Genomic DNA, 142898 nt, shown 5'->3' on the forward strand with positions numbered 1-142898 from the left:
GCTTGAGGTTCTAAGCAGTTATCTGCCTTGCCTCAGGGCAAACAGCACCTCTAGGAAAGAATTATATGTTTTTGTCTCAGGCTGTTTATAACAAAGTGCCTAAAGACACAATCGGGTCCTTTGCCAAGTTGTCTGTTATGTGTAGACCCAACACCGATTCATTCCTTGACTCAGGGGCCTTTTTAATGTTTGAATGACTCATAGGTCATTCTTAATTAGCGTTGCAAACAAAAACATTCTTCTGATAATGGTCACAAACAAGGACTGAACTGAAAGTGAGTGAAAAAGTAGCCAATTCTAAAGAAAAACTTTGATAGACCGCCAGAAAGCCTGGAGAACTATCACTCAAAACCACTCATAAAAAAGTTCTGGCTCCTTGGAAATAAAAACTAAGGAAATGAGGGATGACTCAAGGCTTTTCTCAACATAGGTATTACACTTTTGAATAATATTGCCGCTTTGGGTAGTGACAAAAGAGCTCATTTTTTTCAGGTTTTTATACATTTAATCTGGTGTGTAACGTCATGCTTTTATGATTTGTCATATTTTTGGATTTGAAGATCTTAATCTGCAAAGCTTCTGCCAGTTACAGCGGCTTGAATGAGCCATGTTTCCTCTTAAATACAGCAAAATGGCAATAAAAAAGTAGCAAAACTTTAATGAGACATTGTTTATAGTACAAGCATCCCAAAATAATGACATGGTACAGTAGCCACTTCCTGCTATTCAGCAGGCTCCTCGGTTTACTTTCTGGAAGGGTGATCTCAGTCGTATAGAAGCAATCAAAGCAAATGTGGTGAACAAATTATTCTCAATCTGGTAAAGTTTTCATAGATCATTTGAGCTAAATACATTCACACTGGATGCTGTGACACGCTGTGTCTGGTTAATGTTTGGCTTTGTGATATCTGCTAAGAGGACATAAAAACCAACAAGCCAGGTAGATGGTGTCATAATCCTTTTTGAACATTTATAACAGGGCATTTAAAGCTAAAGGAAGGAGACGTAAAAGGGAGACTTTAAGTGCTACAACGGTATTTAGATTTCCTTCTCTCTCTCTCTTTTAACCTTGTTTCACTTGTACCCATTTAGCATTAGCCCCAAATGTATTTATGTATAGAGAATACAACAGATATACAGATTACATAACAGCAGACTATTGAACCAATATGGAAGAATAATTAAGTAGTGTCCTCTTATCTTAATATTTACAAATGGAAAGAATGCAAAATGCTGATCAAGTTTTCTTTGTAGCATTTATTGATGGGAGGGGATTTCCACGATATCTGGTAACCTTTGCTCAAACGGGATACTACTAAAGATCTCACGCCCTCATCCAGGTGGCTCTTCCACAGATCCGGACTTTGTCCTTCTCTCTGATGAGGAAGTCTAAGCCGTACATCGACAAAGTGTGGGTTTCAAACATGAGCAGAGTTTGACTGGAAGCAAAAACAACGCATAAGGAACTAACAACAAAAGGTAAGAACTGGTGACAATATCAGCGGTACACTGAATATGTCTTTATTGTTTGTCTGAACGATGTACGGCGAAGGCTTGCTGAAAGGTTGGACTTAGTTCTTCTCTTTATTCACGGCTATCAACATAATTTAAAAACATGCTTTTCAAAATAAAATTTAAAGAATAAGGGAAAACTTGAATAATTATGTAAATGAATTCGTGGTGTGGTTTTGAATCCAAACTTTTAAAGGTTTAATGATTTTGGTTTCCACTGATTGTCATTACGCCACTTTTCCACCAACTACACATCATATGTCAGTCAGGATTTGAACCTCATGTATTCTTCATATGTCATTAATCAAGATCTGATTTAAGTGTTCCCTTAATTATTTTGATGTGTAGATAGATAGATAGATAGATAGATAGATAGATAGATAGATAGATAGATAGATAGATAGATAGATAGATAGATAGATAGATAGATAGATGTTAGATGTACAGTGCACGTTGTTTTATTTGTATCATATTTGTGTGTTGTGTTCAGTGTGTTTGGTCATGTGTCACTGTAGGTGTGCAGTTGTGATGTAACCGACCACATTTCTGTGTTACCACAAGATTGTTTTCTTGATCCGTTTATAATTCTCTGCGTTTTAATTTAATTTTCATTCCTCTAAACAGCTCAGACTTAACACAATAAACCTGTAAAAGTGGAAGATTTATGGGTTGATTTCAGATACAGGTGGGTGAGTCCACTCATGTATGACGTGTGTATGATTCATGTGATGTTCCAGGTGAGTCCAGTCAGTATGTTCAGGAATAACAGTCCCTTTGGCTGTGATACCAGCAGCTATGCAGACTCACTCCAGTCCAAGTATGTATTCTGGCAATTTTTTATCTGGGCAACAATCAATTGGCTGATTGCTTTATTCATTTATTTTATTCAAAGGTTCAAAGGTTTATATTTGGGTTTTTGTTTTTCTGTGACAGTGGTTATTCCACGATGGATGAAGCGCCATCACGGCTCTCAAATATGTCGAGGCCAAGTGCAAAATCAGTTTACTGTAAGTAAACATTGCTGTTAAACGTACTAATAGGTTTTAATTTCATATATATAACTCTGATTTATCTTATTGGATATTTATTTCTTTTATGACCTTATGCAACTGATCATTTGACTATGTCATTGCTGCCTTTCCATCCTAAATATTTCAATTGTCAATTGTTATTATTATTATTATTATTATTATTATTATTATTATTATTATTATTATCATTATTATTATTATGCTTCCACCTTTAATTGTATTTGTGAAAAGAAGAACAAAGAACATAAAGACCTGCTTTGTGTTTCAGCAGTGCAGAGGCAGGAGTATGCAGCATCAATAAACAAGATGATGGGCAACTTTCAGTGCAGGGTGGAGGTGGAGTATTAAGAACATTTTCTATTATACATCCAAATGTACGTGTATCTGGATAGTGTCAAACTTCTGTTTTAATCCTTCTGTGCCGCAGCACCTGTTCACCTGTGACCTGGACGGGAAGGACCTGAAAAACATCACAGACTGTGTGGACCGTTTGAACCTGCTGGAGGAGATGGGTCATGTGTGGGGTCAGAACATGCAATTGGAGGTGCAAGGCACCAAAATGATGCTCACAGATATTGAAAACAAGGTAACAACCACAGCGCAGCTTACAAAAAGTCTATTTAAACTGGAATGAGTTAATTGGATGAGTTATCATTAAATTTGTGCCAATTTGCATAAATGTCTGATATCAAAAGTATAGTAAAATGCAGACCCGCTGTCATGTGTCATACAGGCGGGTTGAAAGTTCTGGGCAGAGCTAATAACATGGAGAGGCAACCACGTGTATGTCAGTAAGAGGAAAATGCACATTTGCCAGTAGCATTTCATCTTAAAACCCTTTAAAACCTTATTTATTTATTAGGATTTATTTATTTATTAGGACACACTAACCAATAGGGTAAAAACATACCTGGATAAGAAACTCACTGCGGATCATTATCGGTCATCGCCTGCCTAGAGCCCAAACATCAACATTATTGAAACAGTGTAGGATTATTTTGACAGAGAACAGAACAAAAGGCAGAAACTTCCAAAGAAGAGCTTTGAATGTGACTCATGAAGAACTATTCCTGAAGACTACTTAAAAAAAAACCCCAAAGGAAAACAAAGAGAATTCAGACTGTGTTGAAGAATAAATGTGGTCATGTGAAATATTTATTTTCAAGTTCATTAGAATCATGCAGACTTTGTTTTTGGCTTTTGTACTCTATAGCCATTTATTTTTTTAAACATTTTAATACGTTCATTTAAATATTTTCAGTTTCTCTAGCAAAACATAAAAACATGGAGCTGTGACTCCAGAGGTTTTCACAGTACTGTTTAATGATGTTCAAGCTTTTCTCCTGCAATGATAGAAGCTATAAAAACATGTGAATCAACAACCCAACATCCTCTGTGATGACTTTGCTACTGTGCTTTTTCAGGACGAGCTGGAGTCGATGCCTCTCAGTGACATCCAGGAGTTCACCGCTGTGCTGAACGCCGGGGTGTTTAACTCTCTGCTCACAGTGTCAGTCCAGGCCAGGAAAAAACGCAACCACACTGTCTTCATGTTCCAGTGTGATGATGTCAGGGTGAGGGCAAACCGGCCGAGATGGCTGCCATCATGACTCATATCAAGCGAAAGCAAAGGGCAAGTGATTTTCTAATACTTTCTTCTGTTTTTTTTACAGGCCGACTATGTTGAAAAACATCTCTCACTAGCACTGGCACGCCAGGGACAGAATTCAGGCATCAAGTACTGTAAAATTTCTGTGTCCATACACTTTAATCTTTATTAAAGTTTTCTTTGTGAAACTGTATCTCACCTTTTTTTAAAAAAAAATCAGAAATGAAGGAGTGAAACCTGCAGTAATCCCTAAACCCAGCGAGCCAGAGCCTGCAGCTGAACCAGCGTGGCAGTGGAGTGAGCCTGACTATGGTAAGGTTGTGACAGCACACATGGTGGTACTGATGCACTGTTATTGGTGTGATGATGGCGTATTCATCCTCTTTTTCATCTGTTTGTGGTTGTGTGTATAGAAGACCATTTGCATGATCCTGAAATGTTACTGCCTGAAGATGAGGAGGATGATGAGGAGCCCTTCATGCATAAAGACGTACCTCGTTCATACACGGAGCTGGACAGGAATGTGGTGAGTTTTCTTTAGGAGAAGTATATTTTGCTTCTTCTTTGCATGCTTAAATCAGAAAGCATCTTTAATAACATCTGATAAGGGAAGAATAAATGAATAAATTCCTCTTTTCTCAGTGGCTTTTTTCTTTCTTGCAGGATATGTTGAATCATATTTTAAGGGACATCGAAATCTTCATGGGACAATTAGCTGCAGCAGAAGCTAAAAATGCAAAGAAGAAGAAGACGAAGAAGAAGAAGAAAAAGGGGAAAGGTCATTTTACGCAAAAATTAAAAGCACACTTAACACTTTCAATTAAGTGTTATTTATGTAGCACCAAATCACAGCAACAGTTGCCTCAACGTGCTTCATATTGTAAGGTAAAGACCCCATAAAAATACAGAGAAAACAGAGAAAACCCCAACAATCAGAGGACCCTCTATGAGTAAGCACTATGGCGACAGTGGGAAGGAAAAGCTCCCTTTTAACAGGAAGAAACCTCCAGCCTAGATAACTAAGGGAGGATTCAAGGTCACCTGATCCCCTAACTATATACTTTATCAAAAAGGAAGGACCTCTATTTTTTCTTTTAATTTAGTATTAAAAACAGAATTTTAGATGTTAGTTTAGTTTAGCTGTGAGTTTCAGCTTTGGTCTATATTCATTACATAACTGTAGATTGCTGTGGGCTGGCTAAAATGACAAAGACTATAATCTGTATTTAAACAAATGTATTGCCTTTACTTTAAGCTCTATATTTATATAAAAATACATTTTATTCTAATAAATATTAGCAGCTGTGATGTCTGCATGTTTATTTAATTATTTATCTTTATTGTTTGTTTTTTATTTTTCAGTCATGGACAGCATGCCCTCTCAAGAAGAATTTGAAGAATGCCTCCATAAAATTAAATTCGGCTTAAACCTGCTGGTTTGTTTCCCCTTTTCCGTTAACACAATATCATCATGCTGTGGGTCTGTGTGTTGTTCCTGTGTAACATACAGCATGTGCGACATCTTTCTTTGACAGGGGGAGCTCAATGGAAAGATCAACAATCCCAGTGCTCCTGAATTTGTCCGCTCCTTTTTTGTCTCGTTAAAATTCGTAAGTGACTATTAAAAACATTTTTGGCATCATCTTTAGAATTTCCCAGCACTGTTTCCACCTTCACACATACGCCCACCCACGCGATCGCAAATATAACAGAAAACATAAATGGATTAAATTAATGATAGTCTAGAGTGGGCAGTGAGGAAGAAATCTGAGGAAAGATAGCAAGGACATTTTAAAAATCACGCATAACAGAGCTGCTTAAAAGCAGGACTAAAACAAAATTGGTTTTAAAAGTCATTTCTTCAAAGCCGACTCTGCTCACACAGGTCATTTCAAAACCGAAGCACCCTGACTGTGAAACGTAGTTAAAAAGATGTTTTTTCACAGGACTGCACCCCATGATTCATTAGCTTGTAGAACCACTTTTAGCACTAATTGTTTTGTGACTTTATCAGTCTCTCACATCACTGTGATGAAATTCTGGCCCACACTTTTTTACAGGGTTGTGTCAGTTAATTGAGTGTTGTGGGCATTTTATTTATGCGCAGCTCTCTTAAGGTCGCCCCACAGCATTTCAGTTGGGTTAGTTTGGAGGTTGCAACACATCCATTCTTTTCTTTTACAGCTGTTCTGTTAGAAATATGCTGCTCTGCTTAGGCTCATGGTCCTACTTATAACCAATTTAATGAAAGCTTGAAGTGTTACACAGAGGGCCTCATGTTTGACTTCAAAATACTTTGCAGTTCATGGTTGCTTCAGTGACTGGTTTCCAGGTCCTGTGGCTGCAAACGAGCCCAGATCATCACCACTCCATCGCTGTGCTTGACAGTTGTTATGAGGTGTTCATGCTGATATTCTTCGTTTAGCTTTTGTAAAAGTGCTGTCACATAAAGAACTGTTAATGAGTGTTTAAACACTGGGAATTAACTTAACTGGGGATTTGATTCTCATTTGCTCACTGGCTGGACTTTAAACTGCACAGACACCTCCTGTTGTCATCTCAGCAAGCCTTCCACCTGCTCAGGGTGGGCTGTGCACACCACTGTTCCACTGGACTTATATTCGTTATTAATTGTTAATGCCCTCATCAGGTGGTGTCACACTGTCCTGAGGTTCTGCCGCCCAGCATTATTGCGCCGTTGCTGACGCCTCAGTGTATCCGTCTCATGAGTGAAGAGGCGTCCACGGAGGAGGACGAGCTGTGGCAGTCTCTGGGAGATGCCTGGAACATTCCCAGGTGTAACAAGACATCTCTTATACTTTGACTTCTTTTTGTTTACAGCTGAGAAAGTGTTCTGTTAAATGTCAGCAGGGCAATCAAACATGTACTCTTACTGTTATCAGTACCCAGTGGCCAGAAGATGATGAGGACATTCCAACCTACACCCCGCAGTTCTTCGATGGCTGGCAGCCCCCTGAAGTCACTGCAGAACCTCCCCCCACTCCACCTCTGACCAGACAGAGGAGTGCACCCAAATCTGTGGCCAGACCAAAGAGCCCACAACCTGGACCCAGTAAACCAGTAACCAGGCAGGAGGATCGGCAACCTGCGCCCAGTCAGGTAAACGAAGCATTCAAGTATCTTCTAGTTACTTAAATAAAAAGCACAGAAGTTCACATCAATGCTATTTTCTTCTTCCACACAGACGTATGCCAGTTGGAAACCTACACGGTACGCATGAACACACAAAGGAGTCAATGATTCAGTGCAAAGTGAGTGTTTTTGATTTTGACTTTTTCCCAGCTCAGTGGAGCCAAAACCGCGAGAAGTGCGTGTGAAGTCTGACTTCATTTCAAGAAACCAAAGAGAGCTCACCGTGAGAAAAGGAGAAACAGTTCAGGTATCAGCAAAGTGACTCATCCGATTTTTCTGTCCCTACTCGCATTTGTTTTGTTAACTGCCTCCATATTTGCTTTATTTGTGCCTACAGCTGCTGGACAAGTCCAAGCAGTGGTGGAAAGTGAGGAATGACAGAGGGGAGGAAGGCTTTGTCCCCAGTAATATCCTGAGCGATAATGATCACCAACCTGATGAAGAGGTTACCACTTAGCAGACACGAACACGTTACAGTTCACATTAAAGATACACAAACACTGAATTATTCTGAGCGTAGATGATAAGAAATAAAAAGCATGTTTGTGCAGGATTAGACTTTTGCCAAGCCACAGGTGCTAATGGGAGTGATCCCATTCCTGTTTCATTCCACACTCCAGGAAACTGGGAATTTACTATAAATACAAGAAACATTACTTGTAATGAGTCACTGCTGAGTGTTTTTGCCCTTCTAATTTGATGTTTACTTCTGTAAAACAAAGCAGAAAGCCCAACAAAGACAGGAAGTAAAACTTTCAACTGTGTAAAAGAGACCAGGAATCACAAAATAAAACAGGAACGGACATGAGCAAAAACCAATAATCATATAGTTTAAACTATATAGCAAGCTGTATGTGCATTTTTATTTTCAGACTTAATTAAAGTAATACTACTTTACACTTAAACTAATAATACATTATTGTTCCATTTTCAAAGGAAATTGTGGCCTCACCTGTCCTAACAAAGAGGTCCAAGCCTGCCGAAGTGAAAGCCTGGCTCGAAGACAAGGGCTTCAGTAAAATGTGAGTACAACCAGAATTCTTCACTCCCTAATGTAATGAATTGGCTGTGCAGGTGGCCTTGGTGCTAGTTTCTGGCATTTACTATCCAGTGTCTGCATAAAAAGAAACATGAAGGTCAGAAAGATCAGCTGAAAAATCAGGGAGGAGGGACAAATGTGGACAAACAGTTAAAGAGTAAAAATGGTCTCAGATGTGGATGATCAACCTGCTGTGACATCTGCAATCATCTCTGTTCTCCTTCATATTAATATTAGTGTTATCAATTATCAAAATTATCGCAATTTTCATACATTTCAGCTTTATTTATTCATTTTTTCAGTCTGTTAAGTATAAATATTAAAAACAACCTTAGCTGAACAACAAAACATGACATATTAATGTATACTTTATTAACCCTGTAGAAATTGCTTAGTCCCCTGCATTTAACCCATTCTACCAGTAAGCAGTGGGCAGCTACCAATCCAGCACACAGGGAGCAGTGTGTAGAGACGGTACCTTACTCAAGCCCCAAAACTATTCATGGCAGCGGTGGGATTCAAAGACACTGGAGCCTTAATCCAGCACCTTAGACCGCTCAGCCACGCTACCGATTGCACTGTGTTATTATGTATTTAATCCAAAAAGCAGAAGCACCGTGTGAAAATCTGAGTTCTCCTTTACCCTCTTAATCTCTATGGAAGCAGTAAGTACTGATCATCAGCGAGTGTGAGCAACTCTATAAAAGCTGAAGTCTTGGCAGTTAGCATTGCCAAGACATAAGAAATGATGTCATTTTCAAATAATTTGAAGTCTTTCACTCTACAGTGAGAAAGATTTTTCGCAAATGAAAAACATTCAAGATTTTCCAATCTTCCCTGGAGTAGACTTTTCAACCCGAGGTCAGACCATGCAATGCAGAGGAACTGCAAAAAATCCAAGACTCACACTTTTCAGACTCTACAGGCCTCAGCATGTTAAATGTAAAAGTTCCTGACAGCATAAAGACTGAACAACTATGGCTTGTTTGGAAGGATTGCCAGGAAAAAGCCTCTTCTCTCTAAAAAGAACGTGGCTGCATGGTTTGTGTTTGCCAAGCCTAAGCTACACTAAGAACAAACTACAAGACTTCTGTAACAATGACCTTTTGACAGATGAGATCAAAATGTTTGGCCACATTTGGGAAAGCCAAACACAGCATATCAGCACAAAAAAAACACCTCATACCACCTGACAGCACGTTGATGGAGGGGTGATGATTTAGGTTTTGTTGGCAGCCACAGGCCCTGAGTATGATGCAGTCATTGAACTGACACAAAATCCTCTGAGTACCACAGTATTTGTAGAGTCTAATGTGAGGCCATCTACCATGTTTGGCTAAAAGTGAGTGATGCAACAATGATCCCAAGCACAGCGGTAAATTTACAACAGAATCACTGAAAGTGAAAAAATACAGACGTTGATCCAAAGTCCAGACCTGCAACTGACTGAAATGCTGTGGTGGTACTTTAAGAGAGCTGTGCATGGACAAATGTCTACAACTTAACAGAAGAGTGGGCCAAAAGTTCTCCATAATTACACGAGAAACTGTTAAAGTCATACAGAAAATGATCACTTCATGTTTTTGTTGCTAAAAACGGCTCTGCAAGATAGTGAATCATGGGAGGTACTTAGCTTGGCTATATAAATCTGCAGGTATATAAAGACACAGCTGTGTGTACTGCTGCACACTAAGCAGGTTTTCCAAAGTGTGAGAAACACAGATCCATGTTATTTATCTCCTGCAGCACTGTACGCTGTCTCGGTGTGGTGAGCGGCACTACGCTTCTGGGCATGACCAGAGAGGAGCTGAAGGTGATGTGTCCCGAGGAAGGAGGCCGAGTCTTCTTCCAGTTAAACGCAGTCAGGTCGCAGCTAGCCGTAAGTGACAAAGCACTGCTTCACTCGCTTCTCCCATCCATGTGGAGTTTCTATAGAAGCATGCTGCATGTAGCACAGACAACTCTGCTCTGTCTTTTGTGAACACTTTAGGCTTCCAGTTAAGTGAGACCAGTGACGGGACATCAAAGGGGACAGAAGAGGACCAAAACTGGTCACCGATGATCAGACTGAAAACTTTGAGCTTTGAGTTTACAGTGCATACTTACGTCTCGTTTGAAATCTCTATCTATCTATCTATATATATACACACACACATATACACACACACACACACATACATACACACACACACAGATAGTCGTGTTGTCGTCTTGTGTAATATAAGATCAGTAATCGCTTGAATTCTGTAATAAAAAGTTGGAGTCTAATTTGTCACAGCATAACCTGTAAATAAAAGCGTGACACAACCTGGGTGAATTAACATGCTTTATTTTGTTGTCGAGTCATTACACGTGAACCTCAGAGGCATCTGAATCTGTAAAACTCTGGCAGTCCATCTCAAGCAATAAGGCTACAGATTACAGATTAATGGAAATAAAATCAGGCAGAATTTAAAAAAATGATAAAAATGATCATAATAATCATAATGTCTACACAGTTACATGGCTGTAAAAACAAAGAAGAAAACCTCAGCTGAAAACAAACACATACTGAGTATCAGAATACTTAGAGCACTATGAGGTTAGTAATGTAATGATGCCGAACATGTTATCCGGATTGTGAACTGTTAACGACATGTTTGAATATATGCTGTGTTTCTGTGTTGGCTCCCACTCAGTGTTACTCGACTTCACGTATTTTATCTCTGACCCTCATGTGCTACTATTTACTGAGCTCAATCTCCTTTATATATTGAAATATTGGTATTAATACAACAATACCAGAAACGTGAGCTTCTGAAGTAAAAGGAGTTGTTGCTTTTTCTTTTTTCCTGATGGTTGGCTTCAATATATTAATTATATGAGTAATATATTAATTTGAACTATGCAAACTATAATGGGACTTTTATGTAGTTTTCAGTATGTCAGCAGTTGATTGCTGTGAGTTGCAGTCTTGAATACTGCTGCTGGGCTCCAAAAAGACATGATTTGTGAGGTAGGGTGGACTATATGTTGGACATAATTAGCATAATAAACAGTAAACAACAAGGTGTAAAAGTGAACAGATAGAAACCGAACAGGTGGAAAAGTTTTGGGTTGGTTCAGATGACAAATGCCGTAGCAGCATGAGCAACTGTAATCAAAAAACTCCCATAATCACAGTGCAAAATGTTACAGAGTAGTCAAAACTGAATATTAAACGAGCGAGTAAAAGGCTAACATCAGTGTAGATGTAAAATCCATCAGTGTTTTGGTTCAAATGAAAAAGTGCAAGGGCCAAAGTGTTCACAGACACTGCTGGAGGTGACGTTTGGCTTTAGAGTAAAAAGTACCAACTTTGACACTTTATCTGTTACATTTGCATTGAAATACTGAGAGTTCACAGGAATAAAAACAGGTGAAGAATAACGACTAATGCAGTAATAAAGAGGCAGAGCAGACACTCTGTGTCCACTTAGATTCAAAAAGCAATAAACAGACAAATTGAAGTGTCAAACCTTCACATCAATTAGATAAAATTACCCATCTTTGTATTGCCTTTGAAAAATACACTTTTTACAGAAACTCCCACAGTGACATTTCCACGGAGCTCCACTTGTGTAGCTACGATTTATAGCTGAAAAATGACAGATTCTCAGTTTTTATCCTAAACACCTCTAAAGCAAACACTTTCCTACCCTAATACTTTACAGCTGGTTATTCAAATAAAGCCCGATACTTTCTGACTCGTTCTCTTCTAGTCTTGGCATAAAGTCTTACTCGACTGGGGTTTAACAAGTATGCTAGCAGTTTGATGGGAGGTCCAGTGGCAGGCAGTGTGATGTTATAATACAAAAATCCCGAGGTGGGTGATACCAGCTTTGACCAGGTTTGGGGCAAGTAAAAAAAAAAAAAATGCTACAAGTACCATGCAAATGTCTTAACCATGTCCCAGCATGGTTTGTGAATTTGTACATGGTGAACAGAACCGAGTACAAACCTGCTTGCTACATTACAAAACAGATTCTGGATTGAAAGCTGGTCAGCAGCCCTGAATTAGTTTAGATGTTTTACATTAAAGCTTGCTGTAAACATCAGTCTCATTCTCTCCTTCCATCCATTAATCATGCAGACATGCAAATAAAAAAAAAAATCATTTACATACTCACAGAACCGGTAATAGATCCTCCTAAAGGCCAAAGTAAAAGCTACTTTACACTGATCATGCAGCTAGGTGGTTTCAGCTAATCGGTGTGAAGCGCGTATATGCTCAGTGTTTATCGACTGAGGGAAAATAAGCAGGCGAGAAAGAGAGCATGCACTGCTCAAAGCTAAAAATGAAAAGGCACTGTGAAACCTTGGCTGGGTGCATATGTACAGTGCATTGCATGCAAAGGGGAAAAACCTCTGTGACTGTCTAAGTAAAAGGAATGAGAATGATTGGGGCCCCTAAGACATACAGAGGGGGGTTTGTGGTCACAGTGAGGTCAAAGTGAGAACTCATCCACATTTTTGTGCTGTGATTAAAATCTACAGTGTCTCTCTTTCAGCACACAAACATCTCATCATTTTTGACGAGGTCGCTTCGTACGCTGCTTAAAGAGTCCCATTCGCTTCAAGGAATGTTTGCATCAGCCTGCTTCTCTCCTCTCGACTGTGGAGTTTTTTTCTTTCTGTGCTGACTGAATCATGGAAGAACGATTCTAGAAAGTGCAATTTAGCAAGTATATGATTAAAAACCACGCCAAGCAAGACACACACAGCTATGATTTAGTGCTGCAGCATTCAGTAGATTAAACAAGAGGCCCGTCAAAGTTTGTTGTGCAGGTAAGTCCAACCTCCACCAACAATCAAAGCGTGTTATTCCTGCAAAAATACATCAGTAATTTTTTATTTGTGTGTAATCAAATGAAAGAACAGAATGACTAAGTATAGAAGAGGCTAAGCAAAACAGGAGAGGTTTAAATGTGCTGGTTGTCAGTGTAAATACTGCAGCTACTACTATGAAAGCAAGTTACTAATTAATAGAAAACACCACAGGGACCATCTGATGGACAGGACACGACAGGAATACACCACACGTTTCCCTGCTGTTCAATCTCAGAAAACCCTGATGGCAGGCCCTGCAAACCTTCATGGAACTGACTCAGACTGCAAACAACGGACATTTGGGGAAACTTTAAATAAAATAACACATGGCAATATTAAAGTAAGTGGAGCCTAAGTGTTCTGGCAGAACTATATTCTTGGCTTTTTCATAGCTGTGCAGCTGACATACTTGTACAATTGTTGTGGTGGTGTTTATGCTGCTCTCACAGCACATGTCTTCAGTGTCATGCTGGGTGGGCCACGGGTTTGGGGATTTTACATTTTGTCAGATTTCAACGCCGTCCCGGGAAAGAGCCCATGGTGAGAGAGTCCTCCTCGTCGATAGCGTCCAGCTCGTCCGTGCGCACAGCGTGAGTGATGAGCTGAAGCTCCTCGGTGAGCGTCTCGCTTCGGTACGCCACGCGGATGTCCGGGACATTGGTGCGGCGGATGTCGTTGCTCTCAGGACCCTCCTTAGCGTAATTTGGACCCAACCAGTAGCTTTTGGCCTGGAATGAGAGGAAAATACATAGTTGACACTGATGTTCAGTGTATGTGTGTGATGGCGCTTCGCCATCTTGTGGTGGCTCTGTGTGTGTGCATTTTGCTCTGTTGCAGGGTTTCCTCAGTCGAGCTCAGCTACTGTACCTCCACTTGCCTGTAGGCCATCGTGCCTGCACCCTACCTCGCTCTGAATGTTTTAATTTATTCTTAATTCTTTACATTTTTCTTTAGATTTGTTTCAAGATTTATTAATTACTGTCAAGTTGGTCTGTGTGGGACCATCATTATTTTTTGGCATTTTTGCCTTTATTGGATAGTGGAGACAGACAGGAAAGTGGGGAGGAGAGAGGAGAGGACACACAGAAGGTCAGACTCAAGTTCACTCCTGCCCTGTGGCATGTGATCACCTGCTTACCCACTGAGCCAAAGTGGCGCCCACAATGATTTTAATTTTTTGAAGTCTTGCACCACATTATATAAAAATGTTACATAATTTAACGCTGAGCAATAAATTAAAGAGATTTTTAAAGTGTTTCCACAACAAAAAACTTGTAAATGATACTACTTATGCTCAAACTACAATATTTTAATGACTTGCAATGGATTGTGTGGATATGTGCAGTGCATACATATACATGTGATCCCTGCTACACAAATACATGAAGAGAGCTTTAAATTAGTTTACCTTGTGTGAAAATCCACTCATGAGGACACTGTTTCTTGCCAGCTCACACATGTCACATGAACTTAGTTTCCACACTTGAGTGGCAATGCTGTACTCCTCCATCAGAGGTTCCTGGGTCCAAACAAGCAAACATGGAGATTTCTACAATTTGCTTCTATAACCTTTCACACTGTGTGCTTTAAGTGAGGCCATGAGTGGATTCATACCAACCTTGGTAAAGTGGAACTGGAGAGGATCATCGGTGGACAGGGAGACCATAAGGCCTCTGGACAGATACTCTGGCAGTGGGTTGCGGTGGTAACTGAGGAACAGGCTGTTGTTGCTCAGTGGTGACATGGCAATGCCGACTTGAGCAAGGTAATAAAGATACTGCAGCACTGGAGCCTGAGGTCAGACAAAGGTGAAAAGCAACAGAGACAAATCAGCAAATACAGCTAAAAGCTACAGTGGATTGGCACATTTGTTTTGATTATTCTTGCAGAAACAAAAAAAACAAAAAGCACACCACCCACACAGTCACACTAAACTAAAAAACAGCCTCTCATTTTTCAATTTATAGCATATGGGGTTAGATCTGTAACTTCTTTGAAAAATTAACTCATTTCATTTCAAAGCAAAATTATACAAAAAACCCCAAAACAACTATGTCAGTGTTCAAAATCCTATGGCCATAGCTGTAAGTGTCTCAGTAAGGTCCTGGGCCATCAGGACATCTTCAATTCACTTTCACTGTACAAATCTCCAAATTTTCACCATCCACTATATATAGCACCCCTATGATGATGGTGATGATGAAGGTGGTGGTGTATCAGGTCAGATGATTTATCTTCTATTTCAGCTGCTATGATGGCAATTATAGCAAATGTGGGGGGGGAAAAAGCCACTTTTTAACCACTAATGGTTAAAAAACATAATATAATATAGACCAATATAACAAAAACAACACACCAAGCTAAGGACCCCTGGTGCCCTGTTAATGTTTTTTTAACCCGTCAGAAGTGTTGATGCAATGTCAGCATTACAAATCCAAAGTTCGTAAACTACTTTGTTGTTTTTTGATGATAAAGTGAAAAAAAATCCACAGCAGTCTTTCAGAAACAATCCCCAGTGTGGTGTCCTGACCTTTCTGAGCAGCAGACCATGAGAGATGTTCTCTGACAGCATGAAACCCGACACCAAGTGGTGGATCGGCCCCGCTTCCCCACAGTGAGGTCGCAGCACAAACGTATGGAAACCTCGCCGTCTGAATCAAATTAAAAAAGCAAAGCTTTATGTATTTGTCATTTATGATTTTGTTTGATTTGATGTTAAATTAAGTAAAAAAAAAAAAAAAAAAGAATCAATATATCCATATACCTTCGCAGGTGGTTGAGAACACTCATGTTGGCATAGGTGTAGTAGAGGTAGTAAGAGTAGGGTGGGTTGTCTTCTTCTGTCCAGTTTGCTGGAAGCGGACTGTCGAGATTAAAAATGTGGTGCTCAGGTTTGGACTCATCGTCCACGCTGTCAAAGCCCACCACCTATTAAGCCACGAAAGCGGACAACAACATAATCATTTAGTGTCTTTAAGTACGGATCCTGATGCGGAGAATTCCTCATGAAGGGACACTCACATGCTCCAAGAGGAGATGCAGCTCAGGATGACTACGGGGGTTGATTGTGACTTCAAACAGAGGCATGAAGATGTTCTCCAGCATCTCCTGGAAATTAGCCAGCTGCTTCTTTGTGTGGTACACGTCACTAGAAAGGTGGGGATTGGACAGTAAGTTGTGTCAGGCTGTAATCTTTAACTCAGCTTTGTTTTCTTTCTGCTTTTTTGCTTTTTAAAGATTTAACAGTCCAAGCACAGTACAGGTCCTTACTTAAATCCTAATCCTAATATCCTGATCTAAATGCTAATGAAACTTCCTCGTGTCCTTGGTGTATTTTTTGTAATCTGCTGCGTACTCTCAATCATTTAATGATGAACTGTTGGAGGAACACTTACAACAAACGGGGCACCTGGACAAGCCAGCGCACATTATCAGAATACACGCTGTGCTTGACAGCCCACTGAGCCAACTTGTCCCATTCATCTCTAGAGCGGCCGTAGATGGACAGACGGAGCTCAGAGTTCTGGTACTTGCTCTCTTCCAGGTCAAACATCACCTCCTGGACAGATAAAGCCAAAAGAAGTGGGTGCGAATATTTTCAAGGATTATTTAAATAAGACACATACAGTACCGTACAAGTATCACTTCACACCTTAATTATATGTGCAAAATATTTCCCTTCGATGTAGTTGTCTGTCTTGATGAAGATCTCTCTGAGGATGGATTCTCCGATGGGGTTGTATTTGGCGTTGAACTTGTCAAACCGATGAAATGTGTTACGGTCCTGATGAGTAAAAAACAAAAAGATTTAATATTATATCAAATATAATTTTTCTACCACATGTATCACACAGTGTGTCTTAACACACACACACATATATATATATATAAATATAGATGTTACTCTCTCTCACCGCGTGCATGTCAAGCGTGTCTACACTCAAATCGAAAGCAGTCAGGTTCATGCTCTCAAAAACCTCCTTGAGGGTCTGACCACGCCCACGCTCAATGTGAACGATCTCCTCGGGATATTTCTTCATGGCTCTCTTAATGAATCTCAGCAGGTGCTTCTGGTTCATGCAGGATGAGGCGTGTATGTGTGTGTCCACCTGGAGTCAGGTCAGAGCAGGTTTAATGTTCGAGCTTCACCAAAAACAGTTATTTATGCAGCAGGATTAGCTCTCGATGAAATTGTTTAAGCATTCTTTTAATGTAGGTATCTATATTTAACTGTCACTTGTTGACTCTTGCCTTTCTGATGTTGTAGAAGTCTCTATGAGGAACTTTCTTCTGAGCTGCCAGCTCCTTCATCTCGTTCAGAAGGATGTGCATTTGAAATTTAGAGCTTAGGTACTGCAGGCGACGGTAGCAGAAAGACTTCCTACAGAGGAGACAGGGACGTGTTATATTTAGACTGTGCACTGAGCCATAAAACAACTCAGACTTCAACTCATATTGTTAAAAGAAAAACTCACACTGGCCCATTGATAATAAGAGCCATCATCACATTCATGTCTGCAATATACTCTTTAAGGTCAGGATACGGCAGGTCAAGTTCTCCACTTCTGAAAAGCAGAGTGATTATAATGTTATACTTAATACAGAGTTGCTTAAAAATAACACGTCATTATGAAGGTGCAAACAGATCATACTTGTCCATATTGGTTTTCTTAGTGTAGACATGGACTACCCCGTCTACCATCTTGCAACCATATCCTGTGTCTGGTGGCATGTTATTGGGGTCCTGATTGTCGTAAGGGTGTGTTTCAGAAACTGGTGGATGGACCGGGGCATCTGGAAAAAACAAAAAACAAAACGGGAAATGGATATCAATCATTTTTTTTCATGCTACAGCAAACACATAGGTATAAAATATATATGCTACAGAAACTATACTTTTTAATGCCAATAATAATGCTCAGATGTAAGAAGCATTTTTGTTACACAATTCACCTGGTGTGTTTCTGTTTTCACTCGGTCTAGTTTTTACCAAAAAAAAGTTCAGTTGCAATTATTTAAAAATCTCGTAAATCTGCATTTTATTGAACAACATAACAGAGACAACATATTAAATGTTTAAACTATGACAATGTATCATTTTAACAAATAATGTGTTCAGTTTGGATTTCAAGGATGCAATACATCTCAAAAAAGTTGGAATGGGCCATGTTTCATGTGTAGCATCGCTGTGTAGCATTAACAGACTTTTGGGTCCCGTTTTTCTCTGACAAAAGATTCAAGCTGCTCAACACTCCTGTGTCTGCTTTGTTGTATTTTAATTAAACGCTGTTACAACTGGTGAAAGGTCTGCACTGCAGACAGACGAGATCAGCACCCAGACTCTTCTAATATGAAGCCATGCTGTTGGATTAGATGCACTATATGGTTTAGTATTGGCATGCTGAAATATGCGAGGCCTTTCCTGAAAAAGACATCAATTGGATGGGATTGTATGTTGCTCTAAAACCTGTGTGTGTGTGTGTGTGTCATCTTCACATGTGGTTTGTTCTTTGCACGAAAGAGCTTTAACCTGCATTTGTGGATTGCACAGTGAACTCTGTTTACAGACAATGATTTCTGGATGTGTTTTTGAGCCCATTCAGTAATTTTCCACGACAGCATCATGCCTTTTTTTGCCTGAAGATTATTCCATTATTCTACGATTGTTGTTTTTTGTTTTAACTTCTATTAATCTGCAAAAAAACCACTAAACCACAAGTCTGCTTATCTGCCTCTCTCAGACTCTCTTTTTTGAGTTGTCTGCCATCAAATTCAAAATGAGCTAATGTTTTTCAAGAAATAGCAAATGTCTGTTTTCTGTGTTCTATTGTGAATAAAATATGGGTTTATGGGATGTGAAAATCATTGCTTTTATTCTCATTTTCAGCATCCCACCATTCTGGGAACTGAGGGCTGTGGCAATGTCCATCAAACCAGAGAAAAAATACAGAAAAAAATCTTCAGGAAATTCAATCACTTCTCTAATCTATAATTAGTATATAATTACTGTTTGACGTCTGTCAGTCTTTTTGAAGGCTGAATGAGCCAATTAGCTTTTGTACCTGTGAAACCTCTGATTTTCCACAAAATCTGAAATGTCATTGTAGTACAGGAAATATAACCATATCTTGGTAGTTTGTAAAGCTACTATTATGAAAGAACTATTATTTACAGTGTAAAGTGGAAATAACTGTGACAAGGGAACTTGTGATTATTTATTTTGCTGACATTATTGTTCTGCCAATTATTTTCTTCATTATTTGACTGTTTGCCAGAAAATCTCAAGGAACAAGTCAAAAGTAGCTGCTTTTTGTCTATTTATGAAGTCAAGTCCAGCTGGTTCAAGTATGTTTTCTGGCTCCGTCTTTCTAATGAAACCTTTGCTTTTTTCTGCCTAGCTATGTTGAATGTTTGCATGTTTTACCAGCATCTACAGGGGTCTCTGGTACATCTTCATAAATTCCCAGATCCAGAGTCTTCATCCCAAGGTCCTGCAAGGCATGAGCTGTAGTCTTACAAAAGTTCTGCAGGGAACGGTTTATGTACTTCTCCCGGATAAATAGTGCCTTCACAACACACTTGGCAGCATCTACTAGGTCAGTGAAGGGCACCTGGAAATATAAATAGAAATGTCGTGAGCAAGGATGCAAATGAAACAGATTTGAGTATTTTGTTTTCACTCCTGATACATTTAACTGCCACCACCTTGTGCAATTTGTCACTGACTCTCTATGCTCTCATACTGACTGCTAGGGTCTCTAATATTGTCTTTCCCTTGTGGTATAAACTTTGAGGCAACTGTTGTTGTGATCTGACACCAAATAAGTAAAAGTGAGCTGAACTGGACTGAATTACTTTGCTAACTATTGTTTATTATTTTTAAATCCTGTAAGTAGCGTTCAGCAAACGATTCTCACCCCACACTTTTCCTCTCCAGATATTGAGACCCGCTGGTACTCCATCGGCATTTCTCGCTCCTTAACGGCATCATCAACAGTGTCCACACTTTCATCTTTCATTAACCTTAAATGATAGAGGAGGGGGCAGAGGAGGGGAAGCGCAATGGCACACAGAGTGGTGAGATGGAAGAAAAAAAAAAAAAAAAAAAAACACATGACAGGGCAGTCCAGTCAGTCTGAAAAACATTTAGATGACTTGATTTAAAACCTTTTTTTCATGTTGGATACATTTAAAACATTTATTTATGGTAGATTATCCATTAACTGAAAAAAACAAGACTGGTTTGCAAACATTTTACAGTGGTGAGATGAGGATTTTGTTCTCTTCAGTCCTAGAGATTGAAATCCTAGGTATAGAAACGAAAACAAACTGACTGAGCATGGGTAACAATAAGATGTCAGGGTAAAACCCTTAATAGTTAACCCATGAAGCTGCTCAATGACCACAACTCTGTGAGTAAGTCAGGATTTACAGGAAGTACAAGTTTCATTATTGAAGAAACCCAAAATTTTAAAAAGAGGGGATACAAGATGCCCGAGTGCCATAGATGCACTATAGGGAGTTCAGTGACTTCGTTCCAGTAAGAAAAGCAGCTTGCAGTGTTTCAAGGTTTTCTGCACAGTACAGGTCCATAATAAAAGCAGCAGAGAGCGCCAAAGATTCAGATTTCTTGTCTTTAATCAGCAGCAAGCACACAGAGAGCTCTCCTACATCACAAATAAGCCTTCAAATACTCTGCCTTTCACGCCACTTCTGTCTCCTATCACATTTGTTCCATAAGATATTGAATCATTGCTACACACTAATTTACCATGTTTGGTAAACCTAGCTCTTTTAATAAAAAGTTAAATAAAAGGTCACTGTAACCATTTCTAAGACATATTAAGTCACCAGCAGGGGGGAGACGTAGTCCATCTCGACGTGGCAAAAGTCACTGCCACTGGTTTTGGAAAAAAGTACTTTCACTGGGTTAGCAAGAACTATAGGCTAGGTATTAATAAATATTATATTAAGGATGAAAATTAAATGTCCACAGGCACAGTACTATGCAAAAGCCTTGAGCAATCCCCTCATGTCTTTATATTTTCTTAGGAAAACTGGAAATAGATGTAGAGATTTATCAAAGCATCCATAAATATGAAAACATTTTAAAGGGGAAAACAGAGTTTGTAAAATCATAATGAGCTTGAAAGTCAATATTTAGTTCGAACACCTTTATTCTTTAACACAGCCTGAACTCTCTTAAGTAAGATTTCCTAAAGTAGTCTTCAGAAATCCAGACTTCTCGAAGGACTTTCGAGGCCAATCTATGACTGAGTGTTCTACCGGTTTTACTGGATTGCATTGTTATGCTGAAAAATGAAGCCGTTGCCAATCAGATGCTGGGTCAAAATCTGATTGAGCTTCTGATTAATAATTCCATTAAATTTTGATAAGATCCAACTCCACTGACTGAAATTCAGACCCAAACTATGACAGAGCCTCCACCATGTTTTACAGTTGGCTGTAGAAATTGTTGTTTCTTTCTCCTCATGTTGAAACTTCAGATTAGGAATTCATGACTATATAATATATCCTGCCATGGAGTGTCTATAAATTGGCATATACCACTATTTTCTCCCTGTTTCCTTTCTGTAAGAATGTTTTTAACACCCACCTCACCTGCTGTCATAGCTTTTAGGCTTTTTTGCCCTCCACTTGTCGATTTTCGTCACAACCTTTATGTACGCCCTGCACACCATCCTGAGATATGCTAAGTTTTCAGTTAATAACTCTTAATAGTTATTAGAAACTATGTTAGCTTGAATTTCAACTGAAGAAATATGGAAGGAATTTTGTGTTTTTATGACAGGCCTCTGGCAACAAAGTGCCTAAAGAATTTAATATACAATAAACAACTTAAAATGAGGTCTTTGCTAAGTTGTCCGTTATATGTAAACTTAACACTGGTAGCTTTTTATGCTTGAACAATAAGCAAGCACAAGAACTGATCTGCTGGTCAGGGTTTAATGGCTTAACAAAAGCCGGAGGAAACATGTCCAGGTACAAGGACTGAACTGAAAACGATTTTACAAAGTCACCAATGGAAGACTTTCAGAAAGCATAGAGACCAATTAAAAAAACAACAACAAAAAAACCCCACAAAAGCTCACACACACACACACACACACACACACACACACACACACACACACACACACACACACACACACACACACACACACACACACACACAATGAAAGAAAAATATTTAAAAAAATAAGGTTTGGCTCAAGACTTCTGCACATTACTACTTTAACCATCTCTGTTTCTCAGAGTATGGGCAAACAAAACAGATAACAGAGATAAATAAAATAACAACCACAGTTAATAATGACTAAACAAAGGATTTAAAAAAACCCACTGAGGCAGAGCTCACTCACTCTAGGTCTGCAGCACTGTCGATTTTCATGAAGTCCTGTTTGGCACGGAGCAAGATCTCTGGCTCAAGCCTTGGGGTGATATGCAGCGGTGCAGGATAGCGTGGGCAAGGCGGGGGGCAGATGGGCACAAGAGGTAGTGAGAAGAAATTAAGCACACAAAGGAAGAGAGACCAGATATAGACACCCTTTCAAAAAGCACTGTGTCTTACACACATATACATACTGTACACAAAGAATTTTAGGTATTAAGTGATCAAGGTCATCTACACAAGCAATTATTATTGGTTAATAATAGTGAACTCTGATTGGTAAACAGAAACTTGCAGAGGGCAAGTCAGATAATCACCCAATGATCAGCTTAGTGGTGCAGATAGTCAACCCTGGCAATCAAGACAGACCCCACCTCCTTATAAAAGTATGACTAGGCCACGAGAAAAGATGCCAGCTGCTGGCTATCCCAGTTATCCAAAAATTGTGGTTAGTCAGCCTGCACGTGGGCAAGTTGGGAGCTGATAAGCATGTGTGCTTGAGTGGAAACAAGACTGTGTAAAATGCAGGAGGAAAAGGGAAAGCTATAGTTGTTTGTCTCTGATAATATATAGAGTTCGTTTAACGGGCTCTGTATGTGTAGTGTGTTTGCATTTCCTCACTTAATATCCTGGCTGATCTGCCTCTCCAGGCGATGACGTCTTTCCTCCAGCTGTTCGATGGGACTGTCCTCCGGGAACTCATACGGAGCACTGCGCATCTCGCTCTCTGTCATGCTGCGTGTGAACAGCTCCTGGTTGAGGCACAGATTATACCATTTATGGTGTCGTAAAACAGGAAGCCATGTCAATATTTATGCATTTATGGAGATATGGAAGCCACTGAGGCTCTGATAAAACATCATCATATTTAGCTACAAATGAAAACCAAAGGTGAAGGTTGAACTGGGGTGTGTCAAAACAATTTGCATAGTTTGTGTGAGATTTTAAAAGACCACCCCCCTATTTTGTCTGGAAACAATAGCTGTCCAATTTTAAGTTCTTACCTCAGCAATCTCTTTGTACTTTTCCTCCATTGATGTGCGCAGGTCGATTGGGCAGTGTGCGAGAGAAACAGGCGTCCCTGGAAGGGATCGCTGGGTTTTGAGGGGTTTGGGCCCAGATGCACCGCAAAGATCTACAGAAATGCACAGAAAAGTGTTACAGCGTGCGACAGGTATGTGATCTGAAATACTTAAACTTTGTGGGTCATTCCAGGATTTGATAAAGGCATAGCCAGTAAATAATAAGGCAGTTATCAAATCAGACAACATGGCGACAACTGAGTATATTTAGGTATGTAGACATGGTTAAGACAACCCCTGGAGTTTAAACTGAACATCAGAGTGGGGGAAAATGTGATTTTAAACATGACCTAGTTGTTGATGCTAGATGAGCACATTTGAGTATTTCAGAAACGGCTGATGTGCTGGGATTTTTGAACAGCTACCTCTAAGGTTTATAGAGAATGGTCTGAAAAAGAGAAGCTATCCAGTAAGCGGCAGTTTGTAAATCATGGCATTCTGTTTTTATTTACATTTTACACAGGGTCCCAAGTTTTTAGATTTTAGATTTGTATTTAAAATTAGTCACAGAGTTTAGATAACCACATAAATTATCATGTGCACGGGACGTGTGGTGTGTGTTTACTGCCAAAAAACTCATGGAGGTTCACATACATATTTGGGTACTTTACAGGCCAAAGCTAATTCTGTAGCAATGACATAAGTCATTCTACAAAGTTCTTATTCATTTCACGGTCTGCTAAAAACAGAGACAGACATCCAAATATGCAAGAGTGATGATTAATATCAAATGAAGAAAAAAGGGAAAGACTCTACGTTGGATTAGGAAAGACTGAGAGGTTATCTAAGAGAGGAAAAGTACGACTCTCACAAGCATAAATTTGGCTCAGACATAACAGCTTAGTCTAATGTGGCACTTAGAACTACCATGAGCAAAAAGATTAAAAAAGAAGAAGAAGAAGAACAGCTCCAAACATGTCTGTCAGCTAAAATCTTGAGTGTGTTATTATAAAAGTAACTGTAGCAGGTGACAGATTTCAAGTCAACCCAAACACTGGCAGTTATCACAACACTGGGCAGTTTTTACTCAAGACGTTACTTTGCTTCCTTCCTTCAGCTGCAAGAACACTGCAAGCAAAAACAAAAATACAAAACACAACACTTACCCAGAGGTCAAAATAATTAAACAGGGTGTAACTTTGAGTAGTTTTAAAAATCTGGTCGCAGCAGTTGTGTCTGCAATCAGGGATGGAGCATGAAAATACTTGCACAATGCTGTCAAACAAAGGCCAGCTTAGAAAAAAAGACTAATTTTACACACTGTACTTTCATGTGAAAAACATCGACAAACACAATGAGAGTGACATGAGTTGGAAATGGATGACAACACTATTTCACACTAAAACAACAACAAAAAGGGGTGGGAGAGGTGCAAAATGAGAAAATTCGTGCCTTTTTACACTGAAGAAAATCAAATCTACTGATTCTGCGTATTTCCTGGGGGCAGCCAGGAATTTCAGTTAAAGTAAACTACAATTTAAACTTCCGTAGTTAAAAAGGCACAAAACCTCATTCAACCACTCGTGAGGCCTCTGGGAGTGGTGTGTTCATGCTCCTCTATAATTCCTGCCATCATCAGTGACGTGTCTGCCCTGTCACAATTAGTCTCCGCCATCTGCTGTCTGCCTCTAAGGCGGTGGAGTCAGGAAGGAGAAGAGGGTAACTTAGCACAGTACATTAGTATTGTGAAACATTTCATTATTGCACTTTGAAGTGACTCATGGAAAAACCCAAATGTAACTGAATTACGGTGGTGACACAGATTACACTGGACGGAAAGTTTCAAGCCAAACGAGGCTTATTTTTCATTTTAAAATGGACAAACAGGTGACTTAAGTATACAGATGCTCACATAAACAGTCATTCCCAGTATAGTATCCATGTAATCCTCTGGCCTTTCCATAACAGATGACTCCTAATCCAGTACATCACAACTCTATTTATCTCAGTGACATCACTCTGATGGGCAGTACAAACTTTCTACAGACTTCTAATGCAAGTAAATGCACCAAAAATGATTGGAAAAAAAAAAAGAAAAATTAAAGCACAAGCAAGCAGAAAAAGTACATTTCCACTAACTTAGCTAACAACAGTGATATTACTAATAATACTAATTTAAAATCACTAAAACAAATAACATTCAAAATCACAACATGTGCTACACAGTAAAACAACAACCTAGCCCTAACAGCCCGGTAAGGAAACTTTATTTACAAAGGCCCACCAAGTCATTTAATGGCTTACTTAAAAAGAATGTGAATTGTACTGAATAATTGAATATTACCATGATGTAAGAAGATGCTATTACTGGAATTGTGTATGTCTCCTATGCTGACCGTAAGTTTTGTATTCTCATACTGTAAACTGACAAATAAAAAGTTATAAAAAAAAAAAAAAGAATGTGAAATTACAATAAGAAATAGCAAGAGCGTCAATTAATAAAATGAAGACGACATTGTTTCTATAATCTTTACACATTTTTAATATTTAAGACTTATGTTAAAGAGGGACCTAAAATCTAATCGTGCTCATTTTTCTTGGCAGTATTTTTGTAAGCATCCTTTTTATTTGCTTTGGTACACAAGCACTGACTTCCAGACCAAACATGTCGTTTGCTGTGTGAGCGTTCCTGCCTATTTCAGAGTGAAATAGCTTAACCCTTTCATCTTCATCTTGAGCTTTCTCATAACCCTGGGTAATATTGACAAAGCACTCCATCCTAAGCCTCTGTGATGTCCCTGGGACCTGAGACTGCACACCGCCCACATGCTCGTTTAGTATCTGAGGAGCTGGCTCCTACTCTAAAAGGATCAATGCAGTCCTTCGAGTCTACCTCATTCTCCCAAGTTCTAGCTCTAGATCACACCAAAGAAGCAAAACACAGCACTGTACAGTTTATTCATGAACATATGTCAAAGCAAGAGCAAAATGTAGCAGTTTAACAAAAGTGTGTTTTCACAGCAAAGCAAGTTTGTAAGAATCTAACTTTTCATAAGCCTCGTATTATAGTCCGTCTTAAACAGCCCCACTGGATAACCAAAATTCCTAGTGTCAGATCTAACATTACAATTCAGGTTTAGATACATTTCTGTATCTGCAAAATATAATGCAGATTGGCTAAGCTGCTAATGCAGGTCCCAGTTGTAAGTTTTTAATTTACAGCTAGCAGTTTGTTCACTTTTCTTTATATGACAAACTTACTGGTGATACAGACACATCAGGTCTGGCTCTGCCATTTCTCTAAGGCTAGACTGAAAAATTTGTTGAGTGGTTAAATGAGATTTTTCACTTACATCAAAGCTAATTCACTGTCCTAAGAATTCCTGTTTTGTTTATCATCTGCACAAGCACAAAGAGGCAATACAAAGTCCTACCAACGACATCATTGACGTCCTCTGATTTACAGGTTGCATTAATGTACCAAGATATGCAGCAGTGTGCCAACAAAGAGAGGGAAGAAGACTTCATGATAGCATTGGCTTGGCTAATGTTTTATAAGGAGGGAAGTGCACTCAAGATCTTCATTAAAGCCTGAGCATATACACATTGCATTTTGGTGAATGACACTAAATGAAAAAGTTTAGCTTAGCTTTGTTTGTTTATAATGAAATTAATTGGCTCTCACTAAGTCTCTGAAAATCCCAGACCACCACAGCTGTTAAAGGCAGCACATTAAAGGCAGGAAAGTCCCAGTCAGCTCACTGGCCTCTGAATCAGGACTGCTTTGTATCAAATTCACTATGTTACAGCAGAGGTGTGGACTCGAGTCACATGACTTGGACTCGAGTCAGACTCGAGTCATTAATTTTATGACTTTAGACTTGACTTGAAAAAATGTTGTAAGACTTGTGACTTGACTTGGACTTTTACACCAATGACTTGGGACTTGAATTGGACTTGAACCGGTTTACTTGAAAAGACTTGATATTTTACCCCAAATATAAAATTTAACATGCATATTATATAGAGATTGAAAATGTGACGTCATTCACGGGTAGAACCGCAAAGGATTCTGGGAACTCGTGGCAAGCGGTCAAGCGGTACTAGCGCACGCAGGCTTTCAATTAAAATCAGTTATACAGCGATAAAAAGAAACACAAAAATGTCAAGAAGCCGTTGTATTATTAACTGCAATAGCCGGTCGCATGACAGCCACGGGAAGCCGACGGGTAAAGAGATCGGTTGTTATCGGATTACGTCGTTGAAGAGAAATTGTTCGAGCCATGTTTCCGAAGTAACAAAGAGGCGACGGATGGCCTGGATTGCAGCCATTCAAAGACCAATTATAACGTCCCAGAACACTCCAGCTCACAGGTTAGTCTGCTCCAAGCATTTACACAAAGGCCAGTGTTTTTTAGTAGTTAATACGTCATTTTCATAACATAATTGGTGATATAGGTTACAAGCAAGTCTGGCGCTGAACAGAAATTGTCGCGCTATGCTCCTTTATTTATTGTGCATAAATAGTGAATTGTCCTGACACAATATTGCATTTCGCTTCTGTTATTATGGTACATTGACAAAAACATATACTTTTATTCACAGGATAAAACAGGTTTTTTGTATCACTAATTGCCCAGTACGATTACAGCATACAGTATTATTGTCACTGCTACATTTCTGTGACGCTACCAGAAATTATTTCCACTACTAATTAATTACCGTTGAGCTCAAAGGTCCTATTAATAAACGGTTAACGAATGTGTATTTATGAAGACGATTTGTGAGACTGGTAAACTTATGATACGTACGATGGTCTTTCGTTCTACACGGTGCATTTCAAGGTCCTGCACCCATCCGTCAGTAAACTGTACCTGGGATTGTTGCAGTGACCTGAAGTTACTAAACTTCATGAGTGTGTGCACTCACTCCAAGAACCGTATGATTATAAATATGCATATAAATATGCTACGATGAGATAGCTGACTTCATCTAACTAGCAAATGTTGTCCAGGCTACGTTGGTGATACAGTTTTTTTAATGTGTATGATATTTTTGTCATGCGATTTTAAAGCTGGTCCTACAACCACATCCAAGAATAACATGCAGCGTATCTCAGAACTGTCGGTGAAAATTATTCTTGGAGCTAGGTTTAATTGAGCTGCATTTTAAAGAGGTGCAATTTCACAATTTGTGTATATTTTCTAAGTTCACTATTTTGTCATGTGTTGAGAAAAACACAGATTTAAAAATTACATGGTCTAATATTTACATTTAGCATATAACTGCAACATTTTTTTTTCATTTTTTTTTTTTAAAGACTCGAAAGTACTTGAAATTCAAAATTTCAGACTTGTGACTTTACTTGGACTTTTACACCAGTGACTTGAGACTCGACTCTGACTTGCCTGACATTACTTGAGACTTGACTTGAGACTTGAGGATAAAGACTTGAGACTTACTTGAGACTTGCAAAACAATGACTTGGTCCCACCTCTGTGTTACAGCTCTTTTCACAGTAGGTAAGAATATTCTTGCTGAAATGCTGCTTAACATGTTTTCAGGTTGAGTAACTACAAGCTGCAAATAGTTGGCCTAGCTTAAATGATGGTGCTTAACTTGAGAACTGGTGATGGCAGACATCAATCTGAATCTTTGTGTTTTGGAATTTTATAACTCGGCAGAACTAAAAATGTACTTGATTTGCTAAAATACCACATCTATCTCCAAATCTCATTTTAGGTGTCACTATAATGATAAACAAAGCTTTGCTACTATTTCATATACTTTATTTCATTTATTCCATTCTTCTCTGTAACTTATGGGCATTTCTGTGTCAGGTTCACTGATTATCAAGCTACCAATTGCATGAGACTGCACTAAAAACAAACCCTTTATGTTGCATCTCTGCTTTTTTTTAGTGCAGCATAAAAGAGGCAGTTATCACCTTTAGTCAAAGGAGGCTGAAATAAACCCTCAAATGAACTTCATTTCTGGTACCCAAAAGACAACTGATCATTTCAATCACATCTCATTTATTTCATTTAGAGTTTGAATCTTTTCTAAAAGACAAAAACTGTAGAATCTCGAGCATTAGAGATTGCCACACTGTCTCAAAGCCTCTTAGGAATGAAACTAAGGTGACTACAATTGAGCTAAAGTGGAATTTCAAGTATTATACTTAGCAAAATATGTTTGTTTCTCCTCTCTATGCTGTTTTTTGACCTACCTATATTTGAAACAGACACACCCTGACATAATGACATGAATTTAAAAGTGTGTCTACCACTAACTGCAGCAACCTTGCCAAAACGCTTTTCTTGGTATTTTCTTGCCCTTTTGTTTAACTGGTGCACATGTCTCTGTTGATGGAGTTTGGCTGCATACATATACACCTTATATGGTCAAATAACAGAGAATAACTATTTTTCTGCAGCAAGAGGCAGTTGAGAGGCCAAATGACCCTCTGCTGAACAATGCAGTGAAGGCATATGGACCTGCATCTCTGCAGGGATCCATGCTGGCTATGCAAAAATTAACAAAAATGTGCTGACTGAACAAAAATAATAATATAATGACAATTTTCTCAGAAGTATAACAATATATGCTTAAATTCTCTACTGGGCATATTTGTCACCCCATTAAGACAGTTATATAGACAAGACATTAGAAACACTTTTAAATGAAATTTAAAGTACTGTGTTGAGTACTAAAAACTCCGCATATAGTAGAATGATCAACTTTCTGATAATGTCAACAAAAACGAAATGTTTCTTACAGATTAAGCGCATCAATTAGTTGAGTCAGGCCCTGAAATCAGCTCAGTCCCAGCAGACTAGCTGATCTCAGCATCAGGCATCATCTCATCTGAGCTGCTGCACTGTACTGCATTCTACTGGCACACAGATGTTTGTAGAGCACTAATGTAATGATAGCATATTTACAACATAATATGACTATGCAGTTAACCTACTAATAGCTGAGCGTGCTGGCCATGTAAAATCAATCAGCTTGCAAATTTTAAACCAAAAAATAAGTATGTATATAAATTAACTAAATAAAGGTTGTCATTATGCTGTGTATTTCTACTCTGCAATTTCCCTGTTGGTAACATGCTTGGAATGCCACAAACACGACAACCAGCTGATTCACGCAGAGTCAGGCAGAGCATAAACAAGTAAATAAATAACTAAACATATGGAATGATTGGGAAATCGGTTTATCTCATGTGTCTAAAAGAAAAAAAAATTGTCTAAATATTGGAATGTCTGAATTGTAGTTTTAAATCGCCAAATAATGAGATCAGGCATACAACTCCTATGTCAGTTGAGCTCAATTCAATGTCCGGTGCAAAGACAAGGCCTGGATTACTGCATCTGTAGCTCCACTGTTTAGAAAGCTTTACTTTGCTTTAGAGATTACACTGAGAGGGAAAGTAATGACACAGGCTTCATATGTTCCTTAGCAACTACAGATGAGAATAAATCTCTACTTTGGACCTTAATCTCCAAAATGTAGTTTCAGTACTCAGCCTGCAGAAGGAAACAAACACAGATGATGAAATTTTCCAGCTAACTACTGCCTGCAAAAAAGCTTTCTGAAGGAACCTTTTTTTAAACATAATGAAGGTTTGCTACAGAGATAACATGTGTCAGTTCACACATAGAAACTAACAGGATCATTCTCAGTGCTTTCCCTTGCTGTGTATAACATAAACAGCCTCTAACAGAAGATGGAAACATATCTAATAATCCCCTTCGCATACAAAAATAAAGAAAACAGATACCAGCTGTTCTCACTAAAGCACTGCCCTTACAAACATCGGGAAGGTAAACATGCTCAGGTGGGTTTTTAAGCGAGTATCTGCTGACACTAACCGCCTGAGGGTTTCAGTGTTAATGAAGGGGCAAATCTGAAAAGGATGTTTGTTTTCTTCTAGCTACAGTGGCACCTGTTCAGCAACCGACACGCTGCTGCAAATCACCTCTTTACTTCACTGTGCACTCTTGAGAGAATGGTTGCTATGAACTGTATGCGTTTTGTTTTTAATCAACTCACATTGAATAATTTGCCCGATTAATCAAGCAAGTAACGGTACTGCACTATAGTTAGCTGTAGCAGACAGCAGCAAAGACTAGATGCCCCAAATATTCAACCACTGCAACATCCAGAGCCTGTTAAAAACAAAAAAAAAAAAAAAAAAACTGAAGCATATTAAGCTTTGCAAAGATCACCATAAGCAACACACCGGTTGTTTATGCTCCTTACCTCACACTTATCTCACACTCATGTACACATTTCCCCTCACTGTCAGCCTTATGCTGTCAACTTATTCCAACACACAACAACTGTTGTTTACTTGCACCTCATCTGTCACGATGAGCTCGTTTGTGAGGTATTTTGGGAGCGATAAGTATCATGCTTAATAAGAACTGATGAAACTTCTTTTAACACACTATTCACGTTTACAGGCTTTACATGCTAAGGTACTGTTTTGTATTTTAATGCCATAGATTACAGTACCTCTAGCTCCCTGTCTTGTCCTGTTCTCACAGTCTCCGTTACGGTCGCAGTGGCCTTGTCTGAGCTGTGGTGGGATGCTGGGACATGTAACTAGGCCTGGGACGGCCGATGTACCCTCCCCCGCTGGTACAGTGGAAGAGAGAGAATGACAGCAAACAGAGAAAAGAACGCTCTCTCCAGAAACCAAGCCGCTCTAAGACGACATCACCCAGTTCTCCTCCTTTTGTCTCTCCTTTCCTGCTCCTGCTGTAACTGCCGCCACCTTCAGTGTGCTGCAGAAGCAGTTCTCTTTTTTCTTTCTTCTCCTCTTTTCCCCGATTTTGTCTCTGCCTCTCTCTCAGCTGCTTCCTGTACTACACCGGTTTACTGTGCATGAACAGCAGAGCCTTCAAGCCCCCGGATTTAAATACTGGGTTGGATCATACCACGTGGCAAAAAAAAGGGGGAAGGACAAGCATTAACCACTTCATGCTTCATGCATTGTGCTATAAAATGGAGGCGGCCCTGGATATAAAGCCACTCCTACTTTACTTCCCTTCCCACCTCTCATTCATGAACACACAGCTTCAGTCATGTCATGACTGTAAATGATGTTATGAATACCAGTATTAAGAAAATCTAATAAATGGAAATTTATTATTTCTGTACAAACTGCTTTTCTGATGCTCATTCACTGCTTCTTTCTAATTTCTGATTTTATTTTGTCCTTCAGAGCTGGACGACTTTTAAAGAGTGGTTTTGGAAGTTCAGTCTTGTGTTTGTGATTAAAATATTTATTTGACTGCAAGTGTAATTTATCCTTTTGTGTATCCAACTACTTTATAGATGAGAACACACAGTCAGCAGCAGGATAAGGTTAATTTTTATACTGCAGGTTTGTGGTCTCCAGCATGTCCCTGAAAAAACAGCAAGGTGTTTGTTTGTTTTTTGTGGGAGTAAATTTTATGGCTAAGTGAGATGTTCAAAGGGATATGGGGTGGGTGTGGTTCTTGTAAAGACTGATCTATTGTTTGACTGCCAGTCAAAAGACTGAACAAAAAGTACATTACCGGTAACTGGAATTAATGAAAATAATCCATGGATGAAAGAAATCACTATCTTCTCCTAGGCATGTGGAACAGTCTTGAGGAAACTTAAATAGAAACAAACATTTCCCAAGGTACCGTGAGTGCCAACATCTATATGACATATTTAAAATATTTTATACATATCCCTCATTATATTCATCATCATACATCATTTTGGTGCATTTGACAGTTTCATTGAGCACTGAATAGAATTTCAGATTACAATATACCCATAGCATCATTTTACAATGATCGTAGCATGTGTATATATGTTTATCTCCCACCCACGGGTTTGCTATTAATAACAGCAGTAGTAGTGTTAATGGTATTGTCATGTGACTATGTTAGTCACTGTGGGCTTTGAATGTGAGCAGGACACACAAACAATCAATCACTGTTAGGAATCACTAAGTTCATCTCCCCTATAGTGATTCTTAAATGTTGTAAAATGAGTGCTAAATACTCCTTTGTGGACCAATGTACAGGAAAAAAATTTTTCGTTTAAGTCACTCAGGTCAAACCTCTGTGGCAGCCATCTTGTTTTGCAGGTAAAGAGGAAGCCCGCCTCAAATGCAGCTCTTGTATAGGATGTGGCAAGTGTAGAACATTAATTGAATTTATTCAAATAAATGTAAACAGATGAAATAACAAACAAATGTTTGCTTTATATTTCATTACTGACAAATAATTGATAATGTGATCATTGTGATTCTGTAAAAGTTAATCTTCTTTGTTTTGAGTGATGTTCTGTTTTCCCCACTACACCTTCCTGTGTAACAATCATTTAATATGTTATAAATTGTGATGAAGTATTTTGAAAGACTGATGAGAGATCACATCACTTCTTCACTTCCTGCCACCATCGACTCACTTCAGTTTGCTTACCGGACTAATCGTTCCACAGACGATGCCATAGCTCACCTGCTCCAAACATCCCTGAGTCACATGGACACTGGCAGAAGGAATTATGTTAGGATGCTGTTCGTGGACTACAGTTCAGCATTCAACACAATAATTCCCTCTAAATTTTTCACCAAGTTGAACAATTTAGGACTCAGTTCATCACTGTGTCAGTGGATCCTCAACTTCCTCACAGACAGACCCCAATCAGTAAGAAAACAAGTCTCCCCCTCCATGTCACTCAGCATTGGAGCGCCTCAGGGCTGTGTTTTAAGCCCCCTGCTGTAATCACTGTACACTTATGACTGTGTAGCCACATCAGACACCACCTCCATTGTCAAGTTTGCTGACGACACTGTTGTTGTGGGCCTGATCTCCGACAACATCGAGAAGGCCTACCTGGAGGAGATTAGGAACCTGGAGACCTGGTGCCAGGAGAACAACCTCCTCCTAAATGTCAGCAAGACTAAGGAGCTGATCGTAGACTTTACTACAAAGCAGGCGAGGAATTATGAGTCCTGATCATCAATGGCATGCCAGTGGAGAGAGTGGACAGTTTCCAATACCTGGGTGTCCACATCACTCAGGACCTGTCATGGTCCTGCTACATTAAAGCCCGCCAGCGTCTCTTATTCTTCAGAAGACTTACAGTAGTGACTTCCATCTGCCACTGAGGGAGCTTAAGAACTTTTACTCCTGCACCATCGAGAGCGTCCTGACGGCAAACATCTGCACCTGGTATGGGAACGGCACCAAGCAGGACAAACAAGATCTGCAAAGAGTGGTGCGCTCAGCCGAACGTATCATTCGATCAGAGCTTCCTGACCTGCTGTCCATCTGCACCAAGTGGTGCAGGACTAAAGCCAGGAAGATTACGATGGACCTCTCCCATCCCAACAATGGACTCTTCTCACTGTTGAGGTCTGGGAAGTGCTTCCGTTTCCTTAAGGCCAAAACAGAGACAATGAAGAGGAGCTTCTTCCCCCAGGCTATTCGGGCTCTGAACCAGGTGTAGGACTGAACTCTCCCACAGACGTTACATTTCCACACGCACTCTGGTTTTTATTTTTGCACACTTCTTATAATTTATAATTTCTTTTTATTAATAATTTCTTATGTAAACTATTTTGAACATTTTTACTGTAAATTTCTAAGTTAAAATCTGCAAATTTTTGGTAGTAATCTGTAAATATTAGTGTCAATTCTTACTGTCATTTAATGGTTGGGCAATTGCACAGCAATAATAATTTCACCTCATGTCATACTGTGCATGGTTGTGTGTGTGTGTGACGAATAAAATTTGAATTTGAAATTTGTGTTTGTTATATAATCCAACCTGAAGCACAGATGAGGAGCCTCTTATAGAAGTCTTCAAAAACTTTTAATTAAATCAAGCTGATTCTCCTTCAGAATTATTCAACTCAACTGCCATTACTACTTGCTTGTATTGTCTTTTGCACATTCTCAGTCTTACTATTTATATTTCTTTATTATTTTATTTTGTCTACCTGTCTATGATAACCTAATAGGACTTAAGCAACACGGTTGATGGAGTTCAATATTGCAAATTTAATACAGCAAAAGTATATGAGATTTATTTAGATGCTTGAATGGAAACACTCCAACTGTTTGGAGACTTGACGGTTAAATTTCTTGTACAAATAGGTGATATCTCATCTTCATGAACCTATCAAGAAGCTGACTGAGGAAGTTATAAATGTTATGAGAGTAAGTTGACCAGTCCTGATTTATTTGACCTTCGGGCCTTTGGCTTGTGGAATATTTCCTTTGACTTTCTGTTCTGAGCTTAAAAACAAGAAGGACATCCATTGTAAACAACAAATGGCAATGTGTTCTGCCACTGATTGTGTTACTACAACAGAATCATTTAAGAGGCTTGCTGGCTGAAACCACCTACAGCCTTGTGTGAATTAAATTCAGACATACTATATGTCCAGTGGTTTTTGTTAAGTCACAGTTCTCACAAGCACTGAGGTATGTTTTCTTTTTCAGCCCCAGCTTGAGTTTTTCTGCAGTTACATCATCTGTTGTGTTCTGCAAATCTCTTTCCCTGGAGACTAATTAACAGCACAGGGGAGTCGCTGTGCATTATTTTTCACTCCCTTTCTCCCTGAAGAAAAAGAGAGCTGACACAATTGCACAAGCATTTCCGTGTGAATGAAAGAGGGTGAACATGCAAATAAAACTGCTTCCCAGCATTTGCGCTGCTGTTTTTGTATCCCATCCCCCCGTCCAACGGGAATCTTCTCAAAACAATAAGTTCTCTCTGGAGCCCGAGACACCGAACTGTGCACAAAACATGTTGCATACCCACAGCAGCACATGTAAACACTAATAGTCACACACCAAAAAAGGCACATGTATTCACATCATTCATTTTGACCCTCTGTGATTATCCAGACCACAGTTGTTGTTGTCACCACTGTCAGTGCACTTCTCACCATATCGGAATATCTAAAAGGAACACTGTGTCATTTGATAGTGTCAACATATAACCCTCTGCAGTTAGCGCTGCTCGGACATCAAGAGCTCACAATTCCAACCCTGAGACAAAAACTGTGTGAAGTATCAAAGCCAGAGACAATAAAGGGACTACTGCTTCCCTGCCATGGCTAAGCAAGAAAGCTTTTGATCCGTTTCCATGCACATTTACTGCTCTCTTTGCTTTGGTGTAAATGAATTGCGCACTGTTGAAAACTCGCAATTCTAGCTGTGATTTAGTGTCTTGTGTTGCTGGCAGAGCTTCCACAAAAGGATGTTATAAATACAGAAGTTTGATTAAAGATTAAACTCTGGCCAATTGTGCACTGTTTGCTTTAATGACTAATATTTCATTACTGTATCAACTAATGGTTGCAAACTAAAACAACTGCGACTAACCTGACTCAGGCTGTATAGCGGAATCTATTTTTTCAAAGCAAGAACGAGTTGCGGTGTGATAAGAATATAACAACAAAAGGAAAAAGTTCCTATTATATGTTCTGACATCAACTAAAGATGAATAGTTTAACATGAAGATATCAGAAATGTGGAAAACTGGCCAGCTGTCAGACTGAACAAATGACTTTTCTATGTGTGAGATGACCAATGAACTGGAATGTGAGAAACATCAGTGTGGAGTTGCAAGTGTGAGAGTATATTCCTAATTAAAGTTTAGAATATGATCTGGAGAATCATCAAATGAACAGGAGGGGGTGGGTGAGAGATTCAATGAGTCACTGAGGTCAAAACACAATAAGAAGTCAGTGAAGGACTGAAACATCAGCTGATGCTGCTTCATGTGTGATCGAATGAGGTGGATTAAATGAAAATGGATCTTCATTGGAAGCCACGACAAGAGCAGAGACAGACCAAAGTAGCATGCTTAACTGTACTTAAGCACTGAAATACAACCCATCATAACCATCTGTACAGCCTGTCAGCCAGCAGAGCACCCGAGTGAGAAATGGTAGAGTGGAAACAAACCAATCTTCTGTGTGTTTCTATGTGAGTGTGTGTCTGTTTCTGTCTAGCTATCTTTGTGAGGACCGAAATTCGCATTCTACTATACTTGTGAGAACCAGCAGTCACTTGTGAGGACCAGTGAGTGTGTCCTCACAAGTTTGAAGGCCTTTTTGAGGCTCAAAATGTGGTTTTAGTGTCAGGGTTACAATTAGGTTATGGTGAGGTTTAGGGTAAGGGTTAGGCATTCATTTTTAATGGTTAGGGTTAGGGTAACCATTATGTCAATGAAGGTTCTCACTAAGATAGCTGAACGGGGTTGTGTGTGTCTGTGTGTGTGTCTGTGTGAGTGGAGTGGAGTGGGTTGCCTGGACAGATATTATGAGATCAGTCGCTATCTGGTAACAACAGGTGGGCCTGTTGTTACCAGATAGCGACAGGCCCACCTGTTGGTGTGACAGTTTTCAAGGCCTCACTTCCTACCTCTCCAAAATCCCTTTTCCAGGACTGAGACGCTTTCCCTTTCTAACATGGGAAGCAGCTGAGCTATTCATAGCAAAAGAAAGACCTGGAATTTTCCACCAAACACAGAGCAAAGTGGTCCTCAGTCATGTCTGAGGGGAGCACAGCCACAGACCGGAGACCCTAACAACCAGCTGCTTGTTTCAAACCGATGGGCTGCCTTGTATTTTCCCAAGCCTCCCTCTAGTGGTTAGAAAGAAAAGCAAAGAAACATTTTTAATATTGAATATTAAAGTGTAGAGCAAAAACGGAATAAAAATAATCTGTTTTTCTCTAAACAAATTCACTTTAAATTGAAGCTATTCAGCGTATTCATTGTAGGAGTGACATTGAAAAACATGTTACACTGACAACTTTTCAATAGGAGATCAAAACACAACTTCTGGTTTTCTCCCAGTATTTGCTTGTCACGTGTTTCTGTCTACTGCAGGGCCAGAGCGTGGGAGTGAGAAGAGGTGAACAGGCACGGTGCTTTTCAGTCAGCTGGGTTAAAGTCCACAGGGAGACGAGTAGATATGATAATCATTCAGTAAGGACTACAGCAAATCCCCTCAGGGGTAACGGCACAGAGCTCACATGACCTGGGGTAAGAATACACATAAATTGAAGACAGATGCACAAGAGACATGCTGTGACACAAGCAGTATATCTGCTTAATAATGAACCAGAACAGGAGACAGCCAGAGTCTTGGAGGAAATACGGTAACCATCCAACTGCAGCATGCAGCAGGATGTGTAGAGAGTATAAAAGATACAGATTAATGTGGTGCCCGCAGACCAGTGGCCACCTATTAATAACCGATACAGTATTTTGGGGGGGGGGGGTTCGAGGGTACAGTGCATTTTAAAAACAAACAAACATATCTTTTAGAATAATTAAAAGAACTGACATAAATGGGTACTAGAAATACATTATCCAGTATTATATAGATGGCACAAAACTAATGTTAAATCCAGGTAACAAGACAGCAATCCCCACACCTATGAAATGCTGAGCTGACAAACCATCATACATACAAGAGACAAAAATAACTGCCTCGACAAAAGCATCAAGCTAGACAACCAGACAGCCTGCAGGTAAAATGTGCAAAAGCCTGTATGAAGTTAGAGCCAAAAATAAAGATAGAAGGCTGCATACAGGAAGAAGAGCGCTGATCCAAACTGGTGAGAGGAATTCCCTGCACTGCTCTGGCAGACACTTTAATAACCTCCACATATCACGTCATATAACTGGGTATTACATATTCTGCTTTATGCCAGAGTCCAGTGGGAGAGCTGCGGAGCCTACAGGCAGAGGCAGTTTCCTCCAGGAAGCTGGTTGGTTAATCAATGTTTACACCAGCAAATCCACTCAAACCATTGCATAAGAGAACTGTTTCAAGTATGCAGGGGTGCATCAGTGCTGGAGAGATGTGTTTGGTGAGAGGGGAAAATGTGATAAGAGAACTATTTCTGCTGAGGTTACAAGAAGAAACAATGCAAATATTGAGCTTCAGTCCATGACCTGACTTTGAGAACAGTCGTTTAGAGGCAAAAATAAAAATGTAGTCAGATGGACCATAATGGACCATATTATCAGACTGGGAGAGCACAAGGCTCAGCCAAGCGGCTAATTGAGAGGACTTGAATGACTGCATGGCTGGAGAGACCTATAAGTTATTTATTACTGCACCAAAGACAGGCGTCCTCAGCAAATACTGTAAGCAGTGTGTCAGCGTGAGTTACTCCTCACGATCTGCTGCTGCATCCCTCCAAATGCTCGACTTTTGTGCTGTGCAGCACCCTGAGGAACCAATTCATTTCACATATAAATTGCAGGTCTAACTGGATTGTTTCTCACTGGAAAGAGCAGTTAACATTAAAATCAAAGATAATCATAAAAGCACAATAATTTTTGTCTATTCCATCACTCACACACACAAAATGTTAAATGTGTTGTTTTCTTTTATCTGGGATGCTGAGAGAACAATCTAACAGAAACTTGTAATGAGAGAGAGAGTTGCAGTTGAAAGATAAACTGATACCACTGCTCTGTGCAAAGCTGATAAACTGTAGCAGAAACTGTGCAAGGTGGTCGGGTAAATAGGCCCACAAACTCCTCACATTCCTTTACAATCTGACAATAATACACAGACAGTCAGAAATGTGTATACAAAAAGCGATATTCACTGTGCAAAAGAGGACAATAAATGCACATTACACTGTCACACTCATCTGCAAAACATTAACTTCACAAGTTAAGCAAAGGCTGTTCATCGGTGCCTCGTTATGACAAATGATACACTTAACCTGAACTTTACCTTCTTATCAAAGTACACACTATTATTTTTTTCTTTTGCACAACCTTGCTGGACTTTACACTGTTATCTGGCTTCGAGAACCATTCATGTGCGCTAGTCAATACTTTCTGATGTTTCATACACTAAGTAATTGTCCGACTGAAAAAACTAGAATAGCAATTGTTAAATAATCACTTTCATCTGAAGTTTTGTGAAAATGTTCTTTGCAGTTAATCGATTCAGCGAGGTGTATTACACACAGAAGAGCACACATGCTGAACGTATCCAACATGGGTGGAAGCTTCAAATCAATTTACAGGCGGAAAAAAACTAGCTAGAGTTGCAGAATTCTCCACTTCCCTCTCATTGCTCTTTGTGAGCAGCATGGATTCTTAAATACCATTGCACAAGCACATGTGTAATTTTCTGACCCCACATCCACGTAAGATGTTCCCCCATTTCTTCTTTGGGACCCCCCAAACCCACCCTTTCACCCACACTCACCAGGGCTGGTGGTGCTCTGCAGGCTCCCCCTCTTGTGCATCGGGGATTTAGGCTTAGGCTTCCCTTGTCCATTTGCAGCATTAGAGGAGGAGGTAGAGGAAGAAGATGACATCTTGCCGCCTGTGCTCTTGTTACTAGTCGAGCACAGTGGGTCAGAGCATTGAAGTGGCCAGCAGGGGGAGAAAGGAGCACTAGCTCTGATGCTGGAGCTCTGTCTCACAGTGGGACAGCGGGACGGTAGGACCCATACTGGGCCAGGCGAAGCTCCTCTGCAAAGTTGGCTCCTCCTCCCAGTCAGCGGCGGGTCAGCAGGCACACTGCACAACGCCGAGTTGAAAGACAGCCCAAGGCTTCCCCAACTCCTGCTGGGGGCCATCGTCCTCGGTTGCCTTAGCAACCAGGGAAGGAGCTTCCTGTAGGCAGCACAGGGAAAAGCGGCCACAGAGGAGGGCATTGGAAATCAAAGAGTGTAGCTAGCATGACAGCTAGCAAGCCAGAAGACCAGCTGCAGCTGAGCCAGCTGAGCGCCTAGGTCAGCGAAGGACAAAAGTTTTTCCACTCTTCTAAAAATAGCAGCTAGATAGATATCATTAAAACATGCAGTGTATCCAAGAGAAGCAAAAACAAAGGATCGCGATGAACAGCAAGTAACTAAAAAAATAAATAACAGAGAAGGTACTCTGTGGATAAGCACGATAACCAGCTCACCAATGAGCTCCCAGTCTTCTTTGCTGGAAAATTCTGAGGGGAGACGGACAGCTTACACACACACACACACACACACACACACACACACACACACACACACACACACACACACACACACACACACGGAGGCCCGCCTGACATGGAGTATTATAAATAGTGACAGCTATTGCCCAGCTAGAGGCTGTGGTACAACCTGTGACAAGTACAGTGCATTAATGACTCGTTGTCACTTACTTCCTGTAGCTGAGGAGCAAAATTACAATACATCATAAACTCTTTTAAAAGTTTAGCAAACACACAAGCATCCAAAAGTCAACACAGCAGGTCAATGATTTAAAAAAATCTTAAATTTTACTAGTGTTCATGCTCTCAATACACACATCACTAAATTGCAAACTAAAGTGTTTTCTGTTGAAAGTTTCACAGACTGGAAATTTACACAGTTAATAATCACACTGGTATATTTTATAAGTTCAATACTGCATATTTTATGCTTTAGTAATGTTAACGTCACTGCTAATTTAGCTTTTAAACACAATGCTGAATCAGTGATTGCAATTATTCAACTTGAGAATTAAATTTCAATATTCTGTAAATCCAATTCTCCAAAACTAGGAAGAAACTATATTATGGACCAGAATAGTCATACAAAGAGAGTTGTTAAGAACAAGCAAAGAGCCCCATCTAGTGGCATGAAAACTGTATGCAGCTGGATGAAAATTTCTATTCCTTCTTTTCAAAAGTTTAAAAAACATGTGTGTGAAAGGTTTTTGCTTTTTACATGGTAAAACCTTTATATCTAACAGTTACATCCAAGTAACTCATGTGATAGTAAAATATTCAAGTGTATCTAACCAAAACTCTAAAAGCAAAACGGAAACTGATAAAGCTTTTAAAAAAAGACTAGTACATTGTACAACAAACACTTAAATTTACAATAATATCTTTAAAAGATAATCTTATTTGGGTACTGAAGTGGAAGTGTCTGCAAAGTAAGGAAAAAATAAAAGGTTATATCAGGGTTTCTTTTTCCTGAAAGCTCACCCAGGTTTTAATGACACTGCTTACCATCTGGTGCGGCAGCACCAGCAGAAAAGCCTAAAACACACAGGCCCACTTTTGAAAAGGAAAAAATAAATAACTAACCCGATGAATATCTTAACTACTTCGCAAAATACAAATTAGTCATATTCTTAAAGCCTCAGCAAGAAACAGAAAGCAGTCATAGTACCTGAAAACTCTCCTTTGGTTTTCTCCCTGCTTCTGCTGCTTGGTCAAGCCTTCTGTTTGCACACCCTTTTGTTAAAAATGAGACCAGTGAGCATATATCTGGCTGCTTAGGAGATTTTTCCCCCACTTATTCAGACCAGTGCTTATGAAGTGCAACATTTTGTTTACCAGGGCCATACAGGAAAAACCCCTAGTGTGGTCACATCTATTAAACAGCATCTTGACAGTGTACATTACACAAAATCCTGCTGAACAAAGTAACATATTTTCAAATGAGCTAATATACACTTTGAAATAGTCTATACTGGTATTTTCTATAATAAAATACAACCAGGGCATGTTTTTATTAATAGCACTGCTTCTTCTATTGCCAGGTCCCTGGATTACCTTAGTCTTTTCTCCCAGTTTCCCTTTCTTAACAATGGCTTAGTGACAGCCACCTTTTTGATGAGGCTTCAGCAAACAGTATATGGATCAAATGCAGGGTCAAATGCATCTTTCAAGTCAGGTCTTTGCTGGATTTTTTATTTTTAGCATATCTTAAGAACACTTTCAGATTGTGTCCATCTGCTGTAAATAGCTCTTTAAGTCTCTTTGCTTATCCTCCATTAGTCTAGTTTTTTAAGGATGCACAGCACATCATGCCAACATATGCCAAGTTTTCAGTGAATACAATTTTTAGGGCTGTCAAACTGTGAACTAATTATGTGTTTTCATGCCAGGTTGCCAGGGGGGGAAAGTACCTTTAAAACTTTAAAAAGTTGTCTGTTATGTGTAGACATCCCCTGAGTTAAGTGTCTCTCAGTTCCCTATCAAATGGCTCAACAAGCAAAAAACATTCCTATGAATATGATCAGATACACAGACTGTATTCAAAATAAGTTAAAAAAAGCAGCCAGTGTCCAAAGAAAAAACTTTGGAGAACTATTGCTTAAGAGCACTTTTAACATGTTACAAGAAAGTCTAGCTCGTTGGAAGAAAAGCAGAAACAAATGAGTGGTGGCTTTCACCCACCACTGTAACAAAAATACTGATGGTATACAGGAATGTGAACTGATAACCAGTGTCAGTTGAGAACTAGTTCTATATTGTTCACTCCACCTACAACGTCAAAGCTGATCAAGTTCATCCAATGGCACACACAAATTGACTCCATCACTCATAAATCACATAAAGACAACACAATCAAAAGACGCATCAAGACCAGCTGCAAAGCCACACTGTCAAATGACAGGAAGTGCAACAGGATGACGAAAGCAAAGTCACAGCCACATTTTTGTTTTTGTCCTGTCAGCTGATCAACGCACAGACACAATCGGTTTGTAACAATAGTTTTGTCACAACTTTAAAGGTGAACCAAAGCATAACCGAAAAGACACGATGAATGTGAGCATAATGTTGGCACAAATAGGACCTCACAGCTTCCTCCTTGGCCACGTAAAAGCAAGCAGGGGTACAAGCTTTCAAATATTAGTACTATTAGTACATTTAACGCATAAAAATACCAAACAACTACTGTTTTTCCCTTATTTGAGGCAAGGTTTTGTGATGTATTGCACTGCAATAAGGTTAAATTCGTTTTGTTTTTTGTTTTTTTACCTATGTAATAAGCTTCTGACAGAGTTTCTGGTGATAAGACACTTAAAGGGAGAGCTAAACTCCTTTTTCTAGAGCGTGTTTCGTGTATATTTGAGTACAGCTATGTCGGGTGCCGACTTACCAACGGACATTGTTGACGACTCGTTCGCTGGAAGTGGCAGGAAATACCTTGACACAAAGATAAAGCAACAACGACGGCTCGTTACAGTATATACGGGCTCTAAATATGTGTGCGTATACATCCGCAGAGTAGCTAACAAGAGCGCCGACTGTAAACACGTTATCGAGGAGTTTCACATAGCTAACAACGCGACTGCTTCGTACTAGCTTAACTGTCCACTATCAAATGTACAAAGTTAGTTCAAGCACGATAACTGCAGTGTCAATAGCCTACGTTTTAGCTTAAAAATGGCAAACCCATGAGAGAAATAAGTATTAGTTAAATAATTCTAGCTAGGAAATACTTACCAGTGGTGATATTCGGTTTGGGTGGCTTTGTTATTCTGTTACTTCAGTTTCCTCCACAGTAGGATGAAGTGTTGTGTTCAAAGGAGGCGCTGGGAGAGGGTTCAAAGGTCCCGGTGAAAGAAGAACAAATGTGTTTCCACACTGGTTAGATAACGTTTGATAGTAGCTTATCTTCAGCAGCTGTATTTAAAACAAGTTCTGAAATATTTAGCAATTAAATCCTAGAATGACTTTCTTACTGGTAATATCTCAAAGGTCACCATATATTAAACGCTATCGGTGTTAGTTTTATGTGTTACTTTCCTCTTCTTATTTAGATGGAGCACATTTTTTAGCGCCTGGCATGCACTCGCTGGCCATTTTATTAGGTACACCTTGCTAGTAAGTCTCCCAGTCCACCACATCCCAAAGTTGAATTGAACTTTGCGACACGGTGCATTGTACTGGAAGTAGCCGTCTGGAGACGAATCCATGCTTTTCGTGTTCTTTATGCCAAATGCTGATCCTAACATCTGAAAATGGCAGCAGAAATCAAGACCCATCAGACCAGACAGCATTTCTGCTGTCCAGTTTTCGTGAGCCTATGTGAATTTTACCCTAATTGTCTTGTTCTTATCTAAAAGGAATGGCACCCAGTGAGGTCTTCTGCTGCTATAGCACATCTGATTCAAGCTTCAGCATGCTGTGCATAAGGTGCTCATCTGCATACCTTTGTTTTAACAAGTGGCTATTTGATTTAATTTTGCTGTCCTGTCAGCTCAAAGCAGTCTCATCATTCTTTGACCTGTGATATCAACAAAGTACTTTTAGCCAGAGAACTCGAAACTCACTGGATATTTTCCTTTTTATCCGGCGCATTCTCTATAACCCTTACACATGGCTGTGTTTTTGAAAATTCCAGTAGATCAACAGTTTTTGAAATACTCAGATCAGCGCATCTGATACCAGCAACCATGCCAAGTCAGTTAAATCACCTTTCTTCTCCTTTCTGATGCTCAGTTTGAATTTCAGCAGGTCATCTTGGCTATGTCCACAGAGCACTGAGTGGCTGCCATGTGACTGGCTGAGACTGGTTGGGATATTTGCATGAATATGCAGCTGAACAGGTATACTTAACAAAACACATGGTGAGTGTGTGTTGCAAATAATTTTCTATGTGTAGATCATATTTGTCATACCTGTTACAGAGGTCAAATACTAAAGTCAAGTAAATGTAGTGGAGTAAAAAGTACAGCATTTTTCTCTGAAATGCTGTTGAGTAGAAGTAAAATACTTCTAAAATGACATAAAAGCAGATTTGTATCTACTTATAGCAGAATATAACTTATTCTGCTTACTGTTATTTACCGCAGTGAATACCGGTGTTTAAAAAGTAAAGCAGTGGTGAAAATGTAAAATATAGTTTCCTAAACTTTTACTGAAAGTTTGCTTAAGCTTATATGTTAGCTTAGAAAGCAAGGCTGTTTGCAAAAGCAAAGAAAAAGACTCTCTGACACCTCAAATAGCCTTAAAATAGGAACACGTACTGAGCTGGCTGACTCAAGGCATTTAAAACTGAAGTCCAATGTTTCAGTGTCTCAAACCTTTGACCTTTATTACCCACCAGATAAGATTTATAATAATTTAGTAGATCATGTTAAAACATGTGCAAGATTCCGTTTTGAGTGGGTTGATCAAATGACTCGCAGACGATTACCTAGGATGATGATTAATTCCCTTTACTGTGCTGCTTTAGTGTCTGTCCTGGACCACAACACGCCAGATCTTTCTGTTAATGCAAAAGCAAGGGCATAATGTGTATGATTATAACTAATGTTGACAAATATAATGTGAATCTTTAACAGAATATAACATTGTTGTTATGGTACAACTAGATATATTACAAGGCAAAGTAACCCAAGATTTCACATAAATAACAAATAAAGTCTAAGAGGGCCATTCCAGTTTACAGCATGACATATTCACACTAGGAGTGCTATGGTTTGTGATAACATAACAAAACCAAATGTCAGATCTGGTTTAGTGTAGAGAATATATTTTAAGAAGTCACAGATAGGGGCGTCATGTTGGATTCCCAATCGAATAAGCTCCTCCTACCACCCACTACAGCCTAGAAAAATGTCTCTTGGTAATAATTGCCATGGGGATGGCAGAGCCTGCCGAAGCTGGGGGCGGTTTGACTGAGGTCCATCATAGAAGTGTGAGGCGTGTTGAGCAATCACATCTTCCAAATGAAACAAAGCAAAAAAATTAAATAGAAACAGGATATATATATATATATATATATATATATATATATATATATATAAGCACATTATTATTGTTATTATTATTACTTTTTTTTTTTTAAATTTTCATGAACAGAAAAAATTGTTTTAGTGGTTGATTGACACATTTTTCATGTATCTCTAAAATATTTCAATTTTTTCATTTTTGAAGATTTTTACCTTCAGATTACTGTGAACTATATTCCCCCACCATCTCTCTTTGCATTTCAATGCAAAGGATTAAGGCACACACATGTACAGTAATATAAAACACTAAAATGTTAATGTTATTATTAAAAAAAACTATGCCACAAATATTGATTTACTATTTTAGTGATCAAGAGTAAAATGTACCCTCAATTTCTTAGGAGACAGGAGTGAAAACTGATACAGTCTTCTGCTTCACGGTTCAATGATGCTCTTCTGCATACCTTGGTTGTAACATGTGGTTCTTTGAGTTACAGCGGCCTTCCTATCAGCTTCAAACAGTCAGACCATTGTCCTCCGACATCAATGAAACATTTTCACCCAGAGAGCTGAAGCTCACTGAATATTTGATCGTTTTTGGACTCTCTGTAAACCCTACAAATGGGTGTGTTTCTGAAATTCGGTTTGAACTTCAGCTGGTCATCTTAATCATGTCTACACACCTAAATGCACTGAGTTGCTGCCCTGTGATTGATTGATTAGATATTTGAGTTAACATGTAATTGAACAACCGTACTCAATTAAGTGGCCAGCAAGAGTATATTGCACTTATACCAATATTTTGGCAGAAACCCCACATTGTAGGTTAAATTATGCGAATGCATCCAAAATATTTTACAAACATAGAAACTCTTTATTACAACAGTATCTCTCGCTTTAGCTTCAGCTGTGTTTTTTTTAACACATTCATATCATTGTACAGTGGAAGTCATTCTTTATCTTCACCACAGCTTAAAAAACAATCTCCGAACAAGTCAAAACAGAACCTAACACAAACATTCAACATCATTCACAGTTTGAGATATTTAGACGTGATAAAAAGAAGGTGTCAAGTTGGCCTTGTCACTAAAACACCCTCTGAAAAAATATCTTAAAAACCCTGTTTCCACAATACATAAGAAAGCCTCTTTATTTTAATCAGTCATTTTCACACGTCTCCCTCTAACAGTTCGCTATAAAATACAATTTCAGCTCATAGTTAAGCTGCAAAACCAAGTCTTTTAAAAACCTCAAGCAAATTCTGTCTGCTCTGTTCTTCCCACAACATTAAAGTAGTGTGCAGGGGTCGTATTAGACAGTGAAATATTGTTTCCTGCACTGAGGTACTTAAAAACAAAACCCTGAAGAGAATCAGGGTAGTAAAAAGAAAACAATCCACATGTATTCTCCTTAAAATCTCACAGCGGAAAAACACAAAGAAGGCAGTTACTGCACTTGTCAAAATACATTGGCCTCCTTGTCATCACTTCTTTTACAAATACCTAAACTCATCATTTAAAAAATGCTTGTGTTGACTGACATACACAACCAAACCTTACACAATTTTACTGAACATAACTTAGAGTTTAGTACATTAAACAATGTAGAGAACAGAATCATCATTCAATTTTTAGCAGTGCATCAAGCGAATGCTGATTTATTAATTTTTTTAAGATCTAAATTTATATCCAAAGACATTGATAGATACATCACATGGCAGGAAGCGGGGGTAACCCTAAACATCGTAGTTACATCGTAAAGCACCAAGGAAAGTTTGTCTGTAAACAGCTTGTACCAAATCCATGAGCAGTCAGGCCACAATATGTACACATCTAATGTAATCGAATTGGCTTAAAGCTGCCATTGTCACTGACAAAACTCCAAACTATTGTTCAATATGATGTTTTTATTGCTGTGTTTTTTAACATTACTTTTCTTGCAGTAATGTTTAAAATGACTTGCTGAAGTCTTGTAAAAAAAACCAAAAAAACCAACAAAACTTTTTAATCTTCGTATTCGTATACTAGGGTAATTTTTCTGGTAGCAAGATGTAACTGCATAATATTAAAGTAATGATTTCAGAGGGAGCCAGTGTATTTAAGCAAGTGTTTCTTAATTTGAGATGAAAAGAAATTCCTCAAAAATATTTTACTGCCAAAACGTCAGAGACTCAAACACCAAATTAATGTTTATTTTCATCTATTAAAAAAGCTTAAACAACATAAATAGCAATTCAGTGAGTCATTTACTGTACAGGGCTGAGCCGAAGGCCAAAATACAGCCTTTTATTTTCTTTTTTTTAAATAAAGCAGTAACTTCCCTGTTCGCAAGCAAAAGTTTGTACATCTGCATTTAACTGTTCAACCATGATTGTTTTCAAAAACAAGGATGAAAACTGATGAGGCAAAGTGCAGTGATCCAAAGATACAATTATTAGTCTTTAAAATGAATTTAGCTACCTGGTGGACAGCTTTCAAGAAAAAAATAGAGACACGTGTTTTCCTGAAAGACTGTGTTTCTTTGAACGTATTTTTCAAAATATAGAGACATTGAAAAGTCAGCTGTCTGTATATATATGGTTGTTTTTCGCCTGTTCAATCTCAATAAACTCTGAAGTCTCCTCTGCAATTTGTCCTGGGATACGGAAATCAATGGGTATGGCATGTGCCGGCTCGGCTGGCTGTGACTGAGCCACAGGGCAGCAGGCCTCACCCTTAGGACTGGAAGTGCTGTGAGAGTTTTGAGGATCCAAGTTGCAGCCGGTGCCCTGAAGAAACTGAAGGAAATTTTCCTCTATGGATCCTTCACGGCTGGGCAGTCTGTCCTCCACCTCGATCCCCGCTCGACGAAACAGGCAAGGCAGATGCTTGCCCAGCTCCTCTCGGATCTGTCTGTTCAGACAGCCGTAGAAGAAGGGATTGGAGGTGAAGCAGAAGTAGCCAATCCAGGTGACCACTTCCTCCAGAGAGGCCAGTGTGGCTGGAGGGCTGGCAGCCAGTGCTGAATACAGGTGGAAAGTAAAGTAGGGCAGCCAGCAACAAAGGAATTGCCCACCCACTGCTGCCAACACTGCTGCAGCCTTCCCTCCTCCAAAAGGGCGTTGTGGAGTTCCTCTGCCAGTTCCAGTACCTGTCCCGGAGCTCGTAACCATTGTAGAACGGCTGCTGAGTGACTCTGACCGCTGGCGGCGAGGTGTGTCCATCCACGTGGGCAGTGGGCCGTGGTGCATGGCAGCCACCCGGGCCACTTTAAACATGTTGCAGTAGACAACGAGAATCACCAGCAGTGGGCACAGAAAATACACCAGAGTGAAGAGGACCATGAAGGCCAAACGGTTTGACCCTCCCCCTGTCCAGTGCAGTGAGCAGCGCCTGTGACCCTGAGCCGGGGGAGGTGGCACGGCACCGCCACCCCCTCCCTCAACCCCGCTACTCTCCAAAAGAGGAGTTTTTCCACCCTGCAGGAACCAAGCGAGCAGTGGCAGAGCAGACATGGCCAGAGCTTTTACCCATATCCCTACAAGCACCGAAGCTACCAGGCCAATGGTCATCTTCACTTCATAACGCATCGGATGTATGATGTAGTAATAACGCTCCACATTGATGACAGAGATAGAGAGGATGGCAGCACTGACTAGGCACACACTGAGAAAGAGGTAGCTCCTGCACAGGGCCTCCCCGAAGAAGGCGCGGCTCGAGAGCATGCCAAGGGGCATCAGCACCAGGGCTGCCAGAAGGTCCACCACGCACAGGTGGAAGACAAAGGCAAACTTGTGGAGCTGCGGGGCCTTGGCAATGACCGCCATGACAGCGACATTACCCACCACAGCCAACAGATCCATGAGCAGCATCGCCAGTAGGGCTAGCGACTGGGACAGAGCCCAGCCTTCAGGCAGAGAGGAGGCAGACATGTTGGATGTGGGCTGTGGAGGTGTGTGGGAGGAGTTCCACATTGGCTCCATTGAAGGGTGGGACGAGGCAGGCGGGCAGAGTCAGTCACAGGCCCATCACCCATCCTTCAAAGAAAGGGAAATGTGGCCAGAAAACAGTGACTTGAAAATGAGGTAAAAAGCTGCCCCGTAGTCCAGAAGATGTTGCTGTGATGTCAGGAAGTTTAGATGTTTTGAATCCTTTCCATTAAAAAGCCTTCTTGTCTTTCATCAGTCACAGACCCACCCTACAATAAGAAGAAGAAGAAGAAGAGAGGGTAAATATCTGTGAGTGGATGTTTGCCTGTGTGTGTACTGTGTCATGAGAGACCTCTAATTTGCAAATATCAGTTATATGAACTCATCCTTCCATGGTGAGTTTCCCTTTTTGCCCCAGCTACCATCAAAATTAATTCACTTAGATGAAGTTTTATAAAAATCCTCCTTAGCTTCTGAAATCTCTGTTAAAGCGATCTTGCTGATAAGGTAATTCAAAGCCACCCCTCAAACCAATTAACTCTATTAGATATTCATTATTCAAGGCATGGACATTTGACACCTTTTTTAGCAACATGCTGCAGGAACTGAGTAAGTAAAAAGAATGAAAAATGAGAAGTCATCATGCAGTAGAGTTAGGCCACGTCTAAAACCAAATAATAATACTGAAAAAAATGCGTATTTATTATCAGAATAACTCTAAGGGAAAAAATTGGAGAGCAGTTTAATTTTTAAGAATATATTACAGCAAAGAAGGTCAACGATAAATCCAGACTTATTCTTCCCGGGCAGCAACAGCAGGAAGGTATAAATACTTTTCAAGCACACATCCTGTCTGTACATGAGCTAATTCACCAAAACCAGTACTATCACTGACTAGTTAATAGGCCTTTTCCATCACATCTACAACTGCCATGAGAGCACTCGCTTGCCTCAAAGATATATGCATATTTTGTGGTTAACCTGCATATTTATGACTACCTTTTCTAGCCCAAAAAAACCAAAACCTAGCCACAGACTCTGAGAGGCCTGTATGTAGGTCTGTGATTGTACAGAGGGTGATGTCTTCCACTGAGGAAGCCCTGATCATTTAGAATGAGTTAATTTAATGTTCCAAATAGAAATTCTAAGGATGTTCACAGGTTGAGCAGGCTGTTAGCATGTTACCTGTGCACAGAGACAGAGAGCTATGGTTGGCTGTTGCCATATAAAGGAAACCATGCTGCCTGCTGATATGAATTCTGTCTGCCACAGATGTGACGTTTACAGTCACAGTAATCCACGTTCAAGTAAATACTGAGCTCTAACCTCTCTCATCGCCTATGAATGACTGCCCACACTGAGCAACGTCTGTATACCACACATAAGGGTACAGTCAATTCACTTTAACCCTCCTGCCTGGTTTGGCCATTCCTTTCCCTTCCACCTGCTCGTTTATGTTTTAATTATTAATGCATTACACCCATTTTAATAATAAGCAAGGCTCTTATTCTGTATATCAGAATGTAGCTTAAATGAATTTGTTGCAGTCAGCGCTACACAACGAGCAGATTACAGGAGGCGTGAGAGAACAAGCGAGGAGAATGTGGTGAGGATCGGGGAGTGTGATGGGAAGACACAGAAAGAAAAAGGCAGAGAGCATAATATACCTGAATCAGAGTATTTCCTGATGCAGCTGTCTGCTGCTTTGGGGTTTGAGGATGGAATCCTGGTTTAGCTCCTACTGCTGAGGTACACAGTGGAAATCAATCACTGTACCTTAAAAAATGCTGCTGAGGTACTTCCCACTGTAACAGCCTGTTTCTTTCTCCATCCCTTGATCTGCCTAGTGCATCCTTCTCCCTAGCTGACAACAGCTGTGGCAGCAGAGATTTCTCTGAAACGATGCTGATGTAAATGCTTGCAAAGACACCAGCTCACTCTCTGCCTTCCCCCTCCACTCACACACATTGCAGAGATGGAGCAGGAGGCAGTGAGAAACAGGACCAGAGCTGCTGTCTCCACAGGGTCCTAATGTCCTTACCGTCATCTCAATCTGAGTCTTCAAAAATGAAGGAATGCCACTGCAGCAGCGTTATAAATTTCTTTTAAATAACGAGTGCTTTAGTGTGTCTCAGCCGGGTTGTCACAAAGTTGGTAAAGATGGTCTTCAAAGGATAACAGCAGTCACTTTGGCAGTCCTCTGACTTCACATTCAACCACACAGGGAGCTTAAATATTAGCTTTATTTAAAGGGTAGCTCAACTTCCTATGTTAAATTTACTGCAGCAACAGTCAGAAAGCCGCTTTGCTAACTGTACATGTTCCCTAAATAATGTACAGAGCAAAATCCATTCACTGCTGATGTGCAATTTTTGCTTGCTGTGTGACATGATGGTTACTTTGCTACACCCTGACTGCTCCAGATGAAGCACAGCTGAGCTTCACATTTTTAAAAGGTGCCCTCTGCTGGGGATTTAGAAGGGGGAAAACATGTCACCTTTCCTGACAGGAAACCTACTGTCACCTACCACTAGCATACCAAAAATATTGTTTGTGTGTTTCCAAACTCCTACCTTGGAAAATACGATTCTCAAATAACCTGTTAAGGTTCATAAATCTTTGCTCATGCTCCTCCCTCTCATATCCCGCCCCCTATTTCTCCTTCCTCTTCCAGTTGATTTACTGTTGTCAGCCTGTAGTGTTTCAGTTTGTTATTCTACAGATTAAAGCGCCTTCCAGTCTAAGATTTGCTGAGACATTGAAGGATTGATTAGGCCAGGCCTCAGCCTCCATCCATCCCAGCTTCTCAAACTGGGACTCCTGTTGCCACGGTGATCTTTTTCACATGGAGTCCATCCTCACTGCTCTGTCTGCTGAGGACAATGAAATCTGGGCTATTATGGATAAGGCTACTCTACTGAATGAGTGGGCATAAAGCTGCTGAGTTCTGGGGTGTTTTTCATTTGCATTTGTAAGGTTTCCCATAATTACACACATAACATTTGCATTTCATGGAAATTATGTCTTCTTTGACCATTAAAAAGCATGTTTTAATTTGCAGCACCTCTCATGCATTTTTAGATTAAACTAGTTGTTCACTAATAGCTCTATTATGATAACGCCACTGCTTTAGTTGCTGTGAGAATTGAGGTTTTCTAGTTTATTGCTCCCATCCTCCATATCAGTGTATTTATTGCACTATGGCAAGTAGAAGATGCTGAGAGTGGAGTGGTGTCACCCACTTAAAAAAGAGCAAATAGTATTTATTGCTACACCATCTGTCACTGCAGTTGTTTGATACATTTCTAACCAAAGCACCTTTTTTTTTTTTTTTGAAGATTTGTGAATTGAGTTATTGTGTTTTTACAGCATTACAAATTTGCAGATTTTAAATATGTTGGACCTGTGGCCTGAGGAATTCTCCATTTCACCAAGAAACCGCTGCTGACAGATTCCCATACAGGTGGCTACGGTAAGAAGTTTGGCATCATTTACAGCTCCGTGCTCATCACTGTGCCAGGATGTGTAAAAAAAAAAAAAAAAGCTATTTTTTGTCCTTTGGCCTCACAACTCAAATGCAAACATGATAAATCACAGTAGCATCATTTTCTGTATGTTACATAACTGAGTGATTATACGTTAATCGCCACCATCATCATCAGCTTCTTTCAGCCAATGCTTGAAAAACAAGAACAAGCAGAACATACAGAACATAAGGAAACATGACCAGTTTTTGGTGGAGGGATTTAATAGACAGCATTTACTACTGTTGTCATGGCGAAGATGTATCAAGATGCCTGGTAGCGCTGAGGAAGGATGCGAAATGTACACATGCTTGTGTAACGCACAGCACTTCTCAAACACTACACATGAGTGAATCCACATTGCAGGTATGCGGTGTGGATGTGTGCACTGTGCGAGTGAAACTGTCTGCTTGAATCTGTATTCAGGCATGTTCACCTGAGTGTGTGTGTCTGTGTGTGTGTGTGAGAGAGAGAGAGAGAGAGAGAGAGAGCGTGCATATCATGTGTTGACTCACGACAAAAATAGCAGAGTCTTGCTTGGCCGGCAGCACCAATCACTGCCACCACAAATACAATGGTTTCCATGGCAACCTTGAAAAATAGACTCCACATTCGCACTCAGAAATAGCAAAGGACGCTTGCAATGACCCCAGAGAGCCCCTACTGCCAATAATAACCACTGATAGATATGAATGCGCAAATAACAGCAGCACTCAGAAATTGAAAAAAAAAAATCCTTCCATTACATTTACCAAAGCATAATTACCGCTGCCTACACAAACAATCAGCTCAAATCCAAACGCACTTTTTGTAGGGGTGCACCAAGGCACGGGCAAACATTAACCTGCACCGTGTTGATAACATCAAAGCAAGAGAACAAAACGACTGTTGAGGCGAGCTGCACAATACCTGAGCGAAGGATACAGAGTCTTTACAAATGTCTAACAAGCGTCTGTCATGTCACATTTTCAGATGGCTTGTAGAAGTCAAAATGTGTTGGAGTGTTGCAGAAAAAGACTTAAGTGCTGACTGAATGTTGCCTTGGAGACTCTTGGGGAGGAAGGTTTATATCAGAGCAGACAGTCAAACATATTAGGATGCAGGGATTTTTTTTCTACACCCCCTGGGAGCTAAACAGCAAACATTTCCACTAAATTTAGTAAATATTGAATTACTACCAGGCAGGTTCTGGAGCTGCTATAATGCAGAGACACAGATTGACTTATTTTGCCATGTGCAGTATGTTTTTTGGGTTGTTTTTTTTTTTAATATGTTGAAGATGTAGCTCTCTCTTTTATTACTATACTGTAATCAGAAAGTTTAGCATAAACACCTACATGACGCCAGACCACCAACCTATGACTCTCTCCCCCACCGATGTAGGAGCGGTGCTGAGCAGGATCAATGTCCACAAGGCTGCAGGCCCTGATGGCATCCCCGGGCGTGTTCTCAGAGCGTGTTCTGGGGAGCTTGCAGGAGTGCTCACAGACATATTCAATCTGTCCTTGGCCCACGCTGTGGTACCAGCCTGCTTCAAATCCACCTCCATCGTCCCGATACCCAAAAACTCCAACCCATCTTGCCTCAATGATTACCGCCCAGTAGCACTCACCCCCATCATCACTAAGTGCTTAGAGCGACTGGTCCTAGCACACTTCAAATCCTGTCTCCCCCCCACCCTGGACCCCCACCAATTCGCATACCGCCGGAACAGGAGCACAGAGGATGCAGTCTCCATCGCAATGCACTCTGTCCTCTCACACCTGGACAACAACAACACCTACGCCAGAATGCTGTTTATAGACTTCAGTTCAGCATTCAATACAATCCACCCCTCACAACTCATCAGGAAACTGACAGACCTGGGTATCAGTTCCCTCATCTGCAAATGGTTACTGGACTTCCTGACCAACCGCCCCCAACATGTCCGGCTGGATAACCGCTGCTCATCTACCATCACAATGAACACCGGTGTACCACAAGGCTGTGTGATGAGCCCTTTCCTCTACTCCCTCTTCACCCACGACTGCAGACCTGCTGATGGTTCCAACACCATCATTAAGTTTGCAGATGACACCACGGTGATTGGCCTCATCAGTGACAACGATGAGGCCGCCTACAGGGAGGAGGTGGATCGTCTGGCTGAGTGGTGCGACAGAAACAACCTGCTGCTTAACACCGAGAAGACCAAGGAGCTCATCGTGGACTACAGGAGGAATGCTGACCCACATCCACCCATCCACATTAAGGGGACGGCTGTGGAGCGTGTGAGCAGCTTCAAGTTCCTGGGAGTCCACATCTCCGAGGATCTCACCTGGACGACCAACTGCTCCAAGCTGGTCAAGAAGGCTCACCAGCGCCTCTTCTTCTTGAGGACTCTGAGGAAGAACCACCTGTCCTCAGACATCCTGGTGAACTTCTATCGCTGCACCATCGAGAGCATCCTGACCAACTGTATAACAGTCTGGTACGGGAACTGCTCTGCCTCGGACCGGAAGGCGTTGCAGAGGGTCGTGAAAACTGCCCAGCGCATCGCTGGAGCACCACTTCCTGCCATAAAAGACATCTACAGGAAGCGGTGTCTGAAAAGGGCTGGGAAAATCATCAAAGACCCCAGTCACCCATCACATGGACTCTTCACCCTCCTGCCCTCTGGGAGGCGCCACAGGAGCCTCCGGACTAAGACCACCAGGTACCGGAACAGCTTCTTCCCCACAGCTGTCAGACTCCTGAACTCTGCCTCCTGACATCTGACCCACGTTAAACTCATGGACTGAACATACACACACCCACAATGGACAACTGTACCCTCAAACACAATAATAACATGGACTGAACCACCACTCACAACCACTAGCACTTTATATAGCCTCTGTAGAAACTATCTACACCCTCACTTATCTTAACTGCACTACTGTATAGCTCTGTGTAAATAATCATTCTGTACATTCGATAATTTTTAATCCTACAACTGTTTACAACTTGCATAGTTCCCATTTCTGTATAGCTGTATATCCCAGATTCTGTAAAGTTATTTATTTCATATTCTGTATAGTTTTTCATATTTATATCCTGTTCATATCCTGTACATAGCTTGTACTCACTACAACCTGTACATACTTATAGTTATAGAATATTCACAACATACTTCATACCGTGTACATTATAACATACCATAATAGACCCATTTCTGTAATATACTCACATATCTATATTATTGCTAATATATATTGTAATATATCTATATCACTAAAGCACTTCTGGATGGATGCAAACTGCATTTCGTTGCCCTGTACCTGTGCATGTGCAATGACAATAAAGTTGAATTCTATTCTATTCTATTCTATTCTATTCTATTCTACATGTGCCTCTGGTGGTGTCAAATTTACTAGCTACATTTATTTATTTATTTTCTGTGCGCTGTAAACGGCCTCTGAACACTATGCATGTTTGTATACATGAACACTTGTAGCCAGTGCATTTACCAGTTGTGCATATTTCCTACTTTACAGGTAAAACAGATCAATGATAATTTTCTTTATTGATATGTTGATCTGTTACACAATCAGTACTTACATATGTGTGTGTGGGTGTGTTTGCTCAATGTAAGACGTAAGAGCGTCAGCGCTTCGCCCTGCATAGAGGAAAGCAAGGTCACAATCAGTTTTACTGATGGGGTATTGTCAACACCCTGCCGGGCAGGCAGGCAGGCAAGCGACGTGAGCACCTAAGTTTTTATAAATGTGATAAGTGGAGAATGAGGCGAAGTAGGAGCTTCAAATTGCTACCATAGGTGAGTCTACTAAAATTACTGGATGACTTCAAATCTCAGTGCCCTTGGCCTCGGGGTCAGAGTAGGTTTTCTAAAAATCTTCTAAATGCAATAACTTGAGAACAAAGCAACATAGGATTTTGAAATTGATGCCTTGTTGTGTATACTAGGGGGCTGAGGGGGAGCACAGGTGGTCAGCAGTATTTTTCATATATACTATAAGCCATACGTTGTTGGGCTTACTTTTTTACTTTATACTTCCAGGCCACTACTTTCAGGTAGAAATATTGTGTGTTTTTAAATGTGCAAGACTTTTTCAAAGCTACTTTTACACACAAGCATATAGTTTCTAAAATATATTTTTTCCAGGTTAAATTTGACAGTATACACTGGCTGGCCGCTTCATTAGTTTTGCTGGTATTCGGTCGGACTCCCCTCTCACTTTCAGAAGTGCCTTTATTCTTAATGGCACAGATTCAACAAGGTGCTGGAAACACTCAGAGATTTTGGTCCATGTTGACTTGATAGCATCACAGAGTAGCTGCCGATTTGTCAGCTGCACATCCACGATGCAAATCTCGTGTTTTTAACCACAGCCCAACATGTCTATATTGGATTAAGATTTAATGACTGTGGAAGCTGTTAGAGGACAGTGAATTCATTGTCATCATTGAGAAACCAGTTTGAGATGATCTGAGCTTTGAGACATGGTGCATGAACCTGCTGGAAGCAATCGTCAGAAAATGGGTACACTGTGGTCATGAAGAGGTGGACACAGTCAACAACAATACTCAAGTAGACTGAGTATTATTGAGTATTACTGAGGGGTGGATATTTAAGTTACTGTTCAGTTCATGTCAGCTCAAAGTAGTGGCTATTCTCCTCTAACCTCATGCAGTAGTAGAGCATTTTTACCCAGAGAACTGCTGCTCACTGGATATTTTCACTTTTCTGTAAACCCAAAAGAGCAGTTGAACAGGTGTGCCTAATGAAGTGGCCACAGAGAGTGTCCTAAGTAGTCAAAATGAGCCATTTAGTTACAAAATGCATTTGTTTGTCTGTTCACACAGATCTTCATGAGCTTTCTGGAAGAGGCAGAGCAGCTGAGTTATTTGTGTAACGGGTGAGCAGAGCTGAAAAGTTATACAAGAAAGCACATGTGCTTCTTCGAGCAGGGCCTGAACATGCTGCTTGCACCAGATGGTGGCAGTATGTCCACTGTATTGTGCATTGTATTATCAGTGGTTGCCGGCTGCATACATTTTGAACAGTGAGCAGTAATATCTCAAATAATGATAGAAAGAAACCATATTAACAGTAACCATCAAGTAAAACCGCAAAAGCTTTTATGCATCTTTGCATCCACCGGAAGGCTATTCGTCATTCTTCCAAAGAAATTCAATCATTTGGTGGTTTGATGATGGAGATGGAGAGATGATGGAGGGCTGTCTAACACAATGGGACAAAATCTTAAACAGATTAACATGATATCCATGCTCATCAAACCTTTCAGTGATCCCTGATGCTCAGGACTACTTACAGTGAATTTATGTGCAGTGATCCCTCTTTTTAAAGGGGCAAGCAAACTCAAACAACCTCAGCATAACGTCCCCCATCGCATAACAGAGCCACAGAGTTAATTCACTGAAGGGTTCAAGATTTTTTCTTTAATTTGCCTCTGCTTCTTCTTACTAACCTGTACTTGACACAGGTTACTCTGGTTTAATTTTATTCTTTCTCAGGCTGTGAACGACTTCAAATGTTTAGTAAATCAGCCAAATCTGTCACCATGGATTCCTTAATAAGGAAAATAGTCATCGGTGACTCATGTGATCCTACAAAGAACACCACAAGCACAAATCTGTCCTAAAATATATCCCAGCTAAGACTGTGGAAGTGGCAGGACACACCCTGGACACAACAGGGCAAACAGAGAGGCAGAAGTCAATGCAATGTGTGCATTCAATCCAATGGACAGTTTACCTAACACTGAAGCATGAGAAGGCAACCAGAAGTCAGAGCAACCACAGGAGAGAAACATAGGTACAAGGAAAACATGAAGACCTTGTCTAACAAGCAAGAGCTGAGCAACAGGTTCAAACCCAGAGCCTTTCTTTCTTTTTTTTTTTTACTTGAAAACACACATTTCAGAAATATTTACACACCAGAGCAAAAGACAAGAGTGTCTAAGGTTGTAGGACATATCCTTTGGGCATCAGGATACAAAATGTTAGTGTCAATTCATCAGGCAAGCTTTTGAAAAACATGTCTCGTGTCTTGCAAGGACATACATTCCCTTTATTTTCCACACCGTGGGCTGGTTTAGATACTACCTGCGACCACTGCCCTGAAGCTGCACTTTAGTTATAATTTACAGGAGAACTTAAACCTCATGACCCTCCACCAGGCTGTGGCCTGAATCACCCTTGCCGTCTGATACTTCCTTATAGAATTCACATGAGGCTGAAGAGCTTGAAGAGTTTGGTGGGATGAGGAGAAGTGAGTTTACATGACTCGCTAGGGCACAATAAACAGCGGGCTCATTCACTGGAAAGAATGAGTATCTATAGTAGAGTGAGGTATTTGTGTTTATTCTGAAGACTAGCTTTGTGGATGGATAAGGATGTCAGTTTGCAACATTTTTATTGCATTTAAATCTAGTGCTGGTCTCTTAATATTTGCGACAAAAAGAACAGACCACCTCCAAACCCAGTTTTTTTACCGGAGGTGTCAAACTTTAACTCTTTGTTCAATAAAGATGATATTTGTGACCCTCACATACCCTTTGTGACAAGTTTTAACATGTCAGCATATATCAATAAAGATGTGGTTTGATGACCATTAGAGTAGGTTCTGGGTTTTTCCCAGGGTAGTCTAAGTAAGCTGTGTGGGCAGCAGTGTTGGGTAAGTTACTTTAAATTAGTAACTTAGTTACATTAATAGTTACTTCTATCAAAAGTAACTCAGTTACTTCAAGTTACTCGTTACTTTCAAAGTAACTAGTTACTAGGGAAAGTAACTTTGGTTTTACTCAGAATTCTCTTGTTAATGTGTTTCTTCCATAACTTTGCCAGTCTTCTAGCTTGCTTACTTGCCACAAGTGCACTGTGCCACCTACCAATAGAAAGGAAAAAATAATGTGCACATTTCCACGAGAGAAATCCCACGCCTGGACCGTTGTTGACCGCCGCCATGATTCTAGCCTACGTCACAACGTCATGTGCGCTTTTTACATCCAACACAAAAACTGCAGTCGTGGTGCTTTCGATTGTACTCAGAACTCGGAAATTCTGCTTCTGAATAAGAAGATGTAGGCAACACCAGACTGCAGATGAGCTGCATACAGAGCTGGACTGGGACAAAAAAATCGGCCTGGGCGTTTTGACTAGAGACCGGCCCACCATTATAGCAAAAATCATAAAGACTTTGAATGAAAATAAACACTGTTGTGACAGTGATGTACACTGTTTTGATGGTATATATGCATCAATCTATCAATCGTTTATTGTAAGATTCAGATAATTATTTTTTAAAAGCTAGACATTTTAAATGAGAATAAGAAAGTATTTCTTTGTGCCCCCCTCTCCCTGTTAATGCCCTACCTGCCCCCTGGCAACACTTTGCTAGACCCGCCCCTGCACAGTTACCAGCTGTCAGCTGCCTAAAAAAGGATCCTGGTGTTATTTGTCTCTCAGAAACGGTTCATAACTTCCCTTCAACTCATTCATGTCACCTAAAAGGTAAACCTGTTTCTCCATCACAGCTCTGATGATTCAGTAAGGACATCTCCTGGTTTCATCTTCATGTTTCCCTCTCACCAGATAACCAAACCGACATCATGACCAGCAGCTTTACAGCTGTGGCTCCAGCAAACATCAGCTGATAGTAGAAATTAATATTAAATAAATTCTAACAACAGCTGATCAAGCTTAAACGTGCTGCTGTTGTTTAGCACGACAACCGCTGTTTTCTTCTTTCTGGCGCCAAGTGGGCGATAAACAAACAAGAGAGAAAAGCCAATCAGCTGATCATTGATCAGTTTCATGATTAAAGTAGCAACAGGAGAGGGAGGAAGAGCGAATGAGAGGAGAAGAGGCAGCTGTGCAGCAAAGACACAGAATACCTCCAGCTTTGTGTCTTTTCCATTGTAGCTGAAGTCCGGGACAAACTGTTCCTTTTCAGCTCAACACGAAACGCACAATATTTTCTCTGAATACGAGACGATTCTGTTTTTTACAGGATGGTTGGCAATTAGAAACTCAGTCATGCTAGCGAGTACCCAGTACGAAAAAGTCAGCAAAACGAAAATAAACTCCACCTAAACTTGGTTTAGATCTGACCCAGATAGACTGCAGGTCATAACTTCTTACCTGAAGTTCAGTCCACCTGACACTCGGACCGGCGGCCGCTTCGGGTCTCTGCTCCTGCCTCCCCTTTCCCTCATCCACCTCCTGGCCTCCACCACTTGCTAATGTTACTGAATCTGTGGATTCACCACACGAAGTAACGAATAACGACCCTATCTAAATCCCAGTAACGATTAACGCGTTCCTAATTTTGGCATAATACCTAGTTACCGTGCTCGTTACCACAATAATAACGTAGTTACTGTAACGCGTTATTAAGTAACGTTACTTAATAACGCGTTAGTCCCAACACTGGTGGGCAGTGAGAGTTTATACCCTCACTAACTTCTGATGCACACTCACACTCAGTTAAGGTTACGCCACCACTTAAAACCAGGCACAGTGGTTTATTCTTCAAATAACAGTACTTGCTGGAGATCATTTACATATAAACACATATCTGGCGCTGCAGTCAGTATTTACAGCATCAGGACTGTGTATGAAATACACCATAGAGCCCATTTCCCCTGCAGAGAAAAGCACCACATCACTCACTGTGGCTCACAGAGGTCTGTTGAACAGTGAAATAAACTTTGTTGGGCACTAGATACACAGGCGATGTTATACACTCTCCTAGTGATGAGTATTTACACACTACTATAAAGTGGCATGCAGACCTTTTCCACAACAGACATATTGACCTGTCATGAGGTGGAAACCACAAGTTTAGTTAATAGCATCACTGATGGCACAGTCCCCTTTAAGCTATCCCAGTCAGCTGGCACAAGTAATACAAAAACCACAGAGATAAATATTGTCTTTGTTTTGAGTTACACCTGAGGTCTACCTGTGAGATCACAGCCTTGAAAATGACTGTAAATGAGGTGTGACCTCATCAAATAAGAGACCAGTTTTCAGGACTGGTTTGTCCTTTGCATGGATGTTGCAGTACAATAAAACTTCTTCAAGCAATCCATCTTAAGAAACTTTATGTGCCTCTTAATTTTCCTGCTTTATTTGACTGATTGTGCTTAATGTGTCTGTGCCTGCCTGGTGTTTACTGTAAGTCCATATGTTGTGCTGTACTCTGAACTTCCCGTATTGATTCCTATGTTACTGTACGCACATCATGTCCAGAGCTGCAGCAGTTCATCCACACAGGTACCTCGTCCTTCACCAGGATGTTAGGACAACTTTGGGGAAAGAGATTCATTATTAAAGGCATGGTAGCACTGAATGAGCCATCAAGTCAGGTTAGGTAAAAGTGAAGGAAAAAACGTACCTATTTATGTTTTTTGCCTGTTAACAAACAAACTAAAACATTCCACTAAAAATGTGTCCAAAGACAAACTTTGGAAGACCTCCAGATAACCTGGAGAACCACTGTTTTAATATCAGAAATGTTGGCTCATTGGAAGCAGAATAAAAATCAGCTTCGATAAAGATGATGAAATGTTGAAGCTTGTGTAGCCGAGCTGTCATCTCACTGCTTTCATGTTGGGTGCTTGTTTTTTGTCTTTTGAATCAGAGACTGGCCATAAGAGACAGAGAGACAGAGAGCAGGAGAGGAAATGTGGCACACACCCACCTCTGCTGTTTGCACCCCTCACATCAGATCAGCTCTCGGATATAGTTGCATTTCCTTTCCTCACCAGCGAGGCTTGCACACAGCCTCTTCCGGTCATTTGGAGCCGGACAGCAGAGTGCGTTCGCCCGTAGCTCAGCGTGTTAAGGTGGATGTCTGTGAGCTCGCGGGTCGCCGACGATAAAGATGATGAAGATGAAGAAGATGCATCTGTCCTAATCATCTCCGCGACTGGACTGCTTAGGACTTCTTTCTCTTTAAAAAACGGGAGAAAAAAAGGTAACGCAGAATCGCGTCCGCCCGCTGGGACAAATGTAAATGCTTTGATAACTGATATCAGGGAAACGACTAACACACACACTTAACTTTTAGACTATTCTGTTTATTTTGAATAATTTGACACATTGATTAATCGCCATAGTTTGTTATTTATTCTATGCTACGACACGATATGACACTGATAACATTTTTGCCGACATTCAACTTTTTAATGATCCAGCTGCGCAAATGCACCACGCCTCTCTGCATTAGAGCGCGGGTTTGCTTTAATGGCATGAGACTCTGCATCATTATCATGTCATATTATGTCCTGACAGCTGATTTATTGATCACGTGGCCCAATGTGTGATTACAGATCCATGATTTTCCACTGTGAAAACTAAGAGAACATCCAGAGTCCCTGCAGTGCGTAGTGCTGGCGCCATGGTGGGCTCCATCGGCTTTTTTTGGCCTGCTGCTGTTGCAGTGTTAAAACGAAGGAGCTGCTTTATTCTGCACTTGACTTTGCTGTTACCAGCAGTGAGAGCCAGTGGGCAGCTAACTGGAAGCCCCCTGGTTTGTCAGAAGACTTGTTTGTGTGCCAGCACCATCATCAGCTGCTCCAAGCAGAATCTAACAAATGTTCCCAACGCTCTTCCATCGTATGCAGCTGTGCTGGACCTCAGCTTCAACTTTATCACCAAGCTCCAAGCTGATTGGACCGGCATCAGACTCGACCAGCTGCAAAGCCTGCTGCTCAGTAATAACAACCTCACCTTTCTCTCCACTGAGGCATTTGTGAATGTGAGAAAGCTTCGCTACCTGGACCTTTCCTTTAACAGCCTCCGCCTGCTGGACGAATACATTTTTGAGCCGCTGGAGAATCTGGAGGTCCTGCTGCTTTATAAAAACCACATCTCTCAGATAGATCGCTCTGCCTTCTCTGGCCTCATCGAGTTGCAGAGGCTCTATCTGAGCCACAACCAGATCACACGCATCCTCGTAGAGCTGTTAAAGGGCCGAGGCAGGCTGAAAAGCCTTAGACTGCTGGATGTTTCCTCCAACCGAATTAAAGCTCTGCCCCTGGATGAGCTTCAGGCTCTGCCTGCCTGGATTAAAAACGGTCTGTACTTCCACAACAACCCTCTAACCTGCAGCTGTGAGCTGTATGAACTGATGGCACACTGGGAACTCAGGGAGCTCAGCCCTTCCACTGACTTCAGGAGCAACCACACATGTGTGACATCAGGCCAGCCGAAGGAAAAAATGGCCATACTAGATCTGACCAGACAGTATCTGAACTGCAGTGAGGTCAAAGGTTTTAAAAAAGAAGGCTATCTGGAGCAATCTTTGGTGTTAGACTGTGACACCAGACAGAAGAACATGGTGAAGAGATGGGTGCTGCCAGGAAACCTGACAGTGTCTCAAAACGAAACCACTTTCATCCGTAACGAAAGCAGCCTTAGGATTGGGCCCCTAAAGGTAGAAGACTCAGGGGTCTACACCTGCTATGCCACAAGTGATTCATTCAATGAGACGCTGTATGTAACTGTAGTGGTGTTTAATACCACCATGAGCAAAGGACTGGAGAATCTAAAAACAGCCTACACCACCCTTGTAGCGTGTCTGATCAGTCTCGTCATGATTCTCATCTACCTCTTTTTCACACCGTGTCGCTGCGCTTGTTGTCCAGGTCAGAACATGGAGAAAAATGACGGCAAAGACAGCCTCCACTCTTCAACTGTCAGTCTCTCCCAGGCACACGAGGAGAGATGGCAAGAGAGGGTGGGAGATGGAGGTTTCCTCTACAGACACACGGCCTTCCTGGAACCTAAAGAACAGCTGGAGCAGAATGGGAGGCTGAATCCAATAAGTGAGGAAGATGAGGAGTGGCAGGGGGCCAACAGGGGCAGAACAAGGTCTGATGTCAGCTCGGTGTGCTCCAATTCTCCTATGGTCATATGAAATAAGAGCGATGCCGCTGCTTCTTTGTATTCTAAGAATGTGAGCAAAATATCAAAAGTGAGCATCTTCCAAACAAAGCTTTAGTTGACTCGAGACGGTGGTGCCGATCCAGTAACATAAGATTCAAATTGATTTTAATCTTTTGATTAAATCACTTTTAGGCCTTTCCATTTGTGATGCGTCTTAACAATTCAAATGACTCCTCTGTGAAGGCACAGAGCGCTATATTTCTGGTAGAGAACTGGGTTTTTTTTTCATAAATGCAACACGTGTTCCCTAAAAATGAGAATATATGAACTTTAAATATTGTTTGCGTTCTTAAAAATGCTTACCATGTAGACATTAACCACCAAGCAGCGCTTAGTAGACTACTTAAAGGCATTACTGAGAGAAGGTCACCTCAGAGTAGCCAGTAGCCTGCATGTTAAAGATATGGCCTTTCTTGCAATTGGGATGAAGGTGCTGCAAAGGTGAGAAGTTCTGAATTTGTTGAATAACGTAGAAAGGGAGGCTAATTTTTATGCAAAGCTTGCAGAACTCACTCTGTTACTATTATTATGCAATATTTCTGCTATATGTAACATTCCTAAACTTCACAGAAAACAGTGCTGTTAATAATTACACTTATGCAACTTTTTCAGTTAAATTTCTTTTTAGATGCAAGTGCGATTTAATGTTTAAACAGCAATATGTGTTTTTTGCAGTGATTTTGGCCTTAAGATGAAGTGCTTTTAAAAGCAGCTCTGATTAAATATCATATGCAGGTATACTTTTATTATCATTTAAAATGAATTCTAATTTCTGACAAATTTAGTTGACTTTTTGTCTCATAAAATATTATTTATATTGCTCCAGTTCACAACAGCTGCTGTCTGAAGGCACTACTTAAAAAGAAATCTTTAAAATGAACCAGACTAGCTCTTCATATCCTCCTGAGAACCGGGGAAAAATGAATCTTCCCACTGAACTTTTTTTGTAATTTCCACCCTCTTTGGGGCTAAAAGAGGCCACCCAAACACATAAGATATAGATGGATAGACCAGGATGTCCTCTATTTAGTACACCAGGGCTTATTAGCATAGCTCAAATAAGTCAAACGATATCAACCAAAAACAAACATCCATTAGAGAAGACATAAATGAATAGGCTGGTTCTCAGGATATAAACACTCAGCAGCTATTTTATCAGTATAAACACAATTATTGACTGTTATTTGGCAAATTTATTCTCATCCAGTATGCATACATTTCCAGTAAACAGTGCTGTTGTTGAGCGTCAGTAATCTGCAGTAAATATTGATGAACTCTTGATGTCATTGTCTGATTGATTAGCAAATAGCATGCCAATAGCATGAATACAGTCTCATTTAAAAAGAAACTATTCCACCGACTAAGCTTCAGGTATAGTTACTGTTATCTGTGGATTATGCAGAAAAAACAAATCCTGGTTCCTGGTTCATAAAGAATTCATTGCAATAAGCTAAAGTTAAACACATATTCCAGACGACAAAAACAAAATCAGCCAGCTGAATTTAGCTACAAATAAATGCCACCATTTTATTATGTTCTATATGAGCGAGTTATTAGATGTAAACATTACAGTCAAACTGCTCGATTTTAGAGGTTGGGTTCAAATTAAATTACCAAAGATTACAGAATAATTCGAGTAAAAGAAAATAGTATAAATAGTATTGTTTTGTGAGTTTGGATGGATGAATCTTAGAAACGTATGGAAGCTGCTCTAGATGGAAAACCTGAAACTGATTGATAATGCTAACAAACATAACAATAAGTTTCCAGTTGAGCAAGTTTATTTGCATATTTTGTTATCACACTGCGACAAAATATCGTGTTCAGTGTCAGGTTTCAGAATGGCAACATGAACACACATACTTCCATACTGAAGAGTAAATAGCAGCCTGGAAGAGCCTGAGAGCGAGTACCATCCACTGAATGCTTCTGGGCATTAGTGCCCAACCCTAAGCAAATCAGCCGATGCCAGCCACAAGCCAGAATTCTCATAAACACTGTCAGAAATAGCAGCTGCAGCCAACACTCGGGCCCCTGTGGCTGGCTGACAGCTGAAATATAAATGTAGATGTAGCAGTTTTTCAAACAGATGTCCAACAGAATCCTCTTAAAAGGACTAGAAGCTCATATTTTACCCTGGCTGGTGCAACCACAAAAGCTGTGTTACACTGTGCAGAAAGGGGTGTGGATGAAAATCAATGAAGACCAAAAGATGACTCAAATAAATGCAACTTATAATAATAAAAAAACAATAATAATACATTCAGGCTGTTCATTTCAGGTCACAATGTTAGCAGTAGAGCATCGTAATTGCTACACAATCTCTGGATAGTCAAAGTTGCGTTATAAAGGGTATGTATGTTAATGTTGAAGGTACAGTGATGTTTATGCACTTCTCATGGTGCTTTTTCAATATAACCTCGGTGTAATCACGATAAATGTGTCTGTGGGAGTTTAAGCTCATGACATCGTCAGAATCTAGCATGTCTGTTAAATATTATAATGTAGCAACACAACCGGAGGAACTTTTCAGTCTGTCAGAGGAGGCACATATGTACTATGTCATCATGTTGGACATTATAATAACCAAAGACGGAGCTACGTGTGACAAATCATTACCTACATGTTCAGTGTTTACAGTCAGTATATTGTCAGTGTGCTGAGTTCACCTGCTGTATTTTAATATATGCAATCCTGAATAACGACTTATTGCATTTCATTGTTTGCTCTGTGCATCTTGTTTATTGCTGTACTCCTCATGTAGTTCACAAACAACAAAAATAAACATGATGTAAAAAGAGACGTGTGCAGTATGTCCTGTGACATATGTGCAACTGCAGAACTTTCACTGTCATGTGCAGCCAACAGCTTGTTAGCTCAGCTTCACACAAACAGTGGAAATACAGAAACAAGGTAAAATCACTGGCGTGGCTCTGTCCCAGGCTTAGAGAATCCGGCTAACTTATTAATTGTGACTTTGCAACTTCTTTAACATGCATAAAAAATAAAGACTTGAACTGTTGTAATGTCCTAGTGCAAAGGCACCTTTCATTTTTGCTCTGCAGTTTTTGTTTGTGTTAAAGATGCTTTAAAGGCAGATTTTAACATGTTTGGACACAATCCGACCAGTTGTGCTGTTCTGCAAAGCTAAGTAGCAGGTAACTGAATCCTTAAAGGTATGCACACTAGAATAAGGGGCAACACAGCAACAAAATTATTACTTATTAATAATTTAAAATATTAAACTCAGAGGGAAATTCCTTCTCCAAGTCCACAAAACACATGTAGACTGGTTGAGCAATGCACTCTCAATTATCCTAGAGAGGGTAAAGAGCTGGTCCAGTCTTCCGCGACCGGGACAAAAGCCGCATTGTTCCTCCTGTAGCTGAGTTTCGACTAACTGTCAGACTCTCCTTTCCAGCACCCTCGCATAGACTTTCCTGGGGAGGCTGAGGAGTGTGATCCCCCATAGTTGGAACACACCCTCCGGTCCTCCTCCTTAAAGATGGGAACCACATCCCAAGTCTGCCAACATGAAAGTGCTGCCCATGATCTCCATGCAACATCGTAGAGGCAAGACAGTCCTACAACATCCAGAGCCTTTAGGAACTCAGTGTGAACCTCATCCACTCCAGGGGCTCTGCCACCAAGGAGCTGTTTAACTGACTCAGTGATCTCACGCCCAGTGATGGACAAGTCATCCCCCTTGTCTCCAGACTCTGCTTCCTCTAGGGAAGATGTATCAGTAGGATTAAGGAGATCCCTTCCACCGCCTGACAAAATCCTCAGTTGAAGTCAGCACTGCATACAGTGCAGGTAGAGGACCACTTTCCCCTCCTGAGTTGCGTGGCGGTTTGCCAGAATCTCTACGAGGCAGTCCAAAAGTCTTTTTCTGTGGCCTCTCTGAACTCCTCCCACGCCCAAGCTTTTGCTTCGGCCACTGCCTGAGCTGTGTTTCATTTGGCCTGTCTGTACTTATCAGCTGCCTCTGAAGCCCAGTAGGACTCCTTTCACCACCGGTGTCCACCATCTCAATCGAGGGTTCCCGCCATGACAGGCACCAACCAGCTCAGTGCAGCATGTCTGTCCAGCATCCTACCCGGCCACCTGATCCAACTCACCGCCAGGTGAGGCGGTGGTCAGTTGACAGCTCAGCCCCTCTCTTCACCCAAGTGTCCAGAATATACAGCTGTAGATTCAGAAGGCCAGATACGCTAGACTATTGTTTGGCTTATAAGCGCAGAGAACAGTCAGGACCCATTCCCTGAACTGCAGGATCAGGGAACAAACCCTCTCATCCACCGGGAAAAATCCAACATACAGGCAGCAGGGAAGGCAGGGATACTAAGATACCCACCCCAGCCCGCCGCCTCTCACCACAGGCAACATCAGACTGAGACAGACTCCAACTCCTCTCCAGGAGACTGGTTTCAGAGGCCAAGTCGTGTGTTGAGGAGAGCCCGACTATATCTAGCTGGTACCTCTCATCCTCACGATTGGCTCATGCTCCTTCTCCACCAGAGAGGTGGTGTTCCATGTCTCAGTCAATAGCCAAGAAATTATGCTTTACTTAAATTTACTTACAGTCTAATTATTTATTTGTTTGCTGTAAAAACCTGACTTGTTACATCCTTATTCTAGTGTCCCTACCTTTAGGAATTTGAAGATAAATATATTTAGATTGTCGTTTCGAATAAAATATATTAAAATCGATTTAATTGTTGGGAAATGATGCCCTTAGTTGTGGGCCATATTATAAAGTGTTTCTATCTTTACTACTCAGGGCCACTGACTCTCTTATCAAGAAAGAGAGTCTTAATTAGAGAGTATTCCAATTCAAAATGTAAAACTGTTCCTTTAACTTTGGCTCTGACTGATCAGACTTGGCCTGACTGTTGTGTCCTTCTAGGCAAAGATTAATTTTCACTTGCTGTCCTAGTTAGTCTGCAGGAAATCCTCTGGCTTCAGTTTCTAAATTACGTTATTGACCCAACCTTGTTCACTTGAGAGTGAAATAGGAGACCATATGGACTGCTGGGGTGGAAGCTGGGAGTCGTATTTGTTGCATCTGTGCCTGAAACATGCCGGCTTCTGGCCACATTTGAAGTTGCTGGATTTTCAACCTTATTTGGATTGTTGACCACAGTATGTCCCAGAGGAGAGTGAACTCGCTGTTCTGTATTCAGTTTCCTCTGCCAATCACAGTCCAAGACAGAGCTGCATTATATCAGCTTCTGACAACCTAGTGTTTCCATCTTATTACTGTAAACTTGCAATTTACACACATAAAACACATCTAATTTTATGTGGAACATAATATATGACACTTGTTCATGTGACCGTCTGGCATGTGTGTGAAGAGGGTGCACTGTGACACCTCACTGGCTGCCCTGCAACTCATCTCCTGGATAAATGATTGAAGATGTCTGCGGGGATGTTCATGCTCCCTGTCTCAGCAGGCGCTTTCTCATATTACCACGCTTACTCACAATACACCCAACACTACCCAGGTGTGTGTGAGACTAGGCTTAAAGATCTGAAAAACGCTGGACAAAAACACAACACTGAATCAGGATCTGCAAAGTATTTAATTCATAAAAAGCCCAAAGGAGACAGAAAGGGGCTGACAGTGGCTGATCTGTGTGATGATGCAAGCGTTTAAATGGGAAAGAGCTACATGATATGCCAGATTATTATTAGAACAAACGCAGCTGTCTGAAGAAAATATCAGATCGCTGAACATCACACACACACACAGATGGCAGTGACTGTGGGCCTGCTGACAATGAATGAATGGCGTCTTTGCTCGGTGGCTTAAAGGCTGAATTCTAAGTGAGATGACTCATCCTCTCCTCAGGCCCCTCCCAGGAGAATCACATGAATGGGGAAGCGACTGAAGCAGCAGTTGAGCGAGTCTACTGCCATCTAGCGGCCACCAATTCCCTGACATGGAAGGATTCATTCTTCCCTCTGCAAAAATATTCTTGGACACTTCTCAGATCATTTTTTCATGCTTGCATGGAGTATGTAGGATTTGCCCTGATGTTGTATAAGATGAAATGTTTTTTTGGTGGTCTCAAAAGCAGAGGATGGAGGCTGGTGAAAGAACAGATCAGTCACTTTGATACTGTTGTCTTTCATTATTTGTTAATCTTATATTGGTGTTCCCAATGTTTCAGTTTTTCACTCCATCGGGACAGAGCGGAGCCCGTCGTGCTCAACAATCATGGCCGATGCACTCTAAAGACGACTACACGGCAGGAGAAATGTTTTCCTCTTGCAGCAGCTGCCAGATCGAAGCAACTGGAACAACTTTTCACTTCAGTTGCACAAACATCTGGGAGCACACTCATAAACATTTTCTCCAGAATATCTCCGGCCTCATAGCTTAACCTAAAAAGGAATAACACGCTGGGAGTGATTTATAAAAGTGCAGGAGAAATATAAACTGAGCTCGATGAGATGAAGAACACAACGCAGCCCCGGTGGTGAAACTGCACAGTTAGGTTCAATAAGTATTTGATGATGACACACTTTGCCTCTGTGCACCAACACAAAGGACACTAAACACATTTTTAAGAAAAGCATTGACATAACTGTTCATTTTACAACCATTTACCCCATTTTTAGAGGCTCCTGTCAACATGTTTAATCTTCCAAAAGCTTATAGATCCAACTGTGAGCCACACCTGTTCTCAGGTGTCCTCACTTTCACTACATCCTGATTTAGTTTCTCTTATCTACTCTCTGTAAAAGTCCCTCTGAAGTGAAGAATACTGTTGCTGCCTTTATCTGGCAAACGCAACGTTAGTTGTGCAATCATAAAGATGAAAGTGACCGTCTCCTATTTGTGTCAGAATGAACGTGTTCATCCTGCACACGGGAGACTGGATGTTACTTATGAGAAAATAGCTGAACTTCCCCCCCATATAAGCTACAAAGCCTCTGTTTAATATCGCTCCGCTCAATGCTGCCCTCCGGAGGACTGACGGTGTAAAAGGTTCATCATTCAAACAAATACAAAATAAATACAGACAATCAGAAACGTTTAAAGAACAGCTGCCTTTATTCAAGCACAAAATCAGCTGATGTTCACATTATTATGAGAAACAATAAAAAACTTTAATTAAGATTTGAATTTAATTAAGTTGTACTCACAGAGCCAGCGTCCCACAGTGTGAAGCGGGCTTTTTTTTTGCGTTCAGAGGGCAAACCACTGAGGATATTTTCATTCTTCTTTGCTTCTGTGTCGAGGGAATGACCTGAAACACTCAACATTTTGATTAGAAGCATCTTTAAAACATGTTCAAAACAAAAAGAACTGGATTTTCACAAAACAGGCCTAAAACTCAGTGAAACAGCAGAAACGTTTCCAGGTGTGCAGGTTTAGATTCAGAGCTGGAGGCGATGTAATAATACTCACACCAGTTGATATTTCTAATGATCACAAATGATGGCAAATTCCTTTGAAGTTAAAAGGCATGGTCCTGGGATACACTCACTCATTTGTTTTTCCACTTGATTTCAAACTGTTTCACTGAGTTTGCTCATTTTAATTTTATTTTGAAATGCTTACATTTTTATTATTAATATGTGGAGGGTGTTTATAAGACGGAAAAAACCCCAAATATTTTATCAACAGCTGACTCACAGTCACTCATGTGAACATCCTAAGCTTATTAAACATGCATAAACTGTCTCCTCGGCCATTTCCCCCTTTGTTTTCATTTATATGTGACTTTTTAAATGGTTCAGTTCATTCTTGTTGTGGTTTCCACACCTAATTTTAGTTCACTGTAACAACATCAAGCTTCAGTCACCTTTATCCCTGCAGAAATCCAAGCGCCTGCACCTCCTCTGATTTAGCAAGCAATCCCGTTGGCATGAACCTTTGCACCGACTAAACCTGAAGCTGTAAAACAAAATTTGCACGCCTCATGTACCGCGGCGAGCAGCGCAGAATACAGTAAACTAAACAGACTGCCATCATAACGAGTAAGAACTGAGGCTGTTGTGACTGACAGCACCTGCTGATGGCTGATCGTACTGCACGGCATCTATTCAGCACTATTTTCACTGGGCAATACTGCAAGTTTAGTACAAGCACAGCATTGTTAATACCAATACGTTTAACTTATAAAGGCAGCTTATGTAGAGAAGAGCAATGTGCAATGATTTATGAGATGAATCATCATCAATTTGCAAAATCTGGATAAATTTTACTGACCAAGAAATCACTGTGATTTTTACTTTCCACAATAATTAGTTAATAATACAAATTTAAGACACATTTCAGCTTTTCATGTATTTTAAAACTGGAAAATGTTTAAGAAATTTTTCTAGTGTATGTCTGAGTTATAGTTTTTCATTTTCAGAACAAATATTTAGTAAAAGCTCAGAGGGTTCATTCTGAACTTGGATGATGGAAAAAGTACTGATCCTAGTATTCCAGTATCCATCCGATACCATCACTGGTATCAATACTATCATTATCTGGATCAGCCGCAGGCCTCTAACATTGACATCTTTCTCTCAGAGCAGGTAAGAGCACTTACAAATTATAATGGTCTTGAGATCTACTTTTCCCCATTTTTGTAATGTTTAGTTTACCGTGTATTTGTATTATATATACACACATATATTCAGTTATTACAGTTTTGGATTTTCTTTACCTTCTATTTTTATTTTACTTTAACTTTACTTTCCAGAGTACGTTTGTTCATCTTAGAGCATTCACCAGAGACAAGATTTCAGATTATCAGTGTCGATGCTACAATATAAACACCGAACTTTTGAAAGCAGTCGACTCACAGTCCTGTAGGCTTCCAAAGCCTCGTCAGGCAGGTTGTGCTAACAATTTTTACCAAATTCTAAAACTTTTTTTAAAATTTTAGTTTTCAAAGTTCACAAAATTGTTTCTTTTTCAAAAGCCAATTTTTTTTTATACCTATTTTAGTTTTTAGTGAACTATAATAATCTTGCCTGCATTACATTGTCCTTCTGTGTCACTCAGAGACTCTCAGGCCTGCTGAAGCATTGTTCTTTAGTGCACCTGGACCATTTCCATTTTCTTGGCTGTTCCCATTTACTCTGTTATTTTATTTATTTATTTATTTTACATCTATGAGTTTCACTCCTGCACATATATTTGACTTTGAAAAATCAAGGTTTCAATTAAAGGCAACTACAGCACCGTCTCACTGAGATTAAACTTTACTCACATGTTAATGCACGCAAAGGGGCAGAGCTTAATTTTAAGTACCTTTTGAAATGAAATTAAATCTTTTGCTAGGTTACAGCAGTTTATGGGATGTAAAACCACAATTTGGTGAGACAACAGGAAAGAAACGTTCACCGACTGTCACTGACAGAAACTGTGACAATGTTAGCTCAACACTAATCTCTGGCTTTTATGCTTTTAACAAAATCAGAATTATTGTAATTTTACTGCATGTTAACTGATTTATTTTGCTATTTTTTTTTCTCACCCCTCCACTTACCAGCTTTTACTTAAGCAACAGTGTGCCTGTGGTGCTCTTTGACATTACAATACGTACCCGCTCGTGTCGTTGTGGCCATCAGTATACGTTACCTGAGGGGTGGGAGCAGCCAGGAGGCGTAAAGCTGTGCACCGTGCAGATACTTGGAGCTGAAGGGTAGCCGTCCCTTTTGTTTGAAGAACAACCAGGAAACTACGATGGGAGTCTTCCTCTCGTCTCTGTGCTTTCATATGCAGTTTGCCACACAATCTTTTTAAAAGTGCATAAATCATCAGATCAACAAACCAACTAAAAGATTAGGATTCCCTGCTCAGGCCTCAACCGGGGCGATCTCTCGTCTCCACTGCGCTTCCTTTCCGATATTTGGCAGACGCCGTCTCACCGCCTCGACCTCCTCTCCGACAGGCTGAGGCAGCAGGTCTGGCCCTAGCACGGAGATCTTCTTCTTTAAAACTCCGATGCAAGAACAATAAGCAACTACACAAACACTGCTCCTGCTGCAGACGCTGAACAAACACACTGTGCACCAGTGCGCTGCTGGAACCAGATGAGGGGAGGAAGAAAAAGCTCCCGCTGAGACGAGCCCTGTTGAGAAACAGCTCTCAGATGAGCAGGTTCTGTGTCACACCTCCGCACGCACAAAGGCGACCGAGGAATAAGCCACAGGTCTGAGGAGGCACAGGGACTCTACATTTTCCTTTCCCAAACAGGCTGCACAAAGTATTCTAGCACCGCCAAATTTCAATCTCAATGAAGGTCATATGGAAAAGCTCTTCACAAGAGAGGTCACCGAACACATGTCGAGCATCACGAAAACACAGAACTGAGAGGCTTTCCCTCAATTCTCACACTTCCTCTCACGTCTGCCGGGAAGCCTCCTGCTGTCAAAGTGAAAGCCTTTTTTCCCCTTTTCTCTCTCTCTTTTTTTTTTTTTTAAAGACTTTCACAGAAAATTCCAAGAACAGAAAAAGGTCACAAAAGTTGTCTTCCGAGGCACTCGTGTTTCCCACGAAAGAGTAAATTTATTAAGACAAGATGTATGAAGTGCACGTTGCACTTTGCGTGTTTTTGCTGACAGGTATACTTCTTAGGCCCATGAGCATTGATGATCTCCATTTCTCTCTCTCTTCAGATATCCTGAGTATACAGCACAAATCACTCTTTATCCATTTGAAACACAGTACTCAAATCAAAGCATGAAAAACAATCATTATGAGTCCCTTTTTGAAGGCGGCAAGTATGGCCAGTTGAACATGGCCTCCGTTCCTCGTGTGTGTGGAAACGTACGCCAAAGTCCTCTGATCGAACTGCAACATTTTCTTTTTTGGAAACTCACAATCAGGCAAAGAAGAAGAAAAAAAAAAAAAAAGACCTGTGCATGGTATACAGCTCTTCAGTTGGAGGTTACATCATTCTTTTTTTTTTAAAAACAAAACAAAAACAATATGCTTTCTTAGGGTAGTAATTGTAATCAGTGAGTTAAAACATGACAAACTGAGTGAGGCATCTGATCAAACAATAAATGCTCAACCAAACTGTGGATAATTAAAAAAGAACAAAAAAAAACAAACAAACCACACAACGGAGAAGGGAAGGACACAAAAAGCAACCCCATACTTCAAAATAAGAGCCCGACAACACAGACTAGCCTTGTAAAATTTGCATTGAGACTGCGGGGGAGTTGATTTAGCTCGTTACTAAAATATTAAAAGATAACGATAAGCAAAAAATTTCAAACACACACACGAAAAAAATCTAGTCCTCGGGTTTTGGACTTTTGGTCAATCAGGGAGCATTTTTCACAATTTCAGATGGATAATAATAATAATTTAAAGATCAATCAGTAGTTGGATCCTGATACGCCTTTGAGAAATGAAAGCTCGCAGAGCTTGCTGCTTGTGTCCATCCCCTCACAAACGGCTGCTGCTGGTACAAGTGCTTGGTGAAAATTGTGAAAGCACCGATGACAAACCTCCACTTAGTCATAAAGTAACATGACTCATGAAACATGGCACACACACACACACACACACACACACACACACGCGCAACTACACATACACACACAAAAGCACTGGTAATGTAAATTATACTTGAAACTCCTGATGCTCTCGTGTACCTTAACTTTACACATGAATATCCAGAAGGAGTGATGGAGTGATTTGGTCTGTTTAACTGCTCTTTCTGCTATAATTTGACATCTTAAAGATCATTTACTGAAAGTTGGAATTTGGAAGTCTTCAAAATTTTTTTTACTTGGTCACAAAAAAAAGAAAACCAAATACATACGAACATCTGGTGTAGGTCAATTACTGGCCAACGGATAATGCTTTAAAGCAAATGGACTTCCTTAATCAGGAGAAGAAAAGAAAAAAAAGAAAACAGTGTACATGAGTTTGATTTCAAATACCAAAAATGAGGCTAAATGCTCTCTTCTGGATCTTCAGCTCATTGTTGTAGGCAGGAGTTGTGTGAAAAGCACATAAAGGACCTGTTCTTTTTAAACAATAAGGCAACACACACAGTACTGATTCACAGACCTGTAGTTCACTCTGGACTCACCTTAGGATAGTACCCTTCAGGTAATGTGCATTTAATCTAAATATCTAAATAGTAAAGGCAAACTTTCACCTGATTTAACAATCAAATTCATCAACTTATAAAAATGTACTTAATTCAGTTTGACTTTAATTTTATAAACTTTCACCAGGATGAAATAGAAGCAGGTTAGAGAGCTTAAAATCTGCATCCTGCTGTTTGTCTCCTGCACTGCTTTAATACCACTTCTTCTCCCTGTGTTTACATCTCACAGTTTAACAGTTTTGAGTGTGACATGAAACATGTTGTTGTTGTTGGTTTTTTTTTTTTTTTTTTTCATGATGCTCCTCTGATAATAACCATTACCAAGTAGTCATCCTCTGATTTGGCAAAGGTTTTGGCAGAGGCATCCAAGAACTGCTGGGAAAACTCACATGGGGGAAAAGCGTGTAGTACTCCTCCGTGGTCCTTGTCACGGCCGCCCCCAGCGGGGAGGCTGATGATACCTGCCGCCTCCTTCTGCTTCAGGTAGGACACCAGGTTCTTCAGGGGTCTCTCGGTGGAGTTGACGGCGTCCTGGGCACCGCTGTCGTCGGATGTCCAAGGCAAAGCGAGGAGGATGGCGTGTCCGCTGGACCCGGCGGCCTTGATGCGACGGGAGACCTCGTCCAACTTCGGCTGGTCCAGGCGCAGGCGCTGGCTGATCTTCAGTTGGGAAACTTGGCCCCCTTTAGAGCCGTCCACCAGCAGACTGGCAGCCACCTTCATGTCCCCTTCCAGCAGGTGCAGTGAGGTGGGGAAGCTGCTATTCTTCAGCAGGAGGACGCCCTGCCAGACCTGACTCTGCTTCTGTTTTTCAGCATCTGGGTCAGGCTGCTGACCGGGTTTGGAGGAGTTTGTAGAGGAGGAAAGATGTTCTGAGCGGTCCTCCTTCTTCGCTGGGCTCTTGGAGGAGTCACTGACTTTGTGTTTGCGCCCCTTCTCGGAGCCGGAGCGTGGCTCTGATGGGCTGCGTGTTCTCCTTTTTTTGTCCACAAACCCAGTGTCCAGGCTGTTCTTCCTGTCTTTGACTGGGGAGGTTCTGCCAGAGCGAGGCAAGCGTTCGGGGTCACTGTAGCGCCCCCCATCTCGGCTGCTCCCTCCCGGGCTGCGGTCCAGAGAGCTGCCATGACGCCGCAGACCAAAGTTACTGCCGTCAGGGGAGTGCTCCAGCCACCAACCGTCATCTAAAGGTCTCTTTGTGCGGGCCAAATCTCTGCTTTGCAACTCCCGCTCCCGTTCTAGTGACCAGCTCTCATGGGAGCGCCTGTCCAGACGGTCTGCCGGGTCAAAACCTCGCATCCTCTCGTGTGCACCGAGGCCAGACCATTCAGCAGGGTAGAGATCCCGGTCTCTGAAGCGAGCAGGAAGTGGAGGGGACCGCTCTCTCGCTCTCACTGGATCAGAAAGGCGGTGTGAATATGGCTCGGTGGCTAATTCATAGTGTGGCAGGGGGAGAGGAAGCTGCGTATACTGCTGCTGCTGGTAGCGAGTCTCTGCTTCTGCAAAGTCCACTCTGAGTCTCCTGTCGGGGCCACCGAGAGGGAAGCCACGCATGTGAGTATACCCAGCCTGAGCAGCATCCAGGCTCTCATACTGGATATAAGCCCACGCATCACCTTTCCTGTAGTCTATAGTCCTGATGGTCCCGAAGCGGTCAAACTCTTTGGCAAGTGCAGCAAGTGGAACCCAAGGCCCGAGCCCCCCCACCCACAGCCTGGTCGAGGGCGTAGGTTTCCCATATCCTATTTTAATCGGGCTGTGGCCCAGGATTTTCCCAGCCATGGCCACTTTGGCCCGATGAGCCATGTCAAGGTTCTCAAACTTGATGAATCCATAGGTGTTGCTCTGGCCTCTCACTGTGCGCTTAATGTCCACCTCTGTAATCACTCCAAACCTGTCAAACGCCCTTCTCAGGTCACTCTCCGTCACAGTCACGTCCAAATTGCCCAAAAACAAAGTCCTGTTTGCCCTCTGGTCGTCCTCGGGGCTCAACATGTCCTCATCGCGGAAACACTCGGGAATGTAAGGCGGTCTGTTTCTGCCTTCATACACGGGAAAATCTCTGTCTCTGTCCACATCTCTGAGGTGAGGAGGCGGCAGAGGGGGAGGGGGCAGACGGCCCAGAGCCAGCTGCTGTAGCCGGTAGTCTCTGAACCCCATGCCTGAGGGAGACAGAGCTTTCTGAGCGTGTAGGGGTCTGTGTCCCGCGGGGAAGCCGTCTTTAGCAACGGGGGAGCGGCTCCTCCGTCTGCTCATGTAGACTGTCTCTATTTTCAGCGGCCGATCGTACAGCACCAGCTTCCCGCGGGCGTGTTTGGCAGCTCGGGCGTCATCGGGTCGCCTGAAGTTCACAAACGCGACCCTCTCGTCGTTTTCTCGGGTCATTTTAACGCTCACGTCCCCAAACTTCCTGAACTCGTGGAACAGGCCGTCCTCTATTTCCTCGTCGTTGAGCTGGGAGCCCAGCTCGCTGATTTTCAAAGTCTTGTACTCACTTCCTGGGTTTGACGGAGGCCTTAGGTCGCTGCGTGAACCCGGCCTGGAGGATTCCGCGGCGAGGTCAGCGCCACCGTGCGGCTTGTTCCCGGAAACAACTCCGTAGTCGTAGCCGCTGCTAGTCCGACTGGATGTGCTGTGTCCGTCCGAATCCCTCAGGTCTCTTTTGTCGTTGTGTAAGCTCCTCCTGGATGAAGAGCCGCTGTAAGCAGAGCCGTTACCCGTGTTGCCGCTAACCGCCGACAGGGCTCCGCTCTTCTTGCTGCTCAGGTGGCTTCCTCCTCGGTCTCTGCTATCATCCAGCGCCCGGGAGCGCTTCTTCATCGGCGATCGCTCTTTCCCCTTCATTTCTAAAAGCCTGATCCGCTTTAATGAACTCTACTACTGAAATCGAGCTGAACTTAAAGCGCTTCCCACTGCACTCTCAGGCGAGCAACGTAAGCGCCATGTTGGATTACTTGCACTACTGTACAGGAAGTCCCGCCTACCTTCCTGTAAAACAAGCCGATTGGCGCCGTGGCTTGTCAATCCATAAAAAAGGAAACCAGCTCACCTATTATAAAAGAGGGTGCGGCTGTGTTGCTGAGGTCAAAGTACAGTCCTGCAGGCAGAAGCTTATTTTAAAACAGGTTGTGGCATTATGGTTGAAGCACTGCATAAACAGAAGAGGCCCAAAGCAAGAGAACACTTGGCTTTGAGATTACTATAACTTTTATTTTCTTATTGAAATATAAAATAAAAATCTAATATATTTTTTTTATATTTTGAAGATTTAGTTTAAAAGTGGCGTAATGCCTGCACAGGAAGGCTGCAGGTGCCCTTGAAGTAAGTACACTGATTTTGTGATAATACCAGACAGGAAAACAGTGGCGGGGGGCTGACTGCCATAATAGGATCAAACAAGTTATTTGCATCCTGCGGTGCTGTGTCTGAAATAGCCCGGTAGGTGCAGCTGGCCATTGCCCCTATTCGAAGAACAGAGTTGTAGAAATGTGATGAGCTGAGGAGACAGTTTTTAGATTGAAGTGCACGCTTTAACTGAGAGGTAACTTGCAGGATGATCTGTAAGATTTGAATAGTCTGATTTTCTAAACCGTAATCACACTTTCATTTCTGGCCTTTAGGTATGATGAGAACCAATCAAGAACCTGATCTGTTAAACCGAGTGAATCAGATATTTTCAGTATCCTCTTTCCTTCAGACTGCTCGTGTTAAATGTCACAGTGACGATTTCTTAGACTGCTCAGTCTGCTAGTTATTGTAAGCACAATTTATTCGCCATTAGAAGTGCAAACTGTGCTTTAAGAAGTGAACAGCTGTTAAAATCCGTTTATGTCCGTCTGTCTGTGACTTGCTGGCCCGCTGCATGCTGAACACAGAAACACCACCAGAGGGCAGAGAAGCTTCTTTTAACATCTTCAGTGAAACAGGAAATCAAAGAACAGACTGTCTCTATAGCAGAAACCTTTGGGTATCAGTGGTAGAAACAGCTCAGCTGGAAACATTTTCATGTCTAGTTACTCTTCTATACTACTCCAAGCAAAATATAAAACCATTATATCCTCCTGAAACCCAGCCTGTTCATTTATGTCCTCTGTAATGGATTTTTAGGTCCATTTGAGCTAACGCACCAAGTCCAGGAAATCCAGGTCTTTCCAGTGATTTCTCATGCATTTCGGTGGCTTCTTTTAGCTCCAACGAGAAAGGGAAATCACAAAAAAATTAACTGAAAGATACTTTTTTCCTTCAGTTCTCAGGATGATATTACATTTCTATTCTTAATTTAATTGTTACTGTAGTAGCTCTATATTACTCTCTTCCTGGGAAGATGTTTTCCACTTGTGATTAATCTTTCTTACTGTCGAATGATGTTCACACTTGCTGATTATCAATTCATCAAATGCATTTAGCAGCACCTAGCTGCTACTTACACTCTTCATTCATGTGGATGCAGTCAGGATGTGCTCAGTTTCACTGGACTGCAGAGAGTCCTGTGAAACGTTTTGGTCACATGATTGTAGCTCCTACTAAAATGAGATCACCATCTTCCACATTATTCCTATTATGTGGGATTCATTGTTAACATTGATAACACAGAGAGATAAAACCCTGAGGCACGTATGTAGGGCACTCCCACATGTAGGATTACAGGCATAATGACAGCAGGGCGGGAAATGGTTGTGCAGTTATTATGAACAGAAAAGCTTCCAGTTTCAAAGCATCTCCATCCACTTTCTTCATGCTCATTCAAATATAAATCCATGCCTAGCTACAGTTACATCAATATCATTAACTGTTTGCTCTGTCCAGCCCATCTCCAAATAAACAAAATCATGTCTTTTTGCCACATTTAAACCTGTATATTTGGGTTTTTTTCACAGTGAGTTTGACCTGATTATTTGCAGCACCAACTGTGTTGCACCAACAATACTTTTTTTTTTTTTTGTTAAGAGTGCTTTGCTGCAGGGGTATTTTAAAAGGATTATGTTGTCCAAAAAAATGGGGACAGGAGCTTTGTCCTCAACCCTGTGAGCTGGACAGGCCCCTGTTTGAGAGGCCATCTGGTGAGGTTCTTCCACGGAGAGTCACATGTCCCCTCACAGGTCCAGCAAGGCAATCTGCTGTCCAGTATTAAAATTGGTTTAGGAGTGTCTACAAAAACAGCATGAGTGGAGAAGTGTGGTGCCTCTAATCATTGAAGTAGAGCAAATAAATGACGTATAAACAGTGGCAATGGGTTAAAAGAGATTTTGTTGTAGCATGAACATGTTCATACCACAAAATAAGCAGCTGGAAACAGCAGTGTTGTCAGTAAGCGTTATATAAAGTGTTTGCCAAATTAAATCGTTTTAGGTCAAATTTCCCAAAGCTGCCGCTACAAATTCACAGAAATGTTAAACCTCGACCACAGTGAAACAGATACGAGGTTCATCTGTTAATAACCCCTGAAAACAGAACTGCGTACCAAGGTTTTTGTTAATGAGCTGTCAAAGGGTAAATCTGGATTAGCGGAGGGGAAAAAACAGCTTTTAATGAGTTTCTATTTTTGTGTGTTGCTTTTAGGTGAACATCGCGACCTGATCCACTGCTCCACAGCTTTCATCTGAAACAGATGCTTGGTAACAGATCTGCCTGTGCTTTTTCGGCATCCGCCAACCAAAGGACAGCCGGCCTTTCACCTGTGTAACCTGAGCCAGCATGGATGGAGTCATGATGAATTTCCAATCTTCAATAGAAACTCAATCCCACTGATGTCACTGAAATCACAGTCCTCGAATGAGACCTATCATTATGTCTGATTAATATTAATTAGTGAAAATCTTCTCACACAGCAGATTTTGAGTAAAATATGTGTAAATAATTCTTTGGAAAAAATATCTTGGAGTGAGCGCTGCACTAAGTCTGTCAGAGCTAAGCATGACCCACTTTCTCCTGTGTCCTGTGAACACCTGCACGACACCAGCATATCCCCACGCACTCATGCACAAGCAGCAGTTAATGCTGCCTCAACAGAAAATAATTTAAGAGCTAATAGTACGAGTCATGTGCATTTGCTGTGTTAAAGATACACCTGAATTATGACTTGCATGAAAACAACCTTTGTTTGATTGTGTTAATAGACGACTTGTGTCTTGTTTTTTGCCCGAAAATAATCCAGCAGAATTAGTGAAATGTCAAACATGTGGACAATCAGTTACTTTGACAAGCCTTTTCACACCTTTTAAATGTGTCCATACTCACTCGCCTACAGTAGAAATGTCAGTGATCGTGTAAGCATGTTTATTCAAGCGCTTGTACTGAGAATAATGGGCTGTGTAAACGAGACCACAGAGCCCAGTGCAGGGTGAAGCTTTTTTTAGCAGTTCAGAGTGACCCAGACAGCGCAAACCACGAACGAAGAAACAGCAGGGAGGGAGGGGGGAGAAAGAAAGGGATGGGACAGGGGGAATATAAATGAGACTAGAGTAAGGGAAAAGTACTGGGCGGATGTGGTGTTGCAGATGCATAATGCCTGAGCACATGTGAGTGGGTGTTGGGGAGCAGCAATGAATGCTGCGAAACAGCAGGGAGACGACGTGGAGTTGGAGACGACTGAAGGTGAACAGCAGAGATGTGTTGCGAAAGGGTGCTGACGTCAGGCACCAACGGTCGAGAGAAACAACAACAAAAAACCCAAAACAAACAGGAGATATGTTGTTTGAGGAAAAGGTTTTAAAGAGAGGCTCTTTAAGGCGAAAGGAAGGACAGTGAGAACAATCGCTGATCATAAAAAGGTCCAGTGGTTAAGACAAAGAGGAATATAAGACTGGAAATAAACTGTGTTTGTAACACCTACACCACAGTGAAATGTTTAGATTTTTTCAGCTAATTGCTTCTTTGGAATCACCTTGCTGGTGCACAAATACTATTTAATGCCTGTCAAACAGTGTTATCTTTAGAATTTGTTAGGTAAAGAAATGAAACGAATGATGTGTTTCTGTGACAGGTGGGGTAGCAAAGTGCCCCTCCTGTACTGACACATAACACTGGTTTATTCCTTGAGTTAGGGGGCCAACATTAGGGGGCCAACATGTGGGCCAAACTAAATTTAGACACAGGTTTAGAGAATAAACACAATCAGACAAGGAAGGAAGTAAACCTAAACACAAGATAGAAACATGCATGAACTTCAGCACTAGAACACAACCAAGACTAAAAGGCTGAGCAAACTGAGACAATAAACACAGCTAAGAAATACAAAATCAGAAAGCAACCAGAGCACCTGGACATGAACTGGAATCTTGAACTCCAGGCTGATCAAAAGTCCTGTGGTGCATATAAAGCAAGAACAATGCTGAATCTACATGGGACTGTTGGTTCATTTGCTAACAAGAGAGGGTGGCAGCAGCACTGTGACAATAGTCCCACAGGTCTGAAAGGCTGCTGATGCAGGCTTAATAACCCTCAACCCCTAAAGACCAATCGTAATGCTGAGTGGAACCCTGCTGTCCAGTTAGCAGATGGCCTGCAGCAGAAACTGAGGCTGCGTAGCTTTGGTCAAGGGCAGCTGAGCATCAAACATTTATTTTACAGTTAATGCCCTATGCCTTGTAAGTCATCACAGGGTTCCTATTATCTTCCACAAGACCAGGTGAGGTAAATGTTCTAGAAGCTAAAGCGGGTACAGCCACTTTGGTGATTAACAGTTTTGATTTAACACAGATTATAGGTTCATTCCTCTCCTTCTTACGGGATGCCACTGGAACTTCAGTTTGCAAACCGGAGAAAGCAAAGTATGGGGGTGAGGGGATGCAGGAAAGAGATGGCAGAGATGAGGCTTGTCTGTCATATGATCCTGGGGTTGCTGTGGCAACTGCTCCCAGTAGTCAGATGAAGGTGTGTCAAGAGCATCGTCAAGTGAGGAAAAAAAGGAGAAATGTGTGAGAGCGAGCTTGTCTTGTGTACTTTGATTCCGCCTTAACCAAGTCTGCCGCACAAGAATAAACCTGCTTCTCTTACACTGCAAAGGTCATGTTCGACTTTTTGTGTGTGTCAATTAAAACTGTTAAACAGGATTCTGGCCTCCGACAGAGTTTAAAAGCAGGTAATTACACTCATTTGCTATATTCAATCAAAATAGAATAATAATAATCGAATAATGTCTTATTATTAATGATTATAATCATTAATAATAATCCTTCCATTTAAAAAGAATCTGATAATGATGCAGACATGTCAAAGTTAAAGCACAGGAAGCGGACATGTGGGAGCAAAATAAATCCATAAACTCAGCATGAAAAATGGCCTCTCAATACTATCTTCTCCCCCTATCTCGGTGGTAATAAAGAATATTCTGCTGGATGGTGCATGATTTATGGTCCCCTGGGTGACTCGGTCTGCTGCAGTCGTGTCGCACGTCCACGTCTCAATAGAGAAATGACCACCCACCTCATGACTTACAGTTTCATCACAGAGATAAAGCTATTAGTCTGAGATTACTGCAGTGGAGTCCATGTTGGGAAATATTAAAAATAATCTCTGTGTGAATAGTTACTGGGTATTTTTAGTTCCTAAACTGGGTTTTACTGACTTTTACAATCATTTCTGGACAAGAAGGCAACAATAACACCTCATCGCCTCAGCCTGAGGTACATGTCTAACAGGAACAAACGCATCAGCCCAGAGTCATGCAGAGGCTCCAGTCTGGTTTCCAGCTGATGCTGAGTCATTTCAATTATTGATTACTGTTGATTTATTAATGCTTATTTATTGCTGAGTAATTTAAAACTTCTCATGTTTCCCTTTCCTGTGTCTTTGAAAACAGTAAGATTATCTGCTTATATGCTTTTTTCTGCTCATATACTGGCTCCCAAAAATCCTTTTATCAAGCAATTTCATTTGTGCAGAGCTAAAAAAAATTCATGGTTAATAGGTAACTATGAGCAGTCTGAGGGGTGGCTGTTCTCCCAAGGAAAATGTCAGAATAAGCCTGTGACCAGCAAATGTTTATGCATGAGACGAAGCGTTAAGAAAGCAAAGGAGGTGATGAGGTGAGTCTGGTAGAGAGCCAGGTCAGTGTGGATGAAGGGGTCTGCAAACCTGACCCTGACCTGAATCTTGGAAACCTGTCCTTCACTGTTTATATCAGGTTTATAATATTACTGTTTTTTGTGCATGACCTTTAATAAAAGCGCAAAACTTTGTTAGACACCACGTTAATTTGAGCTTTATATGGTTGTTTTCTTTGTTTTGTTGCCCAGATCTGCGTGTGATTATTGTTATCAGATATATTTTTCTTAAAATAAACATTTCCTATCAACGCTGACTCTTCTCCGCTATAAAACGCACATTTCAACATTTTGCTCATTTCATCATAATACTGCCACCAGAAACCAGGCTCATTGAGCTCTACCTTAAATATGTTTGTTTTTTTCTTTTTCCTGAGCACTGTTTTTCAGTGTGCCGACCGGTCATGGCTGAACGGTTTCAAATTTCCATCAATTGAAAAGCGAATGACGAAAACTGCGTCAGTCGGTCGTTTCCTCAGGTAGGAGTGGATAACCTTGACAAATCCGCGCACGGTTGTAGCCCCCTTCATTCACTCGGCGTCCTTCTTCCGGCGCAGAGATGCCGTGATGGATCTCAAACAAGTGAAAGAGTGGGGCGTGTTAATTTGCCACTGTTGATAATGAGAGCCACTTCGTGCGTCACGGTGCGCTCTCCACCCTGCACGTCAATTGTTGGCAGTGCAGCATGTGATGCTCCGTCCTGCACTGTCCTGTGAGCGCTCAGTCAGTACCACAGCCGCACACACACATACACATACACATGCTCGTGGTGGATGTATTCATGCCTCTCTCCAGATATTCTCTGACAACTGCGATCGCTTAAGCCCGGATTATACTGCTGTACAAGACTCACGGTGAGAAACTCTTTTCCTGCCATTGCTTCATTTAACATTTCTTTCTGCTTAAAAGTAGTTTTAATTGTTCTGTGTCATACCTGAGATGCTTGCCAACTTTAAAGAGAAGTTGTGTTATGTTGCGAACAAAAAGGCATCAAGATTCAAATGTGCTCCGCGACGCACGCAGGTCTGGGCTCTGGAGTGACCTTGATTCTGCTCAGGACGAGCAGTGAAAACAGAGGCAGAGGTATCGCTGTCATCACCAGATGTCTCACCTGGTGCTCCAGACAGTGATCTCTGTCGTAGTGTTGATGATGGAGATTTTCACATCCTGCATGCTTTCAATTCACACAGTCCCAGCCTCTGAGGTCTAATGCTGCCATTTGGCCATTAAAGACATGCGTGCTTCAGACTTTTAACACTTTTTACTTTGTGAAACAGCTGATTAACCTTTAACTGTGGCTCAGACTTGTAGAGCTCGCTGATAATCGCAGGATCAGCTGATCAATGAAGTCTGGACATCTAATTGAGACTGATTGCAGAAGCTGATGTATACAGGGTTGCCTCTTTATAATCAAACTGCATTTTGCGTCGTGTGTGACACTGTCAATAAGTAACAGCACCTGTGTATGACTGTGTACATGTATCACTAATAACCACCTTCTAGCTAATAGGTGAGGTCCTTCATCCTTATCTGCAAATGAATATAACTTTTAACACACCGTGGTCTGTTTGTATGTCTTTGACATACTGCTTTTCATATATGCTGGTATCTCTTTTTAGCCACAGACTGTTGGCAAGAAACAGAAATCCAAATCATGTGTTTTTACTAGACTGATGATGCAGCTTGTATATCTAAAGCCAGGCCAGGTTGTAACTGTGCGGTGAGAGTCTCTGAAGGACAGCACAATGAATGACCTCAGATAAAGCGAGCCATACCCAAAGGTTTCTTCCAACCTTTTGCTGTAGTATGAAATTGCTCCACACAGACTCGGTCTTAGCATTAGCTGGGGTCATCTGAACTGTGTGCTGATTTTTTTTTTTCCCAGAGGATTATTGGATGGGTTAGTTGATGTTTGCTGTTTTTATTTTTCCAGTGTTGGCCCCATGATGCAGTCGCTGATTGATATTACGTATCTACTGTAGCGTGGGATTGAATGACAAGACAGAAAAGCAGCACTCGGGTGGTTTTTACAGTTAATGCACACAGGATTATGAAGACTTGTGAATGGCTGCGCTTGGATTATTACATCATGGGATCATCTTGTTGTGCACAGAGGAGGAAATCTGTTTTAGGGATGTTTTGTTTTTTGTGGGGGGTTTTTTCTTTAGGACAGTAAAAGCGCATCAAGAATATGTAGGTTTGTTGTTGTCGGTAGAAGCTCTAAGAGGGTTTGTGGAGCATTTAAGGTCTGCTGAATCGGCTGATACGGAGGAAGCTTGTTTTAGGCTGATGTAAGCAGTGACGATGAGATCTCGGGCGCATCACTGCTGTAGCATCACGTGAAAGGTAGAGCACCTTCATTCAGCTCAAGTGTGGAACTAGAAATATGAGCTCACAATCACAGAGAATACTTTTTCTAGTTAATTTCTTTTTCTTTTCTTTTTCACTTCAGACCTCATATTTTGCAGTTTTTGCATCTCAATTGGAAAACATGATGGAGAAAAGAGCCCACTCAATAAGTAATGAGTCTGTGCAGGCCTGTGATGTGAATAAGGAGAACGTATGAGGGCACTTCATCCAAAGCATCGTGTTTACTTCCTCTATTACATTTGGGTTGAACCAACCACTCCCTCAAAGAGGGGTGGGGATGGATGTTGGCGCAAGGCTCCAGAGGATTAAAGGATTTACATGAAAAAAGCTTCACCAAAGTTAAGCTTTTCAGAACAGGGAAATTAAATAGAACAATTTGCAGGATTGGGAATTTTTGGGACCCGAAAACATTGCATGAGATACAAAGAGCTGCAGTGAGGGGCTTTGTTTCCGTTCCAATCACTGGTGAGCTTTTCTTAAATTCGGATACTGCATACAGTTGCAAGAAAATGGTAAAATGGTAAATGACCCGTATTTGTATAGCGCTAAGAATATGTGGAAAAGTCCTAATAAGCATAACCCAAGCAAACAACACAACAAGACCATTTATTTTTTAGTTAACCGATTCAATATTACGTCCCTATGTGGCAAAGTCGTGTGAATCTTTGCTTTCAGTATCTCAATGTGACCCATTTAAGTGGCACGAAGTGCAACTAAGCATTTGCCTTAACTATTGATCAGCCGTGTGTGATGGTGTGGAGAAGTGCACCCCAAAGCTCAGAGCACATTGCACTCCAACATCTCTGTGAGTTTCCTCACATGAGCGCCACACTTCTGGCCCTTTCACAATACTTTGTGTTGGTAATTTAAAAATATAAACCATCTATTGCTATCATGACTCAGTTTTTCAGTTTCAGATGTCTTGACATTTTTTTCTTTTAGAATTTGCTACCATAACTTAGACTTCATGAGTGCTGGCCCAAATGCAGAAAGGCCTACATCTTGACACAACAAGATCGTGTTTTACAGATGGGATAAGGTTCTTGTTTTTCTTTTCATATGAACCAAATGGTTTTTGGTGTTGTGCATCCACAAAGTCTCCTGACGTTACCACACAGCCCTAAAGGCTGTAAACGGACAGCAGTGATGTTGTCTTTGCAGCCCTGCATTCCTCTGTATTGTTGTTCTCCTGGTGGCAGACTCATAAGCATGTCCAATAGCCAATGTGACATTTAGTTACTTAAAAGTTACCCTGGAATCACGTGTGACCTCTCAAAATGCCCGACTGGTGGAGTCTAAATTCTTTAAAAAGGATTGTTTAATCCTCTCCAGCCTGATGAGCATCAGTCATCTTTTTTTCTCAGGTCCTCGGGTGTTCAGACAACTCATTTCTTCACGCCACGATTCACTTCCTTTTAGTGCTTTTCAGACTATATCAGAGGTCTGATATTTAAATGCTGCTCAGAGTCCACTAACATCTCAGCATCATCGCCTGTTGCTTTTATATTCAAATTTACTGCTAATACTACTCCTCATCACAAACGTATAATATTGGATCAAATTCTGCAATAAATCAATGTGACTGGTTCTGCTGGTTTCTAATTTTTTCCTTAAAGACTTGTAGTAACCTCTGGTAATGCTTTAGGTCACATTTATGCAGAAGCATAATAAAATTGTCCCCAAATCTTATTCGTACAGTTGTCTTTGTGACAAATTGTCTGTGATCCTGTCTTTATGGTGCCATTCTTTATTGGCTCTGGAGAGATATAACCATGTGTTACAATCCAGTGGCTTATTAGGAGGTTAACCAAGCAATAAATGGGGTATTACTTGTGTCAGCTACTGTACAAAGTGTTATTTAACGATCACAGTCAGGAAATTAGACTCACCAAGGGCAGAAACCTTCTACTATTTTATTCACAACGTAGATGCTTAACGTTGTTATCATTTAATAATACAACATCATTACTAAATTAAATGTTATGATGTCCAAACACCATTTTGGGTGCGACTATCGCTCTGTTTTGTTTTTCTGATGCAGGACTGAAGCCAACAACTGAAATCCAGCAATCGCTCTTCAGCATCGCTCTTCCTTTCATCCCCACCTGACGTTTGGCCTCCGTCACTTCTTCCCGTCTCTCGCTCTCTGTTTCTCTCTCCACTCGCCCCCACCCCCACCCCCCTCCTGACCCTCAGCCTCCCTGATGCCTAAGAACAGCAAGGTGACACAGCGCGAGCAGAGCCATGAGCACGTCACAGAGTCGGTGGCTGACCTGCTCGCACACGAGGAGCCGCTCGACTACAAGAGCAGCTCCCTGAATGTCGGAGGGGCGGCGGGGAAGAAAGTCCCTCAGATAGAGGTCCCTGAAAACGATGGGCGACCCGCCTGGAACAGCAAACTGCAGTACATCCTGGCCCAGGTGGGCTTCTCTGTGGGCCTGGGGAACGTGTGGCGCTTCCCATACTTGTGCCAAAAGAATGGAGGAGGTGAGTCACAGGCAATACTTACAGCATTTACCACATATATACATTCTTCTTTTTAAATATGATTCATAACAGCCTGTCTGGGTCTTGAACTCTTTCAGGCATCCTACTCATGAGGATTTTGCACTTAAATTCTATGGAACTGATGAGAATTACATTTATTTCTTCATTTAATTAATTAACTCCCTTACATGTTACTCCACCAACACTGCCAGGAAGTAATTTATTATCAATTATCATTTATCCACATTCAGTTGTTATGATGATGGAGAAATTAGTTTGTGTCTTTGTGGCTCAACACTTTTCTTTTGACACTTACTGTAGTACTTTTTCCCATATTTAGCAGGTATTTATATTTCAGTCTCTGTGGAACAATTTTAGTCACAAATCTTTACAAACCCAAATGAAGACTGAGGTTAACGATGGCTTTGGTCTGAGAACTCATGATGTCACATTCATTTTGTAAAGTTGTGTTGAGCAATAACTCTTCAGGCTTTCTAAAGGTCTTTCAAAGGTTTTATTTGGGCATCGCCTGCTTTTTTCACTCATTTTCAGTCGTCCTGGTTCCTCACAGTGTTCAGAGCGATGTCACTGACCTATGAATCGTTCAAGCACAAAAAGGCACATAAGGGGATGAACCAGTGTTTTGTCAACACATAACAGACAACTTAGCAAAGAACCACTTATAAATTGTATTTTTAGGCACTTTGTTACTAGCAGGCATAAAATGTATATCTTACATAATGTTATATGTTTTTATAATGTATACATTTTTTTAGTTGAATCTACAAAAGACATCAAAAAATAACTGGGCTGAAAACCAGTGGCAACGGGGTTATGGAGTGATGACTCCAAATTAGAAACGCTGTTTCAAAGAGGTGTTCAGGAGAGAGGTACAACAGTGAGTGTCTACATTTTCCCAGCAAAATATAAGAGGTTATAAATAACAAACTCTAATACAAAGAGAAGCTAAATTTCAAAAGTAAAAAGAACTAAAAGCTACAGATCCTACAGCCCAAACAGAAATCAAACATGAAAACCATCCAGAAGAAATCTTATAAATGAACAGAAAATAACTAATAATCAGCAAGAATTAGCTTAGGGATTATAACAGATGCATGTGGATATTAAGAAAATATTCTTGTTAACATTTTGGTATTGATCGCTCAGTCCTATTTGAGCAATGGGATTTGTTTTCTTTACAGACAAGCATGTTCGTTTGCCACAGAGAGAGCTGTTCATCTCATGACCTTGACTATCAAAAACAACACGACACTTTCATTCATTTCAGCCCTGCCAAGAGAGCAGCTGTACTGTGCATAAAGCAGCCAAGTCTAAAAATAGCTGCATTATTGATTACTATAGCCAGTAGGGCAGGCCAGGCTCAACTGATACCCTGGTAAACAGAGAGCTGTATGGAGAATGAATGTAACTGTATGAGGTTTTATTTTTCTCAGGTATGCATGTACTCTATGTAATCGGAGGCGCATGCAGTGTAAACTGGTGTTCATTGTAGGAAAAACACCTTGTCATCATGGGCTGACAGATCTGCTCTTGCTTCATTGGTCTAAGTGTTTTTAGCTTTACTGCTTGTGTCTGACTTACAGCATATACGTAGGATTTATTGCCTATAGGCCAGATTTACTGCCAGTAATCTTCCACCAGCACTTGCCAGGTTATGCGATTTGACAAGCAGGCATTTTTCATTGTGTAATTTGCTGTCTGCCACCCAATTACAGACACATTAAAGATCAGGGTTGCTGGCCGCTACTGATGTGTGGACTCCTCTCTCGTTTCCTCCTTTCCTCAGGACACGCCTTTCTCTTTCTCGTTCAGCATCCTCTGTCATTCTTCCTCCTCTGAGATGCCTATCCTGCATCACATTTTTTAGTGGCCTCTGGTTTCAACTAGCGGGTGATGAAGTGGATTTCAAGTTTGGCAAGAGACCAGAATCGCTCACTAAATTTAACTTCCTCTTTATTTCAGCTTTCTGGATTTAGCCTTTTGCCTCCTCTCATCTCTCTGCCTCATTACTCCACCGACTGTGAGATGCATGTACTACTGAATGTAATTCCCGCTTCTGATGTATTAATAGTACATGTTTGCCAGCTATAAGTCTTTATATCCAGGATGATGACTCACCCCTCACACATAAAACACAGTTGCGTCCTGATGATTCCTCTCTGGATTAAGCTCCAAAGGGGACAAATTCAGACATTCTTTAAGATTAAACTATATTTCAAAGAATATTTATCAATGAGGCTGAGTTAAACAAAACAAGTTTTATTCCGGCAAAAATGCTGTCAGGAATATACCAGGTTATGCAATGGGCATTAATTTTTACTTCTACGTTACATCTGCGACGTACCCTGTGTGTAGTTAGCAGAGGGATTGCTTTCTTTAACTTGATCTGTTATTTTCTATTTAAATTTAAAAATGAAGGAAACGGGCAGGAGGAAACAAAATTACTGAACTGACCAATCACAGTCATTGTGAGCTGAGTCGAAATAGTTATATTTTCTAGAGAGGTACATCTCAGATCTTAGGTTGGACCATAGGTTACGGTGTGGGGTTCCAGAAGGGTTAGTACTTAAGAGTACAGTGAATATTTAACCCAGACACAAAATCCACTGTCAGTCTTCATCACAGCAACAACAACAGCTGCAAACCCAAAAAACTGCAGGTAATTTTGTCAGAGACACCCTCCATAACAGACAGCAGTGCATAGCTGCAGTTTAACAAGCTGAAGCTGCACAAGTCACCTTTGTAGGAGTTCTTAAGTCAGTGATCTGGCAAGTAGTCAGCAAACAGCGGGGATGCTCTCAATCCAGTTCATTACGTTTTTTATTTAGTTAATTGTAGTTTTAGTGGTGTGAGCCAATGGTTATTGAAGCCATCGGTTGACCATTTTCACTGTAGTTAAACCAGATGTAACAGACAACAGAATAGAATAGAGTCGCCCTTTATTGTCACTGCACAACGAAATTGTGGGAGGGAAAAAGCTCGTGCGCCGCCCGGGAATCGAACCCGGGTCGCAAGAATGGGAATCTTGCATGATACCACTACACCAGCGGCGCAACGGTATACCGCTAAGGGAGGCCCATCATAGCATAGCCCGCTTTACCGTGCACTTTATCCTATCGCATAAAACCTGAGAGCAGTGACTGAGGGTGTTTAGTGGGATCACGCGAGAAGTAAAAAGGTTATTTTCCCACAGTTTGATACAACTGTCCTACTTTTACTGTAGCAGCCAGAGGACACCCAGTGCTACCCATTAGCGTAGCACTAGCATTTTACAGCATGAAAAAGCTCCCTATCCAGGGGGACAAGGACTTGTGATTTCCTGTGTAAGTTAGCCAACCAAACAGCAACACTTTTTTCCTAGAAACACCAAATCTTTTTTGTTTGTTTGTTTTTTTCAGGCGCCTATCTGGTTCCTTACTTCATCCTCCTCCTCATTATTGGCATCCCTCTCTTCTTCTTGGAGCTGGCAGTGGGTCAGAAGATCAGGCGTGGAAGTATCGGGGTGTGGAACTACGTCTGTCCCCGCCTGGGTGGAATAGGAATGTCAAGTCTGATGGTAAGCTGAGATGCTTCTGTTCCTGTAAGGAGTGTGAGACAGAGCCATCATCTTTTTAACTGTGAGCCAAATGTACACTCTTTCTTTAGCAGTGCTCTTAAAGTCTTTAGCGGCTCCATAGGAAGCAGTTTGACAAGTGAAGCATGGTGATGAGATCAAAGAGGTTCTATCTATTTATCTATCTAGTTAAAGTTGTATCTTGATGCAGGTTTATGAAGGTATTGACGTGTCTGAGAGTGGAAGGTAGTCTTACTTCAGAGCTGCAGAAGTAGCTATAAATATCTCACAGAAGATCACTGTTGAAAAGAGAGCACTTCAATTATTCATGCTTCCCTCAACCTTATTTAGCTTCTGAATGTCCTTGCTGGCAAGGCTGCTCCAAAGACTGACAGCAGCATTGGGACATGCACAAAGCACCTGCCTCATTTGCATGTTTTTCTCACTCTGCACAGATGATCCTCTGCACATGTGATGTCTATATCAAACCTGACATCACATATTTGTACCTCATTAAATGTTATCTGGCTGTTTCTGTCGCATAACGCCATCTATCTGTCTGTAGGTGTGCGGCTTTGTGGGTCTCTACTATAATGTGATCATCGGTTGGAGCATTTTCTACTTCTTCCAGTCCTTCCAGTATCCTCTCCCATGGAGTGACTGCCCAATCAGAAAGAATGGGACACTTGCCAGTGAGTTTATATGAACTTACTTTAGTGCAATACCAACATTTGTTAATTGACAGTAAACGCTGTTTTACAGATGCATTTCTCTCCAAAATCTCATGGTAGTCCCTCTCATTAGTTGTGCAGTTACAAAAGATGACTAAAGGATACTGCCTCCAATGCCATTCTGCTAGGATGGCTATAGATAAACAGGAATGACAGTTTTGTGCAGACACAGGTTGCCCAAAATGTAAAGCTAAAGTTTAAAGTGCAGCAACTTAAGTTTAGCTATGTAACATGGTTTAGTTATTCCAAACTGTGATATTTCCTGCATATAACCAAAGTTAAAGGAAAAACCCTGAAGACTGATCTGGACTTAATGTCAAGAGTCTCTTGGCTAAGAAGAGGAATTTGGGGATGGAAAAGCAATTTTCCTTTTAGGCAACAATTTAAAGAAAGGATACAAAAAGAGTTTGTATTTTTTCTCTCATAGGGTTCAGAAATTCACACATAGGTCTTTCAGACAGTGGGAACAAACAGCCAGTATGAGGATTAAGATGAAAGACAGTTTGGATTCTTGAATTCTCGTAAAACCACCAATAACTTGAAGTTAATATTTGGGCCACTCTTCATTACAACATCGCTTCAGTTCATTGAGAATTGTACATGTTTGTTTATGCGGACGCTGCACCGGTCCGTCGTGGTGAAGAGGGAGCTGAGTGTAAAAGCGAAGCTCTCGATTTACCGGTCGATCTACGTCCCTACCCTCACCTATGGCCACGAGCTGTGGGTAGTGACCGAAAGAACGAGATCGCGGATACAAGCGGCAGAAATGAGCTTCCTCCGAAGGGTGGCTGGCCTCTCCCTTAGAGATAGGGTGAGAAGTTCGGCCATCCGGGAGGGGCTCAGAGTAGAGCAGCTGCTGCTCCACATCGAAAGGAGCCAGCTGAGGTGGTTCGGGCATCTGACAAGGATGCCCCCTGGGCGCCTCCTGGGTGAGGTGTTCCAGGCATGTCCCACCGGGAGGAGGCCCCGGGGCAGACCCAGGACACGCTGGAGAGATTATATCTCTCGGCTGGCCTGGGAACGCCTTGGTATTCCTCCGGATAAGCTGGAGGAGGTGGCTGGGGAGAGGGAGGTCTGGGCCTCTTTGCTTAGGCTGCTGCCCCCGCGACCCGGCCCTGGACAAAGCGGATGAAAATGGATGGATGGATGGATGGATGGATGTTTATGAATAACTCTCTTAAGTTCCCATCGCAGCATTTCTCCCATGTTGAGGTCGGCACTTTGACTGGCTTTTTGCAGAGTCGATTCTTTTCTTTTTCAGACGTTCTGTTGTAGGTTTATTACTGTGCTGTGCTGTGATTGTTGTCGTGACCTAGCTGTGGCCAAGCTTTAGCTGTCGAACAGATGGCCTCACTTTTGACTCTAGATATCTTCGGCATATCGAGAGGTTCATGCCTCACTGAATGACTGCAAGGTGCCGAGGTCCTGTGGCTGCAAAAACAAGCCCAAATCATCACCCTTCCACTACCATGCTCGGCAGTTGGTTTGGGGTGTTTGTACTCACATGCTGCATAGAGCAGGGCGATATGACCAAAAATATTTATCACGATATACATTTGAAAATTTGCGATAACGATATAACTGACGATATAATTGACACTAGACAAAATACTTTACAACTCCACAACTTTATTAGTGCAAAAATAACCCCCAATGTATTTTCACTTAAACAAGCAGCTGTTTTTTATCTGCATTAAAGTTATATAAAAATTTAACAGTGCAAATGCAAATTCCTTGCTGACAGTTTAACCAAAAGGCATTTCCAGTGGAAATTGGCCGACAATGAAAACAAAGGCACTGCACATTTGCGTTTTACCCATATTCTATCGTGATATTTCATTTTCTTATCGTTGCCCAACATTATACCGGTATTACCGTGAGCGGTACGATATGAGGTAGAGCTCTTTGTTTTTCTGCACTTTCTCTGCACAGTCTGCGATGAATTTGCTTGGATGTTCACTCCACGGAAGATTGTGGCATTGTGTTAATACACACCGGAACGTTCCAGTTTTTATAGAGGTGGTCACTCTTGCTACGTACTGTTGTTACTTACAGTCCTGTGAAAATCGTTCTTTTTCACATGACCGTACAGGAAAACTGTCTTAACTGCAGGTCACTGATGCATTTAATGCAGGCCGCTTAGGGTTTGATTTTTAAAGGTTCAGTATGATGAGAAAATCATGCTACTGATTTGGTGAAACATTGCAGATTGCACATAATTCTCACAGTTATACTTCAATGGATTGCTGTGTTACAAAGCTTCAGTCTTCATCAACACTCCTGAGCAGAAGACACAAGCTGTCTTCCCTTCACTACAACTTTCTGTCAAGACTTCACTTGCCTAATCCAGATTAAAACCCACTGGAACTTATTCGATTAGTGGTGATTATATTGTAAACCCTGGGGCAGCCAAAAACCAGCATGTGAATGACTCAGCAAGGCTGGCAGAAAGACGGGGGAAGCAGAGATTCATGCTGAAGGACGCTAATGCTGAAGGACAGCAGCAGACTGTAAAATATTTCACGGCCGCTGTGATGACATACACGTGGAAGCAAATCGATCAACAAACATAGTAAAGAACAACTTGATTCAGTTTAATTTGTGAAGCATTTTCACCTGCTTGTGCTTGACTTTTTTCTGTGTGCCGTGTGTGTCTCTGCACAGATAAAGCTCAGTAATACGTGATCATATTATCACAACACCGCTGCCTCTACTCTCAGCCACACACAGTATATTTCATTTCTTCAAGGTAACAAGTTAATACACTGTGAGGAAAATCTCAAGGGTTGTGACTTTGAGTTGTGTGTTTTGCATACCAAGTACACAGATGACCTTGTGTAAGTGAGAAATATAAACCAGCCAAATCTTGTAATACTGACCCCGAGCAAACATCCTCTGCACCAGTATACTCTCCTTTCGCTCTCCTCAGGCTCCCTGCAGTCTTTTCAAACCTTTTCTCTTCTTGCTTCCTCATTATCACCCAAATTAAACTTTTCTTTCCTGTCATCTACAGTTGTGGAGCCAGAATGTGACAAAAGCTCGGCTACGACCTATTTCTGGTACCGGCAGACTCTGAACACGACCAGCACCATCGCAGAGAGCGGCGGCCTCAACATCAAAATGACCCTGTCTCTGCTGGTAGCCTGGATCATTGTCTGCCTCGCCGTCATTAAAGGAATCGCTTCCTCTGGGAAGGTTGGGAAACCATGACACAGAAACATTTAGGAGAAAAGTGTGGAGGCTTGTTTTTTGCTGAATTGATGTCTTTTTCTTTTGCACCTGTACAGGTGATGTACTTCAGTTCTCTTTTCCCCTACGTGGTGCTGTTCTGTTTCCTGGTCAGGGGTTTAATGCTGAAGGGCTCAGTAGATGGTATCGCTCACATGTTCACTCCCAAGGTTAGGATGGAAGAGTCATTGTTCCTCACCTCTGTTTTTTCAACCATGCATGCTAACAAAAGCCTCTCCTCACATCTCAGTTGGAGAAGATGCTGGAGCCGCAGGTGTGGAGGGAGGCCGCCACCCAGGTCTTCTTTGCCCTCGGTCTGGGTTTTGGAGGAGTCATTGCCTTCTCCAGTTACAATAAGATTGACAACAACTGCCACTTTGATGCCGTGCTCGTCTCTGTCATCAACTTTTTGACCTCCATTTTGGCCACACTGGTTGTGTTTGCTGTGTTGGGCTTCAAGGCAAACATCATGAATGAAAAGTGTGTTATGGAGTAAGTTGAACACTGTTTTTTTGGGGGGGGGTTTTGGCAACATTGAATGTAACCCCCCAAAAAAGAAACAAAAGTCCGACAGCAAGGTTCATGAGTACTGCATATTAACCAAAAATCACACCTCAAAATTACAATCCCCACAGTCTTTATGTTATAAACAGTGGCAGTTATCCTTATTTTCTGTCACATATATGTTGTTACAGTGATGGATCCTCATATTTTCAGATACTGTGGTCAGTGCACGTGCGAGCAGTGCTTTCGAGCCAAAAGGCCCATCTTCAGATTGTTCTGAGTTCTTGGTTTCTGATGGTGTTTTTCTGTTCGTGACTCTATCTGATGTCAAAGACGGGGAAAGTCCCCGCTTGAAGACAAGATGATTCTTCTCAAAGTTTTAGCCTCATATAATAAATGTACAAACCTGCTATTCCAACTTATATGAGGACCAGACAATCAGGGGAAAGTTGAAAATTTAATTAAATTATGATGTCTTTTGTTTTTTTAATAAATTTGAAACATGCAAGCTACTCTGGTAGAGTCCAAGAATATAAAATAATAATAATAATAATAATACATTTTATTTGAGGGCGCCTTTCAAAAACCCAAGGTCACCTTACAAAAGAACAAAATTAATAAAAGAAGCAATAGTCATAAAATACATAAAATCAGTTAAAATTGCAAAGCAGAACTTGACAACAGATGAAATGAGCACTAAAGCGAATAAGCCAGTTTGAACAGAAGTTTTGAGCTGTGACTTAAATGCGGGAAGAGAGTCTATATGTCTTATGGCTGGAGGAAGAGAGTTCCAGAGCCGAGGAGCAGAGCGACTGAAAGCTCTGTTCCCCATAGTGGTGAGACGTGCGGACGGAACAGTAAGATGAATAGCAGATGAGGATCTGAGCGGGCAGGAGACAGTGGTGATATGGAGCAGGTCACACAAAATAAGGGCAGGGATAGCTCAGTGGGTAGTGTGGTCACCTCATGATCGAAAGGTTCCACTGAATGGTTACCCTGAGGTACCCCTGAGCAAGGTACCGTCCCTACACACTGCTCCCCGTGCGCCTGATTTGCGGCTGCCCACTGCTTCACTGTGTGAATGGGTTAAATGCAGAGAGAGTAATTTCTCCACGGGGATCAATAAAGTATACATTATTATTATGTATCTGGAAATGAGCATAATTTGAACTATGGGAGGAAGCCAGAGAGCTTATTTTGAGGTCACAGCACTAACCACTGCATGAAAAATGCATGTATCCATTTACTCTTTTAAAAATACATGTTTTTGGCACATTAACAAGTTAAAACTCCGTAAATTTGTTCCAAACGCAAAGTACAGGAGTAAAAACCACAATTTTTGTTGCGCTTTTTACCTACCTAATTATTTATGAGGAAAAAAATCACATCCTTTATAAAGAATATGAGGATACCAAAGTGTAAGCTAAATAGGTCTAAATTGTCTCTATTGTGATCATTTATTAAATTACTGAGTGGTAGGTGAAATTGTAAATGGATGTTTGTATCTAATTTAAGAGACAATTTAATCTAATTTAATTTAATCTAATCTTTAAGTAATTTAACAGCAACAGTTTTTTTTTCAAGAAATTGTACCTTACATGGCTTTTTGTCAGAGCATCAGTCAAGCAGTGTGGCACAAAATATGTATTGGATTCATTGTGATTCTGACCTTTTCTGTCTGCAGGAATGCAGAAAAGATCCTGGGATACCTCAACTCCAACGTCCTGAGTCATGATCTTATTCCTCCACATGTGAACTTTTCCCATCTCACCACGTCGGACTACGCTGAGATGTACGGGGTCATTAAAACGGTCAAAGAGGACAGCTTTCCCCAGCTGGGTCTGGAGCCGTGTGCTCTGGAGGATGAGCTGAACAAAGTGAGCCTTTGGCACACATAACTCAGCTGAATCCACAGCATGTTCTGTGTTTCACACCTCTCAATGTCTCTCTGCAGGCTGTCCAGGGCACCGGCCTGGCCTTCATCGCCTTCACAGAAGCCATGACGCATTTCCCAGCATCTCCCTTCTGGTCAGTCATGTTCTTCTTCATGCTCATCAACCTCGGTCTGGGCAGCATGATCGGCACCATGACTGGCATCACCACACCTGTCCTTGACGCCTACAAAGTCCAGAAGGAGCTTTTTACAGGTACGCCGCTCCCCAGCACCACCGCCACACTGACTCCCTCAGCCTCTGCGCTATTAGTAGTTGAAACCCCTTGCTCAGCACTTAGAAAGGATTAAAGTACATCTGGGAATGAGCTGCATTAGTATTTATGTGCTGTGAGCAAACTGAATGGAAAGCAGAAACAGGAAATAATAGCACTTAATTGCAAATAAAACCTTTTTAATTCTCATCTGTTTTTTCAAACTTTTTCCTAATCTTTTCTTCCAAATGAGCTCCAATTGTTTCTGTGTTTGTTTCAGTGTGTTGCTGCATCATCGCTTTCTTATGCGGCTTGTTGTTTGTTCAGCGGTCGGGAAATTACTTTGTCACCATGTTCGATGATTACTCGGCTGGTCTGCCTCTCACTGTAGTGGTCATCCTGGAAAATCTGTCTGTTGCTTGGATATATGGCACCAAAAGGTGAGGCTAACTACAAGATGCTGCTCAAAGCTGTGTATCAAACTACAAAAGTGTATCCAAGGAAAGGATCCTTACTGCAATTTGTTGTTCTTCGTCAGGTTCATGCAGGACCTGGAGGACATGTTAGGTTTCCGACCTTATATCATCTATTTCTACCTTTGGAAGTACGTCTCCCCTTTCTGTCTTATCGTTCTCATCTCGGCCACTGTCATCGAGATGGCCATCAGCCCACCAGGATACAACGCCTGGGTTCAAGAGCTGGTCAGTCTGTCTGTGTGTGTGTTTGTGCTGTTTTGGTGTAAAAGAAGTTTTCAAATGCTTCACTCAGGGAAAAGAAGCTAAAACATGACACAAAAACTGCTAAAATGTAAGCAAAATGTCCAACAGCAACAGTCGTATTTGACAAATTGTACTTCGTTTTTCACAGGATTGCATACCATGTCTCTGTGTGAGTAAGAATAAAAAGCACAGAATAAATTCCCACCATTACACAGCCACACAGGGTGTACTTTGTAGGAGTGATTGGGGGGTTAGTTTTCACCTGGAACGTTTGAAAAGTGTTTCCTTTTCATTTCACCCCTCTGTCATTTTAGGCTCAGGAACGCTTCCAGAGCTATCCTCCCTGGGCTCTGGCCATGTGCTTCGCTCTTATCGCTGTGGCCATGCTTCCGCTCCCTGTTGTCTTCATCGCCCGACACTTCAACTTGATGTCAGATGGCTCTAACAAGCTGTCTGTCTCTTACCATAAATCTATGATGAAGGACATATCCAACCTTGAGGAGCAGGATGAGGCTAGATTCATCCTTGGAGGCAAACCAGGCGAGGCCCCATCATCAGGGCCAGCACGTAAACCCTTCCTGACACCTGGAGGAAACAAACCCATGGACTCCCTGTCTCCAAACATCTGCTATGGTACTAGCTACCAAAATGCTGCCATAAGCCCCACCACACCAACTACACCAAGCACACCTCTCACACCAGAGTCTGACTCTTGACTGTTGCCCAGCCTTGACAGACTCCCCTCTGACCACCCCTGTAGCACAACTTTACCCATGAGGTCTCCACTGGAGCTCAGCGCAGCTCCAGGAATCCTCACCACTGCCCTGCTAACGCCACAAAACTGTACGTAGCCATCCAGTTTATGAGCGCTTCCAAAATAACACGAAGGAACTTCATGAGAAGATTTCCAGAATGTTTCCAAGCATCTGGAAGTTAGAAAACAGGAAATAAGGGATGCATTTCACTGTTTTACAATAAACGAAACTCTGGAATCAGGTTGAGATTAACAGTGACACACTACATCTGTATATATTTAAAAACATCAGGTTAATGTGTTCAGAATGAAGTTCTGTGATCTGATTTTCTTTGCCTTAGTTTAAGGATCCCCTAGCAGACACCGACCCCATAGTATAAGGACAATGTCTGCACAGTGCAGGTAGTGTGAAAGAGTGAATGTAGTAGAGTTTGTGAGGTTCTGCTGGTTTCCTATGTAGCAATAATGGGTGTCAAAGCCATGTACCACTTAATACGCAGCAGGTTTTCTTTATATTAGATGTTATGCAGTCGACAAGGTGCAACTGAAAAGTTCCAAAACCATACCTGATTCAGATTTGGACAAATTGTTCTTCAAGGTCATGCTCAGCACAGCTGTGGAAAGTCCCATTTTCACTCCACAGTGTGCGCTGTGAATTCAAGTCACAACTAAACTCTACTGTAACGTCCTGAGGTGTCTGAGGAAGACATTCACAGCAAACCACCTGACCTGTGGTGTTTGCCACTGTGTGATGGCACACAAGGAATCAAAAAAAACAAAACACTCGACTCTGTATGTTTAAGAAAATGACTTTAAAGGTGAGCACTTCCAAATTAAGATCAGGTAACGTTTTTGGCCACAGACTCGCAGCTCTGTTCTGATGCCGTGAGATTTGTTTTCATAGGACTATGATTTGTAAAATATGCTAAGACGACTCTAAAGGCACCCGTTTATGTTCCAATCAGACCCCACATCCACCTCCTCCTGTAATTTGCGTGTAGAGTCTATTGTTGTTGTTCATTTTGTAAAAACAAAAAAAGGTGTAAAATCACAATGTACAGTATAGTTATAGTGATGTAACATACCTTTAGGACTCTGGGTTTTATTAACCGGGAGCTCAAACCACTGTTTCATTATCCATCACTCTCACGTCTTCGTCTCCGTGCTGTAGAAACACACTCATTTCAGTTTCTCCACCAAAGAGTTAAAAGTAAACAACAAAACACTTGAAATCTGCTCCAGAATAACAGACCTGTTACACTGGACTGCAGTGAAAGTGAACTACAACCCAAAACACAACGCGGGCACGAAGCTCGCAAACTTTGCTTTTCTCCTCCTTCAAAAAAGCACAAAGGAGATTTTGACTCACTGAGCACAAGCAGATTATTGGCTGGAATTGTCTCAAGCATTGATCCACATTTTAAAATGAACTCCTGCCGAGACATATTATGGGACACACAGCAATATATATTTATATTGGCGCACAAACTGTGTTAACTTTGAACAAAAAAAATGAACTTAAAATAAGAAAAATAGCTACGGACCAAAAGATTAAAAAGCAAAAATTCCAATTCTGTGAACTTATCAGCCGACCTGATAGTGTGCACCTTTGAAAGCCTTAGACTCCTCATGCACAGACAGAAGTACACATGCACACACATACACACTGCTCTCTGTGTTACAGGGCCTGCCGTGGCGCAGCAGGGATTACGGTGATGGTCGCTGGCTTGAGTTGAAACTGAGCACATTTAAATTCCTATTTAAAGGAATCTTTAATTTATTTTTTTAATCACAATATTTACAGCCATGGTGTTTAGGTATAAATGGACTATATTTATATTCCTGTATATTTGCTGTTACGTAGGCGTGATGAATTACAAAGATTTATCTTTTACAAGCGTTTAGTATGTATACTGTGTATTTTAATCTTGTGTGACGCTTATTGAGTCTGTACATTTTAGAACTGTTCTGTAGTTTGTGGAGCTGATCGTGGACATGAAATTGATGCTGCACTGTGGAGCTGATGTACGGTCTTGTTTAGTCGTGTGTGTGTCCACTTCCGGTTTAGTGGTCTAATCGTTCACCGAAAGATGCTCTCAAAATGTCCTGTTAGCCAACAGGTTCATGAAAGGCTGTCTCTAAAATATGTTTAGCGTAGATGACACAGCATGCTAACATCCTGAGCAGATGTATACAAAACTTGCAAGCACTTTTTTTTTTTAGGTTGAACCACTCTGAGGTCACCCATTGATTTTGGACTTTGTTCAACTTTTTAATCCTCGGGTATTTGGACAAGAGGGTGGCATGCTAAGTTATAAGCTAAAGTTAGCAAGCTTGCTACTAAGCTGCATTCATAATCTGTACAGCTTCAATGCACAATAATAAACACCTGCTAATAAAGCTCAACAACAAGGTTCCAGAAAGTAAATTTCTCCACAGGGATTTTAATTATGAGCTATAATGTTTTAGCCGTCTAAAGTAGACTCACTACGAGCTACGACATAATCAAACAATAGTGCGACAATTAGTGATGTGCGGATCGATACTGAAATATCGATTCCTCCGATACCAGTCATTTATGTTCTAGAATCGATTCTCACATTAAAATATTGATATTTTAGTAATTTAGGGTAAATTTGTAGTTTATCATTAACAGGAACACAGTGGAAATAACCTATTTCATTCGGATTGTCTACAATTGGAAGGAACTACTTCCTCTTCCATTCAAATAGCGCACAACTTCAGGTTTTTTATTTCTATATGATGAACTCTGCATTATTAAGTGATAAGAACAAGTAATCTGATGTCCTGTAATCATTATGACACTATAATTTGAGATACAATAAATAAAATACGTTTTTGTACAAGGTATCGGTATCAGATCAGTATCGTCGATACCACCCTGAATTTTACTTGGTATCGGATTGGAAAGGAAATCAGTGGAATCGCACATCACTAGCGACAATCTGCTCCTGTGGAGACCAAAGAGTTTGCATGAGATGGAAAAGAACTACACTACCCACAATCCTAAATTGAAAAAGTGACATCTCTGATTATGGAGGTTGTTGTTATCCAGATATATTAGATTAAAAAACATGTAGCCAGCACAGAGTCAATAAAAGGGAAATTTATCCATAGAAGCAAAGAACATTTTTCATTTTTAGTGCTTCAAAGGTTAGCATCTTAACATGGGAGCCTATAGGGATTGACTCACTTTTGGAGCCAGCCTCAAGTGGCCACCAGAGGAACTGCAATCCTGGAGGTTGCTGCTTGGGTGGTCCACACCTTTGCAAATTTATTTAGGGGCAGGTGAAAAATTGCTGATTCAAAAACACAGCATCCAACAAGAAGCAAGATGACTATTATCAGCGTCCTCCAAAGCATCTCCATCGACATCATTAAAATAAGGTGTCGTTCATACAGAGTAACGCAACAGGCATCACTGGGTTTTTTATGCACTCAGAAGTAACATTGATGAAATACTCACTTCTGCCCACATCAGAGACAGACAAACACTTTACTGGAAAAATCATATATATATATTTACTGGATGCAATCTTTTGCATCCAGTTTGGGGGGGAAAACACAGACACATGTATCAGGAATATGCTGTGTTTTTTTCAACTGCTCTATATGTGGAAAAATACAGTTTCCTTTAACAGTGTAAGGATTCAGAAATGAATGTAACACGGTAGGTTTGATCCACAAAGTGGGATTTTTCTTTCTGTTTGATTGGTTTTGTTTTTCTCTCTGAATCAAACATTTTCAGCTTCCAAGCACATTTTTCATCCAAGTTTGCACGGAGAGACCTGAGCAAAGGATTTGGCTAATCCTCCTTTGGCAATGTTTTCGCCCCCTGGTGGTAGCTCTATGAACAGCAAGTTGTCACAGTCCATTCAGGAATTAGTTTTCTGCTGTGTAATGAGTGGATCACTAGTGTGGTTACAGATGTTTTGTGTTTGGTGTGTGAGCCGTTTTAGTGTAAGAGTGTATCACGCAGACATCTCTGGTGTGTTCATGTCTGTAAATAATGTTATGTAACCAAACTATTCTGGAGACAGATTTTATTAACGTGATGTAGATTAATGTCTTAAACGTTTTAGCAGTAAGTATAACAAAAGTTAGAAATGAATGTGATCAATGCACTTTTTTCACAAGACTGCAAAAAGCTAACATCTGTTTTCGTTGTCTTGTTTCCAGTACATTTAAAATTTGATGAAAAGCAATATGATGTTATTTAAATGACAGAATAACTGTGGCTGAAAGCAAATCCTGTCTGTGAAAAGCAATCCTTAGAAATAACCCCCAACACTGGTGTGTGCACATGTGTGTGTGTGTGTGTGAGATGTGAGTTTGGCTTGGTGTGTGCAAAGCCTTAGTGAGCACACACTTCAAACAGGAGACACATGTCCCTTTACAGCTTCCCTCTCTTTCCTCTTTCATTTTATGAATGTATCATACTGAGAAATACTGTAAAAATTGTGACCATAAAAAAATTATTCTAATAAAGAGTGGACAAGCTGCTGTGACGTTTCTGGACTTTTTTGGTTTAAATTCATTCTCGGTCAAAGTAAACATGATTTATCAGATGTTGGTGGTGATCAATACATCAGCCAGTACTATTTTCTAGAGTACTATTTTCAGTGTCGGCATTTATTACAGCCGATAAATGAACATTTTAAAAGTGAAGAAGAGACGACCTGCAACGCTGGGAGTGTTGATGTTACATAGTTTGTTTCGGCTCTTCAACTTCCCTGTTGGCAACACGTGTCTGGAACATAAACGCGACTACAGATCAGAGCAGAGTCGGGTGTAAATGAGTTATCCACAAGTATTTTTAAACTGTATTGCTTTATTATGTTAGTAAGCACTCATATATAACTAGACATAACAAATGTTAGGGAGATCTGTCTGTTTAAATATAGTTTTTTAAACCGATTTTTTAAACCGCCGCATATCGGTATCTATATCGGCCTTAAAAATCCCATATCAGTCGTACTCTAGCTGAGATCACATGACTGACACAGCCAGTCCTCATTTATTTATTTGGGGCGACCGTGGCTTGGGCAAGACACTTTACCCTACCGCCTACTGGTGTTGGCCAGAGGGGCCGATGGCGCGATATGGCAGCCTCGCTTCTGTCAGTCTGCCCCAGGGCAGCCACCAGTGTGTGAATGAATAGTGGTATTCTAAAGTGCTTTGGGTGCCTTGAAAAGTGCTATATAAATCCAATCTATTATTATTTCTTTGCCTTTTGGGTTGCTTGAACATTATGTTTTGGGTCATTATCCATTCACACTGTGAAGCGATTGTCTCAATAATACGCGCAGAGAGTATAGCCCTGTACACTTCAGGACTCATCCTGCTGCTTCCATCAGCACTCACATCATCAACCATCAAGTAACCAGGTTCAACTGGTAGAATCAATATATAAAGCACTGTTTTTAGAGTCAGAGCCTTTTAAATAATCACCATAGACTTTAAAACACGACACACAGTTTTAATATGCAGAATTAGCAATTAATAAAAAGATAAGGACCAAACAGTCTATTCTTCCTATTCTGCCATACCGAGCAGAACAGGAAGATTAGACAATGAGTTCAAATGCAGACTAATGACAATCTCCTCGAGACTCTCACCAACCAGCACTGCAATATCAAATCTACACAATTTCCCTGCCTGCTAGAATAAATTATCTCCCTTTAACCACACTGTTAAATCCATCATCCTTAATCAAACATGCATTTTAAATACAGAGTACTTGAGTAAAGCTGGACCAACAGAGGATTATTAAGACCAGCACCAATATCTGGTGATTTATAAGTCCAATATATCAGCGTTAGACAGATTTCCAAAACGTTTGTTATGTGGACGTATTTATGAGCCTTACTGAGATAATATATGGCAATGCAGTTTAAATAAATCTTGTTTTATTGTGTCAACAGGTCATAGATGACTAATTTATTACTAATTTCCCACTGAGTGTTCTGGTGTTACCAACAGGGAAGAGCTCAGAGGGCCCTCTGGTAAGCAAACTATGTTACATCAACAATCATAACACAGTTCAGGGGTGTTTCTCCCACCCTGAAGTGGGCAATCAAGAGAGACGGCCTCTATTTTTATTCATTTTCTTAATTAGAAAAATATTTCAGGATTCATTTAATTACATTTCTATTTGTCCACTTGTTTATTTAGTTCTTTAATATTGACTTGACTGAAATTCCATACAAGGCTATTAGGCAAACCGCAGACACATGGCGCCCTCTTCTGGACACAGTAATTTCACAAAGCAATGTTAAATAGAAACAGAATATACATATATACCCTCAACTATATGTACTTGCTAAATCCTGCCTTCGGAGGTTACGTAGAAACAAGACATTCTTCTACATTCAGCACTCTGTCCACAGTAAAACATGTCCAGCATGAATAAAAACGCAATTTTATACTATTGAATTTATACAAACTTACACATATAGGCAATTTGGGCTTCATATACTGCAGAGTTATCAACCACCCCACACATCATAGGAAACAGACATGTCAGTGCACTGTGCAATCTATACAGCAATCTATACATATTATTTTTAATTTCCCTTTAAGTAGAAAGAAGCTGTTTGCAGTCCTCTTCAGTTCTTTTACAGTTGGCTCTGTCTCAGATCACAGATCCTGATGCAACATTTCTCTCCGAGCCAGAATCCGGGATACAGCGGCTCTTTGAACTCGGCTTCAACCTTGTACAGGAAGTTCATACTGTCCGACACCTCATAGAAAGACAAAGTTCCGGTTTGAAATTTAAGATAAATTCCAACCCTGTGATGACGGGGTGGTGTAGTGAGCTGGATGCTGTCAGAATTGTGGCTCACAGAGTAATGTTTAGATAGATCCAGACTCCAGGAATTTGCATTGGCCCCGAAGGCTGACAGTGTAGTGCGGGATTTTCTGTTTATTCCTTTGTAGGTTAGAGCGATCTCTGCTTTGTCTCCTTTCACCTCTACCTCATAGTAGCAGTCAGCTTGCAGTCCCTCCCTGCACAGCACCTGCCGCCGATGTATAAACCTCTCTGGGTTACGAACACTAGGATTCTTGGACCTCTCATTGCACAGCTTAACCATCTTCCCTCCTTTCAAAATAACCAGGTCCTCATGAGCTGTCGTGGGGTCCAGAGAGAGCTTACACGCATCTGAGATAATGAAGAGAACATTTAAGGACTGAATTCTAAGAAGACAGCTGTGGTTGGATGAGTCTGTGTGTGGGTAAAGTCATGGTGAATGCAGGTTGGAAGATAAACTTACATTGCAGGAACTCTTCTCTGGTTTTAGGCTCAACTTTCTGTTTAGCCAGAGGCCTGCTAGCTGTAAAGAGACACGGGAGACGACATCAGAGCATCAGTGAGCGTCTCTGCTGCATCATTAAACAATACAGGGACCCTGAAACTGGCCTGTAAGTACAAGTTATTCAGATGTGTCACCATTTTGCCAAGGTCTGGAAGCAGACTCAAACTTTGACCCTCAGATGAGAGGACATGTTTAAGGATGTTGAGGAACAACCCAGGAACCACCGACTCAAACCTGCCATTAACTGTGAACTGCCAGCACCCCTGTCCAAGGTGAAATGATTTTTACACTGGCATGTAGAAGGGTGCCATACAAGAAAGAAGACCCTGCTCCACGTTCAAGCTGGACTAAAATTTGCTGCTGCTCACATGGACGAGTTTTATAGTCAGACAAGATAAAGACTTTTTTGGCCACAATGACATGAGGTGTATCTGGAGGAATAGTGGTGAGGCTTTTAAACCGAAGAACACTGTACCATCTCCGAATCATGCTCTGGGCTATTTTTAGCAGTGGTACTGGTATCAGGCACTCCATGAATTACGGGTCGAAAGCTTCATTCAGCGCTATGAATTGAATTATCGTGATTGACATGTAGAAGTGCAGAGGGTTTTGCAAAGCATGCTTACACATCATAACTGGTTAGAAGTCCAGATTATATTTTCTGGGCCAAGGGAGTCCGAACAGAATGTCCCGAACTTAGATAATAAGTGGAATCAGTAGCCTTAGGATTGCTAGATTATATTAAAAATCAAGGCTAGGCAGGGAGGTGTTTTCTTTCTGTCTTATTTTTCCAGGAAGAGGAGAAGATACAAGACGAGGTCAGCTGGGAACAAAGAGAGGAGAAGAGTCGCAGGACTGCCACGTCGCTTCCGCTTTCATAATAATACGTGTTTTTGTTGTAGTATAAAACTGGACTGCCCACTCTGAGAGTCATCCTCTGTGTGAAGCAGATGGCTGAGTTCACATCAAAGTCCAGTGCTGTAAACTTGTAATTTCAACTGCTGAAGCAAATAAAACCTTTTAAACGACAGATGTTCTCCTGTATAAACGTGACACTGGTACATCATAAAATGGATGGAATAAGGAGCAGGACTACCTGCAAATTCTTCAACTTATCCATCCATCCATCCATCCATCCATCCATCCATCCATCCGTCTTCATCCACTTTATCCGGGGCCGGGTCGCGGGGGCAGCAGCCTAAGCAAAGAGGCCCAGACCTCCCTCTCCCCAGCCACCTCCTCCAGCTTATCCGGGGGAATACCAAGGCGTTCCCAGGCCAGCGTGTCCTGGGTCTGCCCCGGGGCCTCCTCCCAGTGGGACATGCCTGGAACACCTCACCCAGGAGGCGCCCAGGGGGCATCCTTGTCAGATGCCCGAACCACCTCAGCTGGCTCCTTTCGATGTGGAGTAGCAGCTGCTCTACTCTGAGCCCCTCCCGGATGGCCGAACTTCTCACCCTATCTCTAAGGGAGAGGCCAGCCACCCTTCGGAGGAAGCTCATTTCTGCCGCTTGTATCCGCGATCTCGTTCTTTCGGTCACTACCCACAGCTCGTGGCCATAGGTGAGGGTAGGGACGTAGATCGACCGGTAAATTGAGAGCTTCGCTTTTACACTCAGCTCCCTCTTCACCACGACGGACCGGTGCAGCGTCTGCATTACTGCAGCTGCAGCCCCAATCCGTCTGTCGATCTCCGGCTCCCTTCTCCCATCACTCGAGAACAAGACCCCGAGATACTTGAACTCCTCCACTTGGGGCAGGAACTCATCCCCGACCCGGAGTGGGCACTCCACCCTTTTCCGGCTGAGAACCACGGCCTCAGATTTGGAGGTGCTGATCCTCATTCCCGCTGCTTCACACTCGGCTGCGAACCGCTCCAGTGCGAGCTGGAGGCCCTCACCCGATGAAGCCAACAGAACCACATCATCTGCAAAAATCAGAGATGAGATTCTGAGGCCACCAAAGCGAAAGCCCTCCGCCACTTGGCTGCGCCTAGAAATCCTGTCCATAAAAATTATGAACAGAACCGGAGACAAAGGGCAGCCCTGGCAGAGCCCATCACCCACCGGGAACGAGTCCGACTTATTGCCGGCAATGCGAACCAAGCTCTTGCAACGGTTATATAGGGATCGAATGGCCCGTAGCAATGGGCCAGACACCCCATATTCCCGCAACACCTCCCACAGGACACCCCGAGGGACACGGTCGAATGCCTTCTCCAAGTCCACAAAACACATGTAGACTGGTTGGGCAAACTCCCATGCACCCTCAAGTATCCTGGAGAGGATAAAGAGCTGGTCCAGTGTTCCGCGACCAGGACGAAAACCGCATTGTTCCTCCTGTATCCGAGGTTCGACTAACGGACGAACTCTCCTTTCCAGTACCCTGGCATAGACTTTCCCAGGGAGGCTGAGGAGTGTGATCCCCCTGTAGTTGGAACACACCCTCCGGTCCCCCTTCTTAAAGATGGGGACCACCACCCCGGTCTGCCAGTCCACAGGTACTGCCCCTGATCTCCACGCAACATTGCAGAGGCGTGTCAACCAGGACAGCCCTACAACGTCCAGAGCCTTCAGGAACTCGGGGCGGACCTCATCAACACCAGGGGCTCTGCCACCAAGGAGTTGTTTAACTGCCTCAGTGACCTCGCCCCCGGAAATTGGCGGGTCATTCCCCTCATCCCCAGACTCTGCTTCCTCCTCGGAAGACGTGTCAGTGGGATTAAGGAGGTCCTCGAAGTATTCCTTCCACCGCCTGACAAGTTTCTCAGTCGATGTCAGCAGCGCTCTGCCAGCACTATACACAGTGCAGGTAGAGCACCGCTTTCCCCTCCTGAGACGTCTGACGGTTTGCCAGAATCTCTTCGAGGCAGTCCGAAAGTCTTTTTCCATGGCCTCTCCGAACTCCTCCCACACCCGAGTTTTTGCTTCAGCCACTGCCCGAGCCGCATTCCGCTTGGCCTGTCGATACCTGTCGGCTGCCTCCGGAGTCCCACAGGCTAACCAAGCCCGATAGGACTCCTTCTTCAGCCTGGTGGCTCCCTTCACCTCTGGTGTCCACCATTTGGTTCGGGGATTACCACCACGGCAGGCACCAACCACCTTGCGGCCGCAGCTCAATGCAGCAGCTTCGGCAATGGAGACGCTGAACATGGTCCATTCAGACTCAATGTCCCCAGTCTCCCTCGGAATGCTGTTGAAGCTCTGCCGGAGGTGTGCGTTGAAGATCTCGCGGACTGGGGCCTCTGCTAGACGTTCCCAGCACACCCTCACTACGCGTTTAGGTGCACCAGGTCTGTCCAGCGTCCTCCCCCGCCACCTGATCCAACTCACCACCAGGTGGTGATCAGTTGACAGCTCAGCCCCTCTCTTTACCCGAGTGTCCAGAACATATGGTCGCAGGTCTGCTGATACGATTACAAAATCGATCATCGACCTACGGCCTAGAGCGTCCTGGTGCCACGTGCACTTATGGACACTCTTATGTTCGAACAGGGTGTTCGTTATGGCCAAACTGTGATTAGCACAGAAGTCCAATAACAAAGCACCGCTCGTGTTCAGATCAGGGAGGCCGTTCCTCCCGATCACGACAGTGAGACCTCCAGGTCTCACTGTCGTTACCCACGTGAGCATTGAAGTCTCCCAGCAGGACAACAGAGTCTCCAGGTGGAGCACCTTCCAGCACAGTAACAGGACATTTAACAAAATATTATTGGGGGCTGGTTAATATATTTGAGGCTGTATGTATACTTTTGACTCTGTGTGAATTAAAGAAATCCAAAATATATTCAAACTTCTCTCTTCGATTCTTGTTTCTCAAAGCCATTAAAGATGTGTGCTGAACAACAGTTTAAAGAAACCATTAAAAACCCAAAATTAGCATGACGGTCATGTCCATGATGACGAGTGGGTGTAAACTTCTGACCACAATTGTAAGATAATATTAAAATTGTTCTGGAAACTGTTTGAAGGACAAACCATGGAGCTGTGAGACGCTGGCTTCACTTCTTCGCTGGACATCATCTTCCTCCATCTCTGATGCTGATTCCTGCTGCTCCTCACCATCAGCTGTCATACGCAAGGACATAGATATTCTTACATTCTTATAATTAAAGAGAGATGTTTTCCACATAACGACACATACCAGTGTTACAGATTGAGGCAAATTCTTTGTCACAGAATCCCTCCAGTTGCTTCCCAAGATGCTCAACGGCTCTCTTTGTGAGCTCAAAGTGGAGGAGTGGATCCTCTGAAAGCTCCTGGAATGAGGGGTCACAGAGGAGCTTCAGAGAGGGCCATTTCTGTGAGGATGGAGGGGAGAAGTTCAGGATACGACCCGTCACTCAGAAACAGGCAACATTTCCAGCGCTGTGTTGGGAGTATACCTGCAGGAAACGGATGTGGCTCTCAGTCTGTGCCAGGTGGTCCAGCTTAGCATCCCTCTCCTTCATCTGCTTCACCTCCTCCTCCAGGCTCTTCAGCGAGATGCGAACCTGAGCTGCAGCCGCCTCCTCCTGAGCTGCAATCACTTCCTTCACTGACAGGTAATGTTTCTGAAGGGAGTCGATGGCGCCCACTATGACGCTCTCACAGAAGGCTTCTGTTTTTCTCGCCTCGTCCTGTTTGATACACATGTGAGTGGGTGACACACTACAAACACTTCAGACAACATAACCTTTTGGTCACATGTTCCCCTCACCTGAATCTGTCCGAGCATCTCCCCCATCATCTCTCTTTTCCTTTCTTGCTTCTGAAGAGTCTGCTTGAACTTTGTCTGCATGTCCTTAAGTTCCTTCTTCAGAATGTGTTAGTTGGAAGCAAACACATAATTTGTTTAGATTTTGTTAGTTTTTTCCTGGATGGCACTTTTTACATTTGTATGAATCAAATGCATCTTTGTCTAAAACTGGGTCGATGCTGTAAGTCATTTGAATGTTTTGTAAGGCTGTCCCAGTACTCAGGAATGATTTGTTTAACCAAATAAAGTGGAAATGTCACCTGTCTGAAATACAGACAGCCCATCTACTTTTAAAATTAGGCTTAAAACGTCCCTTGTTGATAAGGGATTATCAATAGATTTGGATCAGATAACCATGAATCTTCCTTTAGTTATTCTGCAGTCGGTCTGTTCTACTGGGGGCTTCCCATAATACACCGTGTTTCTTTTTCACTCACTATGTGTTTATACACCATCCTGCATTTAATAATTATAATAGTTATCATCAGCCTCTGTTTTCGTTCCACAGGGTGTCTGTTCTCCAGTTTTCCTCCCCTCACTTCCAATCGAAACTTAGTTTCAGCAATTATTCATTTTTTTAGGCTTATGTTGAAGTTTGAATCGTCGATCTGTGTGCCTTAGATGCAGCGTGCACTTTGCTTTCATCTCAGTTACATGGCTAAAATCATTGTACATATATATAAATCACAAGATATGCAAAAGTTTCCAAATATCCACCAGGATATAAAACATTGTCAGCAATCTTGAAGTTGCAGGAAATCACGAGCAATTGGTTAATGACAGTTTCCTGGATTTACCCAAAGAGAAAACATGTTCTTGTAATATTTTTGTTATAGTCAGCTATGTCGCTGCATTGTCGTTTCAAAACTAAATCTGGAGTTGGAAATATTACAGTTTTTTCTGAATGCTTAAACCCTAACTGTGATTCCTGTAGCACAATCTCTAAAACTATTCAGACTTATAGCAAAACCACTCACTGAGTTTGCAAAACTAAAAGCACAAAAACTGCTTTGCACTCAGTTTGCAATTTTGTAACACACACTTTGCAAAACTGTAGGCACAATTCACTGCACAACACTCAATTACCAAATTTCCAACACACTCCTAGCAAAAGTATACACATGTATGGCTATCATTAACACTAATTTGCCAACTGTCTGGCACACTTTCACATGTGAAAACTTTTTTAGATAATTAGTTCACTTTGCAATCAGCCTAAGCACTATAATACAGGTAAGCTGTGTGTGCGGAGTACAATGGAGGGAGCAGAAAGAGTGAGAAGTAGAGGAGGCCGAGGAAGAGGACGTGGAGGTGAAGAAGTAGGATGAAGAGGACGACAAGGACAAGGAGGAGCAAGAGGAAGATGAGGAGGGGGGAGAGGAAGATGAGGAGGGGGGAGAGGAAGGGTAGGAAGAGTAAGAAATAGAATTGCTGATGACATCAGAGCTACAATAGTGGACCATGTAATCAACCGTGGAATGACCCTGAGGGTAGCTGGCCAACGGGTCCAGCCTAACTCGAGCCGCTACACTGTAGCAAGTACCATAAGGACATCTTGAAATGAGAATCGGTTAGCACAGTCACTTCGCACAAAGATTTGTAGCACTGCCATATGCCAATGAGAAACACACCAATACCACTGATGTAAAAATACTGAAATTGTTACTTTACAGAATTGCTAGATGACCAGATGCTGGGGGCAGAGGAAGCATGTTCACTGCAGACCAAGTAACCCATATAGTCATTATGGCGATTGCAAATAATCCTATACTTGGAAATAAACACTTGTGTTTGTTTTGATGTGTTTGAATAAACACCAGTACTTGAAGTTTGGATCCCTCTATGCTTATGGATCTATGACAGAAGTATGAGCTCAAACTGACATAGCCTACCTTGTGCACAGAGAAAGCAAAAGCCAGATGTGTTTTGTATTCATACCATCAGTGTGCAGTTGGCGCATTGTGTGCTTAGTAGATGATGGCTTGTGTGTACTGTTTGATACGGAAACACCATTTTTACGAAGGTGTGAAGAGTTAATCTAGCTGTGTTTGCTTTTGCAAGAGAACTACAATGTTTTGATTATTGGGTGACAGGTTTTCTTATTTGTGTGAAGAGTTTTGCAAAATTAGCCAATAGTTACAAAAAATGTGCTTAAGCAATCAGAAAAAACTGTAAGTGCTAGAAGGTCTAGTATTATGCCATAAGACTGCATGAATTGACTCCTGGGCTAATTCACCAAAAGCTTTCCAGGAGATTCTTCCTTCAGTTTCTTCTTCCTGCAAATTTGAGCTTTCAAGTAGGATTTGCACCTTTTTTTTTAATCTTGTTTTACAGTTTTTTCTGATTGTTTAAGCACATTTTTTGTAACTATTGGCTAATTTTGCAAAACTCTTCACACAAATAAGAAAACCTGTCACCCAATCATCAAAACATTGTAGTTCTCTTGCAAAAGCAAACACAGCTAGATTAACTCTTCACACCTTCGTAAAAATGGTGTTTCCGTATCAAACAGTACACACAAGCCATCATCTACTAAGCACACAATGCGCCAACTGCACACTGATGGTATGAATACAAAACACATCTGGCTTTTGCTTTCTCTGTGCACAAGGTAGGCTATGTCAGTTTGAGCTCATACTTCTGTCATAGATCCATAAGCATAGAGGGATCCAAACTTCAAGTACTGCTGTTTATTCAAACACATCAAAACAAACACAAGTGTTTATTTCCAAGTATAGGATTATTTGCAACCGCCATAATGACTATATGGGTTACTTGGTCTGCAGTGAACATGCTTCCTCTGCCCCCAGCATCTGGTCATCTAGCAATTCTGTAAAGTAACAATTTCAGTATTTTTACATCAATGGTATTGGTGTGTTTCTCATTGGCATATGGCAGTGCTACAAATCTTTGTGCGAAGTGACTGTACTAACCGATTCTCATTTCAAGATGTCCTTATGGTACTTGCTACAGTGTAGCGGCTCGAGTTAGGCTGGACCCGTTGGCCAGCTACCCTCAGGGTCATTCCACGGTTGATTACATGGTCCACTATTGTAGCTCTGATGTCATCAGCAATTCTATTTCTTACTCTTCCTACCCTTCCTCTCCCCCCTCCTCATCTTCCTCTCCCCCCTCCTCGTCTTCCTCTTGCTCCTCCTTGTCCTTGTCGTCCTCTTCATCCTACTTCTTCACCTCCACGTCCTCTTCCTCGGCCTCCTCTACTTCTCACTCTTTCTGCTCCCTCCATTGTACTCCGCACACACAGCTTACCTGTATTATAGTGCTTAGGCTGATTGCAAAGTGAACTAATTATCTAAAGAAGTTTTCACATGTGAAAGTGTGCCAGACAGTTGGCAAATTAGTGTTAATGATAGCCATACATGTGTATACTTTTGCTAGGAGTGTGTTGGAAATTTGGTAATTGAGTGTTGTGCAGTGAATTGTGCCTACAGTTTTGCAAAGTGTGTGTTACAAAATTGCAAACTGAGTGCAAAGCAGTTTTTGTGCTTTTAGTTTTGCAAACTCAGTGAGTGGTTTTGCTATAAGTCTGAATAGTTTTAGAGATTGTGCTACAGGAATCACAGTTAGGGTTTAAGCATTCAGAAAAAACTGTAAGTACCTCCTTCCGCCTCCGTTCCTCCTTCACCAACCCGATCCTGTGTCCTCCATGCTCAGCTGAAGCACACTGTGCACATATGATCTGCTTATCTGTGCAGCAGTAAACCTCCAGGGGCTTGTTGTGTTTTCCACACAAAGTGCTCTCTGATGTTTCTGCACAGCTCCGGGGTCTCTTCAGGACTTTCCGATTCCCTTCTGAGGACTGCTGCTCTTTATTACAACTCATTTCTGTCTCTCTCACCACCTCAGCTAGAGTTGTGTTCTTGATCAGCTGAGGTCTGGATGGAAACTCATATTTACATTCGGGGCACCTGCAGAGACTGTTCCTCAGCTGGTCACAATCCCATTGGTCCTGGATGCAGCGCATGCAAAAGTTGTGTCCGCAAGGAATCATCACAGGATTCCTGAGAAGGTTTCTGCAAATTTGACAGCAGAGGTGGTTCATCTTCGCAGGAATGTTACGCTCCGCCATGTCTCTGTGGTAAAAAGGCGGGCTGTCACAAGTTTCGTTTCCTGCACAAATGACTCACAAGTGTGTGTTTGTGTGTGGGAGTGACTAAATCTTTTGAAATTCTTGTAAAAAGGAAGGCGGAGTCTGTGTCTCCTCCACACTGGCTGTTTGAATCTCAAAGACCAGACAAATGTAAACAACAACCTTCAGAAAGGACAAATAAATCCAACATGAATGTCTTTATTACAGTATTTAGGTAAACATAAAACAAAGAAAAGCAGTGATAAATAAGCTTTGTAATTTACATGTACTTTCATTTCCTGAATGTTTAAATAAAACAAAGAAACTCATATCTGAAAAAGATGTAGAAGTATAACAGTTCTGTAACTGGCAATTTAAATTCAGTTGTACCCTTCTGTTCAAAAACAGCCGTCTGATGAATAAAACCAGGCAACAAGAACCACATTTATGAGACCAGAAACACTCTTTTCTTTCACAAGATCCAACACACACAGTGCAGGTGTGTGCACAGCAAAGAAGACGAAGATGCTGACGAGCTTCTTGTTTGTTTGTTTTTTGTCTAGACTGGGATTTTAATGTCCATTCAGCCTCATTGATGGTCCCAGAGCAAAAGCACTTAGTCAGGTAAAACAGATATGATATCATCCTGAAAATCCAGCAGGGCAACAAAAAGGTCCAACTGTTAAAGGAGCAATGATCCGACTATCATGAGTGTACATAAAGAAATCCTGACCTTTCCTTCAGTCTCTCTGAAGATGATGAACTCGTGAGATGGAACGAGGAATGTTTTATTCATGTATTCACTGTGCTGAGCCTGGCCTAACACGTAATACCTAAAATGAATACTCTATTTAAACTTAAAAGTGAAAGTGTGGTCATGTAGTGCTTCCTGGTGAGTTGCGAACCTACAGTAGCAGGTAAGAGGCACACAGAGGAAATATCTGTAATGTAAAGAAGGAGCAGAGTTCAAGTCCGCAAATGGAGTTTTAGCACTGAGGTCATTATCAGCTATTTCATTAAAAAACTGGGAACGAGGCAAGAGACGTCTCAGAGAACCTAAGTACAAAAGGATGATCTTTTTTTTGGCTAAAAACTACACAGAAATCATAACAATGCAAAATTTCTCAAAAGGCAAAAGTTCAAACACCAAAAGCATTTAGCAGGACCCCCGACAACACTCCTCCATGCTGGAAACTGAGAATAAAATCCATCCGTCACCTTCAGTCTATACAGAATGTGTAGCATACTGTTCTGTTCAGAGAAGAGTTCTGTTGATCAGTGAGAGCACTGGTGGTGCTTCATCTGAACACCTGACTGAAACTGTTTAAAAAACAAAACAAAAAAAACAAGAATAAACGACAAGAATGTTGACGGTGGTCGAGTCTCACTGTAGCAGTTCTTCCCAGGAAATAGGTTTGGAGAAGACTTCCCTCTCCAGCCAAAGGTCGTAGTTCATTTGGAAGTCCTCGGGCAGGTCCACTCGTTGGCCCAGAACACTTTGCAGACAGTTGTCCACAGGCAGGAAGTCGGGATTGCTGTGGCTCTTGTCGTAGCGGCGGCTGTTGAAGCGCTCGATGTTGGCTCGTAGAGCGCACTCCTCGGCCTGGAAGTCCCACGGACGAGCGTCCAGATCTGCTCACACAAAACAAACAGTAACTGGAAGTTAGTGGATTTTGTCTGCTCTGAGCGTAACAGCAATCTGCAGCAGCCCACAAATCCTGATCTCCATTAGGACATAAAAACAAAACAGCAGGTTTGTCTCAAAAAGGCGACAAACACATGAAACATTCATGCAGCGAACAGACGACTGGTCTGAGAAACACGAAACACTTTGAATGTGCAGCTCATCTTTCACTCACACACCAGCTGTCTCACCTCAGGCAGTCTGCGGCACTTTTCCCAACTCATGACATTTATTAAATGCACACTCACCGGCCACTTTATTTGCTGTCTAACAGCTCGTTAACACACATCTAATCAGCCAATCACGTGGCAGGGTTTACAGAGAATGGTCCAAAAAAAAGAGAAAATCTCCAGTGAGCAGCAGTTCTCTTAGAGGTCAGAGGTCAAAGAAGAATGGCCAGACTTCTTTGAGCTCATAGAAAGGCAACAGTGACTCAAGTAACCCCTCATGACAGCCAAGGTATGCAGAAGAGCTTCCAGGTTTGACTGGTTCTCTGAATATAAAAAGGATTTTATGGTGTTCAAATATCACCTGCTCCCCACTTTTTCTAGAATGATACTTGAATAATGCTGTCCTATGTTTGTGTGTAGTGTTGTATATTCTGCACGAAAGCTGTTCAGATTTTCCTCTCACCGTTTCCGTACGCCCAGTCGTCATTCAGGCGATGTCGGACCTTCTGGTAGATGGCAGACATGGTCTTCATGTTGCTCTTCCTCCACTGACGTCCGAGGTATTTTGTTTGCACTTTGAGCAGCTTGAGGACATACAGCTGCATCATTGCCTGCTTGACCTTCAGCGCCCTTTTCAGGATGGGTGCCGACTTAAACACGACCAGCATCTGGCAGAAAATGTCAAGGAAAAAAAAAAAGAATCAAAGCAGAGAGTTATATCCTGTCTTTTCATACGTGATTCGTGTGTCACAGCAAATGTGACGTGACGTCCTCTCACCATTGTTCTGGAGTGCTTCCATTTGGTCAGTTTGTTGAGGATCCTCAGCAGGTTAATACAGGAAAACAGATTCCTCCAGCAAAACTGATTGTTGTCTCCCGCTTCCTGTAACAAAGAAATCGTCCACAGTAAACATCCAAATCCTACAGTCACGTGTCAACAACAACAAAACAACAGAAACAAGGGGGGTAAAATTACCAAACTCTCTGCGGTTAACTCTGGGAGCTCGTGCACCACACAGTACGGAAAGTCGAGTACTGAAATGCTTTGAGGAAGAAAAAAGTAAAGTCAATGCAGTGAAATACAGAGCCATGTACATTTAGTTTATTGATGCGCACTGCAAACAGGAATCATGACTTTGTTATGTAACGCCACACTGAAAGTACCTGTTCTTAGCTGTGATGTAAGACATGATGTTCTGGTTGAAGAACTTGAGAATGAGGGGGATGCAGTTGGCAAACACCAAGTGCTGAGCCATGTACTCAAACTATGAACACCAACCACACACACAGAGGGACAGCAGTTACACAAGGATTAGTTTTTATATCAGTACGTGTATGTAGTTTGTATTTTGGTTACTACTGAACTCACGATTAACACAACAACTGTTCAACTCTGAAAATAATCTAGGATTTATTTAAGTTTAAGAAAAGAAGAAACTCGCCTTTTATATTTAAGTGGATTTTTAAGACTATTTTTTAACCCAATTCCCTGTTTTAAAACTTACTAAAAACAGAATGCAATGACCCGAAAACCTCATAAGCCCAGATTTTATTCAGAACACAGAAAGCATATCAAACGTTTAAACTGACAATAAATGTACCATTTTAGGAAAATTATTAGCTTGTTTTGAATTTGATAGGAGGAACTGAGGAGACCAGCTGCTGGACTTTTGGGAGAGGAAATGACTCTACCTGCTCAGCCGTCCTGGGTCTTTTTTGTGGTATCTTTTGTTTTTGAGTTGTTTAGTTGGTAAATAATCTGGACTGCAGGCAGGTCAGTTCAGCACCCAGACTCTTCTACTATGAATTTTAGTTTCATAGTTTTAATAGAAGTTTTAATAGCTGCAGTTTGCAGTTTAGCGTCTTAGTTTTCCTTCCATGAAACAGACGTGGAGCATATGTCAATCTAAAGAAGCCAGCACCGGAGAAGACAGCAGTGTTTCTGGATCATGTCCACTTATGGCTTCATTTTTGCCTGATCAGGCTTCACCCTAGATTTTCAGATGGCACCGTGAACTCTGTTTACAGACAACAATTTCTGGATGTGCTCCTGAGCCCATGAGGTTTCCTTGACAGCATCATGGCTGCTTTTAATGCAGCGATGCCTGAGGACCCGAAGATCACAGCCATCCAGTACTGACTATCAGCCTCATCCCTTGCGCACAGAGATTTCTCCAGATGGTCTGAATCTTTGGATATTGTGTACTGTAGATGATGAGATAGCCCTGGTCTTCACAGTTTTATGTTGAAGAACATTATTCTGAACTTTTTCCACAATTTGTAGATGCAGTTTTTTCAGATTGGTTAACCTCTGCCCATCTTTACTTCTGATAAACTCTGCCTCTCTAAGATGCTGTTTTTATACCCAATCACATTGATGACCTGTTGTCAGTTAACCTAATTAGTTGTAAAATGTACCTCCAGCAGTTTCTGCTTTCCTACTTTTCTAGACTTTTCTTAGTGTGTCCACTAATACTTTTCATGCACAAGTAAAATGTCTCAGTTTAAACATTTGATATGTTTTCTGTTTTCTACAGTGGACAGAATTTAGTTTAAGAGACGTGCAAAAAAGTTTTGGTCACTTTTTTTGAATCAAGGCTGTAAATACAGTGGGGCAAAAAAGTATTTAGTCAGCCACCGATTGTGCAAGTTCCCCCACCTAAAATGATGACAGAGGTCAGTAATTTGCACCAGAGGTACACTTCAACTGTGAGAGACAGAATGTGAAAAAAAAAATCCATGAATCCACATGGTAGGATTTGTAAAGAATTTATTCGTAAATCAGGGTGGAAAATAAGTATTTGGTCAATAACAAAAATACAACTCAATACTTTGTAACATAACCTTTGTTGGCAATAACAGAGGTCAAACGTTTACTATAGGTCTTTACCAGGTTTGCACACACAGTAGCTGGTATTTTGGCCCATTCCTCCATGCAGATCTTCTCGAGAGCAGTGATGTTTTGGGGCTGTCGCCGAGCAACACGGACTTTCAACTCCAGCCACAGATTTTCTATGGGGTTGAGGTCTGGAGACTGGCTAGGCCACTCCAGGACTTTCAAATGCTTCTTACGGAGCCACTCCTTTGTTGCCCGGGCGGTGTGTTTTGGATCATTGTCATGTTGGAAGACCCAGCCTCGTTTCATCTTCAAAGTTCTCACTGATGGAAGGAGGTTTTGGCTCAAAATCTCACGATACATGGCCCCATTCATTCTGTCCTTAACACTGATCAGTCGTCCTGTCCCCTTGGCAGAAAAACAGCCCCATAGCATGATGTTTCCACCCCCATGCTTCACAGTAGGTATGGTGTTCTTGGGATGCAACTCAGTATTCTTCGTCCTCCAAACACGACGAGTTGAGTTTATACCAAAAAGTTCTACTTTGGTTTCATCTGACCACATGACATTCTCCCAATCCTCTGCTGTATCATCCATGTGCTCTCTGGCAAACTTCAGACGGGCCTGGACATGCACTGGCTTCAGCAGCGGAACACGTCTGGCACTGCGGGATTTGATTCCCTGCCGTTGTAGTGTGTTACTGATGGTGACCTTTGTTACTTTGGTCCCAGCTCTCTGCAGGTCATTCACCAGGTCCCCCCGTGTGGTTCTGGGATCTTTGCTCACCGTTCTCATGATCATTTTGACCCCACGGGATGAGATCTTGCGTGGAGCCCCAGATCGAGGGAGATTATCAGTGGTCTTGTATGTCTTCCATTTTCTGATGATTGCTCCCACAGTTGATTTTTTCACACCAAGCTGCTTGCCTATTGTAGATTCACTCTTCCCAGTCTGGTGCAGGTCTACAATACTTTTCCTGGTGTCCTTCGAAAGCTCTTTGGTCTTGGCCATGGCGGAGTTTGGAGTCTGACTGTTTGAGGCTGTGGACAGGTGTCTTTTATACAGATGATGAGTTCAAACAGGTGCCATTCATACAGGTAACGAGTGGGGGACAGAAAAGCTTCTTACAGAAGACGTTAGAGGTCTGTGAGGGCCAGAGATTTTCCTTGTTTGAGGTGACCAAATACTTATTTTCCACCCTGATTTACGAATAAATTCTTTACAAATCCTACCATGTGGATTCATGGATTTTTTTTTCACATTCTGTCTCTCACAGTTGAAGTGTACCTCTGGTGCAAATTACTGACCTCTGTCATCATTTTAAGTGGGGGAACTTGCACAATCGGTGGCTGACTAAATACTTTTTTGCCCCACTGTAAATAAACGTGAGTTAAACTAAACCTGCTGCAGTGTGAAGGGGAGTGAATCTGTTTTATCTCTATTACCATGTTTTGATATTTGATGTGACTCAAAATTATAATTTAAACTGGAATAATAACAATGTGCAACGTTAAACAGGCGTGTGGCGTGCGCACCTGGTAGATGTGGTTGAGTTTGAAGTGTTTCAGGAGAAGCAGCAGAATTGCAGAGATGGCTTTCACAATGATCTCTTTGTGCCGATTCACATCAACACCAAGTTTCATGCTTTGCAGCACTGTGGTCCTGCAGGGTCAGACAGAAGAGATCAGATCAGATAACCCTCAGTCTGTTCTGCTCGCAGGTAAAAACTAGCACCTGCCTGTAAATCAGAACGTAGCAATCTTAGAGTCTACTGTTCTCAAACATGCTCAGGCAAAATAACCTGCCGATAAACCACATCTCCTTGTTTAAAAAAAAAACCAAACCAGTTCCAGCTCTGTATGTACAAGTGTGCATGACCTGAAAACCTGTACTCACCCTGAAATGTGAGTACATTAGATAATGGAAATGTCTCTCGGTTAGCATATGTTCCCTCTTTATCACATAATGGCACAGTGGATAAGAAACTGGCAGGCTCAAGGCACTTACGGCATCTCCTCCGGCAGCACGTCTGCCAGGATGTTAATGGAGTCGGTTTTAGCTTTGGATGTCGGAGCAGCAGCGAGCAGGATCTTCAGCAGAGCAATCTACAGAGAGACCAAGCATGATGGAGTGATTTAAACACTTTAAATCCAGCCTGCCAACACTGAGGTTTCTAAATCTTGGAGTTTTATTTATGTACTTCAAATGTATCCAGCATATAATTCGTAAAATCTAACTAAATGCTTTAGTATAACTAACAGCACACCACTGATCTGTGACACAACACTTTACACAAGTGCTGCAATAGAGTATTTGTGCAATAATCTTTATCGCCATCCCTGAGCAGACCCTGCTCTGTTGTTGCTTTCACACAGAATTACAGGTTTTAAAGCCTTTTTACTCTACCACAGCTGTAGTATGAGTAGTCCCACAGTAGCACAATATAAACCATACAATACTAACCATGTATTGAGGCAAACTGGGCAGAATCCCCTGGTAAAGCAGCTCGGTGGCACACGTCTCCACTTCCTCTTCACCCTGACGACAAGAAAGAAGAAAAACACAAAACAAGAGACGTCGAGTTGAAGAATTTACTTTGTGTGTTTTTCTTTAACTGAATAATTAAAATGGACCTATTATGCTTACTGTGAGAATAATTTCTGCATGGCCAGAGTTTAAAATTATGAGGTCAGTGTATGTGCAAAGGCTTCAGACAGGCGTCAGGCAATTTGTTTCTGCTGCTGGATGTGTACGATATGAATGAACAAAGTTGTGTTTCAGATAGAAGATGAACTAAGAGGCTGCACCAAGGCCCATTATATGATAAAAAAGGATTATTCTGAACTGAGTAACCATGCCAACCAACCTTAATGAAGTCTAATGAGAGGTACCACGACAGATCTCCTTTTAATAAAACTGTATCTGTTTATACTTACGCCAGAAAGAGGGGTTTTCTGAAATTCCTCCTCCTTTATGATCTGTAGTTCAGCTATAGAGACATACTTGTGCTGAAAAATAAGATAGCATTTAATAAATTAAGGTTCAGGAACACTTCAGGTGTGTGAAATTAAGCCATGCTTCAATATCCCAACAATGAAGTACAGCACAAAATACTGCAATACCTGCTTTAAGGTCTTGATGCTCTCGTGAATTGGCCTGGGTAATCCAACCACTGTATCTGTATCACTGTAATGTGTGCACAAAATAAACAGTTCTTAACATGTCAATATTTCTGCACAAAAGCTAACTGTCATCTCTTAAAAAAATGAAGAAAACACTACCTTCCAAGAGTGTAACCAATGAATTTACTTCTACTTGATTCTAGGAAGTTTTCAATATCTTTTTCCCTGTTGGAGCAAAACAGTAACATCAATAACAAAAAAAGTCTTAATTGTATATTTGTGGGTATAAAGGAGGAACTAACATCATTACAGTTCAGCATTGCTGTTTGGTGAGACTGAGCAGTACCTGACTTTAGGAGCCCACGGCAGACCTTTTGGGAAGGACACCCTCTCCGACGGAGGATGAGGAATAGGTGGAGGCATCACCTCGTCCCGCTCTAGAGGGAAAGTTTCTGCTTCTATAGAGTTATCATTGTCATCATTGTCATCTTCATCTTCTCGTGAGTCATCCGCTTTGTAAGGATCCTTTTCATTGAATGCATCAAGGTTATCCTGTTTTATCAGCGCCTGTGTTTGAGTTACAAGATAATTACAACTAGACTGAAGCAAATACTAAAATTACTCAAGTATTACATCTATGAAGCCACTGAATGCAGAGAAATTATTGCATGAATACATTGTAAGCAGAAGGCTCGTCATCTAAATGAAACAATAATGCAAGCTGGTGCTCTAAAAAAAAAACATCATCATTATTATTATTAATTATAATAATGTCTTTATTTAGCTGTTTTTGGACTGCAGTCATCTTTTCCTCGCTCGTGCTCGTGTTCCTGGATTTGTCAGTTTTGTTTGCACAAAGAGGGAATGGGTGCTGTAAAGTGCGTGCTGCTGCACACAGTCCATCGTACACACCAATACAAGTTTGTGAGAGCACTGCTGTTCACTTTGAGGTGTTTTGCTTATAGCTGGCTTTAACCTGATGGTAGCAGCTATAACTACCTTGTGTTCACGACGTGCCCGCTTTTGTTGCTGCTCAATGAGGTCAGATGCAGATGCAGGAGGAGAAGCCGCTCTCATGCTGCGAATGACTCGGATGCTGTCCTCCGGGAGAGGAGGGAGACCCAGTTCCTCTCTCTTACGGACCTTTATGCTCTGCAGCCGCTCAAACCCTCCGAGTGTGAACTGAAACAGAAGACAGGAAGGTTTTTGGAAGATAAGATGGGATTTAGGAGGAAAATGGAGATAAACTCTTTGGGATATCAGTATCTCTGTGAAAGGCTGATGTTTGAGTCTCTCACCAGTATGCTCTTCCACAACAGCAACAAAACTTTCTTCATGGGGAAGTGAGGCGCATGACCGCTGCAGAATTTGGTAACCATACCAAAGAGCATAACGGAAATGGGCTCGTTGTTGAAGAGAGGAGATCCTGGATCAGAGAAGCATGCTCATTTACAAGGCTGATTCTGCACATAACCTCAATGAGTCTTCAACTACTCTGATGAAATTTACCCAGTTCTGTCCTGAAGGTCTCCTTGATGGTTATCCATTCGGGCTTGTCGGTTGGGTCGTCCTGTTGGATGGTTTCCACCATCATGTACATGATGTTAAGCAGCACCCTGAGATCTGTGCTGTCAGCCAGGGAGATGGCTGGTTTCCTGACAGCGCTGCTGCAGGCAGCACTGTTACTGAAACACAGACAGCACACCAGGAAGCGGTTAACCTGAAGTCTACCACAGACAACCAGTGATTCTTCTTTTTTATTCTGAGTGAATTCATTAGTTTAAAAAACAAAAACAATAAAAACAAACAAACAAAAAAACCAACAGACAAATAATGTGTTTCCCCCGTCCTAAATTTAAAGTAAAATTGCATGCTGACTGATTTATGGCACCTTTGGACATCAATAAATGCTTCCAGAAAGCTATGTGGTAGGAAAAAATGGCTTCTTTGTTTTGTTTTAATTGGCATTTACTTCTGCAAGGCTAAAAAAGTTGATGGAGAGCATACTCAATCTCCATGTTGAGCAGTTCCACCAGAGCAGAGAAGGTCCCCACATCGAGCAGCAGAAATATGTTGTATCTCATCCAGTGCTGTACCTCCACCTCAGAGCTGCACTCAGCAAAGGTCCCTAAAAACAGGAAAAAAGAAGACAGTACATGAAGTACATGAAGACAAACTATTTTCTAGTTAACTTGAAATCATGGAAATGTGTGATGGACTGACCCTGAGCCATGTAGAGAATGGCTCTAGCAACCTTCAGCCTCTTCTCCCGGGCAGTGACTTCAAGACTGTCCAACAGGCGCATAGCGTGAGCTCTGTGCTGAGCTTCATCGAGCTCTGTCCACTTCTTATCAGACACTAAGGCACAGCAGAGGTGAAGAAAATAAACTACGATGCATACTTGCTTCATCTTTTATTTGTATGGCTGTGTATGTATATTCTGAGTGCTTACCATGAACTCTGAATTCCTCTTCAAAGCACTTCCTATTAAGAGCGAACTCTGGTCCTTCAGTATAACTGTAAAGCTCTGCAAGACACATGAAGAGTTCATAAGTAATATGAACACATTATTAGGTGGTTACAGGTTCTTAAAGTGTGACACACACACACACACACACTTACACACACGTACCTGACAGCTCTGCAGCCCACTTATCTGTGTCCGAATATTCAAACTCCAGATCTGGAAACTCAGACTGCCCCTGTGCACAACACACCACAGAGGTTAGAAAGAGAGCTACTAGATAGAAAGAAAAAAAAATGTAATTAATCCAATTTAATCACATCCGACTGATGTTAAGAAGTCACATTACCCAAACTCTACACACAAGCACATAAAAAACTGTTTTCTCATTTAATAAGTGGTGGTATTTAGTTAGAAGTGTTTAATTTCCTTTCCAAAACTCTCCATAACAACAGCAACAACATCATCAAGAGTCAAAGCACCAAAATGTCCAAGTGACTCTCGCTAAGAGAAAGTGATGGAAGTAGCATTTTGATAATTTACAATATCAAAAAAATAAATTTGACTAGGAAACCTTCTGGATTAAAAGCCCACTTACGTTAACACATGTAAGCCAGCAAGTTGTACTTCAAGTGTGTAGTAAAAATGTTCCCCGTTAGTATTTTACTGTTGGATTAATATTTCTCCCGCATTAATGTCTTTTGAGGCTTTTTACTGCTGATAACACTGTTTGAGGTTGAGCTTATACATTTTTGTTGGGTTGTTTTATCTACAGCAGTGCATCATAATCACTATGATCTTCCTTTGTAGAGTACTTGAATCAATGCATTTAGCTGCATTTCACCACATTTTAGTATTTAGCTACAAGTGAAACACTCCTCTGTGCTGGCAGCTACTCTCTAACAAAGCTTGCATTTTTTAACATATATATATATTTTTTTTAATCAGGCATGTTATCCACTTTATACGTGCCTATAAAGCACGGTATAAGGTATAAGGTATAAAAACATCCAGTTGGCAACAACAAGCAATACTGTTCGAAGTAGTTCAGGAGCACAAAGTAAAAAATAAGATGCAATCAAACACTGCTGTAATAGCACTATGTCCTGTTTAAGACTGGGTGCACCTGAGTGGTGGGAGTGGTAAAGGTTATAAAACCTCCACTTTCAGTCTGCTTACTCTCTTTGGAAAGTTTCATCATGACACTGTTGGTTTGTTGGGTTACTTAGTTCTGTCACACTCAGTCATATTTTCAGTTGTCCATAAACACCGTGCACAGCTGATGTCCGTTACTTTAACACCTCACTATATTTTGGTTACATAAACCGCTTTGGGCACTGTTTGTTATAAGAGTGTACCAATAGTAGTAGTAATAAACTTGTATTTGAGCATTTGTTACTGACAACTCTATAATCTCTTATTCTATAATTTACATTTCAGACTAGTTAATGTAGTCTCTGATTTGTAATATAAAGTTTATGAATCAATAAACAATATCATGTGTACCAGCTGCAACACTGAAAGTAACAGTAACACACTGAAGCTGCCATCATGAAGCATTACAACTAAACACAGGAGGATTTACTATTGCCGCTGTGAGCCTACTTTTAAGAAAAGACTGGATATAATACACCTCTTCAAGACAGACAGGGAATCAGTGCTACCATGACTGTCTCCAGTGGCTATTTAAACCACTACACGGAAACACTCAGCTTGTTTTCTTTAAACGTCACACAAATGGGTGACCAATTTTGCATATATACAGTAAAATTACACTGTAATAGCCGACTGTCGCATTAGAAAGATTAAATGCGTTAACCAGGACCTAAACAATCAGTTTTCAACAGGTCCTTAGGTTTCTGACACATACACAAGCCTGGCCTGTAGCCGGCTAACGTCAGCTAGCTGTCTCCTGCTCGCTTTTCAATGTGTTAACACCGGAAAACAAACGGAACACCGTACAGCTAGGTACACGTACAAACACCGTAATGAAGGTCGTTTGCTGCTCTTAACTCCCGAATCATGTTAGAAATACTAATTGTGCTACAATGACAGAGCTAGCTAACTTTACACTAGCAGCAGGAAAGGCCTTGTCTCTTTAGCTAAAAAAAATACACGCTGGAAATCAACCATAAACATCTGGATACGTACCTCTGAATCTTTTCTTTGATTGCGGGTAAATTCGCCCCTGGTTTTGTTAGGTAGCATAGCTCTCTGCTTATTGTTTACAGGTAGCCCACTACCGTTTCCACCGACGTCCATAATTTTTGGGGGCGCAGTGAACTCTCGCGAGATGAGAAATGGAACGTGACTGTCGGACTCGCTTCAGCGCATCCGCAGAATCTTGTCCGAAGGTCCGCAGCAGCGGCCCGAGGTGTGGTTGTGTAGAATTATTTTTGAAATGAATTTTTCTCTGCCTCTTCAGGCCTCAATCCCAAACTGACGCTATGATGATGAGATCAGAAGTCGGAGCAGAGCCTGACATCTGCTGCAGGACTCATTCAGGATGAAGAAAGTTCACAGCTCCGCTTCTGTATTTAGGATCTGCCGTAGCTACTGTAGAATTAATGCGGGACTACTCAGAAACTTCTCTTCTACGTGATGGATAAACATCTAAAGATGTTTAAAATCCTCCAAAACAGTTATAATTAAAGAAAATATAGAATTCGCATTTATTGTAAATTATGGATGAAGTTGTGGTCAGATGTTTACATTCACTTATCACGGTGCATGCATGTGATGGTAATTTTTTTGTTTTAAATTATTTATTTAAACTGGGGGGGGGGGGGAGAGATAGCTTCTAGAAGGGACTTCCCAAAGCCCCGAGCTCAATCCTGTTTCCTGGCTCTTGCTAACTTAAGAGCTAGGAAACCAACCAATTTAAATGAAGTCTACATTTCTGCCAAGAGTGGTAAAATATTCAGCCAGAATTATGTCAGAAGCTTGTTTATATCTGCCGAAAGCGTCTGGTCGAAGTGCAACTTACTAAGGGACGATAATATTTTGACCCTGTGTGGATTAGAGAAAATCCCAAGCTTGTGCTACCAGTTTTTGTAAAGCCATTAAAGATGTATTCTCTACAATCATAGGCTTGTTCACAGGATATCATTAAAAGCCCCAAATTGCTGCGTCATTCATGCCCATGAGTAGATGTAAATTTCTAATCACAACTCTAACCATCATAATTACATTATTTTTCAATGGTAAATGGACTAGTTCTTATTCTGCGTTTATTCAGCACTTTACATAACTAGTTCACCCATTCATACAAGCACTTTTTTCCCTATGCTCTTTCTAGGTAAGTGCTTCCTGTCCAACATGCACACACGTTTATACTTTAATGGATGCATCAGAAGTAACTTGGGCTTATTATCTTGCTCAGGGATGTTTGGTATGCAGGCTGGACCAACCTTGCAATTAGAAATGACCTGCTCTCCCACCTGGCATAGTCACCCCAGTTATACATATGCCCAAAAAAGATTATGCTGAGTGAAATGAACACAAAAAAATTATTGTTCCATTTGACTCGCTGTCACAGTTACCCACATATTTTTGCCTGTGGCCTTAGTAAGTGAATAAACACTCACTATGTGTTTATATGCTTCTCTGCATTTAATTATTAGTTAGTATTAATTTCTGGCTCTCCACAGCATGTTTTTGTCCCGTCTTCCTCCCCTTGTTGTTGGCCCCAAACAGTTGCAGCAGATGGTCACCCCTCCCTAAGCCTGGTTCTACTGGAGGTTTCTTCCTATTAAAAGGGAGTTTTCCTTCCCACTGTCACCAAAGTGCTTGCTCCTAGGCGGCCATAGGATTTTTGGTGTTTTCTATTTTCTTTGTAGGGTCATTACCTTACAATATAAAGCACCTTGAGACAACTGTTGTTTTGATTTGGTGCTATATAAATTAAATGGAATCAAATTGTGTAAAGCTTATTGTCTGTCTGCAGGAAAATGATGTTTCTGAGCCATTTTCAAATTTAAACTGGAGTTTATTAAAGGAGAAAGTGAAGAGAAATTTAACAAGCTGTATTCAGTTGACATTATGAAAACAAACTAGAAACAAAGTTGAAAAATAAGCAAACATTATAGGTACTATATAATGTAGACAACCTTGTATTCAAATGTAACAATGTACAGCTTCCAAATCACAGTGGTATACTGATTAACTTCAATTTAACAAAAGTCAAGCTGTTTGTGCCAGTAGTATAACATTCATTTGTCTCTATAACAGAGGAACAACTAGGTTAAAGTGACTGTCACTATTAGTTATAAAGCGAAGCATTTTCCGAGTGCCATTATGAAAGTAAATGTGCCATTATTACAAGAACTAACATAGAGAAGGTAAAAAATAAAAAAAAACCATCACAATAAATGTAAAAGGTAAATATCAGAATGTAAAATGCTGCTTATTCAAACTGTTTACAGTAATTATTAGCATACCTTTTATGGAATTTGTGAAACACTGATTTTTACAGAAGAAAGGCTGAGGATTCTTTGCTGCATAGCTATAACTGTATATTGCAGGGTAATAACTGCGACGGGTAATAACATGGATAAAAAGAAAAACGCACAGATGGTCCATGTGAATATAAATTACTGAGTTACAAGGCATTGTCAACTGATCAGTAACCATGGTTGTAATGCCCTTAAAGCTGTTAGTGCAAAGATGAAAAGCACTTAGCAGTAGCACACTGTAGGCTACTATTCAATAAACAACAGGCGTAACTGGGGGGGGGGGGGGGCAACCTGTTCATTTCAAATTGAAAATTACTGCACAAATGAATTACGCAGTTTCTATAAATTCAGGTTTAAGCTTAGTGCGGTGATGAAACAGGATCCTCAGTCATGTGGCGTGTTATTTTAAAATGGTAACAAGGTGTCAAACACTTGAGAGGAACAGCGGTGCTGTCAACTGTAAAGCGATACAGCACAATGAAATGTGTTGAAGTTCAACAAGATACAACTATCTGTGTAATACCTAGTTTAGACATAAAATGAGTTGCTCAACTCAGTCATCCAAAGTGCCCACTGTTTAAAAAAAATATCACATGTGAATATAACAGAGTAAAATGTGACTTTGCATTTAACAAGCCTCACAAGCGTTTACGCCTCACAGTGCGTAAGCCTTTAAAATGATCATAATCTTCTGGAAACACACATACTGTGTTGGATTAGAATAACTACAATACCACAAGATAACGGGAGGTAAAGCTAATACAACAAAGCTCATCCGTGTCTAGTCCCAGAGCATTTAGGAAATGACAGTTACTTCTCCGTTGTTAGCATTCTTTAACAGAGTCCTGAGACAAATCTAACAAGACACAGCATTATGAGAGCAGCTCATCAGACGCTGCTGTATGTACAGTTTAAATGTGTTGTATGTAACAATGCTCAGCTAGCTTTACATAGCCGCCAATTTCAATTTACTCTCAACAGCTAAACCTGACAAATGACACGGATCACAGACACGATTATATCCCTCTAATTTACAGAGGTGCTGTAAATATTCAATTCAAACCAACAGATTACACATGAATACTAAGATTAGATAGTGCAGATGCATTGACATATATTTACAAATAATTAGAGATATTTGAATGCCCTGAGGTACAGATATAACTCTCACCAGACACCAAAACCTCATAAATGGACAAATTCTTTTTCAAGAAAAAAAAAAATAAAAAATGGCAAGCTCTTACATTTGCTATGCTCAACAAGCGCTTATGTTTCTGTTATACCCAGTCAAGGTTAGCACTAATTGTGAGGATACTACAACAGGAGTGCATCTTGTGTATGGAACGTATAAGGTGATTAAGTGCTTTAATATCAAAGCAGGAAGAAACGTTTAAAGCAGCACAGAGCAATTTCTGACCACTGGACAGTAAAAATACTCAGAGGAACAAAACTTTGATTTACAGTCAGCTCATCAGGTTATTATGGCTCATCTGTAAGCAAACGATTGCCTACTCAGCAGATACACAGGAAAAACTGATTTGACATCCGATTAATGCCAAATCATTGGCTAGTTTAAAAGTAACATTAAGTCTCATATCGACTGGCCTTTCAACTCAGATTTGGTCCACCTACTCCTGAGAGAAGAAATTAAAAAAAAACAACAACAACAACAACAACCAGGAGTTTAAATCACGTCACTTTTTTTTTTTTGCAATTGTTGGCTTGTCTGTTTTTAAGGAAAAGACTGCAAACAGTTTTAAGCACAATATTGATGAGAATTCCAAAACAAGGAGCTAAAAGTGCATAAAAAGCACAGTAAGCTCCTGAGATTCCTGGGTTTGGCATTTTAAGTGACTGCTTTGCAGTACATGGAGGGAATGATTATACAAAAATAGTGCTCCGTGTGGGTTTAACATGTTTAACAACTAATATTTTTGAACAACCACAACCCTCCTCTCACAGTCATTTGGCACAATATGCTGATATACTCAACAGCTTCCAGAATGGAAACACATGCAATAAAAAAAAATAAATAAAAAAAATCATATTTTCTTTTTTTTGCATGTGTTATCTCACATGAGCTGAGTGCATACGCTTCACTTTTCATAGCCAGCTTGGGTGCCATTGGTAAAGCAGCAAAACTTTCTACAGTCACTAAAATACGAGTAAAAGAGCTATGTGTCCCATGAAGGGTAAAAAATACAATACACAAATCTTCTTTTTTTTTGCCTGGAGGTCGGGTACTAATCAGGAACCATCCACATGCTGTTGTTCTCAGGTGAGACAGACTAATACCTGTGAATAACAACAACAAAAAAAAGATAATGTGAATGCAACACAATTCTTAAAAATTGTTTATGTGTTGGCAAACAACCTAGTGCAATAACAATAAGTTAATATAAGTTTCAAAATATTTCCCCATTTTAAAATTTTAAAATGTGTAAAAGTGTACCTGTAGTAATTGGGTTTAAAAGGGCCGTTCTTATTCAGACCCAGGTATTTTGCCTGCTCGTCACTAAGCTCTGTCAGGTGGGCATCAAACGTGGCCAGATGCAGACTCGCAACATATTCATCTGAAAAACAAAGACATCCTTTAATAAGAAAGAAATGGGCGCACACACAGAAGATGTGAATCTGTCAGTTCATGCACTCCATTCTTGCAGGCGTCCATAAATAATGCCTGTAGGCTTTCAACATGTAAATAATACAGGCAGTGGTTAAGTATTTAAATCCTTACCCATCTTTTTGGGAAGCAAGTAAACGTCTTGCTTGTAACGTCCCTCTGGAGCGTTGTACAGCTCGATGAGTGCCAGAGCCTGAAAACAAACATCAATAACACTGCTGAAATTTTATTGCACATTATGAATTTAATGAATAGCGCAGGATTAAATTATGAACTGCTGATTATAATGACAGAGCGCATCTATGAACAGAAACAACGTGAAGATGTTGAGTGTCCTGTGTATTATAACATATCAGGGTCAGCAAATGAGCTTATTTCCGAGGACGGCCATCTAATTACAGAAAATGGAAAAAACAACAACAAAAAAACCACACCGATTCCTATGTACTCTGCTATCTGCACCAGACATCAACAGCAAATATGGCCTAGCTTCAGCTGCTGTCAACATCCATTTACATGTTACCTGAGTGGTGGCTGTGATGGACAACACAAAGGTAGGGACAGTGGAACAGCTGAGGTTCAGGAGACGTCCCTATTGGACAAAAAACAACACGTTATCGCAGGCTTTAAAAAGTAATTTAATCAAAGGTCTACAGCACAATTGTTACAGTCTAGCATAAGCTGAAAGTGATTTGATATGACAGCACATTAAAGAGGAGAATGGATCGGACTGGATCAACACTGTTTATTAACAAGGGTGCTATCAACCTGAGATCACACGTGCATAGCTGTAACGCAGTTTAATGTTGTGTAGCTATAACTGACACAAATGCATAAGCGAAGGCACACAGACACAGGCAGTCACCTCAGCCAGGAGGATAATTCTCTTGCCATCGGGCCAGATGACATGATCCACCTGAGAGCGGACTCTCTCCCAGGTCAGCTCGGGGGTCCGTAGACTTGCCTAGTTGAGACGAGAACACAAGTAAACCTCGTTTTGTGATCATTTAAAATGACAGAATATTTATTTGATCTTTACTTATATGTTTGTTCCTGCTGGTTATAATCGTGGTATTAAATTTTAAATTCTACCATCATACTTTAAAGCACTATTTTACCACATCAATCTCAGTGTTGGAATGTCCCATGTTGCAGACAATGGATCCATTTTTCATTCTGTCCAGCTGGTCCCTGGTCACCACATTCTTATTTCCTACAGAAAGGCACAAACATATACCATCCTCATCTATTACAGGAGAAATAAACGCTCTGGAGCCCTAAGAAGCAGTGGAAAACTCCATGAACTTAAAACTTCTTATGTTATATTAAAGAAAGAAAGAAAGAAAGTGTACTTTATTGATCCCCGTGGGGAAATTCCTCTCTGCATTTAACCCATTCACTCAGTGAAGCAGTGGGCAGCCATTGGGCACCCGGGGAACAGTGTGTAGGGATGGTACCTTGCTCAGGGGTACCTCAGGGTAGCTGTTCAGGGGAATCGAATCCCCGACCTTCCGATCATGGGGCCACCACTCTACCTACTGAGCTATCCCTGCCCCCTAAAAAGCTATAAAAATGTCAGTGTATTAAATGTAGTTACCAGTGCATGTGATGATGACATCTACTTGGCGAATGACTTCATTAAGCTTGACCACTCGGAATCCGTCCATGCTATTTATACACAAAAGAAGGAAGAGATTCTGAATTCAGCTCAGGCCTGGACAGTGACAGGCTGGAAAATCTTTTTACTGACAAGCAAATCAATTGTTGATTAGGTGTGTAGTGCATTTGAGTTAAAGCTGATCATTAGTTTTTCATATCTTTGTCAGATAATTAACACGAACAGTTTTCTGGACAGCTCGGTTTTATCTCTGCAGCTTTTTCCTGTTCATATCGCTCGATACATTCATCATGTTTTCCTCACCAGGCCTGCAGGGCACAGATGGGATCAATCTCTGTCACATAGACAATGGCTCCCAATGCTTTCAGAGCAGCACAACAACCTTTTCCAACCTGAAAAGACAAAATAATAATTCATGAATGGCAAACTACAGAAAAGAGTTTAAAGGGCATGTTTAAAATGTCTCACACATTTTCACAACAATGCGATTATGATTACTGCAGAATGATAAACGGAAAGGAAACAACTCACCTCGCCGTAACCACATACGACCACCTGTTTGCCTCCGAACATGACATCTGTGGTTCTCTTCAAACTACAGACGTTTAAGACACAAAATTAGCACATTTTGTAGAATTGGAAAACAAAACTGCCAATCTGTAATGGTGTTTGCAAAATTATGGCACACAGTAAAATGTTATTTGGCACTGCTTGTATCAGAAGTCCCTGTAATATATCCCAAATTTCCACATTGTCACACTGGAGTCTGTGCGCTCTAGTGATCCTAAGAGCCATGTTGTCCGGGGAATTTTTGTTGCCCCAAATGGAGCAGTTTAAGTCTCTCATGAATCTGGGAGTTTGACTGACTGATTGACTCTATGTGTTCGATGATGCTGACAATGTCCCGGTCTGCTGTGCTAAAGACAGAAATGAGTGTGAAAGCAGGTCGATCCTCATTCCTACCCTGAACACATGGTCACAAGCTCTGGGTAGTGTTCAATGAGATTGATACTAGCGTCAGAACTGAGCCTCTTTCGTAGGATAATTGGGTTCAGCCTTAGAGACAGGATGGGACAGGATGTGACGTGGAATAGAGCCACTATTAACCAACATTGAAAGCAGCAATTTAAGGTAGTCCAGGAATCTGATCAGGATCCTTCCTGGGTGCCTCGTAGGTGAGGAGTTCTGGGATTATCTGTGCTTATATTGCTGCCCCCACGACTCCAATAAGCAGTAGGAAATGGACTGTTCGACGAGTTAGACCAAAAGTAGTATTAAGACTTAAAAAGATTTACAGATGTGTCCTACGGAGCTATTTTAATTATGTATTTATGGTTTCTGTGCAGAATATCATCAGTTATCAGTTTCCTTAAAAAGGTTTGATAATGCCAACATTCATGTAATAACATGTATCATGTTAAATGCATGCAATAAAAACATCCTACACACAGTCATTTATAGCAAGTTACCATGTTGGTCCCATTATATTTATATAATTCAGTTAGTCATTCATATTAGACTAAATAAGCTGTGACAGCAGGAGTGCAGTGGGTTTCTGGGTTAAGAACAATCCCTCGGCAGAGATGCAGGCATGAAAAGTGAGCCCCTCATGTTGTCTGCAGAGAAACTCCAGCCACTTCACCAATCCTTATCAGAAGTGGCTCGCTGTTCTCCACAATATTCATTATAGTGCAATAACTTTAATAAAGGAAACAAGCTGATTAGGCAAGGCACCAAAAATATGACAAATTACACCTGTCAAATAGAGGGTATTAGAAAATAAGACCTGCTTCCAATACAAGCCCACTTCAAATTAAATTAACACAGTAATGTGGAAGCCAATTTTCTCAGTTAGCCCTGGTCACTAACCGAGGAAATATCATTAGTATTTCATAATGGAACACCTGCTACTAGACAACATTGTACCTGCTGATAATTAATCCAGAGGAACAGCAATAAATTTTCGGCAGTAAGCAAAGAAAAGCACAGCAAGCACTGTTCCCATGCAGAAATGTGCACACACTGTTAAAGAACACTAGACCTTTTATGCTGCCAAATAACAGTAGGGTTATAAATGTAACTGTGCTGTCAGGCTGTTTCAGAGACTGCAGAGTCTGCAATGTTCACACTAGACAAGTTTTTACAAGGGTAACATCTCTTTAAAAATCAAGTTTAGATCTTTAACGGCAACATTCTTTGTGATAGCAGCATATGAGGCTGTCCGTCCTCCAGTAACATCAATTATGATTGTTATTAATGAATTAATAACAATCAGAAAAATAAGCATATATCACAGCATTATTCATAATGCTGTGATATATGCTTATTTTTCTTTACAACGTGGTCACGAGACCCTTTTGCAACACAAGTGATGCAGCTGAACAAAAAGATTTTCTCCATTTTATTCCTCACTCTCTTCACTCCTGTGAAAAGCTGACCCAAAAGCCAAAAGAATTACCCACAGTCCAAATCGACCATCATCCAGAGATTTAAGCACATTGTGTTTGCCCCCACTAACATGATGCTGAGATGAAAAGCAGACCATAAAGGGCCTGTTCTGCCAGATTTTCCCACTTGTAGACAAATGATAACACAACACAAAATTACCTTGCTTAGCTCCCTCTGATCTTTATATTACATTGATTCAAATATAAAGTACAAGTGTACATAGAGATGGATTTGTATAAAGAAAAGCACATATATCTAAAGGTTTTAAATAAGTTGATAAGCTGTTCTCCTTTATCACTTCTAGAAAAGTTACTAAAATTACTGGATTCCCCCTTCCCCTCCCCCCTTAAACCATGTTATTTAAGTTATCCAACAAACAAACTGTAATATTGTTTATACATGAGCAAAACATTTAAAACCCGAGCTTACTCACCCATCCAAGATGGACTCTCTGCAGCAGTACAGGTTATCAAACTTCTGCTTTGTCACAGAGTCATTTACATTCATCGCAGGCACGCACAGTTTTCCAGCTTTAGACAGCTGATACAACCTAGACAGAAACATGATGGAAACATGTTGGCTTGCAACTAAATGTGTCAAGAAAGCAAATATCCACATATACAAAAATAAATTACCTGTGAACCCCAGTGACACTCTCCTCCACAATGCCCCTGATCTTCTTGAATACGTTGGGGTATTTCTTATACATCCAGTGTGTCAAGTCTCCCCCATCATCCAGGATCTAATAAGCAGGAGGAAAAGATTCGTCATCTTCTTATCAAATCAAATCACTTTTATTGTCACATCACATGTGCAGGTACATTGGTACAGTACATGTGAGTGAAATTCTTGTGTGCGAGCTTCACAAGCAACAGAGTTGTGCAAAATACAATAATGTAAACAAGCAAAATACAAGAATGGCTACATCTGCTACATCTTATAAACAGAGCGTGGCGTTTCTCATCTTCTCTTCAGTAATTAAATATTTACAGACTGTTATTAATGAACGGGTTCTTCTTCTGGTGTTATTTGGGGCTTTTCAACATTGCTGTTTGTGCACATCATTCACATATTACACCTGGCAAAAATGTTTTCCACCAACCATATTAGGTTGCCAGCCCTCAGTGTTGATACAGCGGTCAATACACCACCAGAAGTCATCTTCAGACTC

General features: G+C 41.2%; 8 protein-coding genes, 1 non-coding gene and 1 pseudogene across 15 annotated transcripts in view; 3 read left to right on the forward strand and 7 right to left on the reverse strand.

The window, feature by feature from the left end:
- Positions 1 to 1340: 1340 nt before the first annotated feature.
- On the forward strand, positions 1341 to 10666 carry eps8l3a (EPS8 signaling adaptor L3a). 2 transcript variants are annotated; one of them, XM_085274017.1, is made up of 20 exons: positions 1341 to 1479; positions 2250 to 2329; positions 2446 to 2519; positions 2812 to 2879; positions 2971 to 3129; positions 3968 to 4117; positions 4217 to 4281; positions 4373 to 4464; positions 4566 to 4678; positions 4816 to 4930; positions 5515 to 5588; positions 5688 to 5762; positions 6803 to 6948; positions 7056 to 7272; positions 7358 to 7383; positions 7456 to 7552; positions 7643 to 7750; positions 8242 to 8327; positions 10091 to 10223; positions 10335 to 10666. In XM_085274017.1, the coding sequence occupies exons 2-20, from the start codon at positions 2265 to 2267 to the stop codon at positions 10344 to 10346; spliced, it is 1875 nt and encodes a 624-aa protein (XP_085130143.1). In that variant the 5' UTR covers positions 1341 to 1479; positions 2250 to 2264; the 3' UTR covers positions 10347 to 10666. The 2 variants fall into 2 exon arrangements, with proteins under 2 accessions (XP_085130143.1, XP_085130142.1); XM_085274016.1 differs by lacking the exon at positions 1341 to 1479 and having other exon boundaries at positions 2229 to 2329; positions 2815 to 2879.
- LOC146574401 (AMP deaminase 2-like) lies at positions 10638 to 44977 on the reverse strand. Of its 4 annotated transcripts, XM_085274013.1 has the most exons (19): positions 44889 to 44977; positions 44542 to 44588; positions 23609 to 23739; positions 23226 to 23356; positions 22576 to 22644; positions 20110 to 20215; positions 19617 to 19803; positions 17845 to 17986; positions 17668 to 17757; positions 17444 to 17573; positions 17107 to 17301; positions 16845 to 16976; positions 16588 to 16751; positions 16214 to 16340; positions 15957 to 16120; positions 15723 to 15843; positions 14811 to 14984; positions 14601 to 14711; positions 10638 to 13920 (listed from the first exon to the last, which is right to left on the reverse strand). In XM_085274013.1, exons 2-19 carry the CDS (start codon positions 44549 to 44551, stop codon positions 13705 to 13707), a joined length of 2400 nt encoding a protein of 799 aa, XP_085130139.1. In that variant the 5' UTR covers positions 44552 to 44588; positions 44889 to 44977; the 3' UTR covers positions 10638 to 13704. The 4 variants fall into 4 exon arrangements, with proteins under 4 accessions (XP_085130139.1, XP_085130137.1, XP_085130140.1 ...); XM_085274011.1 differs by lacking the exons at positions 44542 to 44588; positions 44889 to 44977 and adding an exon at positions 40884 to 41605; XM_085274014.1 differs by lacking the exons at positions 44542 to 44588; positions 44889 to 44977 and adding an exon at positions 32150 to 32389.
- Positions 44978 to 48008: 3031 nt separating this feature from the next.
- LOC146574402 (G protein-coupled receptor 61-like) lies at positions 48009 to 53147 on the reverse strand. Of its 2 annotated transcripts, none has more exons than XM_085275562.1 (2): positions 53071 to 53147; positions 48009 to 51298 (listed from the first exon to the last, which is right to left on the reverse strand). In XM_085275562.1, the coding sequence occupies exon 2, from the start codon at positions 51081 to 51083 to the stop codon at positions 49680 to 49682; it is 1404 nt and encodes a 467-aa protein (XP_085131688.1). In that variant the 5' UTR covers positions 51084 to 51298; positions 53071 to 53147; the 3' UTR covers positions 48009 to 49679. The 2 variants fall into 2 exon arrangements, with proteins under 2 accessions (XP_085131688.1, XP_085131687.1); XM_085275561.1 differs by lacking the exon at positions 53071 to 53147 and adding an exon at positions 52697 to 52967.
- An 11197-nt stretch (positions 53148 to 64344) lies between these two features.
- On the forward strand, positions 64345 to 69460 carry LOC146574403 (amphoterin-induced protein 1-like). Its single transcript, XM_085274018.1, has 2 exons — positions 64345 to 64535; positions 64891 to 69460. Exon 2 carries the CDS (start codon positions 64959 to 64961, stop codon positions 66477 to 66479), a length of 1521 nt encoding a protein of 506 aa, XP_085130144.1. The 5' UTR covers positions 64345 to 64535; positions 64891 to 64958; the 3' UTR covers positions 66480 to 69460.
- Positions 69461 to 73551: 4091 nt separating this feature from the next.
- LOC146574404 (RNA-binding protein 15 pseudogene) lies at positions 73552 to 81570 on the reverse strand (annotated as a pseudogene).
- A 6373-nt stretch (positions 81571 to 87943) lies between these two features.
- On the forward strand, positions 87944 to 108665 carry LOC146574405 (sodium-dependent neutral amino acid transporter SLC6A17-like). Of its 2 annotated transcripts, XM_085274019.1 has the most exons (12): positions 87944 to 88486; positions 92044 to 92489; positions 95909 to 96066; positions 96629 to 96755; positions 99808 to 99989; positions 100082 to 100192; positions 100273 to 100514; positions 102211 to 102403; positions 102481 to 102673; positions 102952 to 103111; positions 103210 to 103372; positions 103705 to 108665. In XM_085274019.1, exons 2-12 carry the CDS (start codon positions 92207 to 92209, stop codon positions 104104 to 104106), a joined length of 2214 nt encoding a protein of 737 aa, XP_085130145.1. In that variant the 5' UTR covers positions 87944 to 88486; positions 92044 to 92206; the 3' UTR covers positions 104107 to 108665. The 2 variants fall into 2 exon arrangements, with proteins under 2 accessions (XP_085130145.1, XP_085130146.1); XM_085274020.1 differs by lacking the exons at positions 87944 to 88486; positions 92044 to 92489 and adding an exon at positions 95581 to 95688.
- trnag-ccc (transfer RNA glycine (anticodon CCC)) lies at positions 95493 to 95563 on the reverse strand. Its single transcript has one exon. It is a non-coding gene; the product is annotated as a tRNA-Gly (tRNA).
- A 966-nt stretch (positions 108666 to 109631) lies between the features above and the next one.
- On the reverse strand, positions 109632 to 120331 carry LOC146574407 (tripartite motif-containing protein 16-like protein). The gene is made up of 7 exons (XM_085274021.1): positions 119838 to 120331; positions 116180 to 116275; positions 115866 to 116099; positions 115625 to 115781; positions 115459 to 115548; positions 111440 to 111499; positions 109632 to 111327 (listed from the first exon to the last, which is right to left on the reverse strand). Exons 1-7 carry the CDS (start codon positions 120306 to 120308, stop codon positions 110783 to 110785), a joined length of 1653 nt encoding a protein of 550 aa, XP_085130147.1. The 5' UTR covers positions 120309 to 120331; the 3' UTR covers positions 109632 to 110782.
- A 180-nt stretch (positions 120332 to 120511) lies between these two features.
- strip1 (striatin interacting protein 1) lies at positions 120512 to 132894 on the reverse strand. The gene is made up of 20 exons (XM_085274022.1): positions 132736 to 132894; positions 130753 to 130822; positions 130573 to 130647; positions 130344 to 130478; positions 130128 to 130248; positions 129630 to 129805; positions 129419 to 129546; positions 129120 to 129302; positions 128467 to 128687; positions 128280 to 128345; positions 128121 to 128184; positions 127935 to 128006; positions 127462 to 127536; positions 127006 to 127103; positions 126534 to 126660; positions 123327 to 123427; positions 123139 to 123205; positions 122941 to 123045; positions 122626 to 122830; positions 120512 to 121940 (listed from the first exon to the last, which is right to left on the reverse strand). Exons 1-20 carry the CDS (start codon positions 132844 to 132846, stop codon positions 121693 to 121695), a joined length of 2448 nt encoding a protein of 815 aa, XP_085130148.1. The 5' UTR covers positions 132847 to 132894; the 3' UTR covers positions 120512 to 121692.
- Positions 132895 to 134551: 1657 nt separating this feature from the next.
- The window catches only part of LOC146574409 (S-adenosylhomocysteine hydrolase-like protein 1), a 15814-nt gene continuing 7467 nt past the window's right edge, over positions 134552 to 142898 (reverse strand). Inside the window, exons 6-17 of the mRNA XM_085274023.1 lie at positions 142830 to 142898; positions 142363 to 142469; positions 142161 to 142277; positions 139811 to 139874; positions 139583 to 139671; positions 139259 to 139329; positions 138780 to 138874; positions 138527 to 138625; positions 138185 to 138253; positions 137776 to 137854; positions 137491 to 137611; positions 134552 to 137333 (exon numbers count right to left, since the gene is read on the reverse strand). The exon at positions 142830 to 142898 is cut by the window's right edge and continues 26 nt beyond it. Of these exons, the coding sequence (XP_085130149.1) occupies positions 137327 to 137333; positions 137491 to 137611; positions 137776 to 137854; positions 138185 to 138253; positions 138527 to 138625; positions 138780 to 138874; positions 139259 to 139329; positions 139583 to 139671; positions 139811 to 139874; positions 142161 to 142277; positions 142363 to 142469; positions 142830 to 142898 (987 nt within the window). The 3' untranslated portion in view covers positions 134552 to 137326. The remainder of the gene's footprint in view (positions 137334 to 137490; positions 137612 to 137775; positions 137855 to 138184; positions 138254 to 138526; positions 138626 to 138779; positions 138875 to 139258; positions 139330 to 139582; positions 139672 to 139810; positions 139875 to 142160; positions 142278 to 142362; positions 142470 to 142829) is intronic.

This window comes from Mchenga conophoros, linkage group LG5 (genome assembly GCF_057382185.1).
Source record: "Mchenga conophoros isolate Kocher_MC1m ecotype Shallow Benthic linkage group LG5, M_conophoros_male_GT1.1, whole genome shotgun sequence".
In the NCBI taxonomy this organism is placed as follows: Eukaryota; Metazoa; Chordata; class Actinopteri; order Cichliformes; family Cichlidae; genus Mchenga; species Mchenga conophoros.

Bases quoted from the DNA above. Each gene is read 5' to 3' on its own strand.
- eps8l3a (XM_085274016.1), top strand. From the start codon at position 2,229: ATGATTCATGTGATGTTCCAGGTGAGTCCAGTCAGTATGTTCAGGAAT. The intron at 5,589-5,687 runs GTTTGTTTCCCC...TTTCTTTGACAG, and splicing joins AATTCGGCTTAAACCTGCTG to GGGGAGCTCAATGGAAAGAT. The intron at 7,384-7,455 runs GTACGCATGAAC...ACTTTTTCCCAG, and splicing joins GCCAGTTGGAAACCTACACG to CTCAGTGGAGCCAAAACCGC.
- LOC146574401 (XM_085274011.1), bottom strand. From the start codon at position 41,337: ATGCCCTCCTCTGTGGCCGCTTTTCCCTGTGCTGCCTACAGGAAGCTC. The intron at 20,216-22,575 runs GTGAGTGAGCTC...CTATCATTTAAG, and splicing joins GACAGTGCTGCAGACCTAGA to GTTAATGAAAGATGAAAGTG. The intron at 16,121-16,213 runs GTGAGTGTCCCT...GTGGCTTAATAG, and splicing joins TGCATCTCCTCTTGGAGCAT to GTGGTGGGCTTTGACAGCGT.
- LOC146574402 (XM_085275562.1), bottom strand. From the start codon at position 51,083: ATGGAGCCAATGTGGAACTCCTCCCACACACCTCCACAGCCCACATCC.
- LOC146574403 (XM_085274018.1), top strand. From the start codon at position 64,959: ATGGTGGGCTCCATCGGCTTTTTTTGGCCTGCTGCTGTTGCAGTGTTA.
- LOC146574405 (XM_085274019.1), top strand. From the start codon at position 92,207: ATGCCTAAGAACAGCAAGGTGACACAGCGCGAGCAGAGCCATGAGCAC. The intron at 102,674-102,951 runs GTACGCCGCTCC...TGTTTGTTTCAG, and splicing joins CCAGAAGGAGCTTTTTACAG to TGTGTTGCTGCATCATCGCT. The intron at 103,112-103,209 runs GTGAGGCTAACT...GTTCTTCGTCAG, and splicing joins TGGATATATGGCACCAAAAG to GTTCATGCAGGACCTGGAGG.
- LOC146574407 (XM_085274021.1), bottom strand. From the start codon at position 120,308: ATGGCGGAGCGTAACATTCCTGCGAAGATGAACCACCTCTGCTGTCAA. The intron at 115,549-115,624 runs GTATGTGTCGTT...TGCGTATGACAG, and splicing joins TGCCTCAATCTGTAACACTG to CTGATGGTGAGGAGCAGCAG. The intron at 111,328-111,439 runs GTAAGTTTATCT...TCATTATCTCAG, and splicing joins CAGAGAAGAGTTCCTGCAAT to ATGCGTGTAAGCTCTCTCTG.
- strip1 (XM_085274022.1), bottom strand. From the start codon at position 132,846: ATGGACGTCGGTGGAAACGGTAGTGGGCTACCTGTAAACAATAAGCAG. The intron at 129,303-129,418 runs GTGAGAGACTCA...CTTCTGTTTCAG, and splicing joins TGTTGTGGAAGAGCATACTG to TTCACACTCGGAGGGTTTGA. The intron at 128,688-129,119 runs GTAGTTATAGCT...ACTCAAACACAG, and splicing joins GGGCACGTCGTGAACACAAG to GCGCTGATAAAACAGGATAA.